The sequence below is a fragment of the Diadema antillarum genome, unplaced genomic scaffold, assembly GCF_040938485.1.
Source record: "Diadema antillarum isolate AM-2024a unplaced genomic scaffold, OU_Dant_1.0 seq00001774_RagTag, whole genome shotgun sequence".
NCBI lineage: Eukaryota > Metazoa > Echinodermata > Echinoidea > Diadematoida > Diadematidae > Diadema > Diadema antillarum.
Window position 1 is genome coordinate 14,760 of NW_027272455.1, and position 144,179 is coordinate 158,938.

Here is a 144,179-nt window from a genome sequence, read left to right on the forward strand (position 1 = left end):
AAAAAAAGGAAAGAAATGACTCATTTGGCTGTGACTACTGTGAGTAACTGACTTTGCAGAATCACAGTTCTTTGAGACACAGGCATAACAAGAGGCATACAGTTAAAAAGTTACTTGCAGACAAAATCAAATAAGGGTGTTTTTTTTTTTTTACAAAAATGCTGCTTGACCACAATATTTTTCTTACAACTGATCTATCAAGTTACTAGAATTCTGTGGCTGTCAAATTTGCATATGATTCAAATAACATATATTGTTAGAATTAAACTGCTATTTGTTCTATCATATTTTGGGGGAGGAAAAGGATATGTTCACCTGCAACATGACAAACATCAGAGATTTGATGTGTGACATTGGCATGAATATTTAATATTTCATGTTAACTGGTAAGAATGGTCCTCTGTTCTTAAGTATCTCAGCTATATGCTTGATTATGGCCTTTCATTACCATGATCTATGAAAACCTATCTTGAAATACACCTCTCCTCTTATCACTTTGTTTTAAATCAAAACAGAAAACATACTATTCTGTTGAATGCATTCTACCAAGCAACAAAAAATACATAATTCATGAACATGTCTAATTCCTAATCAATGGGCATAAGTCTAGTCTCAGGAAATGTAAGACCAAACAACACAACAGTATGAATTGCAGAGCTTTGAGAATATAGAATGCACAATCACAAAATACAAGAACAAGAAAAGAAAATTCAACTCATAAGAAAACAACATGATCCAATGACAAGTTTGAAAAAAGTGTGTGCTAAGTAGAGAATACACTGCATATGTTATGCCCTTATGGACAAAGGACAACTTACTCTCAACAGACAAGAAAAAAAACAACAACAGCAATGCTCATTCGAATTCATGTTACACTTTATACTGTATACAACAGGAAATCTTTTCTGTTATTCAAACATGATTTACAATGCCAGAATTCTTCCCTCTGGGATTGTTCTTTTCAAACGTACCTTGGCATGTCCCCTCAGAGTCAGTTCCACAGATTTCACTTTGGTTGGTTCCGACACTGCGATGAAGACCTCCCCTGTAACATGTTCTTTGGCCGTGTAAACATTCTTCCCGTTGGTAAAAAGGATGTGAAATCCCTGGATTACCCCCATCGTGGCAGAGAAATCTGTCCTCGTTTTAACACACTAATCACAAACCTGCAATTCAGGAAGACAAGTTCTCACAGGAAGTTTCTCTGTCTCTCCTCGGTGCTTGACGCGACTGTATTTCTGAAAGTTTTTGTCCACAGAACAGCAGGTGGCAGTATTCACATACAAAACAAAAGCAAACGGAAATCATTAAAAAATAGTCTCATGTACTCCCACAGTCTGCCTGAAGTAATGTTGTATAATGCTGTCCTTTGATGCAGAATGTGGCAGGCTAACATTCACCCTAGACTTTAATCTCAGTATCCCTCGTGACGTTCTGATCTTGAAAGAACCACAGAAACATCCCGTTCACACAATGACCATGATGTTTGTTGCTCTTATACTGCTGTCTGTAAACTGCAGAGCACACCAATTCACTTGGTTGATTTTTCCGCTCACTGATGCGACACTCCCGTCTGACAAAGGTGTCTTTGTGTTTTATCTCCCACGCCTGCCTTTCAGTGGCACCACCAGGCATTCACAGCACATCGCTTTGCTTGTAAGGGAACTCCCCGTCGCTGACGTTGGGCCAGACAACATAGTCCCTTGCGAGAAGAAAGATATACGAGAACTTCACTTTTTTAAGTGCAGAGCTCTCCCCAATGTCACAGATCTGAATCCTGATAAGCAAATCCTCTGCATTTCCACTAAAGTAACCAAGTCTGAGGTTCACATGACATCCCACATTCTTCTGTCTACAGAATAGTGATCACCACCAGTATCTCACTTGATAAAATCTCCAGATGCAAATCTCGCGAATGAATCTGTTGTAAGCAACACTCCGGGGTGGCGTGTGAATGGGTAAACTGATACAACCAAAAAATATCCCTCAAAAATAAAACTTTTGTCAGGATCCTAAAATTGATGTGGCGTAAATCCAGACGCACGGCCGCGAGAATACGTGGGCATTTCCTGCGTGATCTCACTGTGTCAACATTCCTCCGCACCAGCTCATCGTCTTACAGAGGGGAAGAGGAGGGGGCAGCATTCAAGCTTAGATCAGGGGCTAAGTAGGTCGGAAATCACAATAGGACACAGATCTGGAAGTGTTAATGCGAGTATGAGACGCAAATTAGCAGTCACCAGAAATCCTCTACCTTCCATGAGCTTTCCTACATGGGGGTTGCTATGACGTCTGCCCCATTTCAGTCCGTTGACGTCTGCCACCACATTTTCGTGATCCTCTGCAACACTCATCAAACAAACCCTAACCAACTGGTCGTCGCAGACTGTGGTCTCGAGGATTCTGCAAAATACAAAAATCACCAGCAACTTAGGACATGAGAGATTTCATTGACAAATCTACATAAAAAAAGCTTCTTTCAGCACAGATGCATTTCTGGGCAGAGATGAGTGGAGTTTGGAAGTACCAAAATTTGTGGCGAGGATTCCCTATGAATTTAAACTGATGATCATTCAATTCTTAACTTTTCTGTGAGAAAAAACAAGTAATTTGCAATGATCTCATTTCTTCTTTTAAGGGCAAGAAGTAGCAAAAAATAAATCCCAGTAGTTATGTGATTAATTCAATACATTTTGAATCCAAAAATTGGCATAGGTCCATAAACCTTTTTTTTTCTTACACTCCTGGATTGACTAGCTATGATGAATCAATCAGGAACTTCAGAGACGCATCTTACCGATAACAACTAATTAAGGTCTTACCACAGAGATGCATTCCTGTAGCATCTGTTACACCAATACTAGCCTACATACACATGTATGCTTGCTCCAACACCCTTCTTCATAGCGCAGAGGCATGAAAAATAGCTACTTTTGTAGTTATATACCTCCACATAAATGCACTTGATAGTGGCAAAACAATGTTTATCCCTTAAAATTTGTAGAGGAATTTGGAAAAATTTAAGTGTCCTTTCACTGGAACCACTGGAAGGTCCTTTCTCAAAGCAACACTAATGGTATGCAGTTCAGTTGGGACACAGAACACACAAACTCTGTTACTGTATAGCAAGATATTTCGGACTGCAAGAATGTTCTCATGATCAAATATTATACAAATGGTGCCTGTACATTCCTGCAATGTACATAAATACGTAAGACTATGAATTTTCTCACTATGGCAAAATCTTTCTTATAATGGATGCCCATATGGTCCTACATGAATACACACATGTAGGGCTATAGATGATCATGATGTTGGCAGGCAACAGCACTTAACAATACTGCAGTGTCAGAAGTACTCATAAAGCAGCTGATTAAAAACAGAGCCCTAAAGATAAGGACACAAGAGAGGAAGCACCAGTTCTGATAAAATTTGCAGTGCCAACAACGACTTTCTGGCAGTTCAGTCATTTTCATTCTTTCTGGAAAAGATATGTTTCCATCACAAACACAAACTACACATGTACATTGTACTACTATGTGTAGACAAAGCTAACTTTATAATAAACACAAGGTATAGAAATGATTGAACAGTTTCTCCTTGCACAAGCATGGATTATGCAGATAAGGGTATGGCAGTCACTTCCTTCAGATTGTGCAAAGAAAAAGATTCTGCATGATACACAAGTACAGCATAACATTTGGTACACTGTACATAATTCGGCAAACACCCAGTAGGTAAAAATCTACTTTTCAAGCACATTCTGTGTAAATACATTTATTCAAATTAATGATTCACTATTTAAGTCTGTGCAATCGCCATTGACTACAGGAGGAATGTCACAGTATGACTGTGAGGCAGATTCATAATACAGTAGAACAAAAGCCAGCATCCAGCAAGTTCTCTTTGGGAGTTAAATGCAATGTCATGTTCTCTAGGATGCAAGCCAGTTTTATATCGAGTTCATTGATGACTGATGATATACACCAACAGGTGAATGGTTTATGCCCCAATGTGATGACGAAACACCCATGAGGCATGTTGGTTATCAAAGATGTGGGATGTTTCAAAACCAAGTCTGCCATCTCTCTATCTCTCATTCCACTTCCCATGCCAATGTACTTTATTTCTCTCTCCGCTGTGTAGCTTCAATAAACTCACTCTTCGCTTGCTTCTACTGTCCTTTTATTTCAGCGCCGAGTAGGCCTTATACTGCAGGTCAATTTAACTCACTCTTTGCAGTAAACCTGTCGGCTTATTTGTTTCTTGAATCAGTTGAGATCAAATAGTTCATACTAGCATTAATTAGTGATTGACGTTTTTACCTCAGCCAAGGGAAGGGGTATTGTTTTCATCGGCGTTGATTTGTTTTTTGTTTCTCTGTGTGCAAAATAAGTCAAAAAGTTGAGAACGGATTTGGATGAAATTTGCACAAAACATTGATAATGGCACAAGGAACAGATCATGATTAAATTTGGGGAATTTTTATCAAATTTTGAAGGATTTTTTAATCTTTTCATAGATAGAGTCAAAGAACTTGGGAATTCAAGCTGAGCATATTTGAGGTTTGTACATGCACTATAAAGTATGTGCTCTGCTTGGGCGAGGTGCCGCACAGCTGGACGCTGATGACGTTAAAAAAGACGCTTGTTTATTCGTAACTATACACAGCCCAGTTGCTGTAAAAACAGTTTTTACAGCGACTGGGCTGTATATAGTTACTATATTGGGAAATTGGATGATTTTCAGCATGCATGTATGGGTAGAAACTACTGCTTGGTGGAGGTCTATGCTCTCAGAGTGCTTAAATTCCTACTTTGTTTGTTTGTTTTTTTATTCCATGTTCAGTCAATTTCAGAATGTAACGAGGCCAAATCCATAGTATCCTCCGAACTCTGTTCGGGGGATACAGTAATCATTGTTAGGCAATGAATAAATTCTTTGAACAGGGTCAACACATACAAATGATACATGGTATTTGACCCAATTAGGTTTACAACATTGACACAAAATCAACACATTCAAAATACATAGTCAATACTAAATGCTCTAGGATCTCGTCCATTTTTCACACACTTGAGTGTTATAGCCTGCATACAAAATAGTTTACCTAACAACTAGAGGCACTTAGAGTTACACATGTACATCTTGTAGGCCTAACCACCCCCAAGTCATTGGATCACTAGTGCCACAGAACCTACTTTCTTGTTTCTTTTACCACAACAGACCTATCCTGTCACTGAAAAATCCTGTCCATAAGTTTCTGAATAATAATGGTAACACACAAACTTGTAAAAAACAAAGTAAACAAACAAATGTCGGTAAAAAGCATTACCACCTTGTTTGAGGTAGATACAATAAAATGTACTGGACAATGTGCAAACATCTACCCTCCTGACACAAGGAAGGATATGATAATGCTGACTTCCTAAAGGCGCTCGTTAAAACTGCCACGTCACATGGTTTCTTGACAGTAAAGTGGTCAGAATTTAGTCATATTTTGCCCAAATTCTCATAAATCTTTCACCTTCATTACTCGACTGCATTCGTAGATCTGCATACGGTAGTTTTTCCCAGATGCATTCTCTTTTTCATTCTGTAACAACCAACGGTGATCTGTCTGTGCACATTTTCAGCTTCAGTGTGGGGCACTGTATATGCCAAATATTTTGTGAGGTTTTTATTTTCGCAAATTTCGTGCATCAGGTAATATTCGTGAATATAAAAAAACACAAATATATCAACTCTGATCCCAACATAAATGTGATGTGCATGCATACATTTTTCTTTTCAGTGTTGTGCTCCACAATCGCGAAGTTAAGCACTCGTGAAATTGTCAAGAAGTCCCAATTCGCAAAAAATTAGACTCGATAAATACATTTGTATATGGCATACAGTATGTACTGGACAATGCGAGTTCTTGTGTGTGTGTGTGTGTGTGTGTGTGTATGTACAAATGATGACATAAATGGTATCCCGGGGTACCAAATAAAAATCAACCATTTTGTTGAATTATTTATTTTTCTAAAAAGGTTGTACCCTGGGTTGCCAAAAAGTGGAAATTATTTTGGTGCCGAAGCTAGCGCATGCAAGCCACTGCACTGCACTGCACTAGCTGCACTGAAGCACACGCTATTGCTAGCACAGCGTGCCATGCATGCATAGTATAACGTGTAGTGGCATAGGAATGACTATGTACACGCACACACAGTGCATGCATTTTTCTGCGGCTGTCCATGAGTGGACATGAGGTGGCGCTACACAACGTGGTACCCTGGGGTAACGCGTGATGCATATGTCTCAATGTTCTTGATGTGCATGTCTATGTTTGTTGCCCCCTTTTAAAAAACTTATACTTTATGATTGCTGTTGGATCTTCAAGTTATAAGTTATTTCATTACTTTCTGGAGATCCATCCATTTGCCATTCATATTGTCATTTTTTTTTTGCAACCATTTCATAATATGTAATTTGTATTCTTACTTGTGTGTCAATGTTATATATCATGTCTTTTGTTCATGTCGTCATGGAAATGGAAAATAAATTCAATTCAATTCAATTCAATTCAATTCAAATGACAAGGATCTATAAAGGCGTTATATAAAAGCTGATGACGTAAACAAGAGGTTTCTATATTGGAAAAACGGACAATTTTCGACATGTGTGTATGGGTGGAAACTGAACTTGGCAGAGGTTTGCACTCTCAGAGTGGTTTTCTAGTTTGTTTGTTTTTTGATTCCATGTTCAGTCAATATCAAAATGTAATAACCATTGTTAGGCAATGAATAAATTCTTTGAACGGGTTAATATTCTGATCACATTATCACTACATAATCAAATACAAATACATGGAATTTGACCCAATTAGGTAAACAACACTGACACAAGATTAACAAATTCTAATTAGTCAATACCAGTAATGCTCTAGGATCTTGTCCATTTTTCACACACTTGAGTGCTATAGCCTGCATACAAAATAGTTAAAGGTCCTGTTTACCTTTGGGAAGAGTGATTCAAAAGATTTTCAAGATATGACATTCCATGTATATGTGTGGGTTTGTTGTACCACAAAACTATAGATAAAATTTTCGCAATAAAGCCGAAAATATAAGGAGATATCTGTATTTTTCTCAATAAAACCGTAACTGTAGACGGTTTAGTCAGGAAACATTTTAACTATTGTTCACATTTTGTACATTTAACAATACTTAACATCGATTTTTCCGATTCAAATTTTTACAGTGGTTATTTCTATCCCTAACTCACATTTTAGAACTATCTTAAAGCACTAATGCTGGGTTTTTGTTTCATCTGCAAATGGTAAATTATGCCTTTAACATAACAACTAGAGGCACTGAACACATGTAGGCCTAACCACCCCCAAGTCACTGGGTCACTCATGCCACAGAACTGTGTACACATCCTTTAAAAAATTCAGGATTCAAATCACAATTTGGATCACCATTAAAACCTACTTGCCTGTTTCTTTTACCACAACAGACCTATCCTGAAAATGTCACTGAAAAATCCTGTCCATTAGTTTCTGAATAATAATGGCAAAACACAAACTTCAAACAACAAATGTTGGTAAAAAACATTACCTCCTTGTTTGAGGTAGATACGATAAAATGTACTGGACAATGTGCAAACATCTACCCTCCTGACACAAGGAAGGATATCATAATGCTGACTTCCTAAAGGCGCTCGTTCAAACTGCCATGTCACATGGTTTCTTGACATTAAAGTGGTCAGAATATAGTCACATTTTGCCCAAATTCTCATAAATCTTTTATCCCCATTATTCTGCATTCACATATCTGCATACTAGTTTTCCCTAGATGCATTCTCTTTTTCATTCTGTAACAACCAATGGTGATCTGTCTGTGCACATACATTCAGCTTCAGTGTGGGGCACTGTATATGCCGAATATTTTGTGGGGTTTTTATTTTTGCGAATTTCGTGCGTCAGGTGCTATTTGCGAATATTTTTAAAAAAGCACAAAAATATTACCTCTGATCCCAACATAAATGTGATGTGCATGCATACATTTTTCTTTTCAGTGTTGTGCTTCACAATCGCAAATTCAAGCACTCGTGAAATTGTCGGGAAGTCCCAATTCACGAAAAATTAGACTCACTAAATATACGCCGTATACATCATGGAGGTTACTGGATAATGTGCCAACATGATGGTCCTAACACAAGGGAGGATATGATAATGCTGACTTCCTAAAGGCACTCGTTTAAAATGCCATGTCACATGCATGGTTTCTTGACATTACAGTGGTCAGAATTTAGTCATATTTTGCCCAAATTGTCATAAATCTGTCACCTACATCCCTGTGCATTCATGGATGTGCGAATCTAATTTTCCACAGGGCAATGCATTCTCTGTTCATTCTGTCACAACCACTGGTGATCTGTCTGGGCACATTTTTAGCTTCATTGTGGGGTACTGTACACATCAAATATCTTGTGAGGTTTTTATTTTCGCAAATTTCACAAGTTATTTATTTATTTCTGCAATTTCATGACAAACATAATATAGAAATACATTTTTCTTTTGTACAAATCATAGGATTTTTTAAGAAGAATTGATAAACTTGATGAATACAAAATACTGACAATTGTTTAATGCAAATTACATGGTACATTCATAATAAAGAAAAATAATCTAAAGGTTCAATCTAAGGGGAGCAATTGCAGAAAAAGGCTGTATTCTATAAGCTTACGCATGAGTTGGGTGTTATTGGCAAATTTAAAAACACAGGAAAATATTAACTCTGATTCCGACATGAACGTGATGTGAACACATACATGTGTACATGTCTCCATTCAATGTTGTGCTCCACAATCGCGAATTTGACCACTTGTGAAATTGTCGAGTCCCAATCCATTCACCCACACAAACATAGACTTGCTACAATGTAAGTATGGGGTATACAGTATTGAGGTCTTGAAAAGGGTTACCAGCTTCAAACCCTGTGGGGGGAAGACACGAGATGGGCAGGGTGAGATGTGATGACACACACCACACTGTGACATCTCCTGCTGAGTCAAGATACCACTAGAAAGGTCAAGGCATGTGACAGTTCTCTTCATCGCTCGATACCATCACAAGGTCTATGGGAGGTTTCACATCTACGGGAGAACTTGTTTGCAAACAAGCTTTAGTTAAGTTTCATGCCATTAAATCAAACCATTTGTGTGTGTGTGTGGAGGGGGAGGGGGTCATTCTGAAACCAAATTTAATTGGTGCTTCTTCCAAACATTTTTTTTTAAGATCATGTCTCGCTAATCAGAGTCACAAGGTATTTTGAAATCGGACCTTACTCCAATTCTGGATGTCCATTTGCAGTGTGAACAGTTTGATATTTCAAACACTGTCAATCAAAGAGGTACAGTTATTTGACCTTGTATTTACAGACATAAACTTTAAAAGCGGACATTTTCATGCAACTAATTTTTTGCACTCTGCCGGGTAAGAAGAGTTTCACATGTTTTTAATCTTAAGTTTTACCACTCTAGCTGTGCATCTCCTGCTTAAGACATGATATATAGACATATTTTTTCTCGTATTCAATTTCAAGGTGAAGATAGCACCAGGGAGCATGTGACCATGCATCACAAAACCAACAAAAAGTTGCATGAGGACTCAAAATAGGTGAAACGGGTCGACCTAGCCAATCTTGACTTTTTCATATCTTCTGAAAGAGCAATTCTTCTTCTACATTATTCAAAAGTTTGGATCATACAACAAATGGGAAATTGTGCTTATTTCACTTCAAAATGCATTATCTTGCATATTGAGACTTGACATGTCAAGATAAGTAAGGAACTGAGGTACAAATGTACAAGTACTTGTAAGGTAATGGATCACCCCCCCCCCCCCCCCCCCCCCCTCTCTGGTTTTGAAAAAAAATAGGACTGGAGTAATAATTGTAATAAGACAGCAAAGTTAATTCTATACTACTACAAATAACAGCAGTAGTAGTTAATAAGATGATGATGATGATGATGATGATGATGATGATGATGATGATAACAAATTGATGATTGAACAAAATAACAACAATAATAATGTTAATACCAGAAGAAAAATAACAATAACAAGACTATCAATGATGATAATGATAGAATGACAAACCTTTTAATAGGACAGCAGCAGTGACATTCACAGTTTGCGTGACTGCCCTTGACACTGTGCCTGGGTTGATGCACTCATCTCTGAATTCCTATACTCTCAAAATCATGCTGAGACAATGTGGGGCCAGTTGTGGTCTATGAGCTCTAGACTGTTCATTTTCATTTCAAGCTATTTCAGAGCAAGTCACACCAACCCTTTTTATTTTCACAATGCTATTGACAGGAAAATGCAAGGAACAATGTTGTATTCACATTGATAAAAATCAGCACTTGATCCAAGACTAATCTTTATCCAATTGTGTTGTTGTTGTTGTTGTCTTTTTATGATTTTTCAAGCTATGTGTCACTATGGCAAGGTTTTGTCTAGAGACCAATTTGACAGCCTTCTTCTGCTTCCTGTTTCAGGAAAGCAGACGGTCTCGTTCATTGGCCAGTCCTGCATTTGACGTAGTCTTGATCTTCCAGACTTCTGTTTGACATCCATTCACAGCACAGATGCAGACTGAACACTCTAAATTTAGAACAGGGGTGTGTTGTGTGTTCTCCACATCTCTAGAATAACATGTGCTGATAAAATGAAAATATATTTGGAACAGATGATGAAATTTCAATAAGCACAAGTTTTTAATGGTTTTCCATGTTTAAGAATGTTTATTTCTCCTGCTCAGCTTGGCATTCAAAACATTTCATCTTTATTCATTAAGGCTTCTAAATTCCTTTCAAACAAAAAAATAAAAGCAAATGAATAAAAAAAAAAATCAGTTAAACTTCATTCAGGGTGAAAAAATTATTAAGACTGCAGCCTGAAATGTACATGTACACTGTGAAACAGAGACTCTCTATGGTGTTGAAAAGAAGAGGGTTGTAACTGCAGTTTGGAGGAAGAGCACATGCTATCATCTTCAGGTCATAGTCACATTGGGAGAAGATGAGACAGGGGAAGGGGAGGTACAACAGGAGGGAAGTCTGTCCTAAATGTTTTAGGGCAGAATCATCAACTGACTTGCCAAGAAAACAGTGGCATGACTTGGAGGAGAAAAGCTAGGATATTAAAAAGCAAAATCTATATATATTCATAATGGTCTACAGAAAACAAACCATTGTACATTATTGTAACAGTATTGGCCTGATATATTGATATCATTATACACAATATGTTTAGTGTTTATTACAGCTCTGAGGAGGAATGCTGTCATGGCTTTCCTCCTAGAACTAGCCCTGGAAAACAGTACTTGATTACTGACGGGGCCACCCTGTATAAATAAAATGAAATAATAATAGTAATACAAAATTACCGTTTACGACATATATTTCGTGAGTCTAAATTTTCGCAAATCGGGAATTCCTGACGATTTCGCGAGAGGTTAAATTCGCGACCATGAAGTCTTGTACTGAACAGAGAAATGTACATGCGTACGTCACATCCACATTGGGATCAGAGTCAATGTTTTCGCGTGCCTTTAATTTAGCGAATAGCATCTGACTCGTGAAATTCGCGAAAATAAAAACCTTGCGAAATATTCTGCGTATACAGTATACTTCCCTTGATTGGAAAATGATATCATGAATTGTATAACAACAGACAATCAAGCAGACATTTCCCCCAGTAAAGTTACTCTAGGCAGGGCTCGACACTAACGGTGGCTCGGTGGCCCGGGGCCACCAAAAATGAAAGTCAGGCCACCAAATTTCAAAAAAGGGCAAATTTGGTGACCCGCCTCGGGCCACCAAAATTTTTTGAAAAGTATGTCAATAAATTCGTAACTTTTTGCGCCGGAAATTAGCAGTTAAATTTGTTTAAAGGATGGATGAAAAGGACTTAATGAGTGCCTGAGAGTGAGTGTTGCAAGTTTGTTGAAGTTTATTTATGAGTAGATATGTCAAACTTCTAATTCTTACTATCATAAAACTTAAATATTTGACTCATTTAAAAAAAAAAGGACTTTTAATGTTTTTTATTGTTTTTTCGGACCACAAAATTTTTCTCTCGGGCCACCAAAAATTTGAAATTTAGGATTTTGGTGGCCCCATCAGGCTACCAAACAAAAAAGTTAGTGTCGAGCCATGCTCTAGGGATGGTATAATTTTGGTTGAGATAAAAGACTCAGAATTAAACTGTTTGCAAGATAGTAAACCACTAATCAAATATGAAAGAGCATACAATTCTAAGAGGAATTTGAAGTTTATTTGAAGAAAATGGGTTTTGAAATGGATGAGAGATCCAACCAAAAACAAAGTAAAACAAAGTGGTCCCACCTTTCATTAGAGCCACTTTTTTTTTGGGGGGGGGGGGAGATACATGTATCTCAGCCATTTCAAAATCAATTTTCATCAAATAAACTAATAAAAATATATAGATAAAACGATCGCTTGAAGGTAAGAATTAACAACATTTCCAGTGTGTATTCTGGATCACCAGCCTGTACAAGGTTTTAAACCTGGAAATATGATGCAGAGAATTGACATTTCATGATATGCTCTTAGTTGTGTGAAGGAAAGGCCTGCAAACAGTGCGTCATTCTCAATGGCCTAGTTCTAAGGTGGGGAGTTCCATCATCTTTGATACCATGCTACACAAATTAGTCACTCTGTCAAAATCACTTCCATTCAGTGGGCTTTGGGGTCACTGACACCATTTCTTTTGCATGGAGAAGGATGGTAGAGACAGTTTTTTTTTATTTTTTTTTTAGAACAAACCACCCAAAATTCTGTGATTTTGATCAAGTACATGACTTTCAAACAAAATTCATACAATTTGTAGTTACATGTCTCTTGTGTGTGTGTATGTGTGTGTGCAAAGTATGACATCAATGCAATAGTAAGAGGAACTCTAGAAGTATGGTACTCAGAGAAATTGTATACCTCAAACTGATTGCCAGTACTCACATGACATCCCATAAGGAAATGGAACACTGACAGCTATATTGACGAACTCAACTGTCATGTTTCCTGCCGAAGACTACATTGTCTCTATCTCTAAAAAAATAGATAAAAAAGACCCATGAAGACATTTCCTTCAATTTGTGTTACAGAACTCAATTCTCTCATTTTTTTTCCTCTCTCTAAACACCCAGCATACACACACATACACACATATATGCATAAAGAGAGAAGACGCGTAACCACACGAACAAGATGTCATACCCGCAGTATTATGACCAGAATGTACCTTCCAAGAGAACAAGTGGAAGTGATGTTAGCACAAAATAAGCAAAGAGTTATTTTGCAGGCAGTGTGACATTTACCCGACTTAAGATTTTATAATCAACATACTTTTTTACAGTTTTCATAACACAGAGAGAGAAATCACTGTATGTAACTGAATTGGTCACAGTTGTCCATTTATTCTCATTTCATCACTAATTTGTTTTTGTTTCAAAACATAATTATGCAACCTAGCTTTGATTACAATACCTTCTGTTTTTTTAATATATGCTCGTCTGCAAGAAATATGTTTACTATCATCAATATGGATCCATTCACACTACAAAGTGAGTGAATGCTCACATCGTGGTGACAGTTGTAAAAGCAGAGTGCAGTTTTGTCAAACTTAAGTAAAGTTAGCTCTGACAATTTGCAATGAGAATACTTGCCCCAGAAAAATTGTGCTATTTTTTAAAAGACTGTGCCTCGATATTTTGACCTGTGCCCAACATACACAACAGCTTCAGCCATGCCATACATAAATTGTTATGCCATTAGATGCAGGCAGCAGACTACTAAACCAATGTGCAAGTACTGCACAGTAATCTCTAACTTTGCAATTTCTCATTGTGATGTACAGTAGATAGAAATCTAAAATTTCATGATTTTTATTGTCTCACATTTCCCAAAATAGGCACTGCTTTATCTTCCTGATTTTGATTAAATCATTGCTTTTGTCTAGCAAGCTTTCAGATATGACACCACTACCCTAATGTATACAAACAATGAACAATAGATGACTAAAGAGTCTTTATCAATTCAAGAATCCAATTGTGACTTTCAATTCAATTCAATAGTGGTCTTATTTCTGTCATATTGCAGTCAGTGACTGAATTGCATGATTTTTCATTAAAAGATGATACATGTACAATACTGATAAAAGGATTGTAAAATTGCAAAGAACATTTCAATAATAGACACATCATAAAATTGAGTGATTTGGGGAGACAAAGTTCCAAAGATGGCTGCTAAGCTTTGCGTAGACGGCTGCCTGTCAGGTGTGCATATGATTTGCCAAATCAAAAGTTTATAAACTTCAGGAGTTTCACAACAGTTTCACAACAGTTAAGCCAAGCCTCTCTATCAACCACATGACTAAACACTAATCACCCAAAAGGCAAAAATGGTGCATGTAGTGCACTTTTGACTGATGTGATTATCTTTACTCTTCTTACTCTCACAAAATACAGAAGCAATCCTCTTAATTGTATGATCGGGCACCAATCTTCCGTCTCTCATCAATCTAAACTTTCTATAACCCGGCCATGCCAATCGGAAATATCAGCCATTCGGCACTTCCCACAGGAAGCAAAACCAGCCCTTGAACTTTAGAGGGGCAACCTGTCAAAAAAAAAAAAAAAAAAAAAAAAAACTGGCACGAAGGGGGCTCATATCCATCTTTATTGATAATGCTGTCCACTTGTTAAGGGGAGCATGAAATATTCAATAGAACAGAAGAGAAGATAAATACACAGAATGATCTTTAAAAAGAAGACAGAAAAGAACAAGACAAGAGAATTACAATAAAGTTCTGGTGAGATGGTTTCATCAACTATCAACCTCATGTCCATTGAATGCTACATTCTGCTGTGGTGGTGCTTTATTTTCACTATTGTTATGTTGTGGTTGTTGTTCTTTTTCTCTACCTATGTTTACATGTTAATCCTTTTTTCACTTATAAATCACCATTTCAAATCAAGATCGAAAAAATATAATCCTACACTTCTCCTACAGGTACCTTTTCCACCTAAATGATTAAAAGTTCAAGATGATTGCCAGGATAAATATTTGTAAAGTTTTATTTTCATGAGAAAATTTGGACAGACTTCCTAATATAACCCCCCCCCCCATTTTTGCCATGACCACTCTATTGTACCCTACACTAGGTAGCTTACTCATGGATGAATGCATGCACACACATTTGGCGAGTGGGTGGGCATTAGTGGTGGTGGGGGGGGGGGGGACATGCAATTTTGTAAGGGAGTCTTGCCAAGAAATTTTGCTGTGGCAAGACAAAATAAATTGTGAAAGAAAAGCATCACTTTGAGCTTGTTACTGTTTTGATTAAAATATTACAAAGCCTCCAATAAACCTCAGCACTGTGTGTACACATATTTTTTTTTTTATTAATGAGGTATCACATGGAATGCTACAAAATAACAAATTTTGTTTTGTTTTGTTTTGTTTTTTAGTGCATTCAGCACAAATTACCAAAGAATGACACACATTACTTGGCATTAGTGCTGTCAGCTGCATTACACATGACTGGATCCTGTTAAAAGTAACTGCTGTAGTGTATGATGACAATCACCAGTTGGTAAACCCTACCTCATGAGATAGGACCTACTTACTATTGAGAGTATGGAGGAGTTATACCACTTTTGCTCCATTTACTGCATGTCCAAGTCTTCATCCAATCAAAACACGAAGGCCCGTAATCTTCTATAGACCAAGGTTTAACCCCATTTTAAACCCACTTTAGGCCAAACAGTGGTTTAAACAAAGTATAAGTTTTTAGCAGAATATGAAAGGGCCATAGGGCAAGAGTACAAACTAAAAGAGTAAGACTCACAGCAAACTAAATTAAATCTATTATAGTTGCATGAAAAAAAAAAAGTTTTATGTTTCGATACAACTTTCAGAAGTGACCCTCTATAAACAGCCTTTGTCACAAAAGTGATTGAACTTGATCATAACAGAAATTCCACTTGATTGCCAAGGAGAAAGAAAAAAAAAAGTAAAAACACAGCACCACACAACCTGTCGGGGAGCAGTGATATACGATCGTAACTTGAACTCCGCGCATGCCGCTCTCGGCTCGCTCTCTCTTTTCTCTGTTCTTCGCACACCAACTACAAAATTGCTACCGATATTCGGAGATGCGAGCTACCCGGCCCCAGGCAGCACTGTCGCCGCAGCCGCCCGTTCGTTCGGGTGCAGCAGGCATGATTTCAGGGTTCGTGACTGAGATAGATACACTTGCAAATGGCAGTGCGTCAAACCGACCAAACTTTTAATCAGACAAGTAAATTCATGAAGATCTAATCATACCTTATCCAACTACGTAACGTCCCACAGATAAGCCAAAGATGGACACGACAGACTATCACCTCGTAGTAGCTGTAACTCTGCTCTTACTGATGACTGTATGGAAGTGTGGCATGTGTTTTCTTGGTTTATGTCAACAACAGGTGAATCGCCGAGAGATGATGAGACGGCGTTGGCGCTGGTGATGGCCTTGCAGCGCTGCAGGCACAGAACTCAGTTCTGTGGCCGGCTGGCGTGTTTTTTTTAGACGGCACAGATTGGGGAAACTAAAAATCTGTCGGGGACCCTATCCCTAAACCTAACCCTAATCCTAATCCTAACCCTAACCATCAAACCCTAACCCTAACCCTAACCCTAACCCTAACCCCAACCCTAACCCTAACCCTAACCATAACCATAACCAAAAACCCTAACCCAACGTTTTTCCCATAGGTTTAACACGCGCCATGCCCCAATCTGTGCCGTCTTAAAAAAAACGCGCCCGGCTGCAGGCAGGAAAACGCTTGTACGTCGAAGTAGAACATAGATGGCGCCATTGAAAATACCATGTCAGTACCATGTCAGTGCCGTATGTCGACCACGTCGACCACTCGTGTTGCGCAATCAGCAACCGTCAACTGTGTTGAGAGTGAAAATGGTATCAAACAAGAAACAAATCAAAGCTTGGCCTTATGAGTTGGTTATCATAAATCTTCTGCCTACTCCACCTCGGAAATTTGTTTTGTGTTTTGTATTGTTTTCTACTCCAATTAGATTAAATGATGATGACAATAAAGACTTGCCGAAGAATGATTCTAAGCATAATTCACCATTTGCAGAGTAAACAAAACCCCTGCATTTGTGCTTCAAAATACATGGCCGGCAGAACCGGGGGGGTGGGGGTGGGGCTGTGGGGGCTTGGGGACTTTTTGTGCACCATACAAAGGAATACGTAAGGTGTCATCACTTTGGGACCCCCACTTTTTTTAACGACGGAAGTATGTAACATAAGTGGCACTAAAAAGGAATAGACAGAGATCTTGAAGTGTGATCACGGTAAGGTTATGTTTTTCCGCTGAAGACCCCCCCCCCCTTTTTTTTTTTTTTTTTTTTTGCTTGTCAGCTGAAGAAACCCGGAAGTGGGAGGGGAGAGATGAGCTGACGACCATTTTTTTCTTTTTTTTTTTTGCTTGTCAGCCGAAGAAACCCGGAAGTGAAGTGGAAACGGAGAGATGAGCTGAGGACCTCTTTTTTTCTTTTTTGCTTGTTAGCTCATCAAACCCGGAAGTGCCCCCCCTCCCCCCACTTTAAAATTGAAATAGTTCCAAAATATGAGTTAGGGATAGAAACAACCAATGTAGAATTTGAATCCAAAATGTGAACAATAGTTATAGTAAAACAAAATCCAGACTAAACCGTCTAGAAAAACAGACATATCTCCTTACAAGCGCGCCGGCACACTTCTGGTTTTTTTTTTTTTTTTTCGTTTTTTTTTTTCGTTTTTTTTTTTTTTTTTGGGGGGGGGGGGTGCAAAATCTCGACGGGGGCACATTATGTGACGGTGTGAGATCTTCGGTGAGGGAGCGAAGCGACCGAGCCGGGGGGGGGGTGGGGGGGGGGGGGGGAGGGTGTGGGAAGGGGGATTGTCCCCCCTCCCATGAGTGTTCTTGAAGACCACTCATACCTCATGATTTCTCATGTTTGTATTGTAATGATGCCTATATTCAATATTGTTTACTGTTTTTGTTTGACTGGGAGGGGGTAAATGGTGAGTCGACATATCATGGTGAATGTCTTTTACTATGATGGGTCAGGATACAAAGGAAAACTGAGAGTGGTTGTATGAATAAAAAGTGAATTAGCATGGTTGAATGAGACATTTCTATGTGGGTGTGACATTAAAAAACTCTTCTCAGTATTATATATTTATAGTTTATATTACCACGACCAATATCACTGTTCCATGAAAAATAAGTGATATTTCTTAACTTTCCTATTTCTTAGTTCCCAGTTCCAAAAAGCCTTATCCTCCTTTTTGTTTGAGTCAATTTGAACGTGGCAATTGACTTGCACTTTGAGTCATTCAGGAATTAATATAATATCCAGCAGCGATTTGCGTGATTTAATGCCAAACGTACAAATCATTGTCAAGTATAAGCACCCTGTAATGAAACAGCGGTTATTAATTTTGTGCGAAGTTTTCAGAATGCCTTTGTGGAGTTTGTGTGTAACATTTTAACTGTTTGTTTTGACATTGCGACACACCATTAGTATGCATGTGTTGATGTTGTTAATCGCATGCCACATAGGCAAACCTAAACAAAGCTCCTTTAGATTTTTTTTTTGTATTCAAGTGCATCATGTACCTATTTTTTTTTCTCCATGCAAAGTAGTCACACTTATTGTCCCACGCAAGATATCGATGTCTGGAGCCACTCTTTCAGAAATGATAAAATATGTTTTGATGACCCAACTGGGCCACCCAAAATTTCTTGTATAGTGCGTACATTGTTTTAATGTGTTTTTTTTTTTCTCTCATCCAGAAAAGGGGAGAATAACTCAATGCTTGATAATGCAGGATACACGAATTTCAGCTACATAACTACCGCGATCAGGGGTTCAATGCAATCTCAGATCGTCACTTATATTGTTTTCATGGCCAAACTCAGTCTTAATCTTACGACCAAACTATTTCTCAAGGCCAAATTTCACGGCGAAATCTTAGATATAAAAAAAGAGAGAATTATTTATACTCCTTATAGATATAAAATTATATGTGGTGTCATGGAATATATAGGATCGTACGTACCTCAACTCAATATTGAGCATATCATGTTTGACATAATAGTTAGTGGACTTAATCAGTCATGAAGCCTTTTATCACCGACCTGCCGATTTCACATAAATATCTAGTTTTTCAATCATTTCAATGTTACAATAACATATTTTATTTTCAACGTTTTTCTTTCTTACTTCTTGTCATTGAGCACTTGGTAGGCCTATATTATTTGAAGCACTTTAACCTGCCAATCTGCATGAATATCATGGTTTGGTTACTTCATGACTTAAATGTTTCAATGATTTGATTCCCTTTTTATGCTTTCTAACCATTAAAAAGCAGCATTTTTATGATTCTGATGGCCCGAGCGAGAGAGACAGACACAGACACACAGAGCCAAAAAGACAGACAGAAGCATCAGAGATAATGAGTATGAGAATGAAAAGCTTTTTGTGCAATTAGTTTAAACCTCTCTTGAAACAGTATTTTCTTAGTCACTTCAGAAAAAAATATATATCTCAATTTATCGCAAATCTTATGATTTCAGAATCGAGTGCTATGTAGGAATAATCAATAATCTTTGCGACACTAGTTCCTTTCCCCAGCAGTTATATATTTGCTTTTTCTGCTATCAGCAAAATCCGCTCCTATCATTGATTCGTCGCGAAACCAAAACGCGAGACACAACACACGGGTATATATCCTTACGTTGATGAATAGCTCATTTCCCTTACCACTTAGATGTGCGAAATTTAGTTTGTTGCTAGAAGCTTATCTCTGTTCCTGTCTAGTCTTTTGTTTAAAGGACAAGTTCACCTTCATAAACATAAGGATTGAGAGAATGTAGCAATATTAGTAGAACACATCATTGAAAGTTTGAGGGAAATCGGACAATCCGTTCAAAAGTTATGAATTTTTGAAGTTTTTGTGCAGTAACCGCTGGATGAGAAGACTACTGCAGTGTGTGAATAACTTAGATGTCACATGCGACAACAATATAAGGAAAATATAAAGAGAATTTCACAAAATTTCATCTTTTGAAAAAAGTACGCATTCCCCCTACTCGTTACCGACAAATGTTATGGGTAATATTATTCCCCCTGCCTTTAGAAAGAGGCAAGTCAAGTGCTCTTTTATTATGCGAAAAAAGTGAAAATATGTTGAATTTTCTTTACATTTTCTTTATACTGTTGTACGCATATGACTCACAAGCTGTAGTAGTCTCCTCATCCAGCAGTTCCAACACAAAAATTTTAAAAATTCATAACTTTTGCATCGATTGTCCAATTTTCCTCAAACTTTCACTGATGTGTTCTACTAATATTGTTGCATTCTCTCAATCCTTATGTTTATGAAGGTGAACTTGTCCTTTAAGTAATCGCAACATCTACTGCTTCGTGTTGACAAACGTCGCTCAACGCTTAAAAGCGCCGACGTAACAGAAAAAGTGACACCAAACTATAATATCATGATTTATAGGTTGGCCTACTATAGTGGACTATTGAAAGAAGAAATTAAAGTGGACAGGTTGCAGTTAGGCCTATATACGTGTATCATAATATTAAAAGGGAAACTCTACTGTCTTCGTGTTCAGTTATTTCACTGTTCGAGATTATATGGAAATATGAAGGGTTTTTTTTTTTCTCTGTCGTTTTCTTGTCAAAATGTGTTCTGTCGTGTAAATGGCGCCTCTAGTACTCAAACCAAAGAGTCATGACTTCCCAAAGATAAACCCATATAGATTTTATGGTACGAAATTCACGAGCGTTGGTGATAATTTCCTAATCTTAGCGGTAGACCTTAGTACAGGGGCGGATCCAGGAATCCCCTAAGGGGAGGGGGCGCAAACAATATTTCTGGTGCTACTTAGGGTTTCATCTAAGTTTTTCCCCTTTTATATCTTTTGTTTTAACACACACAAAAAAAGAGGAGCGCGCACCCAGTGCACCCTTTCTGGATCCGCCACTGTAAGGACATACCAAAGATGAAGTTTTCTAGCAATCATTTTCATGTGCTAATAACTAAGATTATTACGCAATTGACAGTTGCCCCCTCCCCCCCCCAAAAAAAAAGCAACAAAAACAAAAACAAAAACAAAACAACAAAACAACAACACTCGTGTGGCTAATTGCTTTTTGGGCAGGTGTATAAAGCGTCTTCCGAAAGTACCATGTGCAATGCTTAGTGTACATTACGTATAAGTTGTGTAGTGTGAGCGGTCGGTGTACTCATTCAAACGGAACGGTTTAGATTTGACGTACATGTACATAAGACGCACGTACCTACGGTGCATACACGAGTGGTGTAGTTAGGGTAGATTATTAAAACAGAATCCGCTGGATGGACAGTACGACACACATCACAACGTCAATCTCCATTCGACTCTGTTACTGGTCAACGTAGTAGTACTGATTGCTTTCCACCTTCCACACCCTGAACTATAGCAACTGATTGCAACCAAGGGACAGTCCCGTGAAAGATCATTTTCAGGTAAGCGTTTGATTGGAGTTGTGCTGATATTGCAGGTTCGGGGTAGCTGCATGGAGCCAGCCAGCCAGACTTGTACCGAGCCTCGCCGCCGCAGCAGCCGTCGAGCGAGACTGCTGTTTCGTGGTACAGCTGTGCGGACTGTCATCGCAACGCCCACGCTGAACTTGCTGAGCCAAAGGAAAGCGCCGTTGTGTTTCTGCCAGAATACAATGAAGTGGTCCTTCAATAGAGTACCGGTGATGCACTGCTACGTGGCTACTTTCCCCTTGCGTATCACAGGGTCGTTTGACAGAACGCGAGTAGGGAGTAGACTCTAACGATATAGGACCCTACCCTAGGGAGTTTTAACATTTTTATTTATAGAACATAGATGAGGTCTGTCTACCTCTTTGCTTAGAACTGCAACTTCGCTTTAATTTAATAGACTAGAGTCGAGAGACAGTTGTGTGTTCTATTAGTAATTAGCATTGTTAGATTTGTTGTTTAATTTACTAGAACTAGACTAGTAGAATCTAGATCTAACGTTAGGCTTACTGAAAAAATGTTCCTATTAGTAATTTGGCTACAAATATTATTGTAGTACAATAATGTATATTGCTCTTTCCATATTAAATCATTTCCCTGATGTTTCTTATATGTCATTAATTTTGTAATTGTAATCATTTGTGAAAATGAATAATTGAATATTTTCCATTTCTCTTGTAAGTTGTATCTCTTTCCTTGCACCCTTCCACACATTCCACTCTCAAGCACCAGCAATCAAACACCCATTCTCTGCCTGGCATAGTCTTGTTTGCTTCTTTGTCCTAGAGCCTATGACAATACATGATCTAAAAAATTGTCTGTGTTCATGTTCCTATCAAGCTCATTTCTTCTTCAACTTTGTCCAGCACAATTTTTCTCCTTGATTCCATCATCAGTCTGTTTCATTGATAGATCTTCGGAATCCATCATATTCCAGTAATAGCACCACATCTATTGATCTAAATGTAAATCCTTTGATTTTTTTCAATGTCCTGTCTGCTTAATTAGTTCATAAGCAATGATGTTCATACAAAATGCTCTTCAAAGCAAGGCATGCTAGCTTGCACATGTCACCATCATAAGCATTCTAAAACTCTGGTTGGGGGGGGGGGGGGGGGGGGGGGGGCATATTACCTAGATGATGATGCCTTGTGAGCCAAAGACTTGTAGAGGGCCATTCAATGGATCCAATCCTGAGCCTGAGGAGTTACATGTTTATGTATGCATGGGGTGGTCAATTTTTGCAATGTGGATCGAATTTGAAAAGTTATACAAATTTCTGTTTCCAGTTATCATTGAGCTTAAAGGTAGGGGATACCTTTTACAGATCTCCCAAAATGCAGCAAAACATTAAATATGAACCTCAGGGGACTTGTTTAGGCCACTGCTGAGAAATTTGGAAGTCAACAGTTATCTACAATTTGAATAATGCACAAAACTCAACTACTCAGTAGTTCTGTGTGTCAGCCACACTTAAGCCTTTTTGTTGCAGTCTTCTGTATTTTTTATCTATAAACACAAATCTAAAAGTATAAGAGCTGATGTAATAACATATAGAGTGTGTGGCAAGAATGTATATATAAATGTTTGTAAGTTTTGATGAACTTTCTTCACAAAATATATACATGATGGACACACATGCAGTGCATGGGTCTGCAAAGCTAGCCTAGTAATGTACTGGAATTTACGGTGAGCCCCGAAAAAAATTCAATTCAAAATCTAACGGTCAATAAAAATGTACTAAATGTTACCTTCCACTTTCAATACTTTATGGGAGTTTCTGAAATGATACTCTCTTCAACATACCACTGTATTTACACAACTCTTCATTTAAGGCATGCAAATGGGATTCCCTACCTTTAAAGGTAGGGAATCCCATTTGCATGCCTTAAATGAAGAATTGTATAAATACAGTGGTATGTTGAAGAGGGTTAAGTGTGGCTGACACACAGAACTACTGAGTAGTTGAGTTTTGTGCATTATTCAAATTGTAGATAACTGTTGACTTCCAAATTTCTAAGCAGTGGCCTAGGCAAGTCCCCTGAGGTTCATATTTAATGTTTTGCTGCATTTTGGGAGGTCTGTAAAAGGTATCCCCTACCTTTAAGACTTGAGAAGCCATTAACTGATGTTGCCTCGACAGCTTCCACACAAAGGCTATTCCAAGAATGTACTGTTCTCTGGCTGAAAGGGTTTAACCTTTTACTAGTTCAACACCTTCCACTATATAATTTATAACTTATGACCACGTGTAATATGATCAGTGATAACAACGAGAACAACTGGATCAAAGTCTTCCATATCATGCAAAATCTTGAACACTTGAATCATATCTGAATGTTCACATTGATACTCGACGGATGGAATCCCCAATCAGGCATGTTCAAATCCTTGTTTATACTCGTAGAAATGTTGCATTGCATGACAGTACAGGCTAGTATATTCAGGCCGTCATTCCAAAAGTAGGCATGTAATGTAGCATTCCAGCAAACCCTGTTGACTTACATCAAAAGTTGCTTCGAAAAATAGCTCGTTTGCGCATTTATCAGCACAGTCCATACATATGTAGCATTCATGCATACTGCAGCTCAAAATTGCACTATAGTTTGTTATGAGGGAAGGAAAATTAACAATTTTATTCGATTATTTATTCTTATCAGATCATTCAAAAATATGGGTTTACATTCATGTAAGTTGTAGATTTTTAAAATCTTTAGTATATATATTTGCATTTTTAATGCTTAATTAAAATGTATTATATAACGCCATAAAGAGATTCTTGTCATTTGATTGGTTGTTTGGCATTCATCATTTAGTCCCATTTCACTATGACATCATCATCCGTGCAAATGGGCTCCATTTACCGTGTAATTTTGTATCCATATGATTTGCTCCATTGCACGTATGCCGAGAGCCTGGCACACTACGCGTGTTAAAAACGCTTGCGTTTGCAGTGTGTGTATGCGACAGCGCATTAGCAAAAAGCACTCAGTGAGCACTCTCGGAATCTCAGATTTAACATCAAATGACAAGGATCTATTTTAGACGTTACATTAAACAAATAATAAATGTTTTTCATTCGTGCAATGGACAGAATATTTCATGTGGTGAAAGATGAAATCTTTGTTCCATTCAACTCGGCTGCGCCTCATTGAATGGATCATTTCATCTTTCACCTCATGAAATATTCTGTCCATTGCACTCATAAACATTCATTATTTGTATACTGTACCTTCTAGGCAAGTCAAGACGTACAGTGTATGTTTGCCTCAGAAGATCATACTGGCCCCACATGTTTGCTGTGATTTGAGTGTCAATTGCCACAGAAAACCCCTAGCCTTGTACACACTGTCCAAAGTACCTGGTACAGAAAGGGTTATAAAGAATCTCCATAGGTGTGCTTTCAAGTTGATTTTGATATGAAGTCAGTGCATTATGGCGATGAAATATTTAAAAAAAGGACAAAATCAAGAAAGCCGCTGGATTTTTCAACATATCTAAAGTTGTTAAACAGTAAAAAAGTGAACAGGAGAGTCTCAGTTTCATGAACAAACAATGTCGGAAATTGGGCAGGGCAATGCTCAGCACACAACCCATGTTATGTATCTAAGATGTACAACAAAGTCTTGAGTGTAGAATAGCTTTGTACTCTGGAGTAAGATACTGAAAAGGATACAAAGGACAGAAGAAAAGATTTGTGTAAATAATGGAAAACTTAAAAAAAAATACCATGACATCATTTGTTCATATGTAATCATGAACAATCACACTATCAGTAAAGACATGAAAATGTGAATCTTACTTTTTCTTTGTTTTTCTGAAACCCAGTTCATTTAATTTATTCAATTTCACTGGTAGGTGAAAGTCAACTCATTGTGGAGTTGCAACTGATCAACAAATTGCCGTGCATCAATGTAAATAAACACCAGTTATTCAGCAATTGAGTAGTGGCCATGATATGTACCGGTACATTTTATGCCCATTTTTTTTTTTTTCATCATGGCTACTACGCAAACACTGAATAATTGGTGTTTATTTACATTGCTGAAGGGTAAATTGACAATCAGTTGCAGTACAGACAACTCGATGGAAGAATTGTTGATTAGAGTAATTGTGGAGTGGTAATTCACTTTAACAAACATCCTCACTGTGGGGATGGAGCAGCTGTCACTAATGGCAGATACTTGAGCAACAGTTCTGTAGAAGGAGGAATGTTTGTTTGCATTTTGATTTCCTGAGAGCCAAGATTCGCGAAATTAGAATGCACATGGAAGTTCTTACCTACACTACACTTGTATATGCATTGAATGCCAGTGGCAATTCACAAAAATTTCATATTGTGTTTTACAGTACTTGCCATGTGTGTAGTGGCAATGTATCTGGTTAAGCCACGTTGAAGTTACAATTTGTGGAAGTGGAATGACTTCAATATTCCCAGGTCATTGAAGAAGGTCCTCCCACCCCATATTTCAGTCTTCCACATTGATGCACCTCAGGTGTTTCAACTGCCAAGCTTCAGTGTTAGCACTTCAAAGTGACAATGTGTCACCACAAACTTTATGCACTTAATTGTTACATCCTTTGGTATGTGTTGTTTAAAAACTGCATGTGTAACTCCTCTCAGGGAGGTTTCACATGAACATGCAACAGCTATGATCTAATCTATTTTCTGTCAACTGTTTGGCAACCCCCATAGTTGAACAGGAAACTCTGCAGTAAGCGATGCATTTCTATTTATTTTGTTCTCCTTTACCAGTAATCCATTTCCTAGCACTGATAATTACACAATTTCAGTTTTGAGAACATTGTCACGCTTTAAGGGAACATAACGGATGAAAAGTAAATACAGACCATGTCTTTATTGGTCATGCAGAGGTCACAATTTTTAAGCAAATTTGTTGATAGTAATGGGCAAAATGTCTGCTAGTTATCTTGATATTATAGCTTGTATGAAAACTTCAGGGTTGTTGTTTTTTCCACAATATGATATGAAATTTGATTTCTTTTTGTTGTATCTATTTGACATCAAGATATCACCAGCCTGCAACCAAGATGCCCATCAAAAAGATATGCTGTATAGGGGCAGGGTACGTCGGAGGCCCGACCTGCTCCGTCATCGCCCTCAAGTGCCCCGAGGTTGTGGTCACGGTCGTCGATCTCAGCCAACATCGAATCGATGCTTGGAACTCTCCAGACTTCAAGTTGCCTATATATGAGGTGAGTGGAACAGTTCAATGGAGTAAAAAAAAATTTGGTTTTGTTTTGTTGCTAGAAGTCTACTAGTTATTGTCTTTCCTTCTCTTAAGCTACAATGCTCGTTTTACAATAGTGTATACATCCCTAGGAATACAGTCATTGACGCTTTCTTAGACAATTTCTGATGAACTAAATATAAGACATCAAAAACTGTAGAATATTACATTCAAAGTGAGCTCAGTTGCACAAAAATCTCAAAATACATCATTGGTATTGTGAAACTATTCATAGAATGACTGGTTATCAAAGGTAGCATAATAAATTCTGTAAGACTTTGATTATTTGGTCAAGTATAAATTTACATCACAAATGCATAAAGGAAACTTGAAAGGTTATGCAATATATGCAATATTCATTACACTGTCTAGCTTAGGAAATACTTGCATTTCTGCACAGTGCACACAATAATTAGAAGTGTACTGACCTACATACAAACAGATATCTCCTACATCCCATCTGATCATCTCTACATACATGTGTATTTCCCAAAATCAACAGAATTATGTTTGTTTACCCCCTAATTATTTTGAATTTGACTTTTTTACAGCCCAGTCTTGAGGAGGTGGTGAGGGAATGCAGGGGTAGAAACCTGTTTTTCTCGACAGACATTAACCAAGCGATCCAAGAGGCTGACCTGATTTTCATCTCTGTGAATACACCGACAAAGACTTTTGGTCTCGGAAAGGTAAGACCAGCAGCATTCTTTTGTAACTCATCAAGCCCTTGGGAAAATTGCAGTGCAGAAATTATCCACTTGTCAGCATTTAACTGTTGCCACTGCACATCTCATAATTGAAGGGATTGTAGAAATGATGGAATTCTAGTGAGCATTAAGTCCCGAAAGATCAATGCTTCACAGATATTTGCCAATTTGAGTCAGAAACAGGAATCTTAACTTTCTGAGACGTGTTCCCAATTTATGACTCAGCTTTGAATTCAGAAGTTATGTTGCATTTAAAATTTCCTGTAATCGAAATAAGCAATTATACATGATGTATTATCATCTATATGGGACTTTTTAGCGGCGCATTAAAAACGCGTATTGCAGTCCGCTCAATTTTTACCGTTCAATATCAGAGCATATTGAACGAAACGCATAGGCCAACGTATTAATTCTCCATAGGCTACCGTTGATACTTGCCGTTCAAGATCACACCGTATTCAATTCTGTCTCATCTATTGCGCGAGCGCTTGCTGAATGCGCAAACGCTTGCTACAATGTACTAGTGCGCGTCATTTTGTTACAATTCACAAGCGCGCAGACATCTTGCTAGTTGTTTGTTTCATACGCAGTTTTAGGGGCTTCCCCTTTTCCGCGCTGGGATGTGACTGCCGAGTCAACTTCCAAGACGAGTAGAAGCCGGATAATTTTGTGCAGTTTATGCTTGCTCTGCTTGATTGTATAGATGATAATAATTATATTGGATGGTCTTGATTCATGGATTACCAGGGAATATTGCACTCGTTAGGGTCAATATCGCACTCATCTTCGATTCGTGCAATATTGGCCTTAACTCGTGCAATATTCCCTGGTATCCCATTCATAGCCATCCAATATAATATAATTATCAAACACTAATAGAGAATTGTTAAATCATGATAAAAATAAACGGTGCTCACCAAACCACTGACTGGTACGTGTATGTGGTTTCTGATAAAATAGCCGTAGATTTTAGACCATGTGGAATTATGAACTAATAGCAGGATCTTTTATCATGCTTGTAATAGATAAGTTTCCATGTTTTGTATATTGCACTAATCAAGTGCTATACGTGGTACAGCATTTTCATTTCTTCAGTTAGTTTGAGTGTGCACATGGAGTTTAAAAAGTGAATATTTTCTCTTAACCTCTTATCTTGCTAGAGATAAAAGCTAAAGGTTCATTGAGTAATATCACTTTGTTGGAGTGTCCTTTCTTTTTTTAGAATTTAATTAAACATCTGAATATTATGTAAAGATATACCATACTCTTTGTATGAAGATATTTAGATAATACAGGCACAGAGTATGTTTTGAGTGCATCACACATCATTTTTTCCCCCCTGGTATGGAGATAAACAAGCTGTTTATTGTATATTTAAAGATTGAGTGATCAGTTGAGGTGAGGGAGGGAAATGAGGGAGAGGAAAAGGGGAAAAAAGTGAGGCGATAGCAGCTATATGATATTTTCTTGTTACATTTTACTCATTTTAACACCATAATTGTGATCTTGAAAACAGATTGATATGTTATACAGACAAATATAATCTCTCAAGTACATTTCCAATACATACAGATGTATATTTCATGTAGAGATTCAGAAATGTAATGCCCCAACCCCCATTCCCCACATGCATTTCGGTCAACATCTCTGTTGATATTTACTAGATGAGAGAGCTCAATAAACACTTGACTCAGTTCAGTTTGCAAAGTTCGAGAGACCTCTTTTATATACCATTGAAACATACTCTTCAACTGGTAAACAGATACTGTACATGTATGTCCAAGAGCCAGTGTAAGAGTACCACCATTTCTCACAAAAAGTTGTCTTGGACCAAAAATACAATACAAAACAAAACAAAACAAATTATCATATGTTTTGGGGATGCTGCTCAGTTAAATGATTTTTGTACCAGCTCACGTCTAAAACAAATGACTTATACCAGCACAGTTTGAGTGAAGAAATATGATAAACGTCTGCTTTTTTGCTGAAAGTCATGCTATGTTTATTCTTGCTACTTCTTTGTATTTGATTGAAAAGTGCAGTGGGCATTATAAAATGTCAGTTCCATACACCTGGTGTAAACTTATACTTTTTGCCAATACTGATAATGCTTTGCCTCATGCATGTGTCTTATAGAAGAATCAAGTGTAGTTACATTTGTATGAGAGGAAAATGATCCAGAAGCAGTATGACATTGTTTTATATTCCAGTGTCCGTAGAGAGCAAAAAACAAGCAAATAAACAAACAAACAACAAGCAAACAACCCCCCCAAAAACAAACATTACAAACAAACAAACAAACAAAAACCAGATCTTAATAACAACTTCTCTAATGTGTGGTCAATGCAGGATGTGGTAATCATGCAGTATTTGCTGAATTACTGCGCAGATGTTAGAAGTGTGTATTCCTGCACACACACAAAAAAAATCAAGCACCACCATGAAGAAAGAAAAACAAAAGTGTGGACACATCATTGCAGTCAGATGAATGAGAATATGAATTGGAAGTTAAATGTGAAGATTGACAAAATAATGATGCATTCCTTCATGATCATTTCCTGGAAACAAACTTTCAAGTACCATTTCATACTAAGACATTTGTACACAAATTTATTTTGTTAATGATGTTGATAGTAGTCCTCTCTGATTTCTTCTTTAATCTGTTGGCTGCATTTTCAACTTGCAAGTGGCATTTTGTGGCCTGTCCGTTTGTTCATTGGAAATGAAACCTCCAAATTTGTAGTTCAGAGGGTCCAGTTACAGCTTGCAGTCATACCCCTTTCAGGAAATGTTTGCTCAGACACAGAAAATCTTATCTAAACTGCAAATAACTTCCTTTGACATGCATACCAAGACAAGTCAATATTGTGTGAAGGCCGTGATAAAATTATTTGCTCAGGAACTGCCATGGTAGGGGGATATCTGAAGTGTTGATGGCAAATAGCCTCATGTGACGTCATAAAGAAGAAAGCAAGAAGAAGATCAGTGGCAGGGAGTGAGGGTTGGGGGCGAGATCGTCAAGTTAGTACACGAAGTGCCCTGTATTGAAAGGTCAAGTTTCATTCGTGAAACTGATGTTTGTAGCTCTGTCTTCCTATCTTTTGTGTGTATGATGCCTCCCTGCACATGTCGATATTAGACTAGCTGACAAACATCTTTATATTTTTAACAGGTTTTCACACCATAATGTGAGGAACCTCCTATATTTCCTTCATATCCTTGTAGGCATTGGATTCTTTCATTGTATGAAAATTGAAGTAGGTTTGTGAAATAATGTCAATTTTGAGGTGAGTGCCAGATCTGTTGAAAAAAGCCAGAAGAGCTTTTTCAGTCACACGGGAATCAATGCTTGATTAACGAAGGAATGGCAAATAACAAACACTTCGGTGATTCTGCACCCCCAATCAATATCGAATGGCTGTAAATGCTGTTTGTTGCAGACAAATAAATCAGCTGGTCATTGTTTACTTATAGGACATTTCCAGGCAGTATTTACACACTGCATCAAATGGCAAGTGGAAAAAGGAGGCGGTATGTTTGTGAGTTGCTTGTATGAAGAATAATTGGACTTACAGAATTCACAATTTAACAAATGAAAATGTCAGCAAAATATATTGCATTGGCACTAGTGTGTGATGCACACACCTGTATACTGTAGAAAGTGAAATAATTGTATGCAAAATCTATGAGAAGAACAAATTACAGTTTCTGAGTAAGGAAGTTTTACTTGAAGTAGCATCATATTTGTCAATTTGTTCTGTATGTACAGACTGAAAGAACAACTTAAAAGTACCTTTGACAAGACTGCCTTTCCATTCCACTGCAGTCATTTATTTGACTGAATGTGATGAGGTCCAACCAAATATCAACTACAATGTAAGCATGATTTAAAATACTTGCAATACTGCAATTTTTGTGTTCATGGAGTAATCTTGTTTATTGATTTTCTTTTTAAATGAATAGAACTGCTCATGTCAGTTGCATTGCTTCCCACAAACTCAGTTAACACTGAACAGCTGCTGCTGAGTTTTCGTTTGCTACTTTATTTCCTACTGATATCTGCCAATCTCTGATTATGAATCAACGTGACCTGCAAAATGTGTCACTTTGTTCGAGTGCAGTGCTTTTGGCATTGTCTTTGGCCAGCTGTAGTGGGTTTTGTATACTAATACAATAAAACAGTTGGTTACCATCACCAACCTTTTCCCACTGACTCATGCATTGTATGTCTGTCTTCTCTTGGTATAATATGTATCATCAGTTGCAATTTATGCTGAAGAGAAGGTGTGAGGGTTTCTACTGAGCAGACAGCTGATGATTTATTCGTAGGAATGGAGGAACCATGGGTATTATTTCAGGAGGAATTTGACTATTCGCTTCAGAGAGTGTCATAGTCCTGATGTTATGAGAACATGAATTGAAAAAGGAAAGATGCTATTGTTTCCTGCTGTTCAATCAGATCAGTGTACAGTACTGTAAAAGTGGATATTTTCGCGCGACTAATTTTTCGCGCTTGGCCGGGCAAGAAGAGATTCGCGTGTTTTTAATTCTGCGGAATCAAGCCACCATGCACAGGAACATACGGCAAGCAAAATTTATACTCGCGTGCTCTTATTTTCGCGCTAGTTTCTGGTTGCGCGAAATGCGCGAAAATTTCAACACCGCGAAAATTTCCACTTTTACAGTATTACCCACATTCTGCTTGTTTAGGAATTCGGCAATTAAAATTTTTCTTTCTTTTTTCTCACAGGGTAGGGCGGCCGATCTCAAGTACATTGAGGCTGCAGCGAGACACATCGCGGATGTGGCCTCCTCTGATAAGATTGTTGTTGAGAAGAGTACAGTGCCGGTCAAAGCCGCGCAGAGTATACAGCGAATACTCACAGCAAACACCAGACCAGGATGCAGATTTGAGGTATCCCCATCACATATTGCATCTTTTATTTGTTTTAATTTGAACTGTGTGTAGATGTCTGTTTATGCTTGGTACGTTATGAACATACCCATACCTCTTGCTCATTCCATTTATGTGCTAAATCATACCAATTTAATCCAAGAAAATGAGTGCCCAGTTTTGTTTCTTTTTATTTTTCTTTTTGAAGTTTCACCATGTTTTGTGATTTTTCGTCTTTGTTACTAGTGTTGCTTTCATTTAAGAGGGTACTTTAACCTAATTTATCACTATCAAGTACACACAGCTGCCTGCACTGATGCTGTGATCTGTGACTTTCCTATAAACCACATTTCCTCTTTCTATCAATTGGTGATTAAGTTTGTGAACATTCCTGTCAGAGTAAACAGATTGTTTACATTGTGAGAGATGTGTCAATGTGGAAGCCATTAACAAGATGCCGTAAGCGTCACTGTAGCAGCTTTATTTTGTAGTGTCTCATTTGGAAACACATAAGCATAAAGTCAACAAAGGTAGCTGAAATGATATCCATGGTTTCAATTTAGTTTGGACGAAGAATTAGAATGACTGCAAAATAAGTGTACCTTGCATGCTTCAGTTCGCTTTCCTTTGTGTAACATTCATGTCTTACTTGTATGAACACTGGCAAGATTCTCATAATCTATGAATTAAATTCAACTAACTCTGTGAAAAAAAGATAATAAATTTCCTTGTTTGCTAAACATTAACGAGATTACTAACTACAGTATGTATTGACAGTTAATTTATGAATACTGATAATATAATGTCCTTTCTTTCTGTGGTTACAACAAGTTTCGGTGCTATTTGTATATTTGTTTTATAGTTAACTATACTGGATTGATTTTGTTTTTGCATTTCTTTTTCATACATAAATGTGTTGGTTGAACAAAGTTATAAAGTATTGTTTAAATCTAATTGTGGAAACAGGCAATGTGTATTTAAATATATGACATTATTCCATGATAATACAAAAAGAAAATGAGCAGGTTTATTTTTTGCATATTTATGCAAATGTGAGAATTACATGTACCTGCCATTCAAAAGACAAATTAAGCTATTCTAGATATAACAGAATCATTTATAAGCAAATGCTTGACAAATATAATGGTTTCAGCATTAGTTGCCATACAACATGACAAATTAAAGGGATAGTCAAGTTGCTTTGATAGACAACTGAGTCAATCCTTTGTTTGTGTGTGTAGACCTCCATTCAAGTCTACTGCCTAAAGCTGTGTACTGTATTTAATCTATTTAAAAGCCACTCTGTAAGGTTGATGTCGCCGCAAAATTTCAGTGAAACTGCCTTTAAACCATCAGTTGCCAAGTTATGATATGTTTTATACTGAATGGACAGAGAAAGAAAATGTAAATGGAGTGTAATCTTCAAAACAAAATTCACAGGACTTCATTTAGATACATTAGTATGTACCAACGAGATAAGGCACACAGATATCACATCAGATAATGATAATGATAATGATAATGATAATGATAATGATAATGATAATGATAATGATAATGATAATGATAATGATAATGATAATGATAATAATGATAATAATGATAAACCATATTGGTGTATCACATACTGCAAAATACAGATAAAGATAAATAACAAATATATCATTAATGTTTATATGCACATTGAAGAAGGAGTGAGGAATGTCATCTATGAAGGTGTTGTCAATACACAAAGACAGAAAAAGTGTTCAATACCTGCACACACGATATTTGATATTTAAAAGTTCATGTGATAGTGGCCAGAATATGAAGTATTATCATCTTGTTTCTTGTGATCTTAAACTGCTCAGAGTACATGTATTATACAGTACTTCTAAGCCCTTATGATGCTTGTTTGACAATATGAAACTTTTATGATGTGACTGTCGTGTCACAAAGTCGACAAGTAGAGTAACTCGGCGCCAAGAAATTAGTCATCACTGGCCTAGTAGTTGATATTCAGATGGGTGTATGCACAACCAGGCACAGGAAATGGGGGGGGGGGGGGGGGCAGTTTCTACAGGGGGAACAGGGCTAACCATTGTAAGTCTGTGTCAATGGTATGCTTAGGTGCTTGTACACGTAGGTGTAAAATAGGTCATAGCATAGTGTACAACTAGGTTTCTGGAACACATCATCACTTTAATACTACACAGCTCCCGTATGTGCAAAATGGCCATGTGTTTATTATTGGTTTAAGAACAGTAATTCAGCCAATGTGTCATGGCAGCAAGACAGCTGAAGCTATGATTGGCTTTTTTTGTTGGTGGTCGTGTGGTTCTTTTTATTTTAATCCTGCAAGTTGCCTTTGAGGCTATATTTAGTTGTTAGTGAGAATAGTGAAAATCAGACAGTTGACACTAGATTAAACTTTGTTACAGGGGTGGGGAGAGGAGGGTGGAAGAACCATCAGGCAAATCTTAATGTGGCTCTGTTTTGAGGGCAATGTGAAAGCTTATAAAAGGTTACAATTTGTTATACATGTAGTTTAAATGCTACAGAACTTTTGCATGTAAAAACATTTTTACATCAAAATGTTTAAAATGCAGAAATATAGTTAGTGTTCGATTTCATCCCGGGGGAACTTTGACACACAAAAATTAGATGAACAGATAGAAAGATAGACAGACAAACAGATGGATAGATAGATAGATAAATAAATAAATAAGTATATATGAATTTATAAATGAATAAATATATATATAGATAATTAGATAAATGTATAAATAAATAAATGAATAAATGAATAAATAAATAAATAAATAAATAAATAAATCTTAGTAGGGTGAAAGAATGAGTGAAGATCAGCACACATTTATTTCTTGCAGATCAAGTGTCATACAGACTTTGAGCACAGAGTGGCATCTGACATCTTCCTATTTGAATCCCAGGTATTATCCAACCCAGAGTTCCTGGCAGAGGGCTCAGCCATCAAGGACCTGCTGAATCCAGACCGAGTGCTGATCGGCGGAGAGACCACACACAGTGGGGGAAAAGCCATCGAAGAGCTGGCCTGGATTTACCAGCACTGGGTGGCCGAGGATCATATCATCAAGACAAACACATGGTCATCAGAACTGTCGAAGCTAGTGAGCATACACTATGATATACACTGTATTATTCATGAGAATAATACTGTAAAAACCAAATATTTTTGTACACACGGAACCTTCACAAATTTCTTGAGGAGCCAAGCAAATGTGTTTTTGAAATTACAGTGTTCAATTTTCTCTTTTTTTCCAAAATTAGATTCAGCATGCTTGCTATGTGCAGTTCTTCAGTTTATTGAAAATATGTATTTTACTATGCATCATTTTGGGGTTTTTTTTTTCTGATTTGTAGATTATGATAGTCCAGTGTCTGTTTATTTTCCACCAAACTTTCAGATATCTTGTGCTTGTGATAGCCTTATTTAAAGACAAGTCATTTTCTTATGAAAATTGTGCTGTGCTTTGTGTCCACACACCACTTCCAATTTTGATGACAATTCTTGCGATGGAAACCTGCAGCGTGTAGTGAAAGCAACAACATTATCATCACACTTCGAACCTGATACTACATGTATAGGCCTAAATGAGGATAAATGTTTCAATGCTTATTATCCTGCTTGACAACAGCTTCTGTCTGAAATAATGTGTATATTAATGTTTGCAGTGTCTAGATTTTATATATATAATCAGAGATGCCAACTGTTTCTTGTTGGCAGTGAACCTATGTACTTTTTTTCCAAAAAGGCTGCAGGTTTCATGACAAATATTGTTTTCTTCCAAATTGCATTACTATGTATGTCAGTTGTAAAGTAAAGTAAAGAAAGGTAAAAACACTGTACTTCCACCCCCCCCCCCAAAAAAAAGAAAGAAAGAAGAAGCAGAGATGCCTTTTCAGCCTTCAGAGAACTTCAATATTGTACAATCTGGTTAGCATCCTTGTATGATGTATCACAAAGGAGCTTCTTGTAATGAACCCTTTCAAATTGTATTCAACTTCCCCAGGCTGCCAACGCCTTCCTCGCACAGAGGATATCCAGTATTAACTCCATCAGTGCCGTGTGTGAAGCGACGGGGGCCGATGTCAGTGAGGTGGCCCACGCCATCGGAACGGACTCCCGGATCGGACCCAAGTTTCTCCAAGCCAGTTTAGGTATATTCAATCTCTACTTCACGAAGTATGCTATTAAAGCAAAAAAACATTTTGAATATTACGCATACCACATTTCAATGTGTAGCAGTGCTAGGCATCATTTGAAGAGTTTCATTATGAAACAAGCTATCTCCCATTCTTTGAGATATTTGCTATTAAAAAACAAACAAATAAAGAAAATTATAAGAAAATATGGAATATTTTTATTCATAACTTCAAGAATATTCTTTGTTTAGATATATAACAAGTGAAATATCATTGGAGAGATTATATTTTTCTCTGTGTGATGGTGGAGATAAGCTCATTTGCAATCAAAGTCTTCATTTGATACCCTTTTTTTTAGTGTCTGTGTATAGCAGGTAGCCACTATAGACAGGTGGTTGCTAAGGCAGGTTTGACTGTACTTCAGTGAATTGAAAGTCTGTTAGTAACCAAGCTTACTGCCCTAGATTTCACCCCATTGACAGTAGATTTTAGAATTAACCATTTAGTAGATATGTATGCTCATAGATATTTCTCTATTGACAGGCCTGAGTACAATTTGCAGAACTGTTCTATGCTTTGGTGTGTCTTCAATCACTTGAACACCATTATACAAGCTGTACAGCTCAGTCGAGCAAAGTTTGACCTGTTTTCAGATTATTTTGCCATCACAATGTTAAACAGTGTACTTTAATGTCTCTTCTTCTATTTGTGTATAATATGAAAATAGGTTTTGGCGGGAGCTGCTTTCAGAAGGATGTACTTAATCTTGTGTACCTCTGTGAAGCATGCAATCTTCCAGAAGTGGCCCAGTACTGGCAACAGGTGCGATCAACTGGCACTTTTCTTTTTGTTTTGTTAAAAAAAAAAAAATAATAATAATAAAATGAGATTTTTAATCTGTGAAGTGTCATAAATCACACAGTAATCAGCCCCACACTCCATAGCACTTTTTCACCACATACATACGCTCTGTTTCAGCATTCTGGATATTCTGCTTGTATTGTCAGACATAATTTCTTTCACTGTTTGCTAATGATGATTAATTGTTGTGCAATTTACTCGTAGTTCGCTCATGGATATTCTAGATGCAAATGTCCAGCATGATCTTTCACTCTGTTGTCTCAACTGAAGTGAGAGGTAGCTTTTGCACATAACAAATTATATTTTGCCATGTGTACTTCATTTTATTGTATCAACTTGACAGGACATTTGTTAGACATTGAGAAGAACAAGTACAGGTATAAGTGTGCATTTCACTTAAATCTTTCTTGATTTTGAATTAAGAGAGAAATGTAATTCACAGGGTTTCTTATAATTGTTCTTTACCCCCCCCAAAAAAAAAAACAACAACAACAACAACAACAACAACAACAACAATAAATTCACATCTGTAACAATATAGTAGCTGCATGTAAACATGTTCACAAAAGCTTTGATGACTATGTATTATTATATGTGTCATACTAACAAGTTTTTATGACAGTCAGTACAAACAAAATATCACAGTGCTTATTGAATGAAAACAACAGTAACTGCCACCATAGTGTGGCTACATGAAGGACTCTTGAAAGGCATTGCAATTAACTCTTCGATCCGCAACTTCTGATCTCATACATATTCCACTTTCTAAAGAAACCTTAGGGGAAACAAATGCGCACCCTAGGCTGGACCAACACTGGAATTTACTTCCATGTGACCTGAAAGACTAAAACTCCATAATGTCTTTTCAGAGCAACCTACAATCCTACTTGTTTAACTATGCATTTGTTGTTATTGTTGTTGTTGTTGTTGTTGTTGTTGTTGTTGTTGTTGTTGTTGTTGTTGTTGTTGTTGTTGTTGTTGTTGTTGTTGTTGTTGTTGTTGTTGTTGTTGTTGTTGTTGTTACCTCCTAATTTAGGTTTTGAAATGCTCAGGAATTTGTCCTTTTCTGTTTAAGGGGGGAAAATGTCATTTCATGTAGCTCACCTTGATAAGATATATATCAATAATTTTGTGCATTCTTTATTGTGGATTACTGACATTTCACCTAATTTTGCTGTATTTTACACCAATCCAGGTAATCATCATGAATGATTATCAAAGGAGAAGATTTGCCAACAAGATGATTGCATGTCTGTTCAACACTGTCACAGACAAGAAGATTGCCGTTCTAGGCTTTGCATTCAAGAAGGACACAGGAGACACAAGGTAAGTTTTATGTGTTAGTGTGGGTGTAAGTGCAAGTGTTAGTGTAAGTGTTCATGCAAGTGTGATTACTGATGCAGAATCTAAGTTTCTGGTATTCATTGTCTATTACACATGATATCAACTTTAGATATTGCAGTATCCTACAACTATGTGCATTTCTGTGATTAGCAAACTCTATTGAACAGGGATGTGCCACGTTAGTTTCTGTTTTGTTCACTAGAATATGATGTACATTGCATTTGTGTGATGTCTTGTGTTTAGTGTGTAGCGTTTGAAAAAAGGAATTGCTTTCACAGATGCTTGTGTGCACTATTTGGTCTAAATAACATAGCGTATTTCATAGGTAGCCAAAAATGTAAGTTTTCCTTGTAAGATTTATCGGTACTTTTGTTATATAAATGCTCATAATGCACATATCAAGTGATATTAGCTTGAGTTCCATGCATTTGTGTCTCCCCCAGTGGCAGACATCCTGCAGTTGCATAATTTTGCTCACATTTTGTATTTCTGTATGCACCAGGATCTTGCTTTATTCATTTGACCCAGAAATTCATGACCCTTTGTCATTAAGTAAGTGGATGATGTCATAGGGGATATTTTGTTTTTAATGAATTATGGTTCCGTACAGTAATGAAATCATACCTAACTGCTGTCTTTTGTGGAATTATTCTGAAAACAGGGAATCTTCCAGTATCTACCTGTGTAAATTCCTGATGGATGAGGGCGCCAGACTAAATATCTATGACCCTCAGGTGGAGCGAGAGCAGATCCTGTTGGAGCTCAACAATTCCAGCATATCGACTGACCCAGAGAGAGGTGATAATATCTAACTTAGCTGATGAAAAAGGAAAACAAAAGCATATTTCACACTTTCAGCCAGCAGAAGTAGTTATCAGTTCATCAGCTCAGTTCAGTATTCTAGATTCTAGTCTTCAAGAATGTCATTGCTCGCACACTAGACAGGCCCACATTCCTGAGCTACATTGTATTTTTCACCACAAACACATACTCTGTTTCCAACCTTCAAAGAAATGGCCTTGATTTTACCCGTATTGTAAAATATGTCACTGGTTTCATTGTTTGCTTTATGATGACTAATTGTTGATAATATAATGAGGTGAAAATAATCTAACATTACAGATGAAAAGGGGAAACAAAAGCATATTTCACACAGAGAAAATTGATAGTTTATCAGTTAAGTACACAAAAAAATTTAAAGGACAAGTTCACCTTCATAAACATAAGGATTGAGAGAATGCAACAATATTAGTAGAACACATCAGTGAAAGTTTGAGGAAAATTGGACAATCGAAGCAAAAGTTATGAATTTTTAAAATTTTTGTGTTGGAACCGCTGGATGAGGAGACTACTACAGCTTGTGAGTCATATGCGTACAACAGTTTAAAGAAAATGTAAAGAAAATTCAACATATTTTCACTTTTTTCGCATAATAAAAGAGCACTTGACTTGCCTCTTTCTAAAGGCAGGGGGAATAATATTACCCATAACATTTGTCGGTAACGAGTCGGGGGAATGTGTACTTTTTTCAAAAGATGAAATTTTGTGAAATTCTCTTTATATTTTCTTTATATTGTTGTACGCATGTGACATCTAAGTTATTCACACACTGCAGTAGTCTTCTCATCCAGCGGTTACTGCACAAAAACTTCAAAAATTCATAACTTTTGAACGGATTGTCCGATTTTCCTCTTTCAATGATGTGTTCTACTAATATTGCTACATTCTCTCAATCCTTATGTTTATGAAGGTGAACTTGTCCTTTAAAATGTGGGAATGATACATACTCCTTTGTACTGATGAAGTGTTTGGCACTAGTTAGAATGCCTGAATCAATTTTCATCTACTAAAGGAAAGTGAAGGATAAGGCTCATGAAGTGATGTTATATACATTTGAACTGACTTTTCAAACTTTCACTTGATAAAAGTTCATGAAGTGACATAAAACCTCAAAAGTTGTTGTGCTTCCATATCGTGAAATCTGATTCTTGCACTTCAAGTATGTACCATGCATATTGTTATATTCTCTTTCATGTTTTTGTGCAGTTGAGAAACTGGTCACCATTTACAGTAATCCGTACGAGGCCCTGAAAGGAACCCATGCCTTTGTGGTTTGCACCGAGTGGGATGAATTCAAGGCAAGTACCTCTGGATCAAAACCTTAAATTTTACCCGTAAAATTTTACCCTGTTTCTGTAGATTTGATCATTCAAGCACATTCACCCAAGCCTCCTGTATTCACAAGTCTTTTGAAGCTTCTGATAATTGAGTCATCATCACTGACTGATGATGACTGTGGTGATGGTCCAGGGGTGCACTTAGAGTAAACTTTTCTGACTATTTACATAGTTTTGATCATGAAAACCATGTTTTGTGGTTTACATTTTACTATAAGCATAACTGTGATTACAAACATGGTTTTGAAACATGGTTTTAAAATGCACTGAGGAGGTGTGATTAAAAACCATGTTTCACTAGCAACAGGGTTTTGAAAGTTTTATAAAGGCAACCATGATCTCAAAGACGATTTTAGACGATGTCATAGTTGTGTGCACTCTTTTTGACCCAATTACTAAGGCTTTGTATAATGAGATCGGCAATGACACAGTCCCGGACTCACTCAGGAGAAACTCTTATACACGCCCCTCTGTCATACCAAGTTTCAAAGAGTGTTCCACAGCTATGTTTCAAAGCTGTGTTTTAAAACCTTGTTTCTCTGTTAGCAGAATCTAATAACACAGCCCAGGATTCCTGTATGCATGATTTCTGTTGGGAAACCGTGAAATAGCGAACAACATACTTCCACTGAGATTGCAACTAAGATCCTGAATTCTTACGCATAGCATGCTCTCTTTTATACTTACAATAGAACTATGACTACTTGCAAATATACAATGACATGCTGAAGCCCGCCTTCGCATTTGATGGTCGCCGCATCCTGGATTCATCCCGCCTGGAGAACATTGGATTCCATGTGGAGGTTGTCGGCCAAAAGAGCTGGAGGAACGGCATTCTTCCCGTAACACCATAAGCGTCGGGTTCTTGCACTGCTTCAAAAATATTTCCCCCCTTTCCATCATTACAGCATCAAACACATCTGGTCATTGTAAACCTGTACATGTCAGTTGGTCAATCATGACTTACACTGATGGTGTGGCATATTGATAGTGCAGCTTTTATTGTATACCATGAAAGGAAATGTACACATGTGTCATGTTTGGACATTTTTAACCCTGGTATCATAGATTGCTATGAATAATGTGCATTACAGGTTTTAATAACAAAATACTATCACTTACCTGTGCTTGCTATTTCCAATGTCACTACATGTCAAACCCTAAAAAGGTTATTTATTTTCATATCACTATGTTGGGTAGGAAAACTCTAAGAGAACTGATTGTCAATCATGATACCAACTAGTTCACTTCTATTTTTTTCCCTGTGTATTCACAAAGAGTAGGTACCATGTGGGCATGTAGTTTGTGCCGTTGCTTTTAATCAAACAAAGCTTTTGAAATACAATGTGACCATGTGTCAATACAGCTAATATGTATGTGTATACATACACCCAAAAACAAAAATAGAACAAGAACAATCATGAGTAGAATTAAGATTTATTTTTGTACAATTCCAAGTCAAATGTTTTGAGATTACTTTATATTACATGATAATGAATGAAAATGAATGTATTTGGTATCCCCTTGTAAAGACCATTGTTTGATTTTACCAAATGGCTGTTTTTAGTTACAAGCTATAAATGTGTCCCTGATGTGACATACAGTGTATTATGCTTTTTAGAACTTTGTTATTGTTCCTGAAACTGTATCACATCAGAAAAAAGAAAATAGTCCAAAGAATTATTAAATTTCTCAAAAATTCTATGGTTTAGTGATATATTGTAAAGCAGATTCCCAATGCATGTGTTTTAATGATAGCCTTTATGAAAAGGAAAACTATATCTTTCATATTCCTATTGGTAAGGAACACTGGAGTAACATAGATTAACCAAAATATCTAATCAACATATGGTACAATGCACATGAAAATATAACAAATCAATGTAATGTTTTTAATTACCGGTACATTAGACAGAGATGTACTGTACGACCTCAGTCTATCTGACCATCACTTTTGCGGAGTTCTCTGTTATCTGGACATAGGTTAGTACGCGATTGTATTTGCATTTTCATGCATTCGCAGCGATAGATCTTAGCTATTCATGAATTCCAAGCACAAAACGACAATTGAGTGCAGATACTAGGCAATATAAAGTCTGGACACAAATGGCAATCATTGGGATATGTACAGATATGCCAGCCATAGTGCTGTGATAGAAGTTAAAAGTATGCTACTCGTCTGATGGTCTGATCAGGGAGATGAGAGATTGAGGGAGAATTCATGGGTTTGATCTTTGCTTGTCAGTAAACTCAAAGAATCAAAGACATACAAGGAAGGGTATCATTACTCATATTTGATTTCATTTCCAAATCATGTGAATTATGAAACATGCAGACATCATATAAACAATCATGGTGATAGTAAATTGGCAATGGCTTGTGCATCCATGGAACTTCTGACACAGTGGTGCACATGAGAATATCTTTCTCATAGAACCTTTCTCCCTCAATATCTTGCTTTTTATAGCCGACTGTGTCACTTATCCAAATGATCCTGACATGCCGACATGATTTTAATTGGACTCTACATACAAAACCTACTTTAACCCTGTTATGATGATGTCGGCGGTACCGCCAATTTTACCTGGCTGTAAGGCAGTATCTCGTAAACATACGTATGTACTTAAGAGACCAGTGATAATACAGTAATGGGAAATTTGGGACTGCTGAATTCACCTCGTTAAAACTAGTACCTCCTTTTTAAGCATGCTTGTTATGACAGGGTTTCCCAGTAATGAGCTGATTTCACTAGTCAGTATTCATATATGATGAAAATTTTAAATGTTTCTTTGTGATATTCTGTCCTGAAGTTGTCAAGAATGCATACCTCTGTCTCTATTATGTTTCTTCTGCCATCACCTGTTACTGGTGTTTTCATGAATTCGAACATGTGTGTATTACGCCTTGTCTTTTCTGCTGCTCATGCTGCTGTATATGGTATATGTGATGAAGAGGTCATTATGAGAAGTGCATTATTCCTATTTACAGATGTTTTCATAAACATAGCAAAGGTTTTTGTCCCTCTACCTCAAAGGGTGTTGGAGACATTTATGTTTGGGGTTGTCTGTCCATCAGTCCGTCCATCCTTCCGTCCATCCTGCCCAGATCTTGTGATCCCATTTTAACCCGTTGAGGACGAGTCCCGAGTACACTCGGGCAGGTGTCTGTGGGAAATGCGTGTTGTAGCAATATCAGCCTGAACTCCATGGGTTAAGAAGAAATTTAAATCTGTTTTCATAGTTCCTGGTCCAGGGATGCTACATCAGGTGTAGATGCATTGAGTAGACTTTTTAACCATCCCTGAAGGTCAAAGGTCACAGGACTTTGTCCCGAAATGATATTGCTTTCTAGTCATTACTTCAGCTAGGAATGTCGAATGGTGATGTGGGCTGGTTGATGGGGTCAAAGTAAACTGACAGTCATTTGCAAAACCATGATTGGGGTGAAAGGTTAAAGGTTAAGGTTTGTGGTCACAACTTTTTGCATACACACACAGAAATACATGTATAAAATATCATTTCCAGCCGTTGATTCAGCTAGGAAAGTCTAGTGATGGTTTACTACGTGTTAGATTACGTAAAAAGGGTTGGAATAAATGGACAAATTATTGCATGAACTTGATGGTGGTAGTAGGTTCAAAGGTCATCAAAATTTAGTCAAAGTTAGCCCTTAATTCTACCAGGTTTGTCCATTCATGATGTTATCAGTGTGATGGATAGAAACACATTTGAAAATATTTTCCTTTGTATGGAGAGAGTCAAAGGTCGATCACTGATCATTGATAAAACATTAAGAAATGGCTGTAGACTGGAACGTATTGAACAAAGTGATTGCGTAAAGGACAAGTTCACCTTCATGTACATGTGGATTGAGTGAATGCAACAATATTAGTAGAACACATCAGTGAAAGTTTGAGGAAAATCCGACAATCCGTTCAAAAGTTATGAATTTTTCAAGTATCTGCGCAATTACTGCTGGATGAGAAGACTACTATAGTGTGTGATGTCACATGCGTACAACGATATAATGAAAATAAAAAGAGAATTTCACAAAATTGTACTTTTTAGATAAAGTGCACATTTCTTGGACTTGTTACTGATGTATGTTAAGGATAATATTATTCCCCTTGCCTTCTGAAAGAGAGAAGTCGAGTGTTCTTTTGTTATGCGAGAAAAGTGAAAATAAGGTAAATTTTCTTTATACTTTCTTTATACCGTTGTACTCATGTGACATCACAAGCTATAGTAGTCTTCTCATACAGCCATGACTGAGCAGAAACTTTAAAAATTCATAACTTTTGAACGGATTGTCGGATTTTCCTCAAACTCTCACTGATGTGTTCTACTAATATTGCTGCATTTACTCAACCAACATGTCTATGAAGGTGAACTTGTCCTTTAAGGAGTTGAGGCATCCCAGTCAACTGCACACAACACTCAAATTGCTCCAGTTTGTGGTGGTTTCATTTTGTTTTGGTTTTTTTACTCGACACATGGATGTACATTAGTCACCCTCACATGATTGTAAATATCTGGGTTTCGTTTTGTTTTTTTGTTTTTTTCACCTCTTAATGATAGTACTGTGTGCCTTGATATGAGCAGTGCCATAAAATCCCCTGCCCTCTTCACTGGCCACAAGGTAAATTATATGTATGATATTGGACAGTATGAATCTAGAAAGAATTTACAGCATGATCAAACATCCGTTGGTATGAAGGATAAATGAGTCATTCTTTCACAGGTATGACTTAATTATAGTAATGTGTAATCATGCATTAAAATGTGTTTCTTGAATCACACCAGGATAGCACATGATGATGTGCATAGGTGCCAGTGCCAGGAATGCTTAATTAGTCAAAATCTGCATACACTTCACAAAACCTCATTTCCTTAGTTAAGGCAGGGCTCGACACTAACGGTGTCCCGGTGTCCCGGGGCCACCAAAAACGCAAGTCGGGCCACCAAAATTTCAGAAATGAAGAATTTGGTGGCCTGATCGGGCCACCAAAAAAGGTCGGATGTTTGTCTTTGGGCCAGCAAAAATAAAAGTTAGTGTGGAGCCCTGGTTAAGGGATGGTTCCCTGTCAAGATAACCAGTGCCATGCATTATTAGTAACAGGTACAGTGTATGTGCAGTCCAAAAACAAAACATAAAAAAACAAAACCTGGCAAGAGAATTAATTGGATAAGACATAAAATGGTCAAGTAATGTCTTACCAAGTTTTCTTGTCATTATTTCAATAGTTTCTGTTTCCACAAAATAACTTGAATTCTCTCTCTCTCTTTCTGTCTCTGAATCTAGATGTTAGATGCAACTCTTTTGATGTTGATTGTTTTATAAATTCTGCCTATTGTGAGCATGTGTGTTCCAACTCTTGGTTGTGATCAGTGCATCAGGTCACAACCCAACATGTGCACTCTTTGAATGGAAGTTGTACTAGTATTCTTGTGCATACTATTTGGGGCATTATTAAGCTTCTATATCCTTGTGTATCCCTATCTACGGAGTAAGGGAAATGAAGTACGGTACATCGAAATTAAGTACATCGTATGCACGTCTATTTCACACTCATACAAACTGTATTTCCTTTTTTCAGTCTTCCAGCCGATTTTATTTAGCGTTCATGTTTGTAGCTGTATGGCTCTCGATAGCATGAAGTACAAGTCAATAGTACAGCTGTATGTCAATTTCACGTTTGTCCAGTATGTCAATTTCACGTATGTCCAGTCTTTTGTATGCATCACAAATGGTAGTGTTTTTGTAAGGAATTACTTATTATTTGTCTTCCGGTTGTAACAATAATATTTTGCAAAATTTTGCATAGTGTTGTACAGAAAAAGAAAGTATGTAGCTGATAATTGCTGTAACGTGTGCTAGACTGTGTTTGTGGTAGTATAGAATAACTGCAATAGGGGATCCCTGTGAAATATTTGTGTAAACCATAAGGTTATCCTCAAGACAATTTTGTGATATTTTTGCTACAGCAACACAGTTTGAGAATCATATCAGGTATTCAGTATTCTGGGTTATGCAAAGATGTAAGCCTTCTTTGCAGCTTGTAAGTTGGATGCCTCCGATGAAATCACCACAGAGCTTGCTGAATTTTTATTCACACATGGCCGACAGCATACCTCTTGCATTTTATCCTTCGCTTTTGTATGTGTGTGTTAATGTGTATGGGTGCTTTTATAAGTATACATGCTTGCATGCAGCAAAGACAACACATTTGTTACCTGTGTCAAATCTTTGTGAGGCAACTGTGGCAAATCATGCAAACACTTTTAAGATACATATGCAATCTTTGTTTGCTGTTTGTTAGTCAGTATGGACATACCTACTGACACAAGGGCATTCCCTGTTTTTTGTAAGGTTGTAAGTCCACAGGAGAGAGAGGTGTTTTTCAAACAAACCCTAAAATGCTGTGCAACACTGAGTTATTGTGGAGTGTGTCATTTGCATCAGTAGCACATTCACAAATGAAAGCACATGGATTGAGATGCATTGTCAAATCTCAGCTGGTCAAATTAAAGGGATGGTATAGTTTTGGATGAGATGGGGGATTCAGATTTTAACTTTCTGCGAGATAATGAGAAACCACTTATGAAATATGAAAGAGCATACAATTCTGAGAAGAATTCAAAGTTTATTTGATGAAAATCAGTGTTTAAATGGCTGAGATATCAAAAGCAAGGTAAAACAAAGTGGTCTTAATAAAAGGTGAGTCCCAACTTTTATTAGGACCTCTTTGTTTTTGGATATCTCAGCCATTTCATAAACTTTGGATTCCTCTTAGAATTGTGTGTTCTTTCTTATTTCCAGAGGTTTCTCTTTATATCGCAAAAAAAGTTGGAAACCTGAAGCCCCATCTCAACCAAAGCTGTACCATCCCTTTAAGGTAACCCATGGTTTCACAAGTTCAGAAAATATTCAATATTTAAACATGTATTGGCATATATACAAAATTTAAGAAGATGTAGCATAGTTTTAACAGTATTTTGTCAGAATTGTGATGTGGACAGACATTTTGTGTAACGAGCTGTAAGTCGCTTCAAGTTCACAAACGAACATTTAAAGTAAGTTTGTAATGTACTGAAACTTTTTTTTAAAATCAATCTGGGCTTTCATAGTTTGTGTATTTATTGTACAATGAATACAGGTACCATGAGCTTGTGCACAAATAGATCATGTTTTTGTAGTCAAGAATTGTGGAACATTTTGTATATTGATAAAGCCTATGAAAATCACTATGTAAATACATGTAGATGTGTCAATTTTTATTTGCCTTTTAATAAGTGTAAAAATCCTCTACCATCTTCGTGGCAGTTGTAGAACAAGAAATTATAGAATTTATTGTTTTATCAACATCTTGTGAACTGCTCACACAAAGTTGTTGATGTGCATTATCTAGGCTGAAGGGTAGTTCTACACCCAACATTTGTATTCTGTACAGTGCACTCCCGTTACAACGAACACGGTTATAACGAAATTTCGTTATAAGGAAGTAAATCTTCTGGTCCCAAAATTATCACCATTAAACTCTATGGCACAAAATTTGTTTATAACGAACACGGTTATAGCGAAATTTCTGTAATAACGGAGTCTTTTCCGAGCACCACAGACAAAGAAAATCAAAAGAAATGTGCTCCGTTATAACGAAATGCGAATTGCTTTCGAAAATACGTAGCGGAACAAGCATTATAGCATCTCTGCATGGGTGAACGCTTCACACCACTGTGTGTTCACTCCTTGTGTCACGCACAGTTTCTGAGGGGAACTTGCGTTTATTATTGTAATACAGTTATCCCATCACATTTCACATAGCTTTCCAGTGTATGATGAGTATTCAGCAAACATAATATGATATATATACATGGTTCCTTGTTTTCATTATATATTGTATTTGTTCGGTTATAACGAAAGAAAACTGCCGGTCCCGAGCATTTCGTTATAACGGGAGTGCACTGTAGTTATGTAAGATGTAAACTGTGCTGCCAAATAAACTCCCTCTTTTTCCAAAGCAGAATAGAATTACATGAATGAAACATTTATTATGCTGAATCTAATCCGATGCACAGATGATCCGGAAGAGTGACATACCTCAAGTGTAATATGCATAAGATGAGGTTGAAATTTGAAACACGGGGCTGAACTGTTTTTGTTTTTGTTTTAAGGCAGATTTTGTTTTCTCTTTTAATTTATGAACTCCCTGGCTGTGAAAATTGGAGAAGTTCATAGAAAATGGAATCGCATTTCAATGCCTCAGGATTTGAAAAGAGTCATAAACTTGCATAACTTGGTTATGTTTTGTTCGTTGCTCGTGCCCCAAGGAATTTCAGCTGTACTCATTTATTTCTGAACAAGTTTTATTTTGAAGCAAACTATTCACCAACATTAACCAAAAAGTTCACTGCCAATATCAATGACCAAAAACGAGCATTTCCTTGAGTGGTGCAGGAATAATTAATATGCTTTATTTGGGAATATCCCTTCAATAATTAGTCTGAGTGCATCGAACAAGTCACCATGCTTTAAGAAGAGCACACTCCCAACACAGCAAATCTTTGTGGCATTGTGAAGGTACAAGAGAGGTTAACTCACTGTAAGTTTTGAAACTAGCAATGTCAGAGTGGTTGTATTTTTTTTTTTTTTTTTTTTATTAGGCATATTATATTGACATAAAGATGATTGATGTCATTGCTGGAAATTGGTCAACATTCCACTTTGTTCCAAATCACTCTCAGTGGAATTAAGAGGTTATAGACTTCTTAAAGCTTTATTATCCATGAAATTTTCATGAATATTTGTTTATATAGTGTCTCCTGTAATGTTTGAAATGTAATTAAACTCCAAAATCGTTGTGCAGCTTCACGATTTTATGAGAGCTAGCAGATTTTATAATGTTTTACAAGGTAATTCAATGCACAATCAGTAATGAGAGGTATTTAAGAAGTAATTGTACTTTAATCTGTTTTATTTGTTGGTGAAATGTGCCTTAAACTTAATTAGATCATGAGAAAATAAAATTGGAAGTTAATAAGAAAAAAAAAATGAGCATGTTGGCAGTCATTGTACAGTGTGACTTTTTGTTTCACTTTATTTGTATGTACCAGTAGTGTTTACATTTGTATAACTGTCATTATGACTGTTCTGTTAAGTATGTATTCCATTTTTTAAAGTATTATTCAATAAAACTTTCTTAGAGATACTGATGGATCTAAATATTTTATACCTTTATTATGTGTAACATGAGGACTGAAAAGTTTTACATTTATCAATCATGGAGGTAACCAGGTTCATCGACGCTGTTGGAATGATGTTTCGAATCATGTGCCCTCATACAGGGTAGCAGCAAAAACAAAGATAAAAACAAATGTTCAAATGCAGGTGGTTCTGCAACCTCTTTAGATCTTTAATACACATACACATGTATACATACACTTGTATCCTTCACTGGAATACTCTTTAAAGGAGGATTACTGATACATTAGGAAGGGCATGCAGTTGGACTCGGCTTCCATTACAGTATGACTCAGTCTGCCTCACTCTAACAAGAACTGGAGGAAATACTCCTTCAGGTATTAAGACAGCAAACCCTTCATGGATATGGACACCCAAGCTCAAATGCTTTTTGCAATCCATTACATCCCGAATCACTGATGTCGCCTGACTGATCGCCTCTCATAAAAATGCACCTGTTTCATGACTTGTGCAAATTCATGGGTTCATGGGTGTCATAAGTGTACTATAGCAAACAGATCCATCATCTCTTCTTACAAGTGGTGAGGTTTTCATAAGTAGAATGCAGTTTAACACATATAATATAGGCTGCCCTGTCAATCCAGCCTCAGTTAAAACCTCGGACAAGCCTTGGGGTGCAAATGAACTACCTATGTGATTGCAGTCTGTATGGAAATTAAATGCATCATGCAAACAATCCCAATAGCTGGTGTTACTCTTTATGGGTTAACGGTGCAGGGTCATTCACATGAGGGTAAATTTTCGTGAGATAATTGCCAAGGTGGAATTTATTTAGAGGATATTCGTCAAGGGATAACTGTCCTACTACAGCTCCTCCTTACCCCTTTTCACTCACTAGTTAAAATTTGGCACCAGTCTTTGTCTATGCCTAAAATAACGGTAAGTATTACAGTTACCAGTATTAAGTTTCTTCTCAACCAAGTGCCTATCAAGCCAATTGCTATCTAAACTCTGAGTGTACACTTCCATGTAAAGGAGGCCAAATTCTTATCCCTTTTGTCTGATAATTAAGTACTTGTACGTGGTGTAGGAATGCAAAAATTCAACTGGAGTAATGCACCATGTTCAATGATCTTAACTGTGCTGCTGGATTTTCAGTACAGTCAACCTCGCCTAAGTTGACCTCGCACAAGTTGGAGAAAAATTCTACCCCAGAAATTCACAGAAGTCGAAAGGTTTTCTTCCATCCCTCAGGATTTGACTTGGGCGAGGTTGACTGTATCGAGGAATAGTGGATGGACAGAACTTGTTTACTGTATAAGCTGTTATTTTTGTGAGGATTTAATTTTTCGTGAATTTTACGAATCATCGTTGGACTGCAAATTTTACAAGAAGCAAAAATGTCACCATGTGCTAGGGTTATAGTGCACTTACGAGAGCCTCGCTGTCAATTTGTGAAAACAACATCTCACAAAAATGTCTGTGATCCCCTCATTCACGAAAATATCTGTATGCGAAAATAAGAGCTTATACAGTATCCCAATATGCGTATTAGATAGCACCAGCTTAATCATATTCTTGTAACATTTAAAAAAAATTTATTTCCTCCAAGAGAAAGCCTGCACTAAGAAAGGACAAAGAAGACTAAACCATTGGACTTCTACACTGACAATGTGTGAAATAAATGATTCAAGAACAAGCAAATCAATGTGTTCGGATTATAGCTTGTGTATCTAATGCCCACCTATTGCATGAATAAGAATCTTCCCCCGACAGATCAGCCTTCATCAAATGATTCCATTTCAAGCACTATTTTGCTGAAAGTTTACATTTTGTGGCACCTCCTGCAATACCATAGAGTGTTTGTGCACTTGTATGACCAAATACCACAGCCCTTTTCAATCTGAATGCAAGCGAAGTACATGGATGTTTCATTTTCTCATTATAACTTTTATATTTCCATTCTGTCTTACACCAGCCAAACAATCTGGCTATAGGCCTACGTAACACAGGCCTGTTTTATTAAGAGATTTCTGATTACTGTAAGTTGCAATGATTGCAGTTACTGTGGCAACAACTAAACAATACTCACAACTGATTAGTTCTTCCCTACCTCCAGCGACAGTAAATTCAAATACTGCGGCTTTCAATGTCTGCAAACCTCTCCATGAAACAGGCCCCTTGGTCATTTAAAGGGATCGTACAGTTTTGGTTGAGACCTAATTTCAGGTTTCTAACATTTTTTGGTGAGATATTGAGAAAACTCTTATGAAATATGAAAGAGCATGTAATTCTATGAGGAATTCATTGTTTATTTGATGAAAATTGGTTTTGAAATGGCTGAGATATCCAAAAAAGAGCAATTCTAATAAAGTGTGGGACCCACACTTTATTACGATCGCTTTGTTTTACTTTGTTTTTGGATGTTTCAGTCATTCCAAACCCGATTTTCATCAAATAAACTTTGAATTCCTCTGAAAATGGTATGCTCTGTACCATATCATAAGTGTTTTCTTGGTATCTCACAAAAAGTTAAAAGCCCAATTCTCATCTCCACCAATACTGTACCATCCCTTTAAGATATTTGGGTGATATTTTTTTGCTCCAAATAAGGTACCTTACCCGCAGGCCTACATCAAATATGAGGAAAGCTGTCAGACTGAGATGCTGCAGAGCTCTTCTTGTACCTTGTACACGGGCAGGACAGACTTACAGGTGCTGTGACAGGCATACAACTTAACAATGTCCATTAACACACAGCAAGGGAGACTCGTTCAGTGAACATTATAGCACGATGCTTTATGAGACATTCACAGGAAAAACGGTGCTCCTTCCATTTCCGGTGACTGAATTGTGGCTCCAACACAGGGAATGAGATTTGGGGGAAGAGCTGTGTCGAAGGACACTATATGTTTTCTGTTAATCAGTTTTTGCAGCCAAGCCAAGGAACGGTCTGGTCTACAGACAGGCATTGGCAATGCTGTGACCAACACCAATAGCCTTCCTCAGACAAGATTATGCTATGGTTGGTAGGTCTCATCATACACAGGGCTGATGCCTTCAAAGTGTTGCCAAGTATTAATTAAACACGTGTCCGAGTCTTTCTTCTCACCCCTGTCATGCCTGTGTGCCCATTTTCAACCTGATTTTGATTACATAACACAAGTGTATGATCAGCCGATGAAAATTCTACTTTTTGGTCACTCTTCATCACTTTCACTTTCTTCCTCTGCCTCCTCTAGCCAAGTGATGAATGGAGCCACCTGAAAAAAAAAAAAAAAAGTATTCAAAGGACCATTATTAATTACATCCCTATTGGTCATCTCGTTCTTGGTCATTTCATTCTTTTTTAATCCACATTTGTCACTTTCGCATTGTAGTGAATCTTACAAGGAATAAGAGTCTCAACAAGTACACATGTTCCTTAACTTATGAACCATCACATGCACTTACAATAACTCATGCATCATGTTAAAGGACAAGTTCACCTTCATAAACATAAGGATTGAGAAAATGCAACAATATTAGTAGAACACATCAGTGAAAGTTTGAGGAAAATTGGACAATCGATGCAAAAGTTATGAATCTTTTAAATTTTTGTGTTGGAACCGCTGGATGAGGAGACTACTACAGCTTGTGAGTCATATGCGTACAACAGTATAAAGAAAATATAAAAGAAAATTCAACATATTTTCATTTTTTTCGCATAATAAAAGAGCAATTGACTTGCCTCTTTCTAAAGGCAGGGGGAATAATATTACCCATAACATTTATCGGTAACGAGTCAGGGGAATGTGTACTTTTTTCAAAAGATGTAATTTTGTGAAATTCTCTTTATATTTTCCTTATATTGTTGTACGCATGTGACATCTAAGTTATTCATACACTGCAGTAGTCTTCTCATCCAGCGGGTACTGCAAAAAAACTTCAAAAATTCATAACTTTTGAACGGATTGTCTGATTTTCCTCAAACTTTCAATGATGTGTTCTACTAATATTGCTACATTCTCCCAATACTTATGTTTATAAAGGTGAACTTGTCCTTTAAATCATACAAAGAAAAATCATTCACACAGAGGAGATACATCAATGCATTCCCGCTCTCACCTTTGACCTCACTTCCTGTCTCTGCCTCCCCCTGTCGTCGTCCACCTCACCATGGTACCACTTCAGGATCACATCTTCTGATAGGACATCGGCATCATAGAGATGGTGGATTAGCTTAACTAGGATGGTTGCCATGGAGTCACACGACAGACTGTAATCCTGCATTCAACATGGAGAAAGACAATCATTGTGAGCTGAGAACCAGAAGGGATTTACAAGTCGGTAGACAGTACACCCAAGTTAACCCTATTTTAACGGGAGGGTCAAATTGACCCCCCCCCCCCCCCCTCGACATTTCGTGCCACGATTCCGCAACGCGCAAAGATTTTCGTGACTTTTTTCATTGAAGTCTCCCGCGTATTTTGAGACCAAATTTGCAACGTCCGGGTACACCGTTCTGAAGTTATGCAATGTTTTGCATATGTATGTCAACCCGAAAACAGCTCAAATTCATGATTTCGAGTGCAAATCCAATGCAAATTGTTTTTGTTTAATTGATAAGAATCAGATTATTTCAACTTTTGAACATTGAAATTAATCAATTCTAATGTAGATAAGTTTGAAAAAGTGCCTGCAACAAATTTTGGCAAAAAAATAATAGAAAACAAAAGGTCGAAAAAAACGATAAAATACATAAGAAATAAACAAAACAATAAAAAACAAAAGAAACTGATTTTGATTGCGCTATTTTTTTACAAGAAAATTGTTTGATGTGTCTTGAGGAACTCTGACACAAAAATTTAGCAATCCTTCACTCCTTTTGAAGGACTTATAGGTTAAAATATGATTTCATGCGTAAATTTGCATAATTAATTTATTAAAAAATATAAAATCAACATTTTTCTATTGTATGACCATGTAATCTTGTAGTTGACATCCGGCTCTATGTTCAGGCAAAGTTTTGCTGCGATCGCGCTATCGGCGGCCGAGATCTGAAACTTGGTCTCAAATAGCCCAAAATAGGGTTAAAGGGGAACTTACCCAAAATATACATGTAGATTTTACGATGAATGCATAAATGTTAGTAGTACAAATCAGTGAAACTTGGCTTATTCTGAAGGAAAAAAAAAATCGGAGTATATTTATTTTTCTAGCTTAACAAAAGAGCAACTGACTTGCCTCTCTCAGAAGGCAGGGAAATTAACACTATTCTTAACATTATGTTGGTAAAAAGTCACAGGAATATCTACTTTTCAAATTAAAAAGGAACATGTTTTAATTCTCTGCATATTTTCTTTAAATTGTTGCCAAATTGTGATATCATAAACTGTTGCAGTCTTCTTATCCGGCACTGATGGAACATGAATTTATCCAAAAGTTTTGAGCAGACTGTCCAATTTTCCTCAAGTTCATAATGTGTCGATATTTCTGAATTTATTGAATTTACAAGTAAATTTTAGATGAATTCCCCTTTAAAGTTTTCTAGTCCTCACGAAATGACATGGAAAACTATAGAGCCTGAAAACCACTCCTGAAAACCCCATTAGTTCACTCATTATTTTGTAGTGTCAATCCCATGAACATCATCAAGTCATCACCCTGACAAGTTTGGCCTCGAGAATGTGGCTAGATCATGTGGTACGATTTTACTGTGATACAGGTTTGTAGGTACATGCAAAACATTCACGTGAAGAGTACACAGCTGTGCACTGTTTATATATCTTTCATGAAAGACTAACACCATCTTGTATTGCTCCCTTTCTAATCTACATGGACCCAGTGCTTTTGATGCTAGTATTATAGGACAGATGTACCAATTCATCATGTTTGTCACATTATTGGCCAATGGGGGAAAATATTCAAAGTGAATTTTAAAAAATTACGAAACGTTCAATACAGGGACATGCAACATACTATACAGAGTATGTTCTACTTTCTGCTCAATAGAAATGTTCATATATAAAAATTCACAGACAAAAAGTCATATAAATAATCCTACAGGAAACTCCTAGTGAAAATTGGCATCATAAGTTTACATTTGATGCCGTGAATATCTGACTGAAATTGGAAACCATAATCACCATTTAATTTAAAAAAAAATACAAATAGAAGACAGGTAGTCTGACTTCCCTGGGCCCTCCACGATGGCTCTACATTACCAATTACCACTAAAAACTTCCCTGGAGACCACAAAAAGACATAAATCTGACACTGAATCTTACCTCCAGAGCATTCAGACAATCTCTCTGCGAGTCAGTCCCCTTGATGTAGTTGCTGAAGAGCGGTTTTAACCTCACGAACAACTGCAACATGGAGAAAATTCATTGAGCAAAATCAGGCTCACTGACTGACCCTAAAGAGCAATCGGTGAATAATTTTACAGTAATGCTGCACAAATTAAAAATACATAAGAGAAAATGACCCAAGTTTCCACAAGGTACCTACAGAATGATATGATATGGAATAGCAAGTAATTACCCATTTAGTTTAGTTACAAGACACAAGGCAATCAATATGCAAAGCTAGAAGAAATAGAAGGAAGATGACAGAAAGAGAGAGGAAAGGCAGAATATAAAAGAAAGAAACTCACCAAAAAAGAAGAATGAACAGAAAGAAAATGAACAGAATAAGGGAAAAAAAAGAAAAAGAAGGAAAATGGATGGAAGGAGGCAGAAAAACAACAAGCAAACAAACAACATACCTAATGGTGGAGTGGGACAGAAAATGAGCCTTAATTATCCCATTACAGGCTTTCCCACATTTACAGTACACATCAAAATCAGAACAATGGTGCACTTGAGACTATGGATCAGGTGAGCTAAAAGTTCCAAAGAGCAAGCAGGGAGATACTTGTATGGTACAAATGTATGTAATGCCCCTCTGTAGGCAAAAATGATTTTCGAAATCAGGGAGGCTTTTACGTTGTCCTTTCAGGGCAAGAAGAGAGCTATATATGAAGAGTTTGTTTGCAAAAACCGATAAGTCCATTTTTGAAGATTTTCAAGTACGATATCTGTCATAAAGTACAAAATAATACCTTTTAAATGATATATTGGTCACTACATACAGTATAAAGGTACATTTTTGAAGTTATGGTCAAAAGAAGCAAAATTTTTCTTATTATTCTCTTTATTTTTCTTGACCTTTTGTCGCAAATATCTCCATTTGGCAAATATGGACTTATCGGTTTTTGCGAACAAACTCTTCATATGTTTTAAGGGAGCCTAATGCAGAATTAGGGAGATTTGGTAGGACTGCCATAAAAAAGTTGACTTGATTTGATTTGATTTGATTTGATTTGATTTGATTTGATTTATTGGTTTGTGCATTATCATTGTACAGCACACACATTGTTAATAGCATATACATACACACTGCTTACGGAGTAATTTTATCTCTATTGGTTTTACAATGCGTAACAAAAGTGCATAAAGCAATACAACACAGAACTCTGAGGGAGAAGTCATTGCACCAATCAATACCTTCTTGACAGCAAGGAGGAGCTGTGGAGGAGCGAGGGGCTCGGATGCCTTGTGGTGGGGCAGGTCCAGCACCGCCTTGGTGACCAGCGAGACGAGCTCGTGCATGGAGATGTTGTAGGCATACTTGGAGGAGTTCACCTCCAGGATCAGGTTGTCCACCTTAATGTTCTCCTCCACCGTCCTCTGAAGACTGTCAAAGACCTCCTGGTAGAACACTACAGCAGGGAGACGCGACCAAATCACAGCAATGCTGAATCCACAAAAAGCATGTTTCAGGATCAGAATGAGCCAATATATGGGACCAAGGGAACATGAGCCCATTTTGATTTTGTGTGGAGGGGGGATTGTTTGAGAAAACAATTACATACAAGAAAAAAATACACCCCCAAAATACATATATATGTATGCTTGCACTCTACTAGGATTTCATTTTGAAGTTATCATAATCTTCTACACTACAATTAATTACACAGGTATGTGCAGGGTAACCACCACAATTGTCACGAGAGATGTTAATATCTGTGTATCTACTTCTACATCTGAACTCTATTACAAGTAGTCATTTCAGGGTTTAAATTTGTGGTGCAAGCATGCATTGACAACACATTTATCTATGTGTTACAATTGCACTAATTCTTGGGGTTCGTTCTATTAATCTTTCATAGCTGATGTTTAAAAAAAATAAAAAATGTCTGGGTCGTTGTGTTCGATATCTTCAATACTGGCATTGGTCTGTTTCACAGGATTCTACCCTCTATACATGTAGGTTAATATTTTTTGTATGTGGTATTTTTTTAATCTTTATTTAGTAATCATTTACAGACCACTCTTTTTGTGAATGTGCCTGCTTTCATACAGTCTACAAAACAAATGAATGACTGAATAAGTGAAATGAAAGAATATTGATATCCCCCTCGTAATCATGAAATCACTTAAAGGAGCAGAAGACTTACATTTGGTGTCATCAGGAGGAGGTGATGCTGGCGGAGACAGTCCCTCATCATCAAAGTCATCCTCAGAATCTTCCCCTTCTTCTTCCTCATCTTCCTCTGCCTCATCCAGGACATTGAGACCTTTTCCAGAAGCAAAAGTATCAAACCTTTAACACTTTGCTATATACCTCAATCACAGGCTGAACTCCAGCTTCTTGGAAAATGATCATGAAGTACATATGTGTATGCATTGATGATTATCTTTGGAATGAAAATGACTATTGAAAATGAAACAAAGTGAATAAATATCTCTAACATACCCAGCAACTGTTGAATCAGCTCATCATCATCTTCATCTTCTTCTGCGCCGCCAACTCCAAGTTTCCATAGAAACCCTTCCCCTTCCTCCCCGACAAGCCCAGCATCCACCTCAGCCTTGTCCACCTCCCCAGATCCCGGCGTGACCCCCGACCTCGGCGAATCGTCCTGGAAACCGTCTCCCTCCTGTCCAGCAATGGAGGGCTGGATTCGGGTGAGCAGGGTGCCCGGAGGTAGGGTGATGTTTGGACCAACTTTGACCTACACAAAAAAAATGACAAGGTCAACAGTGCCTCTGACATTTTCAGTGAAATGTGTTCGTTATCGCACATGTGCTTTTAACTACTAAAACAAGAGCATTAGGCATCTAAAATATGTGTGTGAAATCAATACAAACTTGCAGTCATGTCAGAAAGATGGACTCTTTTTGTAAGACCCACAATGTCAATCTGATCTTTTCACATCGCTTCAAAGTATTTCCTTTATGCTTATTCCTTGATGAAAAGCCCCAAAGGAAAAATACTCCGATATATTCTCCATACAAAGTTCACCAAACATGCACATAAAAAGAACATACGCACATACAGATGCACAAATGAAAAACAAACAAACAAACAAACAACAAAAAAACTCACACCAAATGAAAGGACACAGCCCGGCGTAACATGAACTCCTTCCTTAACACTGACATCGTTGCACAGGAGAGCCATGTGAACCTGACTGTTGGATTCAATAGTCACACCATTCCAGACATAGGCATTCTCCAGTATAACACCATCACCTGTTGTACATAGGAGAGAGGTCAACACAAAACAGTGTGCTAGATGGGATTATGCTCTTTGTATGTTGAACTTTCCCTGAAGTTCATGGACAACTGCGAAAGTCATGTGTTTGTTTTTTTGTGTTTTTTTTTTCTGAAAAGAATATCTTGTAGATGATGTGTCAGTATTCTCATAAGCGTTACATTTTTAGGCAGCTACTTTCTTCTTGTCACTCAACGATTCTAACAATTCTACTTCAGACATGAGCCCTTTTCTTTTATCAAAAAAAAAACAACAATAAGAAATAAGAAACACAACCACTACTACAAATACTACTATTATAATCATGGCAATGATGACAAAGATGAGTACAAACACGTATCAACAGTGAGGATAATAATTTCATTATTGTAGTCATTACTATAAGTTTCATTCTTATTATCCTTATCATTATGAATGTCATCATTATTATCCTCATTATCATTATCAATACTTTATAGTATAACCGTTATTATTGTCATTTCACAGAAAAGTTGGACAATTTCCTCACCAATTCTGCAGTTCTTCCCAATGACGGAATGATTGACCTTGGTGTTAGCTCCTATGTGAGTGCCAGACCCAATGACCACATCCTCCTCCAGCACACAGTCCCTGTGATGTAGGCAAAACATACCTTCCCTCCAGTAAGTCAGTCATAGCATGTTGCCAGATACAGGTACAGACACCGATAGCATCCAAGCTGCCCTTATAACATCCAAGTGGCCTTTATAATATGCAAACTGCCCTCTATCATAAAGTATCTGGATGTACGCGGATGTGTGCATGTGCCAGTGACGTGTACTGTTTGAAAACATGCTGTGCTTGGCCTTGACAGCACCCAAGCAGTGTGTAAAAGGTGCACAACCCTTGTCTGTGTGATATCATGTAATTGCAATTCAATAGTGCCACTTCGATTAAAAGCATGAAATGGCGCAATCGGTATTATACAATGCAGTTTGAAACATGCTCATGAAACATGCAACAACACTAAATGGATGACAGTAATTATGGTTGAGGGTGGATCAAATGTCCTGCAGTTGTGCTCAGTGGCCTACTATGCACTAAATGGGGTCATGAATTTAACATTTGTATTAAATGGCACTGCCTATCAATATTTTCTCTATATTCATATATTTTATATATTAGCATCAATAAAGAATTCACCTCACTGAGAAATTTGTTGTGAACGGCACCACTGATATCCAGCAAACAGACTACCACGAACAATGAACATAAACATGGATACAGCAGATATCTTGAGCCACTATGCCCTGCACGAGTCATCAGGCTGTTTGTGTAGACATCTGTCTTACCTTTCCAATGTCACATCATTAGCTACGTAGATATTGTGTCTGCGAAAGGAGTACTGACAGCCGCACACTGATAGATGGTCAGGAACCAAGGGGAAAGACCACCTATGGATTATGTCTTTACTGCAAGATACAATATGAGACAAAACAAAACAAAACAAAACAAAATCAATCAGAGGAGTAAAATTCAGCTTTCAAAAATATGATGACAAAAGCAAGAAAAAAGAAATATTAGCGTTTTCTTTTTAAATCATATTTCCAAACTTTGAAGACTAAGTAGTGCTATCATACCAGCACACATATGTATTAATCTATTGTCATGGTAAAAATATGGAAGTGTTATTCCACTCTGTGATACAGACAGAGTTGCACATCATTCACATACACACTCACAGATCAGAGAAGTCATAAATGATGAAAAAATATAATCAATTTAGCACTATAAATCTGGTGTGTATGGTATGTGTTCAACAAATCTGACTTCATGTATGCAGATATTATGTTTCTTCACTGCTAGGATATCTATTTATCTGAGGTTGGTAGAATCAAGATAGCAAGTGAAGTGAATGTGTGTGTGTGTGTGTGTGTGGGGTGGGGGTGGGGGGCACAGAATGGGGGATGAGGAGAGATTGATAACAAAGTGGGGTACCTCTACCCTTTTTTCCAACTTCTCACCTGATGGAATCATAGAGAGGAAGGTTAGAGATTGTGCCTGCATAGTCTTCCCGGATGGTTTCCATGAAAAGCTTGTTTCCCTCAATCTGCAAACGAACATGAATGCCAAAGGCAGCAGATGAATAAGTTTACAAGTTGAACAAATTATCTAGGAATATTACACACATGTACTAGTTAAAAGATTATTCACATATACTTTTCATCCACAAGAGTGCACAAAAAGGGCAATAAACATAGGAGAGAGGGCTACCTTTTGGATAATGTCCAAAAGCTCTTTAACAGTTATTAGCAAATGTGATGGTGCACATTATTTAGTTGACTGAAAAAAAAAAAAACCCACACACACATAAATTTCATGACATAGTTCAAACACTTCTTGTTACTTTAAAGAATATATAATATTTCACCTTACTTCACAAGATATGTAAGTCTAGATGGTGAGTAATCAGTGAAAGTTAACTTTCTGTACACATCTAAATACTAGGCAAAATACATAGTAATTTCACTATGTTATTTTATCCCTCACAGAAAACTATTCATTTGATGAGCGTGTACAACAGTGTTGCAAAGAGGTGATTGGTATAGGACTGAAGTAGAATTTTACTATCATTATCGTTAGAATAAACAGCACCACACTTGGTACATAACAAGGCAAGTGCCATAATGTGTCTCGCCCATTCGCGTATAAGAAATTGTACGCGAATGGGATAGAACAGATTTTTAAAAAGAGATATAACAGACAAAAAGAGATATATAAAAGAGTAAAAATTTATGGCAAAAAAGAAACATGCCATAAAAATTTAACATTGAGCCCTTAAAGTTTGTTGACCCCTGCCTGTAACCTTTGACCTTGTGATGACCATCCACTCCCCAAGGGACATCTACCATCCAAGTTTGGTAACAAACGGACCTATGGATCAAAAGTTATGGCCCATAATAGAAACGTGCCATAAAAACTTAACATTGGGCTCTAAAAGATCATTGACCAATGCTTGTGACCAATGACCTTGTGGTGACCATCCACTCCCCAAGGGACATCTACCATCCAAGTTTAGTCACAAATGGAGGTATGGATTAAAAGTTATGACCCATAATAGAAACGCACCATAGAAACTTAACATAGGGCTCTAAAAGTTCGTTGACCCCTGTTTGTGACCTTTGACCTTGTAATGATCATCCACTCCCCAAGGGACATCTACCATCCAAGTTTGGTAACAAACGGACCTATGGATCAAAAGTTATGACCCATAATAGAAACGCGCCATAAAAACTTAACATTGGGCTCTAAAAGTTCATTGACCCCTGCCTGTGACCTTTGACCTTGTGGTGACCATCCACTCCCCAAGGGACATCTACCATCCAAGTTTGGTCACAAATGGAGTTATGGATCAAAAGTTATGACCCATAATAGAAATGCGCCATAAAAACTTAACATTGGGCCCTAAAGTTCATTGACCCCTGCCTGTGAGCTTTGACCTTGAGGTGACCTTCATGTATGGTAAAATGTGAAACTTTGTATGACCCCTCTTCCCTTGAAGTTTGATTGCAATTGAAGCCCAGAGTAAAGAGTTATTGAAGTTTTTGTAGCGTTACGGACAGACGACGGACAGACGGACGGACGACGGACGGACAGACGCCGCAGGCGATCCCTTAGTCTCCCCTCACCTCCGGTGGGCTCGACAAAAAAGGGAACCCAAACGCTGAATACATCCATCACCAACTTAAAGGAAACCCAAACCCAAAGAGAAATGTGAAAGCAGCAACATTATTAGAACACATCAGTGAAAGTTTGAGGAAAATCCAATCGATGCAAAAGTTATACATTTTTAAAGTTTTGGTGTTAGAACCGCTGGATGAGGAGACTACTAGAGGTTATGATGTCATGTGTGGACAACAATATAAACAAAATATAAAGGGAATTCCACAAAAATTCACTTTTCTAGCATAATGAAAGAGCACTTGACTAACCGCTTTCAGAAAGCAGGGAGAATAATTACTACCCTTAACATATGTCAGTAGCAAGTTGATGGAATGTGTAATTTTCATGAAAAATGAATTTTTGTGGAATTCCATTTATATTTTCTTTATATTGCTGTCAACACAAGACATCATAACGTTTAGTTGTCTCCTCATCCAACAGTTCCAACAATAAAACTTTAAAAATTCATAACTTTTGCATCCATTGTCCGATTTTCCTCAAACTTTCACTGATGTGTTCTACTAATGTTGCTGCTTTCCCTCAATCCACATTTCTCTTTGGGTTTTGGTTTCCTTTAAATACCAATTCACTGCAACTGGTTTTTAACTTAAAAAAAAAAAAAAAAATCAGACTTTTATGGTCTATTCTCTTCTACAGGTGGGTCTACACAATGCACACCTCTTCTGACACCAGCACTCCCCGAATAAAATCCTCCATGGTCTGGTAGTCAAAGTTGTCTACAAACAGCTCCGAGACCCTTGGAGAACAGATGCAGATGTGAGTGTCGAGGAGATTATACCTCACACTCAGGTGGTTGTTCTCCTTGAATAATCTCTGCCATGATTAAATAAAACAAGGAGAACAAGGGAAAACAATACAATGAATTTCAGACTCAAATGCTGTGTATAAATTACATACACTGTAGAATTTTGAGTTTGTGCAACAACAACAAAATTAAACAAGAAAAAAAGATATGAAGTAAAATGTTACCTCTTAACAAAATGTCAGACCTACCTCATGAATTCATGCTGAATCTTCAACTAATCTTCATATTTTGGATAAAATTTGAGAAGTCTTTTACGTAACACACAAATGGTGAGGTAATCATTTCAATTTGTCATGAAGTACTAAATGCAAGGTAACTCTTCATACTGACCTTTAACCTTGAATTCATGGTCCATTATAATGGAAACAATCAGTCTTCTACATTTCCAAACGACATTGATGTACTCAGTATGATAAAAACTTTGTTAGTTATGGCGCTATAGCCAAAAAGGCAATATCAGTGATATAATGAACATCTGAACTATGTCAGGTTTGGCCCTTAATCTGGAAGGTGAATTACATACAAGTCATTCTGAGTGAATTGCCCTGTCACATTTCATCCTTGTAACCAGTTAGAAGGAAGTTATTGGTAGCTTTTGAGTTACCCCTGGTATCACTTCAACATATCTTCAAATAGATGGAGAGAATGAAACATCAGAAAACAGAAGAGATTACATTCAATACCCTTGGTGAAAATGCACTAGACAGGACATTACCACACTGAATAAAAACAAACAAACAAACAAACAAACAAACAAACAAACAAATAAACAAAAGTGGTAATAAAACTTGAGAGTCCGTTATATCAATTCGCCAATGGTTTGAATTAATACTCCTCTCTTGATCAATTCAAGCCTCATCTTAAATCTTACCTGTTGGAATCTATGTGAATTTTGGATCTTTTCCTGTTGTTTTGTGTTTATATTCGCCATCTTTTCATGTTCTCCAACTGTGTACTTTTTGTACTTCTCAGCTTTAATCTCTTTAAATCCATGAATTCCTACTCAAAGCAGACAGAAGTTTTGTAATTTGCACTTTACAGAATAGAGCATAATTAATATTTCTTATTACCATGATGGATGAAAGTAGCTGCAAATGAACAATAATGCACAAAATCAGGCATTTAGATCACCCCTACAAGGCGATTTCACTTTGACAAATTACAAAGGTCCATAGAGGATTTTGGCACTGAAATGAGTTTGTAATCACAGCAACAGGTCCTCACAGAAATGATCTCTTGACATTTAGATAAAGCTTTGAAGCTTTTACTCACAGCAGGAAGCCGAATGTCCTTCTTCTTCTGCACTTTCTGGTAGTGATTTATCTGCTGATTGGCATCCACAGTGATGACAAACTCCTCCTCCTGGGAACGTGACCTATGACCTGGGTATGCCTCCTTGAACACCAGTGTGATGGCTGCAAGCTTATCTTTTTGAAATCGTGTCCTTTGGAAGCAAGAGGTCGGGAATAATTATTGCCTTAATGGCCAGTGACACAGTGGCTGCAAAATATCCAAGTTTATTGTTACTAAAATTCTTCAAAGCAGGTGCAAATAGTCATTAAATTCATCCTGCAAGCCTGTGAACATGATACTGGAAATTACCTAGTACTATAGATGCACATCATAGCATTATCCCATTACATCACAGAACCCCTCATTCAAATCACTGCATCGCACATGCATTCAGCATCTGGAGGGTCAAAAATTGAGACCACTTCAATCTAAATCCTTGGACAGCATGTTTCCTGACATTGCAAACACACAACTGTAAATCTGGCTGCATCCAGGCACCATAAATCCATCATTCATGAACCAAACACACCGAGAGAAAAACACACAGCAAAAGATTACTTGACTAGATATCTAAACACTAAACTAAAGCTTGAGAAAGAAAATTGTTAAAGCATTATTAAAAGGAAACCATCTGATAGTTTAAGATTAAGATTTTGTGATTTTTTTCTTGTAAAAATAAAAGGTTCATGCCATATCCATTTGTATAAGCAAAAAGTATATTACTGATTTCCCCTACACATACTTGTGGGTTTCTAGGACTCCCTTCAGCTTCATGTTCGAGACGAGATCAGAAGTGACGAGGACAAAGTGAGACCGGATGAGGGACTTCCTCTCCATCTCCCTCAAGGCATCACCAAGGGAGTGGCAGCCCTCAGACAGGATGGGGATCACCTTGCATGGTGAGGTCTTCTGGTTCCACTTGCACTGTCTGTTATTAGAAAATTAAATTGGGTTAATAGGACCAATAAAGTTTGAAGTAGTGCTCTACAAAAAAAAAAAAAAATTACAGCATTAGACAGGAATTAAAAAGGGAAAACATTGTTTGACTCATCTTTGAATTATATAATATACACTATCATGGCTAAAATCAAACCTTGCATGTTTTTGCATGCAGTTCTGAAAGCTTCATTTTATAGTTCCCTTTGATAATGATCTACTTGGAGATTAAAATCATACCATTGACACACATTCTTGCTCTAAATACAGACAAGTAAACAAAAACAATTGAGCAGGAGAGTAAAAACCTTTATATCACTATGAATGTAAAGAATAGCCAGTAAAATGATAAAGACATAAGCTATGCATTACAATGATGATACTTTGCTGCTAGAATATTGATTATTAAAACAGAAATATACAACCATAATAACAATATTTCTCAAACTTACTCTATATGATGCTTGACTTGATCAGCATGGGCACTGCAAAAGACAAATATTTCTTGGACACCATTGGTTGCCAGAAACTCAAGGGTGTAATCTATAACTGGGCAGTTTACTACAGGAAGCAAAGCCTGGGAATGAAAGAGAAAAACAAAGCATTATCTTTATATCATAATATCATACTTGTAAATGATTGCATCATGCATGCATCAACTAAACATAATGTCAGCACGATAATGATTTTTGATATTAAGTTTCACCTCAAGCCTTTGATTAGAATTGAGAAATATTAGTCCAGTTGGAATAGAATAATTCTTCTTCTTCTTTTTTTAAATATCTGAATTACCTATGATGATGCCCAGTAAGTTACAGACTTGTAGAGGGCCATTCCACAGATCCAATCCTGAGCCTGGGAAGTTCAATATGATGTATCCACAGGGTGGTCACAGATATTATGATTAACACTGTTATACAGACTTTGTGAGAAAATAATGATAGCTAGAATGATGGGAATAAGTCAATGAACCCAGTTCAGTTTTGTGGTTGTTGTTGTTTTATAATCAAGGAGGGAGTTCCCGAAATTCCAATGAAAAGTGCATAACCATGATCCATATTTGTCCACACCTTTGGTTCTTATCTATGTTATGAACCTAAACACATACATTATTACACTGATATTGACTTGTTGGATGTGTTGTAAATAGACCAGATTCTAGTTGACAAACATAAAGAACATCTATGCATACATTAGTGAGCAGATACAGCTTGACAAACAGGTACACACACAGCCTTTAATGACGTTTGTTGTGCTACATGTAGTTTGAAGCAGTATAAAGCTCATTTAGACACAGTTTTTAGTTACCATCCAGTTTAAAAACGCATCCTCTTAATTCTTTTGCATCGCAGCTAGAAGCGGGCAATCATGCACTTCAGGATGCTATATTACATCATATCACATCATTTCACATACTGGCACTGTCGGTCACAACAAGAAAGTCCCTTAGTCAACTCCAAAAATCCATCAAAAATCCTAAATTTTGCCATCAGATATGCAGAATTGCTGAAACTTTTTCAAAGCCCTCACAAATTAAGTCCAGTGTTTAATAAGAATCAGGGTCGTCGAGGAAATGCTAAAAATCAAGAAATACCCCATTCTGATTTTTCGCTTATCACGAGCTCAGTCCAGAGTGTGACAGCATAAGTCTATCCGCAAAAAAAACAAACAAAAGAAAAACAAAATCTCCAGACGTGTTGATGCAGTCACTAAACATAATGGGGTTGAATGTATGTCAAATGTGCCGACTCGCCAGACTTCAATCACCAACGGGTGCCGCAACATCTCGCATATGCATTCAACCTTGCAACTAACCGCATCAGCGACTGGTTACAGCGCATTGATATCGAACGCGCTACATGGTTTAGCACACGTCTAAATTCTGGAGGGGCCGGATGGATTCTGGTGGATTATCATATCAAGGTGATATATTTTGGGATTTTGTGAAATTATATAATGTAGTCTATCTATTCAACAAAATCAAAATTGAGATAAATAGAAGTTTAATAATAGTGATATAAAATGCACATTGTTGTCAGTTGAACAAATATTCAGATGTTGTCATGATTGATTTGTAGATTCTAGTCTAGATATCGGCACCTACACTCTTCATAGAACCCTAAATGATGTAACCATTCTTACTATTGCTGATTCAGAAACGGTTTAACTTTGAAATAGCTTTAATTGTAATCAGTTCGGGAAACCCACTCACAAGGGGGGCCCCTCCTTATAAGTAACCCGTCCCCCTTATAAGTAACCCCGTCCCCCTTATAAGTAACCCCCGGGGCACCCCTTATAAGGAGTCTCCACGCTTTTTTGCAATGCAACGCGAAAATGAAAGGACTGCGGCAATTCGCTTGATTATGTCCACAAAGCTTCACAAGTTTCCTAGTTACTCACGAAATTTGAGCAAAATCGGTTTGAGGCATCATATCTAAAATCATGGATTTAAATGCGATGTCAAACGACCCATGCGAATGCTGAAATGCGAGCGATTACTGGCGTGAGTGTCGCCAGGCGCGGCGGCGCGGCAATGCTTTAGTGCAGACGTGGCGACTGAGGCGGCGCGGCAATGCTTTAGTGCAGACGTGGCGACTGAGTACAGTACTCGGTCGCCACGTCTGCACTCAAGCATTGCCGCGCCGCCGCGCCTGGCGACACTCACGCCAGTAATCGCTCGCATTTCAGCATTCGCATGGGTCGTTTGACATCGCATTTAAATCCATGATTTTAGATATGATGCCTCAAACCGATTTTGCTCAAATTTCGTGAGTAACTAGGAAACTTGTGAAGCTTTATGGACATAATCAAGCGAATTGCCGCAGTCCTTTCATTTTCGCGTTGCATTGCAAAAAAGCGTGGAGACTCCTTATAAGGGGTGCCCCGGGGGTTACTTATAAGGGGGACGGGGTTACTTATAAGGGGGACGGGTTACTTATAAGGAGGGGCCCCCCTTGTGAGTGGGTTTCCCGAACTGTAATAGCGTTAGTAGCTTATTGAAAACCTTCGTTAAATATCGATGAATGAACCAGATAATAATCAAGTTTATTTGAAGACAAAACAAGCATTTAGACTCAGCTGAATACTGACAATGCACTGAAAATATCAATATGTTAAAAGCATTCATAAATCATATCGCGAAGCAAAGCAGACGAAGAAGCATTGAAACAAGTGAAGACCCGACAAGCATGCAGCATGCAGCAGCATGACCATAACCATATCGACCAATAACATGACCTCGCATCACCACCATCCTTATCAGTAGGTGGGACTGTTAATAGCAGGACCATATGCGATTGCAACATACACTTGGTGTGAAGCATGGCATAGCTGGATATCAACACTTACACGTGGTTTTTCAAGAGTCACTGGTGCAAACCTAGTATTAAAGCTATCTGCAACTACCACTGCTTGTAAAACATCCTCCTGCTCCAGAGAATTATCTCCTTTTCCCTTCGCCTTCTTCGACATGATCTTGTGTTATTTTTGCGAACAGGATGATGAAATATTACAATCGATTCATGACTCAATATAAATCGATTTAAGGCTGAGCGATCGGGCGGGGACCGTTTTTTTTAAAGACGGCACAGATTGGGGCATGGCGCGTGTTAAACCTATGGGAAAAACGTTGGGTTAGGGTTTTTGGTTATGGTTAGGGTTATGGTTAGGGTTGGGGGGGGGGGGGGACGGGGGCTAATGGCCATGGGGGGGGGGGGTCGGGGGAGCGTTTTTTTTTTTTTTAAACGGCACAGATTGGGGCATGGTGCGTGTTAAACCTATGGGAAAAACGTTGGGTTAGGGTTTTTGGTGAGGGTTAGGGTTAGGGTTAGGGTTAGGGTTGGGGTTAGGGTTAGGGTTAGGGTTAGGGTTTGATGGTTAGGATTAGGATTAGGGTTAGGTTTAGGGATAGAATCCCCAATAGATTTTTAGGGTCCCCAATCTGCGCCGTCTAAAAAAAACACGCGGCCGGGGGGGTTCACGAACGACGAACATCATCAACAGCAACACAGCAAAAATGGCAGCCCTTGCGGAAATGGTTCATTTTTGTGTTATGCTGGTGCTAATATTACCACTTTGTACATATTGCCAAGGTAATCAGAACTGTTTTTCCAGTTTGATAATATATTCTGTTTCTTGATTTCTACACAGTCAGACTTGCTGCTATTTTAACTTAGTGTTAGCGAGCGAGTCACGGCCTCCTGCCCTGTCGCGTAGTCCCATACATGCAATTGTACGTATGATATGACGAAGAGTGATTGAAGCAGCTCGCAGCACAGCGCGCGCGCAGTTTGATTGAACTTAAATTTACTATAACCAAGGAGGTATACCTCCTTGCTATAACCTTAGACCGATGGTTTCTGTCTCTTCACGGTGGGCTTCGCTTCTTATCTGACGTTGGGACATGTATGGTCAGTCACAGAAATTCAGTGGACCTTGTGTATCAAATTCTTGGTGGCTCTCATCTCGAGACAATACTCCCCCACTGCACATGCACCGCCACTTTTGTCATTGTTTGTACACAGCAAGATATTTAAATTTAAATTTATTCAAAATCTATTCTAAATAGGTTGGTCTACACTGAGGCGCAATGAATTATCACACACACACACACACACACAAAGAAAAAATAGGTAGAATAGCAATGTGTATGCCAATGGGGATCCTTGGGGAAGTATTCCATGTACTATAAACGTGTCGTTAGTATTATAATAGGTACTAGTCCCATTATAATATGTAAATTTATAATCTGCCTCCACTAGATTTGACCTAAAATTCGTAGATTTCTATATACAGCAGATAACAGCACCAATTCTGACATTCTGTCTGATTCACAAAGGGATGATATTGATGGGGTATCACAAAATTTGAATTTTTTTTTCGGTAGACTGTTGTCTAAATCAATATAAATTTACAAATATGATCTAGGTTACCTAGTTAGAACTAGAACTTCAGTCTCAGAGTAAAAGTGGAACGAGGTTCTAGATCTAGACTAGTAGAACTGAACTGTATTTATAGACAAAATTTTAGTGTTCGTGAATGTTGTTGTTATATCAGGTAAAACTAATGTTACATAATGACGACATATATTTTCTCACAGCATGTAAAACTACATTAGTTGCACAATGACAAAATTTATTTTCTAATTGTGATTTTTTTTTGTGTGTGTGTAAATCTTTTCTTGATCCTCCAGTTGGAACTACAAATGCAAAGACAGGAGCAACAACACCACAGCATCCTCCCACCACACCCATGCAAGCAACAACAAGAACAGCCTCACAGAATGGAGCAAATAACAACAGGACTGAGGGAGCCAATGTCACAGCATCTCCGACCACACCAACTGAAGACAGCTTGACCTCGGGCACATCAAGTGCAACAAATTCAACGAATACAACAATGTCAGCAGATTCAAATTCAACAATTTCTACAACACAGGTTTGTGTCACTTGTTTGTTGTCTGAAAGGTAGAATCTAAGCAGAGATTATTAATGCTATGGACATTATACATTGTTTGCTTTGATGATTCAATCTAATATCTTGTTATTATGATGTTTTGCTACTGTGTACTTTGTTCATCTCACAATATATCTTGTACATCATTCTTTAAAAAAAATGAAGAGTTATTATGTTCTGTCAAAAAAAAATGGAATTAACTTTGAAATGAATTGATTATTGTATACATTACATGTACACGCACACACACACACATGCTTATTTAACCTTCATCAGGAGATGACTGTGTACTGCCCATTTTCAGTTGTCTCTTAGTTTAGATTATGTCACATCACACATGTTTCATTTCATACAAGAGTAATCTAAATTCTATCCGCAGACCACAAGTTCAGCAACTGGTACAGCATACGAGCCACAAACAGATGAGTCTGCATCAACATCCACACCACCAAGTGAGGGGACTCAGGCCACCACCATGTCAGATGAAGAGACAGAACCTGGATACTTTGAGCTGTGCCCATCAGGACTAGGCTGTGATAAACTGGCTGCTGAATGCCTGAACTGCAGTTTTGATGAGTCATGTGTCTATGGCAGAGTGTACAACACCACATGCATGCCAAAGCAAGGACTTGACTGCATAGTGAGATTTCTTTTGGTTTGATCTTTTTTCCCTTTTGCAGGGCTGCACACTAACCCATTTTTTTTTTCTACTGGTCCGACCTGCCTGTTGGACCAACAGGCATCCAGTTTTTCCATTTTTAACTGGTCCTTTCCTGAAAAAGTTACTGGTCCGACAGTGATTTTTAGTGGTCCCGGACCATCGGACCGGTGCCAGTGTGCAGCTTTGTCTATAGGTTGGCTAATGATTATATGAGTTTGATTTTTATTATTTATTTTGATGTCATTATTAAACAATTACAGGGAAAATTGATTGATGGAAGTCTTGTCATTTTTGGAGGGGAGAAACATACCTAGCACAACTCTTACCACAAGTGACAAGTGAGGTAAGAGTTTGAGCTATGATATGAGATGTGAATGACATGTTGTTGTTCTAGTTTTAATGCAAGGTGATGTTCCGAGGTGAGGACATTTGCTGACTTCAAGGGGTATATAAAAATATATCAGCTCGGTAAAAAAACTTCGAGCAATCAAAAAAAAATGACAAAAGTCTCTGCAATTGCATTGTATTCATGCTATGAAAATACTGAAAACATACTGGTAGGTGCCATATTGTCATATACTGTATTGTTCAATGTAAAAAAGAGGAATATAAGATTTGCAATCTGAACAAGATAATAATATATGAAATGCAAAATACAAAACAAAAGTCAGTGCTCTCCCTTCTACAGCAAGGTTGAATGCCTGTCATAATAGAACTTTGAGCAATGCTGTGTCACATCCAATTTTCAGGGTTCCTTGCCCATAGAGAAGTCATATCAGTGCAGATATTGCTATCAGACTGAGACGTGGCAGCAGTCATGTACACCAGCCAACAACTGCCAAGTCTATGCCTGCCCAAAGCAATTCATTAGGGTCAACTGCACTGTAGATGACGATGTTCTGTGTTTAGGTAAGTAGTGTTTGTATTTAATACCCCCAGGTACACCATGACCATCTTTCATGCATGATAAGTTCCAGAGGAGAGTTTGTTAAGAACAGGCTGGGGGCAACATAGATAGAAGTGATTGAATTGGATAGATTTATTTTTGCATGACCACTGAGGAAGCATTAAATGTTTACAAGCAAGCAGCCACAAGACTTATGGCCTTGAGTCCACTCTGAAAGCTAGGCAATCTTAGAGTAAAGTGCCCTGCCAAGGGGCGCAACCACTGTAGCCAAGGAGGTTGAACCAGGAACACAGCGATTGACAATCCATAGTATAATCCATTGAGCCACAATAGGTCAACAGCTGTCATATTCAATCATAAGTTTTCATTGCCTTTTTTTTTAATAACAAATAGTTTGGGCATCATGATGACTCAGAGTCAGTTCACATCTTCTTGTCACAGCCATGCATACACCTTTGCAAAGCATAAGAGATAAAGAATTTCATCTTGCTTTGGTAAAAATGACCATTTACTGCATGTAGTGCTATGTAGGTTATTTGGCTTTCCACTTTGACTTCTGGTAATTTCTGTTTTGCAGGTTCTAGAAATTTCTACAGACGGAAACCTTGCAATTGGACATCTGGCTACAAATGGAGTACTGCATTAATATTAAGGTAGGTTACAATCTGAATATGTCAAATTTCTTTTCAAGTTATCATGGAGGGAGCAGACGCTTTAGATCTAAGGAAAACTGTTTATGCCGTTTTAGAGGCAGTTGAATCAATCTTTTTCAGACTATCCTTTATAAAGGATGCAGCTTCATTGTAGCCAAAGCTTCCTATATTTTCCATAACATGTGACTATTTTCTTTTTTTTTTTTTAAAGGAGATATTCCGCAGGGAGCCAATAATGGATAGCTTGCATGAATCAACAATGCAGAATTTTCTAGTGGTTAACAGTAGAGAAAGCACCAACAGTTGAACTTGTTTGGTATCATGAAATAGTGATTTCAGAAGAAGTTAGGCTCTTGATAATCGTTGAAGAGATGATTGGTGGAGTGATCAAATAACATGTATTTGATTTGTGGTTATGATGTGTCATCAAAATTCAAAGTTTTACCTCTTTTCGTCATAGCCAGAGATATGTGACCCGCTACAACAAAAAGGTCCTAAAGTCGCGCACGGTCGAAGCCGTGAAAATCGAGTTTGAAGTCAGAGCATTAAAATTGGTCAAAACTTACGATTTTCTGATTTTGACATATTATTGGAGTCTGACATGTCTTCTATCATCTGTCGAAATTTTGAAGCAAAATGATGAAAGGAAAGACCAAAAAATATCGTTTTATTGAGCCATGTTTTTTGGCGTTTCAACGAAGCAGAAACTTGTTTGAAAATTTGGATTGAGCGCCAAAGATAGGCTCCGCCCCTAAAAACGACCAGAGTGATCTCATTGGTCAGTTTGCTGCTTGCTGCTAACCGAAGCGTGAAGCTCGCACACTGCCCAGTCGACTGGTGCGTGCAGGCGGGGTGCTCTATGCTTAGCCGTTTCTCACATCCTGGTCACTGATTGGTCGGTGAGGAGACCGCCAACGCTGTGCTTGAATGAACTTTTCGGGGGTTGCTCGGGCTTACCTTCTATTGTCCGGAGCGGAAAACTGACTTGCATGTCCCTTGATCGCGATTGCGTCAAAAGGAAAACTTCTAGGGCGCTTTTCTCTCGAAACAGTGATTTCCCAGACGTCTCGACATGCTCTCTTTTAAACATCGATATCTCCACAGCCGATTATTTTTATAAGATGTGTTATATATCAATTTAAAGCAGAAAGATTAGGGAATTATGTCATGCAATTTTCAAATAATGGACCGCGCCCGACTTTAGGATCATTTTGTTGTAGCGGGTCACATATGTTTTCACTGGTGAGTCAACCAGAGTAAATTGAAAGACCATCTTTTTTAATCCCCATTGCCCAAATATGCAAAAATGTAGTCAGCACTTTCTGGATGCTGAATGCAAGCAGAGCACATTAAAAATGTCAAAGGTCAAGGGCACTCCACCAATGAGGTTTACTGCTTCTGCAGGCTTAGCAGTGTTGGCAGGACCATCGATCATGATTACTGGTTTAATGTATACATCACAAAGATTGTCATTATGGTGTCTGTGAATATCTTTTTATTTCCATTATTCCCATTGATGCAAGTTTTGTTTTCACTTGAAATCAGTTAATGGTCATCAATGCGGTCAAACTTTGTCCTCTGTAGCATCACACTTGGGGGATTTGGTGCCGATAGATTCTACCTGGGCTACTGGCAATCCGGCCTGGGCAAACTCTTCAGCTTCGGCGGAGCTGGCGTGTGGACTCTTATAGACGTGTTGCTCATAGCGGTTGGTTACATCACGCCATCGGACGGATCACTTTACATTTATTGACACCGCTGGAGCGACCAGAGACATTTTGTAGCAGCTGAAGTGCAATAGAAGATGATTTGAGACTCACCACAGTGAGGGAGACTTTGATGTAAAGTTAGCTGTCAACATGACATTTGGGGCAGTGACAGCAAAGTATAGAGAGCCAGTGTGTTATACACTGTTACATTACATGGTCTACGTAAATACTGGTCTGTGATTGGTCATAATGCAGTCCTGTGACTAACGCAGAAAGGAACAAGGAATTGTTATATTGTGAACAGTGACATTTTATCATATTATGATATAAGAATTTAACTGGCTGCCATCAGGGTTAGACTGAAAAGATGTGTATTTAAGTAGACCATGAATAGTATAACGTAATTTGCCTTGTCTATCATTGTAATGTAACACTTGAAAGTTCCTTGGGAGTTATGTTCCTTCTCGAAACAGTAATTTCTTGAAAATGTAACTCCCATGGGGATGTCAAGTATAATATTACACCCCTAAAGAGGCAATATTTGTGTGATGGTCTATATTATAAGTCAGAAGATGTGATTTTTGAAGTCGCAGACTTTTGTTAAAATTACACATATTTTTGTATGGACAGTGTGGCGCTGCATGTTTTGAAGTTATAGATGACATCAGTGGTACACTAAGAATGCAGGGCTCAACCTATGACACACTGTACATGCCATATATATTTTGTATCGTTTCAATTTGCACAAGTTGACTGATATTGGCAAAATAAACAACTTGCCCCCCCCCAAAAAAAAAAAAAGTCTCCCACGATAGGAATGCAATATATACCCACCCAAGGGGGAAATGTCCTCGCCTTTCTCTTTAAATGGATGATACTTTTTGGGTATTTCTCATTTCCGTACTATGGTTCTCAATCTCAGATGTAATCACTGGCAAATATTGGCTAACAAGTCCCAATTCGCAATATATTGTGCTCATGAAATGTAGTATGGTTTATGCAGTAAGCTCTTTGACTGCCCATTGATCCCCTGCATAATGCCAGGGTGGAGGTGGGGACTAGGCTGGGTGTACTTACACATGTAGGTCTAAATCACCCCCAAAAATATATAGAGACACTCCATTAAGTTTTCAGCTGTGTGTGTAACAATTGTCTACATGTAGAGCCAAACACATTGCTCAATTATCCATAGGTTTCATACATGTGCTATTCTCTGAAACATTGTAGGTAGACATGAGGAGGCAATGCACGCTTAATTCTTCTGGAATGTAATATATCTCCTCTGTGAGAGTCAAAGTACTCTTTAACCATTTTTCATACTGAAGGGTATGTGTAGATTTCATTCAAAAATACTACTTTACTCACTTTTATAAAGGCGAGTCTGATTGCATGAAATTAGTTAAACCCTTGAGAATGCTTTGAAACCCATTCTGAAGCCAATGAACTTCGAATTGAATAGGAAAAATGTTATTCTTTCCTTATCTCAGAATGGTGAAGTTTTATTTCACATATTACAATAATGTTATCTGTGTTTTTGGACAATCAACATGTAACTTTTTAAAGGAAGAGTATAGTATTGGTGGAGATGAGGACTGGGCTTTTAACTTTTTGCCAGATACCAAGAAACCTCATAGTACAGAGCATACCATTCTACGAGGAATTCAAAGTTTATTTGATGAAAATCGTTTGTGGAATAGCTGAGACATCCGAAACAGAGTAAAACAAAGCGATGGGAATAAAAGGTGGGTCCCACCTTTTATTAGGATGGCTCTGTTTGAATATCTCAGCCATTTCATAACCAGTTTTTACCAAATAAACATTGAATTCCTCTTTGAATTACAAGCTCTTTCACATTTCATAAGAGGTTTCTCTTTATCTCACCATAAATGTCTCAACCAAAACTATATGATCCTTTTAATTCCGGGGGTGGGAGGGGGGGTTCATACATTCAACTTTGCAATTCCTGTGCTGAATGGTGGGTACCTCAGAACATTCAGCTTTTACCATTTTTGTATCGATACTTTTTAGAGGACACCCTCTGTTATAAAAGGAAGCAGTGCATTTACATTTTTGATGACATGCTTGTCTAGATTTTCCCAACATTTTGTCAGGTGTCACGGCAGTGTCAGGAGAAATATTTGGTTATTGGTGTCACATCATCATGTGCATCTTTCTTCAGTGTTTCTACTGGTAAGATCTATATTTTCCTCACTATGAAAATAATTGTGCACTGTGAAATGATACATGCTCCCTCATTCAGTGTGGACTAATCAGAACTAATGTCATCTGTTACATGCCTTGTAAATCTACACAAGCATTAATGCTGTCACTGAAAATGTAGTGACACCCAAAAGTGACATTTTTGTGGTGTGGATGGGAATTGGGACATATCCTACATGTTGATGAACTGTGTGTAAGAGACACTACTAAACTTTGTTTTGACGTGTTTTTTTTTTTGAAATTTAATATACAGTATAGGATGAAGAGTTGTATGTTTGACAGTGCATTACAGAGATAGAGAAATTGTAATGCTTTATCATTGATATAGTAATATAGACTTGACCACGACTTTTTCTTGGGATATGTTCTAAAACTGCTCCTGAACAGTTTTCTGAACAGGCATACCTCAAAAGAAGTGAAATCTGTTACTGACCTTGAAAACAGACCACGTTAATTGCCAAGAGACAGATCACAAAACAAAAAAGATGCAATTTTTTATCACAGGCACGAGGGATAAGTTAGCAGTTTGGAGCTTAATACCACCCAAATTTACACTAAAGTTTTCTTTCACAAGGAGTAGTACAGACGACACTGTAGGCATGTTTAACACCTTGACCCCAGGGGTGTCTTTTCATGGATCTTTTGCACTCAAAAATGTACAGTTCAATAGCAAGTACACTGCTGGTTAGTCTGCACATCAAATTTGCCAATATTCTACAACGTTGACAGTAATACAGACAGTGTGTTTAGAGTAGAATGTACTTTTAAATCATTGTTAATGTTAAGTCTGTCTAGCAATTTTATCAATAATGAATTGCAAACTGTTTTCATTTGTTTCTTTTTTCACTCCATTTCTGTCAGAAAAAAATGTTTTGTCAAAGCAGTTTGACAAAATCCAGTCTTATGTAATTCCGTGATAATCTGTGGCCTTCACAAGTGACATGTCTGATTGAGAAAGCTATTTCCTGCTTTGATGGTAAGAATAGATTGTAGAAGTGTACAATGTGTGTGAGCACATAGACAAACATACATACACAACATGGTCTATTGGTATTACGCAGACATATGTTACGCACACACACACGCACACACACACACACACACATACACAAATATGCACAAACACTTCTTCAATAAAATATACCAAATATCAAGTTACAAATAACTTGATCATGAAGCTAATCAAGCTCCAATTCATGTTATGGTTTAATACAAGATACATGTACTTACATTTTCTTATCAAATTGAAGAATAGACACAGTGTGTACCTTGTGGTATTCTATGTGTAAATAACCACAGATCCCTTTTAAGGGTAAGTCGTATTGTGGTCCATTTTGATTTAAACTGATTTTGAAATTCTTGTTTGTGGTAGATATCTACTATGACACCAGTACTTGAGCAAAATGCTCTTTGTCTGTTGCTCTTAAAAGCTGAACAATTATGTAATCCATCTGGCACTCAGATGGTAAATTGTATTGTACATACATGTATGTATTTGTATATTACCAAAGGTGAACTCATTTTCATAGCTGGAATAAATGATACGAAAACAGCAAGTTGATTGTTGAAATTTCTTTCAATATTTTTTTTGGGATAGATTCTGGTGCCACAAAGTCATTATCTCTTATCTCTAACAGAGAAAGAACACACCCATACAAAACTGTGCCTATGGAGGGGAGTAACATCAATTTTGTGGCTTGCAATGCTGTCTATGCATGTACATTAAAAGGTAAAACTGAAGACGTTAACCACAGTGTGAGTTAACCTGAGGTTGGCAAAATTTAAATGGCCTAAACATTAACCACTGAATTTTGTGTGCATGCCCCATGTAGAGCAGACACAAGAAATGTGACTCGGCAACCTGTTAATGTCGGAACATGGAGGGCAGCGAAACAAAGAAAGATGAATCTTTGAAGACCAACTATACACATCTGTGCCAAGTATAAAAGAAATCCATCAAGTAACGACCAGAATATTGCTTTTATTTACTCTAAGCATTTTTGCAAATATTCACATGGCAATGATTACCTTGGAGCCTGTAAGAGAGGGAGCAATGAGGGCAGCACCACTAAAACCTCTAGGGCCCGAATTCACGAAGGTGGTACAAACGAAACCATGGTTTAAACCATGGACAAAAACCATGGAGCGCCAAGTGTCGAACGGAATATTTCGTTACGAAATTGGTCATTTCGTCGACAATATGACCATTTCGTGGACGAAATGTTCATTTAGTTACAAAATGTTGTCATTTCGTTACAAAATAATCATTTCATCGACGAAATGACTGATTTCGTAACGAAATATTCCATGCGACACTTGGCGCTCCATGGTTTTTGTCCATGGTTTAAACCATGGTTTCATTTGTACCACCTTCGTGAATTCGGGCCTAGGTGTCTTCTCCAATTCATCTTAATCTCTACACAAATTCAAAGAAAATTGATTTTAGATACAACTTAAAATGTGTACACAAGTGTGCCTTGCAAAATTCCCCCTTTTGCAGAGACTCCAACTCTCCCACTTTCGATGGGAGATCTTCCGCCAAAAGCCTATATTTTCACAAGATCTCCTGTTCTCCAGCTTGAAATGATCTTTCTCCCACCCAACATCTTTTTAAGACCTGGAATTAAATGTTCATATATCCAAGAGGATCCAAGGTCGAGCGTCAATGCTGCAGTGCATATGATATATGAAATAAAATTGTATTAAGCCAAAATATACAATTTGAATCATTGAATTATTACGTATTTAATAGTGCCATCATATACTGAAAAATAAGCCTGAGATAGCACAAGAGAGCATCTAGAACCCTGGAGTTCCCAGTGCCCGCTTAAGGGCCCTGGACCCTGGCCGCAAGGGACTTTGCACTTGGAGTCTCCAATTTGCTAGGGGTTTCTGGTGGGAGAATCTTTTGATAAAAGGTGCTTTCGGCTGGAGTCTCTGCTTTTGCCTTTGATGGTCCTTAACCAAGTGTATGGATTTTCCCATGATACTTCATACTAAATCTGAAAAAAAAATCCATCACATAATGTGGCCAGCAGAGAACACACAACTCCCCCTAAAATAAGGTAGTTCTGCTTAATATTTGGCTGGGCTCATTGACCACAGAAAAGATCCATACACTCACAATATCACAAGCCAAACATCAGCCACTGCATCTTTGAAGGTTTTTCTCTATGTGCCCATTATCACACGTGTATGTGAAGCTAGTTTGTGCAATGACGCATCCACTGGCACAGGGAAAATGGCATCAATTCTGTTCTTGCCACCTGTTGGTTAAATAGCATTGCTGCCAAGGTAAACATCCACGATCTCACTAAGATAAGTATTAATGCTGCAATTTAGCACTGTAAGTGTTGGAAAACAACCCTGACCATGTGCACAGTGAAAGCAGAATTCTTGCATTTGGTTCCAATCATGGTTCTCGTGTAACACAAGCGTGTGCCTTCCTGAACTAAACAGACGATTTTCAGCAATCTCTTGATGTTGTTTCAAAGTTCATGTTCCATTCCCTTTGGAACAAGAGTACATCCTAGATCAGTGACACTCCACAGCTAGTCTTTCACAGATACTGTTCATCCCTGATGCATACTATCATTGCCTTCCTCACTTTAGCTCCTGCTATCTTGTTTTCACTTTCTTCATCTTCTTCTTGCCCTTCTGTCTGTGCTCCATCATGCTCTGTTTTCCACTGGGCCTCTGCTTCTTTCTCCTGGACTCCACAAGGGTCTCCTCTTCATCTGGGTCCTTCATTTGGTAGAGAAATAAACATGGACATATCACATAATGATTCATTTGATGCAGATATGAAGATTGAAACTGTTTCTCCCATACACAGACTGCTTTAGCCGCATATCCGTACTTCACACACAACTGTATTAAAAAAAAAAAAAAAAAGTTGTCCCTGATAACCAGAAAGCTTGCTTGAGAGTTGCCCACTCTCCACTTAGACTAATGCAAAAGTTTTAGGCAGGCATTACAGTACAAATGAAAGTACATCATTTTTATCATTTTTTTTTTGTTCTTATTTTTTTCCTTTTTTGTAAGTTGACAGAGATGCTCAACACTTGAATGAGTTACAATGTACAGTGACATTGGAAAGAGATACAATCAAACTGCATGGTATGTTCATGAGTATACAAACTGATTACTGACCATATAAAGTGAATTATGAGCAAACAAACACTGTTGCCTGGGCAAATATTTGTTCATCAATTACAATATCATGTTGTTACAAATATCACTATTTTAGTTACTTATTACATAATATTCTACTAAACAATCTAATACACAGCTCCCAATGTTAATCAACGTTTTTTAAAAATTTTTCTTTCAACATGCTTTTTTCCAGCACTCTTCTCTTACATCATACCTTTCCTTCAAGAATGAGTTGTTTTCTCTTGTGGATCGCTTTTCTCTCACCAAAATCTAGCTCTTCCAATTTCTGCAAGGATAAAAGACATGAACACATACATTGTGGCAAACAAATGCTGTACATTGAAGTGTGTTGTGTGAATACAAACCAGGTAAAAATTTTAGCACATGCTGCCACTCAAATACTAAATTTTTGCAACTGGAAAGAAAAAAAAAATCTACACTACCTATATGTTTGATTCTATGTTAATGGATTCTCCTATACAGTTTAAACAGTTTCAATTATGAATCACTTGGCACCACAAATATTCATGCTGAGCAATGGGACGCGCATATCCAGAAAAAGTTTGAAAATTGTACCTGTAAGAGTCCTCAGACTACTTCCGGAATTCAGTCAATATTTCAATGCCAAAAATTCGTCAGAATCATCATAAATTTGTCAGTGACACAGAAATACATACATTGTTTCCAGTAACACTTGTCCCACTGTATTTCACTTTATCCATCATGAACTATACTGATACAAAATTTCACTCTCTATGTTACATTATCATTGAAAGGCATATTCCTCAAAGAAAGACTTGTATTCCTCCATCAAACATACCAGACATGTGAATTATATTCTTTGGCTGAGACTAACTTCATGCCTAATTCCATTTCAATCCTCAACAAAATTGGTGCACTAGTCTACATGTGCAAAGGGTGACCATTGTCAACCTCACATTCTCACACTCAATTGCACTAAATCACAGAGAAACAATTAACTTAATTGAAACAACTGAAATTCAAATTCAGTTCAGATGGCAAAGTGAGCCTCAATGGTGTGCAAAGGGTGGCTATTGTATTTGCACCAAACCACAGAGAAGCAATTGCTTTCATCGAATCCAGTGAAATTTAAATGCAATCCAGGTCGCTAGGTGAACCTCACTGAATGTCCACTTAATCATTGAAGCCAATATGTCATACATGTAATTGACATTTGATATTCCTCAAATGTATGCAGGGCTGCCAACACTCACTACAAAAAGTCAGGGAGATTCATAAAGCAATAGGAGACATACATGTGTCATATATGCATCTCAATGGGAAAATAATTCCCGTGTCAGGGCAAAGATGTTTATACTTTCTTTAAAATCTAGACATGAACAGAAATTGTTTTCAGGAAGCTTCCTACAGAATCATGAAGATTTGGCAGCTCTGTTTGAGTCTTGTAGTCTCTGCCAACCCTAATGCTCATAAGAAAAAGGGTAATTATGTATAGAGTTACACTAGAGGACACCTATACAGTGGAATCTCAGTTTCATATAAGGATGTCAGGTATAGCAGGATACCTAATACAAAACAAGGCAGTTTTGTAGGTTCCCTTTCTTTACTATTCTTTTTTTTCCCTTGATATAATGAGGTATCCAATATAACAAGGATATTACAGTGGTCCTACACAGCACATTTTAATGTGGTTCACCTGTACTAAGTACCAAGGAAGAATGGAACAAGCAAGCGAGGGCTACAGCCTCCCAAAACTTACCATCTCTGCTTGACTCTTGGCCAGCGCTACTTCATTCAGGATGGGCAAGACATGCTTCTCCTCCACCTTGTACTCAGTAAGCTTCGTGTCTGTATGTGGGAGGCAAATTTACACGAAGAGCCACTTTATGCATACTGAAGCTTGAGCATCAACAAAGCAGAAATAAATCATATGATCATAATCCTAAACATAAAATATGATTTGAAAATGCACAGTAATGAAATAGTTCACCATATTCTACAAATAACATATTTTCAGCATTGTAATTCATGTGTGATGTTAAAAAATAAATGTATGCGATTTAAAGCATCTGCATAGCCCACTTTGAACATGTAATATTTTAAGAAATTGGCAAAATGTTTTTCAACTGTGTAAATGCAAACATATTCTGGATCATGTGGACTAGCAAGGTTCACTAAAAGTATTTATATTTTTTGTGCAAAAATGTAATTGATCACAAAACAAACCACAGCACCAACATGAACAGATGTATTCAGCACTTGAAACCTGTTTCTTTTCATTTTTTTTCTTTTAAAGTTAGTAATATGATTGTCACAAAATTTCAACACAACTTTCATAACTTAATTTTCATGAAGATTATCAAAATACATTTCTTTTCAAGAGCAGGAGTTTACAGTGAACTTACTTATCGTCTTCTCTATGGCCTGCACCAATTTGACATCAAACTGAGTTACCATGGTGACAGACATGCCTCCACGACCTAGGTAAAGGAATCACATAAAATCAAGTCATCAACCTAACACATATTTGAATGAAAGACGAGCAGCATGAACATTGTTCTAGAATAAATCTTGCTGCAGACATTTTGCAGGAAGCTCTACAAAATGTGTGGTAAGAATGTCACAATCGAATCTTGCAATGAGTCCAAATATTCTACTTGATATAAAAACAGTCATATATCAAACTGATGTATCAATATACAGAGAGAACAAATCAGAAGAGACCATTTGCTAGGAAAACAACTGCAATGACACAACTACTACCTCAAAACATTCTTTCTTTCTTTTTTTTACATCTGAGTGACAGCCATTGGACTGTTTGAGTTTAAAGTGAAAAATAAGCCAATCTTTCACAAAGACAGCTGGCTACAATGTGTTTGAAAAACTACAGAGGCAAAGTGAAGATATATGAAAGTTAGACATGAAGTAGAAAAATAATTTTACGAAAGGAGTGGATTTGATAATTACATCAAAGACTGAATATAAGATCATGAAGGGAAAAATTTAACAATAAAAATCCTACAAAAGAAAACTATTGATAAACAGACAAAATCAACAGCTTTAACAGTGAACGGTACCATGACATCATCATTGAAAGTGATGAAAGCACAGGATGTAAAGAAAAAAAAGAAATGTGATTCAAAAAGGTGAAAAGCAAGAACATGAATGATGAAGCTAATCAGGATGGAAACTAAATGCAAGGACAGAAGAGAACTATAAATGGCAACCAAACCAACTAGAAGAAAGTGACTAAGATAAAAGTAACATACACCCAAGAGCTTGATAGATACCAAACTCAGTATCAGGAATCAAAGCACAAATAAAGAAGCATATAACATCTAAAAAGGAAGCTTTAAATAGGAAGGATGTGCTAAATGTAAGAATGCAGAGAACAGGAAAGGGATAGGGAAGGTTAGAACATGTGTAGAGATACTATGAAATGCAAAACAAATGGAACCGTTTGAAGGAGCCATTTAAAGGAACCAAACGAAGACAGTCAAAAATAAAGAGAGGGTTCTGACCTGCTCTGGCTGTACGGCCAACCCTGTGGATGTAGTCCTTTGGGGAGGTGGGGACATTGTGGTTGACCACCATCTGCACCATGGGGATGTCCAGGCCCCTGCTGGCCAGGTCAGTGGCCACCAAGATTCGCACGTGGTTGGATTTGAACTGAGCCAGTGATGCTATTCTTGTCCTCTGTAGCACAGATTTATACAAACACAAGAACAGAGATCATACAGTATGTCCCAAAAAAATTACAATCGGATTTTTGCATTGATAACTTCCAATATGATTAAACTGTCTGAATGCTATTTCAGGGTCTAAAAATATAACATCTTACCTATATTTTGCAGAAAAAACCATTCAATTTGGATAAGTGGTCACAGAGAAATGTGAATCGTTGTGAAGCATGTCATGGATGTGATTCTTCCAAGTTGTAATAGCACTTGGATGCTCTTGGAACTGCATATTAATGTGTGAACACAATGGACAGAACTTGGAGGGAAGGGATTCCTGACATGCTCTACAAATATCCTCATTTCTCTTTGACCACTGAAGCAAATCAGATGGGGTTTTCTGCAAGACATGGGTAATAAGTTATAGTTTCATACCCTGAAATTGTATTTGGATTGATTCACTATTTTTAAAGTTATCACTGCGGAGGGTTCCTTTGTAAATTTTTTTGGGGGACATATGGTATATTCTGATATCTGACTACATGTACAACATGAATGAAACTGAACTGGTTCATTCCACCCTCACAGGTCAGAAATTGGCAGCAGCGTGAATTATATTGTTCAGTGATGCATCTCAACCTCTCCATGCCTGCACCACATTGTGGTATTCCATTCTGTTTGATGACTCATACCAACACTGACAATAATTTCAGTGAGGTGATAAAATCAACAGACAGACCTTTAAAACAAAGAAATAAATAAATTTAAATAAATATAAAAATTAATATAAATGAATAAATAAAAATAAAAATGTAACTAAATAAATAAATACATAAAAGTTTAAATAAATTAATAATAACAAAAAATTAAATAAATAAATAAATAAAAATCTAAATAAATAAATAGATATTTATAAATAATAAAGTAATTGTCTTAACAGGAAATTCAGTCACCACACACATTCAAGAAGTCTGAACTTCTTAAATTGCTTGATCAAGATTTAAAAATTCATTTGGACAAGTTTCTATATAAAAACTATGATACAATGAATCTGTTGCATCATATAAGGATATGTAACTTCTTATCTACAGCAAATCATCTCTGTAAGCCCACATACAGGCAACTGGCCACTAATCAATAGCTCAGGTCATTAAACATACATGTATACATCACATTTTAAGGCAATAAGTAAACAGTATTCTTACCTGTTTGACAAGTGAATGGAGTGTGACACATGGCATACCTAGATTCCTCAGCATGATGGAGAGTACATGGCAGTACCTGGAAAGCAATGAAAACGATATTACATGAATGAACATGAATAATTAATAAACAATCTATAGATAATCAACAAATAAACATGCAAACATATGCATAGACATATACATTATTATATATGTACAGCTATGTACTTAAACATGCACAAAACTGTCAGAAAAATTCAAAAGGGACAAATAAAACTCAAATATCCAATGAAAACATCTACACTTGATTCAGCGTGTCTGTACCATGAATCATGATCCTGAAAACTTCCCTCGATGCTCATTTTGCTTCATGATCACTCAACCCTATGGATGTATGAAGGCATTTTAGCTCAGTTTGGCATTACAGCCTCACAGCAGTGATAAACTTATCAGAGTCTTACACCACTTTAAAAAGCTTTTAGGAAGTACTGAATTGAATAGACTTTATGTCCACATATGGCATTAAATCAATCATTCAGACAGATAACAGGAATACAAATTTCAATGGGGGAATCACAACAACAACAACAAAAGACACACACACACACACACACACATAATAGAGGCTTATTAATAATGATCTGTTGGATAGGTGATATCATCAATACAGAGACAAATAGCTGACACTTCTAATTGGGACCATTAGGCACTTAAAATAGAGCAATTGGACATACTTTCACAACAAATGTGTAGGTCCATCTCTGTGCAACACAAACAAGATACAGCATGTATATAAAAAACGAATGTGTAGGTCCATCTTTGTGCAACACAACCAAGATAAATATATATAGAAGGGATATATTCTCATTTTCTGATATTACTGCAATCATTCGCTAGGACTACAGAGCTCATGACTTGCTGGTGAGAGGATAGGCTATGGAAGAACTCACTTGCATGTGCTGGTGAATATGATGACGGAATGGTCCTTGTGCTTCTCCGTGAACTCGTTGACTACGTACATCAGATACGCATCTTTCACTTGTGCTGGCATCAGGACATACCTCTGATCCAGCTGCTCTACAGTAGCTTGTCTGCAAAGGGGGGAGGGGGAAGAGGTCCAAAGTGAATTCTACATGAATCATCCTCACACAAGATTACACATATTATCTTAAAAAATACATACATAAATACATAAATAGATACATACATAGATAAATAAATAAATGAATAACCGACAAAACCTTGCTACAGAGAAAAGGCTGTGTTTTGGTTTTGTAGTAATGGCAAGAGATCAGTAAAAATCTGAGAAATTTACACAAACAGCATACAGTTTTAGGTCATTTGTATTCTAACAAAATATCTATAATGATGCCTTCTAGGCGAAGCATTCCAAAATCATTCCAATTATATACAGAAGCAAATCTAACCACAAGTTTGAAGGTTTTTGACCGACTCAAAACATATCTTGCCATCCATTACTATTGACATACAAGACAAGTATGGAAACCATGCATCAATGTCTTTGCCAAGATCAATCCCATCAAAATGACCCCAATGCGATACTGTATACACTGAACATCATTTTCGCGTACAGATATTTTCGCGAATGAGGAGGTCATGGACATTTTCGCGAGATGTTGTTTTTGCGAATTGACACAGAGACCTTAATAAGCGCATTATTATCTATCTTAGCATATGGTGAAATTTTTGCATGTCGTTAAATTTGCGGTCCAAATGTGACTCACGAAATTCGCGAAAATTAAACCCTCGCGAAAATAACGGTTTATACAGTATACTCACGGTGCCTTGGAGTGCCAGAAGAAAGGTTTGTTCATGGACATCTTCTGCAGCTCCTTCATAGTGTCTGTGATGGTGGCACTGAAAAGCAGCGTCTGCCTCTTGGCCGGGAGAAAGTCAAAGATGACCTCAAGGTCGGGGCCAAAGTTTCCCTCCAGTAACCTATCGGCCTCATCCAGGACCTGTGTTGCACACATTTTTGATAAGACATATTACATCACCAAATTGTCTCACATATACCTTGTGACACACTATGAATTGGATGTTTGTATTCTTATTGGTTGCAGAACTGAGTACTGTTTACACATGGTAAACCTTGCATATATGTGTGCATAAGCGGTATATAAGAATTGCATAAATATATCAATATATCAAAACCTGTTCACAGACAGTTTGGATATTGGGAAAATAATTGAAATAAAAATTGGTCTTTATCTTCAATTTGCACAGCATATTTTGATGCTTTCTACCAGAAAATTCAATATCATAAAAGAGATTATACAAGACTGCCAACAATGAACATAAAAAACTCAACAATATGAAAGAGACCTATAATTTTAAAATAACAGCAGTAGCATATGAAATACTTTCAGGGTACTGAGAAAGGAGTAATGTTTATAAGACCCTGGATGCTCTTGGTTGATTACAACTAAAAAATACAAACTGTAACTAAAAAGCATCAATTCAACATTCTAAATTCATGTAAGGAAGTGATAAATGCATGAAAATGTAAGAACTCACTGATGATAAATGCTTCTAAGTATTTTTTTTTTCAAGTTTATCCAGATTGCTATAGGCTTTTTAAGACTGAAAATCAATGTTGGTCTTGATTCAATCTCACCAGAAATGTGATTGCTTGAAAGTCAAATGTGTCCGAGCTCTTGATGTGGTCAGCCAGACGCCCTGGTGTTGCTATGACGACATGAGGCTTCTTTGACAGCTCAAGACCCTGCTGCACCATGTCTAAAACCACACACACAAACACACAAGGAAAAGAATCACAATTGTATATGAGGTAGCAAGGCATGTCCTTTAAATGCTAGTTGCTCTAAATCTGCAAATAAATACAAAATTTTATAAGAAATCCTACATCCAATATGAGTAATAGACACAGCATAAAGTAAGTAGACAAACAGCGCATGATCAATTAGAACTTGTAATCAGTTTGTCTACATCCAAGTCTATTTATCATTCACTCAATCTGACTAGCCCAGTACAGGAAAATTATTAAATGACTAGGCTTCTGATTTAATGATCTGAATGATAATCTATTAAAAGCAACACAAAAGAGGAAATTGCCCATCTGGTCTCTTCTCCCTCGTGTTCTGTTTGATTCCAAGGCATCAACTTACCTAGGCCACCAATTATGACGCTCACTCGGAGTCCAATGGGCTTTCCCAGTACCCGAAATTGCTCAGCTATCTGGATGGCAAGTTCCCTTGGGAATATTAACACAACACAACTTCGAATTACAAGGAAATCATAACTTAACAAGGAAGTTGCAATATCTGGACTGACATTCAACTATGATTCACTAACACATTGATATGCAACACTCTAGTGAAGGATAAACAATTTTGGTATTGTGAAAGTGTGCAACTGTCCTTCAAAATCCTGTGTTATTTTCTTTACTTTCACTTTGTTTATTTACCAATGCCAGTTATTGTTCCACCACAACAAGGATCTGTCATTTATAATTTCTTGAGAAAGGTACATTGAATGCAATAAATACAGGTTTAAAACTTTTTGGGTTAGAATATGGCAAAGTCTTTTTTTTAATGAAATCTTCATAAGTCTTGATTTATGACTCATGATATGAATATCTGCCACTGGCATGCTTGCATGGGGAATGTTACTAAGTACTGTCTCACCTTGTCGGGGTTATGATTAGGGCAAACACACTGTAGGGATCCTCACTCAGTTTCTGAAGAATGGGGAGGGCAAACGCTGCTGTCTTTCCACTTCCTGTCTTGGCGCACCCAATGCAGTCACTACCTGTTGTATACATGGAGGGAGTATGAACAAAGTGATTCATAACTACTCCTGGGCTGAGGCCTGGGACATAAATGTGTCAATGGTTTTGGCCTCATTTGCTCCTGGGGTAGTCTATAAACATTGAGACACAAGCATACAAAATCAACACCAAAACACAGACAAGTATCAGTCACTGACTTGTTGTTTACAGAAGACTATCGGTAGAAGAAAGTTGATTGCCTTACAAAAGGTGATGGATCTCATTTTGACTTTGTGCATACATTCTGCTGATTACCCAATAGGCCTACCATTGCCATTACTGGTATTTATAGAGGTATTTTTGGACTATGACAAGCGGGAGTACATTCCCTGTCCATGTCTAGAAGGAGTTAATACACAGGCAGATAGCAAATGAATAACAAATGCAAATATTCTCTGAAAGTTTATATAGTTGGGTTCTTACTTGGATGGGCAAGATCCTGAAGGGGACCTAGAAGGCCTACTCATTTTCATACCCTGAATTACCATAAATTAATTCATGATAGATAAAAATGAACCAATGGAACTCAAGGACTCGGAGTGGCAGCATGAATCACACTTACAGTCACAGTCTCTGACTCTGCGCTCATCAGACAACAGTTTGTTGGACTTTGGTTCAATTGCAAGGCCAAGCAAGGACAATTAGGAGCTAATGTACTTTTGTATCCATGTAGATATTTCAAATTCTACTGAACCAAAGTGCATCAAAATGAAATCTCAGGATATACTTTTTAGCTTATTTCCCATCACTCATATAAATTTGAACCAAATCGAATCGCTCACCAGGAAGCATTTATATGGACGTTGACTTTCACATCGTCACTCAAAACAACTGAACAAACGAACTTCAATGTAAAGAAATGCGGTGTTCTGTCGATCACCCGCAAACGCTCCCCAAGCATCTTCAATTACAGACTACACAACGATGTAATACCAAGGCCCACTGAGTACAAATACTTAGGAGTTGCGGTGACACCAGATCTGAGATGGAATACGCACCGTCTGATTATCAGACACAAAGCAAGTCATACTCTGGGTCTCATCCGACGAACACTGTCACCATGCTCTATCTATGGAGGTCAAGACCAGAGCTTATGCTGCATTAGTGTACCCACAAGTGGAATACGCAGCCGAAGCATGGAACCCACACACTGTTACAGCCATAAATTCACTTGAACTAGTCCAGAAAGCAGCGGCCCAGTTCGTGCATGGGGACTATAGTAAAACAACATCTTCCTCGGCCCTAGTTTCTGCCCTAGAATGGCACAACCTTCACAACCATCGACTTCTCGCGCAGTGTGTCTTATTCCATAAAATTCATCATCAACTGGTTTGCATCCCATACCCACAAATCATCACACCTGCAACTTATATTGGAAGACATGACCACCAACTCAAGTACACAGTACCCAAAGCAACCATTGATTCCTACAAGTTTTCACTATTCCCAAGAGCAACAAGACTGTGGAACAGCCAGCCAGCCCAGGCGCAGCTGTTCAACTCACCAACCCAACAGAATTCAGAGAGGCTGCAATCCGACATATCAACACAATGCAGCCTTCTTCTGGTTCCAATGTTCTGTAAGGAGCCAACCTTATTTTTACTTGCACAGGTTCAACCACTATTATTGTAAATATGTGGATTACGATTATATGGCACCGTTCTGCACCCTTGTTGACACACAGCAGGGATTGTTCATCCCGGTATAGCTTCAACAGAGCTGCAGTTTGGGATTATTTCAACAAGTAACTCACTCTTTGCGAGTAATTGCGGCCTACGATGCCTGCACAATCTGAAACTGAAGTTAGCAGTCTAATATTATGTGACAACTCTTTGACTTTGAAGTAAATTTAACCGGAGGGGAAAAAAAAAAAATTTACAAAATGACTAGAGTAACTGCGGCAGTATGCGGCCGTGCAGCTGTTCGCGGCAGGTACAACATACACGGTAATATACCGCTAAACACAGCACTGCACTGTTACATGCACACTACACATATACTAACACACTAGCAATCAACAAAAACCAACCGATAAAATGGGCACCATCTCTGACGAAAGTGAAATTTTCTCACCTAAATGACAACATATCGCATCCAAAATGAAATTTTCGGTACTTCTTAACATAACAGTTAAGAAACAATGGTCCAAGAAACTGGGTTTTTTGTCGTTTTCTCGATGTTCATGGATTTTGAAAACATATCCTCACGTAAAATAGAACTTTCGCGAGCCGATGTGGGCCGCCATTTTTTTCGGAAAGTGGATGTTACCATCGAAAAAAAATGAGAAAAACACGAGAAAGACATCAACAACACCGCCAGAATTGCGATCTTGTTTGCGGCCAATGCATGTGCGCCCGCTATTTTCACGTGCTTTCGCAATGGGAATTGGCGCTTACGCAATGTTCGCGAGACATGTGAAGGCGTTCAGCTAAAGATCGCGGAGCACGCGCGTGTTGCATAGGGATTGCACATCGTGCCGCAAGCAGAAATACGACGTCGCATATCGCCCTTATCGGCGAAAATTGTGCCGGGTTTTGCCCTGGTAAATCATGAAAACTGCGTTGGTCAATGGTAAATTTCTTTTATGAAAACAATTGCGTTAATGAATTATCTTATCTATGATATATGAAATGGTTGAAAATAATTTGCCTGATTTGTTTACAAGTTGGAAAACCCTTAGCAATGCTTAAACTGCTGCAAACGGGATATTTTACTCTAGTGGCACCGCGCCGTGCATGTGCGGCAAGTTGAATTGAAGTTGGATAAGAAATGCAATTCCTAGATCGCACAAGACCACACAAATACAGACAGAAAACAAACGACAGGTACTGTACACGCAGCATAGACACAAATGTAAATTTATTTCTCAATACTATAGGCATCCGTGACTTCTTCAACTTACCAGAATCACAAGCACTGCACATTCATCATACTCATAAGGTCAATAACGGCTTCCAATAATTTAAGTATCATGCTACGGATTATAATGTGCTCCTAGTCCTAGCACATGCCTTACACTTATAACTTTTACACAAACAAATCATGTAGGCCTAACAAACGTACTGGAACAAACGTACTTGAACAAACGTACTTGAACAAACGTAGATCTCGATCTTAGGGCATTATAATTAGGCGTCTATATATAAAATGTAATACTGCGCTGTCGTCTCACAACCCCGAGAACAATCGTGTGGGACTACACAAATAGCACATGTCCCCATTTAATACCACTCTAGAAACTACCTTTTAATATTGGAGGGATGCAGTTATGCTGAATAGGAGTAGGTCGCTTTATTCCCACAGCCTGACATTGCTTTGAAAGCCATTCATGCAGACCCAGCTTGGAAAACGACGAAACTTTCCCGGTTTCTAACTCGAAATCAGCCATCTTCACGTCCAAGCCCGTCGCCGTGTTACATCTTCATGCGTACCGGTATTGCGCAACCAATGGAAGTAGACAACATACAATCCATTCATCGAATCACGCAAACTCCGACAAATATCAGCTGCGCATAGGAAAGTGAGACCATACAAAATAATATAGAGATATACTAGTAGACTGAAATACTTCAGTGTATCTCTACGGGTGAGATGCACCTTCCTTTACATACTAATTATGTACTGAGGAAATATCATATTGAAATAGTAAATCATTTCCTTAAATCAATTTTATTTGGTGCTGCTAGGGCCAGTTAATTGAAGAATTTGTGTTTTGTGTTTCTTCCTCTTCTTTGCCCTTTCAAATTTTTTTTTAAAAAGTGTTAAATGTGCGGCTTGTAACACATATTCTTTTATCTTTTCTACTCCACGACATTCAAAATTTTGTCATGCCTTGTTATTACATTCGTTATGTTCAGTTCCGATAGTCTTTTTGTCTCCTTTCTCCCTTCTTGTTTTACTATAAATTGTGCATTTTCGTAAACAGTGTATTTGCAAATATTGTAAATATATTAAACTATGTTTTTCATAAAAAGGTAAAAATTACCGTGTTGTCATGTTTCCAATGTCCGTGCGGGGGATGCCATTGAAATAGTTGAAACAAAAAAGAAAAAGAAAAAAAGACTAAAAGGTTGTTGGGACGGAAGGCAACGTCAACGGAAATATTTTTAAAAATAAGCAAGCATACGTATACTGTGTGTCAGTGTTTGTAATGTTGTTTTACATTGTATGTTTTACAATGTAGTGTTACTACAAGAACTATGTAGATCCCTAATACATATATATATATATATATTTATATATATATATATATGTATATATATATATGTATATATATATATATATATATATATATATATATATATATACATGTATACATGTATATATATATATATATATATATATATATATATATATATATATATATATAATTACATAAAAACAAACTGGTAATGTATTTTGGCCAATAAAGAATAAGTTTATTTGATTCAATTTTGCGGCATCCCGCACCTTCTTCAGGAGTCTTGACATCGAGTCTTATAATAAACATACTTTATTGACCAAAATGCATTACCAGTTGATTTTTTTTTTAATTTCTTTGTGGAGCCAATACGCGAAATCTCATCATGTTTATATATGATATATACATGTATCTCACAAATGATAGTTTAGATGAATAAATAAAGATATAAATAATAAAACAAACTAACAAATGAATAAATAAATGAATAAATATTGATCATCTCGTTTTTGTGTGAAAGGGCACCTTCATGGTTCATAAAAGACTCTGTTCTGCCACAAAGTGAGCCATGCTATATATAGCCTTCATTTGCCTGGTTTTTTTTTTTCTCTCTCTCTCTCTGTCTTTTCCTCCTCCATCTTCTTCTTCTCCTTCTCTTTCTTGTCCTCTTTCTCTTTCTCCTTTTGGGAAGAAATTTTTCCTTCTCTTTCTCATTCTTGTCATGTTTTTTCTTGTTATCTCATTTCTGCATCTTCCCCTGTGATTTTCCCTGCCTTTCCTGCTTCTCCAATAAATCTTGCCTATAATTTCCCTCTACAAGACTTCTTCTACTTTTTTTTTTTTGCCAATACTTTCATCCATGTCTACACTCCTTCTTCTTATCATTATTATTACTACATATTTCATTCATTCAAAATAAATTTCATTCTTTGCATCCTGAGGCTGCATTGCACATGATTTCACAAAGTATGATGCACATAGATATTGTAACATTGGTAAAACACATTTTAACATAATACATATCTTATAGTGATGCAAAAAAAAAAGAATCGATATTGCCCATTCAACTTTCCAGTGTAGACGGGAAAAGAAATTTAAAATGATAACTCCATGGCATCGTTTCATGAAAATTGTCGGTCCTGACAAGTTGTCAGTCTCTGACAATTACCATAGTATACACTGTAAGAGTTAGTGACCAGAGCTTCTCAGCCAATCAAAACCAAGGATTTCACTGAAATTGTAGAGACTGACAACTTGTCAGGGCTGACAACTTCCATGAAACGGTGCCAATATTACTGATTTGATAAATATAAAAACCGCAAAATGTAAGGAACACTATATAATTTCCATGAAAACCAATAATATGGTTGTCATTCGATGAATTATAGCGCTTCAGATAAGGGAAAAATTTACTGTGCATTCCCTCCTTTCTTTTCTTACACCATTACGATGAGTATAAGGTATTCATTATGTTGCCTAGTATTTGATCTGAATAAAGTAGACAGTCGCAATATGATTATTACCCGAAAGGCTGACAACGTGTTCCCACAGCTCAGACATGCGGACCCTCCTTTTATGATGATAGGACATTGAGTACCTCACAAGCTGAATTCTGTAGAGTTTTAACGTCGGCCATTTAAGTATAGAAAAATAAGCATGGTACACAAAGAAAATAATTATTTTTGGACAAGTCACAAAAAAGAGCCAACAACAAACTGTTGCGATTTGAATGACTTTAATGTACTATACCCTCTGAATATAAAAAATTAGTCAACATGTCAATGACTGATCAAATCAATCATATTGAATTATTTTCAAATATGTTATAGGTTTTAGTTAAAAGAAGTGTGCAAGTTTGTATAAAGGAAAAAGCAAGGATGCGTGTAATCATGAAACGAGATGCTATGTTGTCCCGGTTAGATTATTGCAATTGTCTTCTAACCGAAATTCCTCGGGCATGCACAATATTATAAAGGAGGTTGCAAAGGTTATAGAATTTGGCTGCTACATGGCATTATCTTCGAGGTGGAACGTCATCACAATCCCTCACAAGGAGAGGGTTAAAAAAATTGTATTATTTACGATACTGATGGCTAAAACCTTTCACAACCTACAGCAAGATGACTCAACAATATTGATTGACCCTAGTTGTATGGAGTATATATAAATCAAATAGGTCTATACCGAAGTGGTGATGTCTTGGTCTTTTGCCCTGTACCTTGCAGGTTGGAACTGGTCCCCATGCAGGTGCGCGCGCGTATCTAGTAAACACCCAGGCCAGATGAGGTTGTTTGGAACCATGCAGTTTCCATGACGATGACTGGCGATGACATCACGCTTTGGTACTCAAGGAAAAGTAAGGAATCGACACTGTACGTTCTAATCTACGTTCAGGTCCAGGTTCAGGTATATACCAACTCCTTTCGTCTTTCCTGTCTCCGAACTCATTAAAGCTGGGGATCGTCAGGTCCCTACTTTCCTGTATAACAGCAACTTAACAAACTCTCCACTTTCATCAAATCGACAAGCTCCGTATAGGCTACACACACCTTTAAGGAAATTGTATGTTGAAAACTTATCTTTTTCCTCAATTGTAACGACTCGGTATATTCTATTTGTCTTTGAACATGTGTTTTTGATGAGCACTGTGATACACTTTATAGCTATTATGTATAGGCCTACGCGTACATATAATAATAATGATGATCATAATGATAAGTGTTTCTGTCACTTTTTTTCTGTCATATGAATTCGAAAAGTATAAGAAGACAAAGAAGAAAAGAAGAAGTAAAAGGACTCAAGAAACAAGAAAGGGTACAAAAGACGTGTCCTTACTCCTTATACAAACTGATGTTTACGTCAATGAGATATGCTTTGTAAGAACTTCCCTATATACACTAGAATGTGGTTCGCTCTATTGTTTGATTTGCCGTTGCTTCTTTTAACCATTTTATAATTTTCTTTACCTTCTATTTCTAAGGTATATCAGCACAATATCTTATCATTTTCACCATCTATATTACAATGTATGCCGCAAACGAATCACCAAGTCCCATTTAAAGTCCACTTGTAATGAAAAAAAAAATAGAAATTTGATTTTTTTTTTAAATTGAAAGAACGTGAGCCGACATATTATTTTGCATAACGTCAATTGGCTATATAATGAATATAAATTATGTCTATGTCTAATCTTGATTCACGGAAATGTGTTTTTTTTTTCAGCAATCGAGTGGTGTCCGATTGGAACAGCCTTTCTCAAAGAGTAATCGATTCTACCTCCATTGATAATTATGTTTAAAGTATAAGGCTGGATGATCACTGGTGAACCGACCGCTTTATAGTCTTCCTTGATCAAAACGTCCTAAACGTCCTACCCCCCCCCCCCACTCCTCGCATGCATGTCATGCAGTATTGAGAGTGATAACTCATAATCCTGAAGAAATGACCGATGATTACAATGAGGTTCTACCTCTCCTCCTATATACCCAGATGATGATGATGATGATGATGATGACGACGACGATGATAATGATAATGATGATATATGATGATGATAATGATGTGCAATTTTTAGAGGTGAGAAAATAATTGATGGCTGACTTAATTCACGTTGCTGTCATTTTGCTACCTGCATGCAGGCACTTCTTAAAATCTTGTCAATCACTGTAGTACCTTCGTATTTTTGATCACATACACCATAATTCTTCACTTTCTTATATAGGTTAACTATCTTGTGTATGACTTACTGGGGTGAGGGTGTGTGCTCGTGTGTGTGTGTGGGGGGGGGGGGGAGGGAAAGCTGTTGGTTGCTAAATTCTTAACCCAAATCGTTTTGTTTTGTTATTGTTTTGTGCCCAACAAGAGAGTGATAAGTTTCACTTCGACACATGCTCAGCTAAAAGTTGCAGTAGTGAGGCCGCGACCAACATCGCCGTTTCCGTGAAAATATGTGAAATTTGTAAATTTCATGACTTTCTTATTATTTCTGTCTCATTTTGATGATTTAACTTCTTTTATTCGGACCAACACATGCAACACGGAAAATTACAAAATGGTATTTACAATATTTTGGCACTTTTACCTTATGCTCCTTAGAGTTCGTTCGGTGTTTGATTCGAAATAGGGTCACCCGACTCAACAATGCAATAAACTTTTACCCCAAGCATTTCTTGAACCCTCGGTAGGCGTGGAAGTACAGCAACTGCAGTTTGACAGTATTTTGATTATTTATCATTTTGATAAAGACTTAATGGCTGGTGATTGGTTGTTTATGATTTAATTTATTAGCGACGGAGTCGAACTTTCACTTGATAAGATGGTTGATGGTGCAACTTTACACCTGTACAGTGTTTCCTTTTAGGAAAAAAAGAAAGAAAGAAAAAGAATAGCGCCAGCTTTACAAACGGTCATTATTTTTTCCGATACCAAAATGCCTGGCATGCATGCATTCATAATGATCACGAGCTGAGATCACTGGCTGCATTGAAGTGTACGTACAATACTGTGTACTGCAAAGCACCTGCTACTTACAAGCCTTGCAGATGAGCGCGCTTCTCATCGCATCGCATCTAGCTCTATTCAAGCTCGCCGATCCCAGGTACGGGTGCGCGTTCCGTACGTACGTGCATGTTGATCTATTGCTCCTTCTACAGGGTAATTCAGCGCCCCGAACAAAACCAAGCCTGTACCTGACGCAGTTAATCTACTCTAAACTCTACTTGAATTATGACTTCAGAATCTGCAAAACAAAAGATGGAGAACTGGAGAGAAAAGATCGAAAAGGCTCTGTACGAGAAAAATGCCGTCACGGATGTGTTAGCCATGCTCGAGGAAAAGACAGGGGTGAAGAGGACGTACTATGTCGCAGGTATACTACTCAATACTGTATTGAAGGCCTAGCTAGATAACATAATAACGTGTGTACATGGATATAAACGGCCGCGGCTGGCGCTGGCGTGTGTGGGTTCAATGGATGAAAGAAGTACAAATGGGCGTGGGATGAATGGCGCAGAAGGCCTGTTTAATTGATGGACAAGCGCTAATATTTCACCCGAAATACGGTTTTGTGAAATATTTTTGACGTAATATTTATGACTTATAAGCTTATGCAGTGCCAGTCAGTGCATGGTGCAATAGCTAGAGACCTTACAACACAATTATATAAAATAGCCATATGATTTTGATTTCATGCCAGGCATGGTTATTGGTCAAGACACATCATGTGGCATTCAACTTTTTTCGCGCACTGCACGGAAGTGCGGCACTAGTGTAATTTTGCACCAGTTTATCAAATGATCTCCAAACATGCACAAACTCATTCTTTTATTTAACATCCAACAGCCTCAAATATTTGCATCTGAGCTGAGTGAGAATAAAGTCCAGTAGAAAGGAATTTGCACCGTTTTGACTTTTTTACACCTGTCAGAATATGTCGATCGCCGCTAGTTTGCTATGCGATAACTGCGTTGCGCAGGAGCAGACAGCGCAGCATGGTGTACAAAACATGCTCACGGCAGCGAGCGCAGTGATCGATCTGAATGTAGCTATCTCGTACAAGTAGCAATCAGAGCAAGTTCTGTGGTATCTTTAGAACGATAATACTTTTCTGCCTTTCTCTCAGCTTGTACTGAGTCGTGGTTGTGATTGATTGAGGATTGGGGTTGTTTGTGTTGTGTGTGTGTGTGTGTGTGTGAATGAATGAAAGAAGATTGTGAAAAATGTGGTTATAAGACAAGGGTGGAAGAAAAAAGCCTTAGGCTAGGAAAAGATAGAAAAGAAAATGAAAGAAAAGTTATTTAAAAAAAAAACCTGGAAGAAAATGAAACAAGATGTACAAAAAAAAAGATTTACACTAAAAGATAATGGAAGGAAAGAAAGAAGAGAAACTCGCATTATAAAGGAAAGCAAGGGAGAAATTGATATGTTTGAAAAGAAAAGAGAAAAGCAAAGAGAAAAATGTAGATTGAAAACAGAAAAGCACTAGGTAGAATAATAGAGTAAAAGATGAATCAAAACTGGATGAAAGCAAAGATGAATAGGAAGGAAAGAAAGAATTATACAAGTTGAAAAGGAAATAATGAAAAGGATTCATTTGATAGAACGACACATAAGAAAAAGATATTGGAGAGGATAGAAAGGAAAGACCTTCGTAGTTGGAGGGAAAAACAACCCATGAAGGAAACATTGGACAATTAGGCAGAAAGTATTTAAATACAAAATTTAGAAAGTTTGACAAGAGGAAAACCACAAGAAATGATTGATAGGAAGGAAAGGGAAATTTAGGTGTAGATTCTACCTGAAAATAAAAGAAGAAAAAATAGAAGAGAGAGATATAAGTGGCAACACACATTCGCGCATGCACTACAACCGCTTTGAAGCTATACAACCGCTAACGCAAGACTTGGCCAAGGAAAAGAGAAAAGCAAATTTTAGCTTTTCAATGACACCATAGGAAAAGCCGCTCTGTTGCTACATTCAGACCAAATGATCGACCCTTGGTGCATAAAATGCGCTGAACGTATTCGTACTGTGCTTGTGTACAAAGCAGCATTTCAAGCGATTGTGATTTTCCAACGATTTTCCGACACTTGTATTAAGTGTTAAAGCTTAACTTTTATTCGACCTTGGAGACTCAGATGCAAGTATTTTAGTAGGTTACTGAATAACAAGGGTGAGTTTGTGAATGTTTGGAGTGATATACCACTCTCGTGATATCGCGTTGTAAGTTTGTCTATCATCAATCATTCATCGTGTGTGAATATCCCAAGAAATCGCACAGTGTGAGGTGGCCGTTAGACTGCCGTTATCGCGTTGAAATTTAATTGTCTATCATTCATCATGTATTCGATCTAACATTGAACTGCCGTTTCTATTATTTTGTTATTCATTAAAACTCACTATTTTATAAAAGAAATAGAGTCTAGTGCACTTGTATCATTGTACATGTAAGTGCTGTGGACCTAACCTAGAACCTTTACCCCTAGGCCAGGGCCCAGGGGCACTGCCAGTAATATATGTTCGCATCAGTGTAGGTGTCGTGATTTCCGTAACACCTAATTGCACCAAAATCCCCCCAAAATTCTTCATAGCATTTCCAATCACTCCCATAGACACTGAATTTGAACCAAATCGACTGTCAGAAAGTACTGTATACGCCATATATTTCGCGAGTCCACATTTTCGCGACTTGAGACTTCCCGACGATTTCGCGATCGTGGAGTCCTGTTCTGAACGGAGAAATGTGTACGCGTACGTCACATTCATATGAGGATCAGAGTTAATATTTTCGCATGTTTTAAATTTCGCGAATAGCAGCTGACTCGCGAAATTCGCGAAAATAAAAACCTCGCGAAATATTCGGCGTATACAGTATTGATGTTGACGTCATCTGGCACTAATGTAAAAAGGACCCACATAAAGGTTTGACCTCCTGTGCAAAAATTTGACGGCATGCAAAAGCATCCACATGTAGCTGGTAGTTGAATCTGGGACGGCATTATGGTCGAATTATGGCAGCTTGCTTGACTTAAGCCTTTTGAGGAGGAAGGCTTTTTCGCTGTATGGTGTTGAGTGATTTGGGGCAAACGAAGCGAGCTCAGCTGAGTTGGACAGTGCGAGGGCTTTTTATGCCTCCGCCACGAAGTGGTGCCGGAGGCATTATGTTTTCGGGTTGTCCGTCCGTCCGTCTGTCCGTCCTTCCGTCCGTCCGTCCGTCCGTCCGTCCTTCCGTCCGTCCGTAATGAATTTTGTGGACAGGGTAACTATCAAAACCTTTTGAGGTATCCTAATGAAACTTGGCATGTATGTGTATTAGGGGGTGAAGTTGTGCCTATCAACTTTTGGGTGCACATGCTCAAGGTCAAAGGTCAAAAGGTCAAGGTCAAATGCTTAAAATTGCACTATTTCCCCCATATCTATGCATTGCCTGAAGATATTTTTTTGAAACTTAGTGTATACATGTATTACCCAATTAAGATTCTTTGGTGAAAGTTTGGGGTCATGAGGTCAAAAGGTCAAAGGTCAAAAGGTCAAGTAAAATGTTAAAATTTCACTTTTTTCTCTGTATCTTGGAAATTGTTCAAAGTATCTTTATGGAACAAAGTATACATGCATGTACTGACTGGCAGTAGTTAGCTAGGGAATTGGGGGTTCATGGGGTCAAAGGTCAGGGGTCAAAGGTCAAGGGCAATACTTCGAAATTTTACTATTTCCCTTATGTTTATGCAATGCCAGCAGGATTATTTTTTTTTTAACTTAATGTATGCATGTATATTACCCACTAGAGATTCTCTGGGATTTTTTTTTTGCCAAGAAGGTCAAAGGTCAAAACGTCAAAGATCAAGTGAAAGTGCTGAACTTACTACTTTCTCCATATCTCGGAAGCGGCTCAAGTAATCTCTAAACTTAGTACATATTTATGTATGTTCTGCCTGACAGTGATTCTCTTATGAATCAAAGACCAGATGAAAATGATAACAATTTACTGTTCAATACAGAAATTGCACTTTTTCTCCATACCTTGAAAATTACTCAAGTGCGTAAACTTATGAAAGGGTCAAAGTCGAAGTTAAAGTACATGCTCTCCTATTCATCCAATTAAACATAGGTCAAGGAAGGTAAACATTCGTATTTGTGACAAACATGTAATTTTAATATTTTGCCAATTTTGTGAAAATGTAATCACACATTGTCCACATGTACTATAGACCTATTAGGAGAATCATGCATTATGGCGGAGGCATACCAGTCGCCATAGCGACATTTCTAGTTGAGATCTGATTCGCATCCTTACAGTGTATGTTAGCCCTTTGAATGACTGATTCTTTTCCCCCCTGAATTGGAGGGCAAAAATTGACCAATTTGCGTGTCTGTCTGCCTTTTAGCGCTGCCGTGGCTATGACTATTACTTAGTAGCTTATTTCTAATCACTCGCCTAAATTGGTCATCGTGAAGCATCATGATGCTCAAAACAACTTGCTTTTCGAAAGCAATCACAGCGGATGCTGCTTACACAATCTGAAACCGAAATCTGATACAGAATTCAGCTGTCTGATATTATACGACAAATCTTTCAAGCTGAATAAAGTTTGTTGAGAAGTGCATTTCCTGGAGTGCACATGACCACAGACAGACACACAGTCACACACAAACACACAACCAACTTCTTTCAACTTGCCACAATTGTTGTACATATTGATTTTGGTTATAGCTTGTTATTCCGAAGGTTCGTTATTCCGAAGGCTCTTTATTCCTAAGATTCATTTTTCCGAAGGTTCATTGTTCCGAATTTCATTTTCGGATTAACCAATCTTCGGAGTAATGAACCTTCGGAATAACACTACAAATTTTCGGATTAACGAACTCTTTTTCATTTTCAGATTAACGAACCTCTAGGTATAGGGAATTTGCATGTTTCGGATTAACGGACCTTCGGAATAGCGAACCTTCGGAATAACAAACAGCACTCTTGATTTTCACCTTCAGCGTCTCGTCCCGATTATTACAGTTACCTGAAAGATACGTCACCTACTATTAGATGGCTAACTTCAGTTTCAGATTGGGCAGCATTGAATGTTGAATTAGCAGCTTGTGAAGAGCGAGTTGTTTTGAGCGTCAGCATGAAAGTTGACGTTGGTATTGACGCTTTCTGACAACCAATTTGGCTCAAATTCAGGTGATTGATTAGAAATAAGCTATTAAAGGCATACTGTATAGCCTGTGAATCTGGTGCACTTGGTGCAGGGGATTTTGAGATTTAATCTACATCGATATGAAAGTACATTTGAGCCCATTGACTTTCATGTTGCTCAAAACAACTTGTACTGTATGTCCCCCCAAAAAAAATTACAACGAGACCCTCCGCAATGATATCTTTAAAAATAGTGAATCAATCTAAATACAAATTCAGGGTATGAAACTATAAAACTCATTGCCCACATCTTACAGAAAACCCCATTCGATTTGCTTCAGTGGTCAAAGAGAAATGAGTAATTTTGTAGAGGATGTCAGGAATCTCTTCCCTCCAAGTTTTGTCTATTGTATACACACACAAGAGCATCGAAGTGCTAAACTTGGAAGAATCAGACTCATGACATGCTTTACAACAATCCACATTTCTCTGTGACCGCTTAACCAAGTTGAATGGGGTTTTCTGCAAAATAGAACTAAGATGTTAAATTTTAAGACCTTGAAGTAGCATTTAGACAGTTTTATCATATTGGGTGTTATCAATGTGAAAATCTGTAATTTTGGGGGGGACATACTGTACTTCGTGAACCATCACGGTGTATGCTGCTTGCACAATCTTGCGACTGAAGTTAGCAAATATTATGTGACCTATCTATCAATGGGTGTCTGGAATGTTCTTGTAATTTATAAAATTCCATGAACAGTGGAATATGAGCTATTTTATGTGAAAAGAGAATTAGTTTTAAATTTCATGGTGAAATGAAGTTTCTATCTTGAGATAATTACCTTTCAAATCACAGCAATATTACAACTTCTTTTTTTTTTTTTTTTTGCCGAGTGTGATTGAAACAGTGTCAAAATCATGTTTGCAAATAGCGCTGTGAAGAGCTGCATGAGCACGTGGATCCTCAGCGAGTGGTTAATGAGCATACAGTCATTAGAAAATATTATGCGTAACACAAGTACCTTTACCAGCACAGAAGCCCCTCCCCATACTGTGTGTGCTGTGTGTGTGCATATGTTTGTGTGCTTGCTCTAAAACTTACTTACCGGTAAACCTTCCATTTTTTTTTTTAACACTTGCAGTGAGTGCCATGCCGATGCCTTGTTCACACACACGCACAACTAGCTGCATGCAGCCACATTTTCAGCTTTGTGCCAAGAATGCCACGTGATGGCAATGTGTGTCAAATTTTACACATATGCATTAACCCCTATGTGTAGATGTGACCATGGATTCTTATATGCAAAGCCATGCCCAAAACATTCACTGTTGAAAAAAAAGTGATTGTTAGGGGTATTTTCAAGATATTATCCCCATCCGAATACATGGGGTTCATGAGAAACTAGCCATACCATCGCATTCAGCATATCCGAAACTACATGTACAATTGTACTTGCATGCCACAGGCTGGTTCATCTACTGAAGCAGACACTGAGATGTAATGAGGATAAGTGTGATCCATCAACATTTATACCAGTTTATTGTCAATACACCAACTCTCTAAAAGAATATGAAGACAAACTACTTCTTCATATGATACCAAATTTGTTAGCATTCGTTGTTGGCGTGCTATGGGGAAAATGCGATCAATGCAAAATACTTATACAGCTCTGTAAACAATTAAGAATTTCCTATGACTTTGATAGAGTTTGGGTTTGCGGAATTTGAGATTTCGATATGGGTGCAAAAGTACATTAGAGCCCACCTGCTAGTAGGCCGAGATTGCTAGATAAAACTAGATTCTACATCTGTATTACAAATTACAGTAGACTCTACATGATAAGGTCTCTACTCTAGGTAAAGATCTAGAGTAAATGACTGGGTACTAGTACAAAGTGTATGTGTATACACGGCCTAGTTATATTTCCACATGAAGTTGTTGAGATTTGCTTTACTTTGATTAGACCTAGATCTAGACACAAATTTATAGTTCACTTAGCCTAGTTAAATATTGAGGGTGGAGTTCTTCATTTACCCCCCATTGATTTTCCAATACCATTTCCAGTCTACACTACCCTACCCTTGTAAGCTTATGCACGGATGCAAGCAGACATGAATGCACATATTTGGCAAGTGGTGGGGATATGTCCATTAGTTTTAGCAGGGGTACATTGAACTCTTGCCAATACTGGTTTTAGGCCATAAAATTTTATATTACCATGATGCACGTTTCCATGTGATTCCAGAATTGTGTAAACAGGTTTTATTGGCTTTTTTTTTTTGGGGGGGGGGAGGGGGAGATGCTCTCAAGCTTAGACAAATGTACCCTACAGATTGTGTCAAGGTCAATACCCATTTTGTGTTTCAGTGTGTAAACTAAAAAGTTACCTGTACGGGATAAAGTTGGCAATATGCTGGTACGCTGTACCCTCTGAAACAGCTTATACACCTGTACAGAATACAAGTAGAGAGTATACATGTAAATACAGTAAAGTTTCAATAAGTGTGTCCCCCTGAAGAATTCTGACTAATATCAGGTATTGCCTGCATTTGAGATGATGGGTCACTAGTGTCTTTCTATCAAGGACTTGAATGGGTTACAAGGGGCTTTAGATATCTGACAAACAGTTTCAGTTTCTCTTACTGTGAGTCAACAACATAGTTTACTCTAAAAAAGAAGAAGAAGAAAAAAAAACAAAAAACAAACCATGATGTTCGATGTGAATGCTAGTGGAAATGATAGTAACTTCTTTAAGCTGTTGAGGACGAGTCCAAGTATACTCGGGCAAGTGTCTGTGGGAAATGCGTGTTATAGCAAAATCAGCCCATCCTCAGTGGGTTAATCAGTATTATGTACTGAGTATACCATCACACAGACCTCAGCCTGGAGTCTGTGGCTGCTATACTTTCTAGATTATGATGAATTGCTCATGGGAGCCAAAATTAGATGGCTGCTGGCTGCTGTGTAGAGGTGACTTTGAAGATAGTTTTGACAATATGAACATGTGGGACTTAGTATGCTGCAGTGACAGAAACTTACAATACATTACATAGAGCAACTAATTTCATAACCTCAAATATCACAGTACTGTAAAACTGGAGTGTACACTTGTATCAAAATTTTAATTTCCCAACCCCCTTTTTTGGTGTCATTTTATTCTGTTGATTGATAAATATTGAGTGGAATTCTCCACAAAAAAGACTGATTTGGGGAATGTTGAATGTTTTTCAGAAGAAGAACGCTTAACATTGGTATGCAGTGTATCAGTTACAATATACTTACGTACATTCAGAAATTTGCTACTGTAGATAATCTTGATGACTGTGTGTTATGCTGAAGAGTTTATTGTTACTGGTGAAACATTTTGAAAGTAATGAATGAAGCATGGAGTGAAATCTTTCCCTTTTTCCCCCTTGTGCCTTTTTTTGTCACTGAGTGCATTTATTCTGCCTCCATTTTCTGCAAAGTGGAGCTCGCATGCATGCCTTTGGAAGCATGCATGTGCACAAAGGCTGCCATACTAGCGAGCATGCACACCCTCCTACACACTGAAGGATGACTTTGAGGTAAGGACATTGCACTGGGCTCAACAACATGTATAGTTTATGAATTGCAGACTCTTATACCAAATAATTCCATTCATCTTGTGCTGTCATGCCCTGCACAAATCTCTTGAAGGGTACCATGTTATTGTACCAACAACTTTTAACTTAGTCTAATTACACTCTATTTTGTTTCAGTGGCTTTTTGTGAGAGTAATTTGAACTTTTGTAGAAACTTTACAGAATTGTAGACATCTGAATCATAGAAGAGTCTGAAAGTAGCAGACTAAGCCAATGCCGAAAAGTGAGACTCGTCCTTATGTATTTCTGCATTCCGGATAATCCAGTGATTCACTGAAGAGATAATTTACTTTTGTGGTTAGTACTGCCTACTAACTCTAGGCCCTGATTGTTCTTCCACCCCATGCCTCCAGTAGAGGGCAGATTGACTCAGGGCATGCAAAAATCTCATGCAGTATGAGAGAAATGGGAGAAAGAGAGAAGAAACTGCCATGTCATTGGCAGATGCAGTTACATCTAGTGCACATGCTGATGTGTAGTCCCATTGCACATTTATTGTGAAATGTAGGATAGAAGTTGGTCATCGTGGTTTTCACACCCTTACATCCTCTCTGCCTGATCTAATGCACTTCTAGTTCTGGTAATAACAGCAAAGTATGTGCACATTATATCAATGCTTTATCGAGCTCTGAGATATGTCTATAATCTATATTCCCCCCCCCCCCCCCCAAAAAAAAGGGAGCATTGCATACTACTGGGCAGGTCTGCTGTGTTACACAGACCTACCAAGTCTCACCCCTCTGGCGTGAGACTCACGCCTCAGCACCTCATCTCACGCTCACATGCCCAGCATCCATTTTGTCACGCATCCAGGCGGCAAGAAAATAGAAGACCACAAAATAGGTAAAATGCATCAATCACATACAGGTGTAAGAGCCGGGGAATTCGCTGATGTCCAGCCAGTATCGCGAGTCGGGGAAATTCCACGCACACACAAATGACCGTAATTCATTCATGATCCGCGCGCGCCGTAACAGAATAGCACAGCTCACGGCCAACTGCGCCAGAGTGATCTCTGATATATCTCAGTACTGTAAAAGTGGAAATTCGCGCAATTCGCGCAACCAGAAACTAGCGCAAAAATAAAAGCCTGTGAATATTTTTGCTTGCCATATGTTCCTGTGTGTGACGTCTTGATTCCGCGGAATTAAAAACACGCGAAACTCTTCTGACCTGGCCAAGCGCGAAAAATTAGTCGCGCAAAAATATTCACTTTCACAGTATATAAATTATAAAATGTCCTGTTCGCATTTTATTCTCAGGCAACCAGTTTATTAATCAAATCATGAGCTTTGGTGCATATCTGTATTAAATGCAATTCATTAACAAAACCTCACAGGTATGCACCAAATCTTATAATTTCATATTCCGAATTTAAAAAAAAAAAAAAATCCCTACCGTGGGAGGCTGAAGGACAAAATTTACTGATTTTTATTAGGCTGAAATGGCATTGTCAGCCATAACTTTGTGAAGGAATGTTCAGTGGTAATTAATACACTTTATGTATTAAGAAAAGAAGGTATGATGACTATTTTCATAGTAATGATAATGCCGGTACGTAGGTCAAAAGTCACTCTTGCTCCCACCCCTCCCCCCCCCCCCCCAAAAAAAAAAAAAAAATTAAAAAAAAAATAGCCATTTCTGTAGCTTAGGTATCCATTAGTGATGAAAAGTCAGAAGGCCAGGTAGGCCTACTAATGATTATTTTTATGAACATGGTAGCGATGATAACTAGTTCAAAGGTCATTATACTTTGTTAAAAAAAATGTCATTTTCCAGCCTTTAATCAGCTTTGAATGTTTAGTGATTATCTGATGATAAGAATAGAAATCAATGAAAAATCAGTTTTCTGAAACAGCAGAATTAAATTAAATCGGAAGGTCAAGGTGAAAGGTCTGTGAGATTTATTTGCATTTCTTTTTTTTTCTTTTTTCAGCCATTATACTTCCATTTCAGAATAGTGGATAGAAATGAAATTGGGAAATACTTTCTTTGTACAAATAGGATTAGGCCTAAAGGTCAACCCCAGTGGACAAGATCAGTGAATGCTATCAAAATGTAAATGAAGGACCATGTACAGCACATCTGTTACATACACCTAATTGAAGAAATAGTGATAATAAATTCAAGAAAGAGGTATCCCATTTGCCTGTGCTGTCTTGACATACTCCAGTTTTTACATGGACAATGACAGTGTGAAACTCTGCATGTACACATGTTTTACAGTTACAATATGTACACAATTGGTAGTTTACTTGACACTTTATAATGTGCATCCCTGTGTAGGATTGACTCATGATAACTCAACATGCCTCCCTTTCCATCCAATATTAAAGTGGAAACAGTTTTGCTATGGCCAATTTGAGAACAATGTCCTGAGATGTACTAGGATCATTTGCAGAGTTAATGAGTAACCATGTTAAATCTTCTTTTTTCAGTGTGTGTGCTATACAAAGCCTGTGTATGTTTGCAGTTTGTAATACGGGGATAGGATTTGAATACAGTGTACCATGGGTATCTGAAACTATCAGTCACACAGTAGTCTTTATTACAGACCCATCTTTAGTTGAATTTTCTGTTGAATATTTAAGCAAGAAAGACACACTAATATGCGAATGTTGTAATGTGTGCTGAATTGCTGAGCTCAGTTAATGGAAGCCTACTGTGTGTATAAATGTTTAAAGGACAAGTCCACCTTCATATACATAAGGATTGAGAGAATGCAGCAATATTAATTAGTAGAACATATCAGTGAAAGTTTGAGGAAAATTGGATAATCTGTTCAAAAGTTAAGAATATTTTAAGTATCTGCGCAGTCACTGCTGGAAGAGAAGACTACTACAGTGTATGATGTCACATGCGTACAACTATATAAGGAAAATAAAAAGAGAATTTCACAAAACTTTACTTATTGAATAAAGTGCATATTTCTTCGACTTGCTACTGACGTATGTAAAGGGTAATATTATTCCCCCTGCCTTCTGAAAGAGAGAAGTCGAGTGTTCTTTTGTTATGCAAGAAAAATGGAAATATGTTGAATTTTCTTTATTCTTTCTTTATATCGTTGTACTCATGTGACATCACAAGCTATAGTAGTCTTTTCATCCAGCCGTGACTGAGCAGAAACTTCAAAAATTCATAACTTTTTAACGGATTGTCCGATTTTGCTCAAACTCTCACTGATGTGTTCTACTAATATTGCTGCATTCACACAACTCACATGTTTATGAAGGTGAACTTGTCCTTTAATGAAGAGTATTCACAGGAATATCTGATGGACCTGAAATATCACATACAATACTTCACCTGTCACAGCAAAGGGAAAGAAGAATGAACAGTTTGAATGCCGGGATGCATTTTCTTCTGTGTTTTTTTAAAATTTTTTATATGTATTTCTTGTTAGATCAAATGTTGATCCACCATCCATACCTTTTTGCATTATACAGTACAGGAAAGGAGCTCTGAGTCTCATTTGTGATAGAGGAAGTTGCACTGTGATATTCAATACTTAAATCAAGTTTCAAAATAAATGGTGGATTTATAGCATGTGTTTCGTGCCTGTCAGGGAATTCATAATTGATTTTCCAAGGTGCTGCTTTCAATAACAAGGGAATGCTGAAGCCTAAAATCTATTTCAATTGAAAATGTTCGCTTAGCATGAAATGAGGCGATACAAATACTACTCGTATTCCGTTACTTTATGATGATGGCATCTGCAGGATCACTGAATGAACAGGTCATGCCTGGAACTGTCAATATGCGGGAAGGCATCAGGGTCTGTGGCGAGAAATCGATCAACATTGCACTTGCAACAGATGGTTACTGTAAAACAAGCATTGGTGTCGCACATTTGATGATAACAGCTGACGCTAGAGGCTAGAGTGTCACACCTCCATGTATGTAATCAGTGTTGCATTCAGACAGCTTGTCATCTAGACGAACGTGTAGATTAGGGAATCTCATTTACATACTGTGCATTGTGTCAGGAGTTATTGACTGTTCAGCTCTGTTGAAAAGCATGTTCCAGTCTTGCACACCTGTAGTACACCTGTAGGTTGAATCTAAGGCAGCGAAGGTTACCAGGCCAGGGGGTCCACTTTGTGTCATTGCAGGAACAAGATTTGTATCATACCTTCGTGTTGTGACGTGGGTTGAGTGTGCTACCTACCTGTGTCATGCTCATGAAAGGCTAGCTGTAAGTAAATGAACAGCGAGTTGTTGTTGTTGTTGTTGTTGTCATTTCCTGGATTGATGAGGACCAGGGGGAAGCCATTGTGGCAATGAGCTCACTCTCATATCCTGCAGTCTCTGACACGTAGACGACAGGACTACTGGTTTGCCCAAGTTTTGGCCCGATGACAGTCTAAAGTGACGTAGTGTACCTATTGTACCTACAATTGTACGTGTACACTCCTCTTCAGTTTCATGTCTCCATGGTTAACCAACCACAAGGGATCAGCTTTCCGGGCTTATGAATTTCTGACCTGACTTATAAAAGCTGACAGCTCTGGTAGAGGGAAGGACCGAGTCGATTTGACGTGCTGCAGTGCAGGAGTGCCGCTTTTGCTCTAAAAGTAGTGGAGAATATTTGTATAAAGTACTGTAAAGCAACGCAAGTGAATTATGGAGTTTGTGCAGAAAGCCAAGGAGGAACTTGCAAAGCAGCCAGCCAAGGTTCGGATAGCAATTCAAGGTATAGAATTAGAGTTGGTGCATTGCTGGATGAGTTTAAATTCATTTTTCTTGATTTCATGCACTTCATTGGTACACTGTGTATTAATTACATTGCATTACCTAGTGATATTTCACAACCTGTGATTAATACCAGGTGGGCTGTACACTTTCAGGTACAGAGTATGTCAAAGTTTCATAAATTGGTTGAGATGATCTTGATTTTATGTTTTAAATAAAAACACTTTGTTAGAGGGTACATATATTAACCCATCAAGGACAAGTCCCAAGTACAGAACATACTCAGGCAGGTGTCTATGGGAAATGTGTGTTGTAGCAAAATCAGTCTGTCCTCAACAGGTTAACTTTTTATACCCCTATAGGACATTCAAACATTACAAGGTAGGTATACACTGTACAATATCTAGCATGCAGGAAAATCCTTTTTCTGCTTTCATCATGCAAATGTGCAACTAGGATTTGTGTAGAGGGTATGATACACATTATGTACACTAGTACATTGTACACTGTACGTGTAGCCTATCTGAAGCGGTGTATGTTTTGTGTAATTATATACCCTGTCATGTACTGCCCGTATGTGTATGATATGCAGGAACCCAGTAGGATGTAGTGCAAAGTACACTGTACTAGTTAGTATACATGGCTACAGGGGTGTGCTGATGTAGTGTTGGTACCATGGTTTGAGAAACAAATCTTAATCTTGAATCTGAGGTGAATGCTTCTCTCTCCTCTTGTCATTGATCTGATATTGAACATTTAGAAGATAGTCATTTTCATAGTAAATACAGGTTGTGGTAGCAGCTGGAGTAAAAGTAACAATAATAATGATATTTTGGAGATTGTAATCTTATCAGTAATAGAAGTACTGTAAAACGAGGAATGTTCGCGTGCATTTTGATTTCGCAAATTTCGCGAGCGCCAAGATTCATAAAATTAAAATGCATGTGAAATTCCTTGTCTACACTATATGCATTAAATGCCAGTGGTAATTCGCGAAAAAAAATTTCATGCCACGAAAAAGATCGTCGGCTCCAGTTCGTGAAAATTTAGTGCCGCAAATATATTATGTTTTACAGTTCTTAGTAGAATTATCTAGTATGCTGATGATGATCATTATCATTATTCATTTCTTTAATGTTAATAATAATCATCATTATTATAAGTTGTAGTAGTAGCAGTAGATCATTGTTTAGTTATTTTTGATACTGCCTGTGCACTACTGTACATGATGCACAAAGCAGTTTGTAGCATTGTATGTATTTTGAAAAGCAGAATGTACATGTACGAATATATGTATACTACAATGTACATGGTATACTACATGTACATGGTATGCTTTTTAGCAGCACACAGGTTGACCCCAACTTTTGCCTGAAATCAGCTACTTCCTGACTGAAAATTTTATCATTCGTAGCTGAAGGTAACCATGTCATGTGACCCTCGAGTGTGTCCGCGGCACCAGAGTCCTCAAGAAGGCTCTAACATATACTGTGTGTACCAAAGGGCACCATGATAAAAAGTTCCATGGTACAGTTGCCACCATCTAATTGAGACATAGACCGACAGTAATACTTAGTAATACAACTTCGACAGGAATAGAATAACGGAGTAGCAATTTTAGATACACTTTAAATGGTAAATGTATTTGGTTTGATATTCACACAAAATGAAGACCTCGTAAAAATTGATTCTTACACAAGGATGAAAATTCAATGAACTTGTTAGCCCATTCGTCAAACTTTGTTGTTCTTGTTTGGCTGACTCCATTGTTGATCTTTCAATAATTGGGGACAGTTGTCTTATTGGGACAAATGTCTTGTGAGTTGTCCCTATGGAGTGGTGGTGACAACACTTTGTATGAACTGAAGAAGGCAGTAGTATCTGTGATTAGTAACCCCCCCCCCCCCCCACACACACACACACCATGTTAAAAAAAATCCATGTTTCTTTGTTTGTTTTTTAAGGCATCCATGGTTACAGCAGTCCATGCAAGTTTCTTCGTGTACTATTGTATTTATTGTCATGTAAAACACTGCAGATAAATTTTGTATGCTTTGTTTTGCAGTTACCGGTAATCCTCCTGAGTACATACACATAAATGAGTGTCAGTACAAATTGTTATGCAATTAGGTGTTTTAAGTATGTTTATAATCCTATACTTTGTCAAAATATGAGTGCAGTGATGGCCAAAGCTTATAAATGACTAGTCATGTGCATTAACCTTTGTTTTGTTTTTTGTTTTTTTTTCTATTTGTCCAGGTCTTGTGGCCCTTGTTGGTATCTGGCTGGTAGTCGGCTACGCAGCATCATTTCTGACAAGTTTCCTTGGCTTTATGTATCCGGCATATTGCAGGTATGCTTAGACCTTGAAATAGCCACGTGCATTATTACGACGGACTTGTAGAAAACGGTACATTTTAACTAAGCATTTCAAATATACACACAAAACATCAACAATACCATACAGCTGATATTTCTAGTTCCATTAGATTGCATGTGCACAAAAAAGAAAGAAAGAAAGAAAGAAAAAAGAAGCTGTTTCTAGTCCATGTGTCCAACTCTCCAGGATGAGAATGTCTTGCTTTGATTTCATATTTTGCAGTCATCATAATCTATAGACTCTCTAATTCCATTATTCCTTTCCATGCCATGGACATTTGACAAAGTGTACAGTGTACCATACTAATATTACTATGAGGTGTTCTGTACCAACCAGCGCTGAGGAATCGGCATTTAGGAAAATTTTGAGTATATAAAACAGACAAATAAAAGGAAAGAAAATGGTAACTGTCCCTCCCCCATACTACACTGTAAATACTGAACCAAAACATGGTCAGAATGTATTGTCTGTAGCCATCTGTCATGTACAGAGCTTGTCTGGTCATAAGTCATTTCATGGATGTGAGTAGGAATGATTGATGTGATTATTGTCACAGTCTGTGTCATCTGTACTAGAAATTATACGCATCACGGAGGAAGTCAAAGAGTGTGTGTGTGTGTGTGTGTGTGTGTGTCTGTCTGTTGTGTACAACAGTGTATATCATGGACACAGGGAGGATTTGATAAATGGAAGTAGGAGAGGATTTGGCCAACAGAGCTGGGAGAAATGAACTCTAGTGCCTAATAATGTCACGTTCCAAGTGCCTGCCCCCGTCCCCCCCCCCCCCCCCCATAATAGAGTATAAAGAAAAAGGAAAAATCTATAAAAGATTGGCTGGCTAGCTGTCAACAAAGGCGTGTGATGTCTGCATTGTATGATTTCAAGGATGCTGTAAACTTCTCAGGCCCTCCATGTATAGCTGTAGAAATGTGCCCATCAACTGACAGTAATTTTTGGGGTTGAGTTTTCCAAGACTGCTATGCAGAGTTCATAATTGATCACAAACATTTCAACCCCACAGCAGATTTACACAGAACTTAAGCAAGTAGCATCCCTAGGGCGATATGATCTCAGTTTGTTCAAGTGGGCACCATGCACCATGCCCCCCTCCCCAGAGGGCCTCCAGGGGTCCACCCCCTCCAAAGTAAGGAATCTTTTAAAATCTTCTTCTCTAGAACCAGAAGTGATAGAGCCACAGTAAGTTGATACTATGAGTTTGATAATACATTGATGGCTGTAGTTTCAAGTTTGTTTATGGCGAACCATGGGTGCCCCCCCCTTTTTTTTTTCGATTGGGCGGGGGGGGGGGGGGTGTCCAAATTGGGGTCTAAATTGTACACTTACATCTTCTTGAAAACCCCATGATGAATTTTCATCAAACAAGGTAGGTGTCATTCCTAGGGGGATAGGATCTCAATTTGTTCAAATGGGAAGCATGCTTTCCCTGGGGGGCCCCTAGGGGAGTCCCACCCCCCCCCCCCCCAAAAAAAAAAAAAAAAAAAGTTAAAGGGAACGCAAACCCAAAGAGCAATGTGGATTGAGTGAAAGCAGCAACATTACTAGAACATATCAGTGAAAGTTTGAGGAAAATCGGACAATCGATGCAAAAGTTCTGAATTTTTAAAGTGTTGGTGTTGGAACCGCTGGATGAGGAGACTACTAGAGGTTATGATGTATGAGTGGACAACAATACAAAAGAAATTATAAAGAAAATTCAACAAAAATTCACTTTTCTAGCATTATGAAAGATCACTTGACTAACTGCTTTCAGAAAGCAGGGGGAATTATTGCTACCCTTAACATATGTCAGTATCAAGTTGATGGAATGTGTACTTTTCATGAAAAATGAATCTTTGTAGAATTTTCTTTATATTTTCTTTACATTGTTGTCCACTCATACGTCATAACCTCTAGTAGTCTCCTCATCCAGCGGTTCCAACATCAAAACTTTAAAAATTCATAACTTTTGCATCGATTGTCCGATTTTCTTCAAACTTTCACTGATATGTTCTACTAATGTTGCTGCTTTCACTCAATCCACATTGCTCTCTGGGTTTGCGTTCCCTTTAAGGAATCTTTAAAAAATATTATCTGGAACCAGACGTGATACATGTAGAGCTAAGTTATTTCCTTTTTCCTGTAGTTTATTAGAGTCTGCAAGAATACCTAGAAGGTGAACTTGCATTACTCAGGTGAGTGCAAGACCCCCAGGTCTCTTGATATTGTATCCCCCAAACAAAATTTGCAGTATAAAACTATGTGATGTACATGTATGTATCTACCATATCTACAACATGTATCTACTTCTAGTAGATAGAGATAAAGAGAAATCTTATATCAACCCAATGTTGTTTAATAATGCAGGTACATATACAATGTACAGTATACAGTATCGTGTCTACTGATATGCTCACACGCTGTGTGTATGTGAGAACTGAGACCATGATATAATACTGGTACTATATAAACCCAAGAACAGCTCCATTTTGTGTGCCTTGTATATGAGTGAATAGTTGAAATGTATTCAATTGTCTACAGCCATATAAAGTATTATCACATATGTGAGAGAAATGCATGTCTCTTTATATTTAACATGTGTGTGTTTGATACCATCATGATCCTGTCAGTACAGGGGCAATATGCACAAATATCTCACTGTTGCAATAGTACATGTGAAAGACGAAAATGCCCACACCTTTCCATACAGAACTCTTGAACGATATTGTAATGCATGTGCATCTGACTGTCGAGAAGACATGTGACATGTGGCATCATGTTCTGTAAATGAAGAGTTATGTTTCATGTCGTTATATTTATTCTTCCATAGCAGCTGCTCAGTCCGTTAAAAGTGATTACCCCCCCCCCCCTTCATTCGATCCCAACATCCATCGATATGTCACAGAAGAACAGCTGTCCAAAGACAAAGCATTTGTACTCATAGTTCCTGAACATATCATTTTCGTTCTGATCTGCATGGGGCAATGACTAGTTTGTAGATGTAATCAAGTCTCTGACTTATTCCTCCTTTCAAAAACCTAATGAGCTCTTCAGCTTTTCTGTTCTTGTTTTATAAAATTAAATGCAATGCAATACACAGTTCATGTGCATATAACTTCCATGTCTAGTTGTTGCTACTGTATAGGGCTTTTTACACTTGTGTTTCTCAACCCCGAACTTTCTCTGACCCAGGACTATCGTTAGTCCCGTACCAATTTTTTCAGCTATTTACACTCGCCAATTAGTCCCGTACTATCTCTTGTCCGGGGCTAAGGAGAAAACTGACCTTTTTACACTCGTATTTCTTAGCCCCGGACTTTCCAAACCACATGAATATTCATAATTACGCTGTGTACTGTACACGTACACGCACGCACCGGCAGCACTTGATTACCTCGTTTCTGATTGGTCAGTGAGGGTCGGACTTCGTCTCCGTCGCTTAGCCTAGGATTATTTTTTCGTTCTGTTTACACTCACTTGCTTGGCACCGCAATTGCGGTGCTAACCCCTGCTATTTTGCAGGGCCAGATAGTACCGTACTATCGGTGGGGCTAGCCCACTTTGGCAAAAACGAGTGTAAACAGAAAGTGGGCTAAGGATAGTCCCGTACCAACGGTGGGGCTAAGGCCCCCCCCCTTAGACCCGCCGTTGGTCCGGGGCTAAGCAAAAATTTACAAGTGTAAAAAGCCCTTATGTCAGGCAAGTCTCAGTCAAACCTTGTGAGTGTAAGGAACAATTTTTTTTTAATGATATGCCTGATTTAGATTATATTAGATTTTAAATTAGGGTATGACAATAGATCTATGGAAGTAGGGCATATAGAATATTTCAGGTGAAACAACACTGTTACTTTTACATGCTATGAAAATTACATCAATTCTTTGCAATTTATGCATACCTCCATTTCAAAACTTTGAGTTACACAGCCAAGTTGACAGTTTATGGATTTCAATAATAAACAGGGAAAGAAAAGATAATTTCATGATTGTAATTCAGGAGTAGACGGTGCTTACATCCTGTATATGCTGTGTAAAATACATAAAATCCCACTGTGTTTGTGGGATGCATGCGCTGAAATTGCTTGCCTGGGCAGGGTTTCTTTGTTGGTTGTTTGTCAAGCATGAAAACGCATGTGCTATGGGTATTACAAGAAAATGAGAGAAAAAATAGTCGTTTCAAGGTTCGTTTGTGGAAAGTACGGTAATCTCAGGTTCTGAGTCATGACACTTGGAGGATTCTAGCATGATAATGCAGGTTTTACTGCAATGCTGTAGGTGCTTCAGCACAAATAAACTCATTATGACACACACCCTCACACACATGCACACATGTAACTTTGTAAGCACACATACTTGAACACACACATTTGTACACACATGCATGCAGGTGCTCAGTCACAAACAGTACACTAACACATACAATGTACTTTGTTGTACATAAAGACATGTTTCTGTAATGTACAACATTTATTTATTTATTTATTTATTTATCTATCTTTATTTTTTTACATTTATTATGATTCATGGATGTTTATTTTCCTACAGCCTTTAACCAAGCATTTCATTCATATGTTCCCTCCCATGTACATTGTACTAAGGTCCTTCAGCAGGAATTCACTTAACAGTTTTTGCTACGTTGGGCAAGCATTCTGCAAGCTCTGTGGGATGCATGCGCTAAAATTGCTTGCCTGGGCAGGGTTTCTTAGTTGGTTGTTTGTCAAGCATGAAAACACATGCTATTGGTATTACAAGAAAATGGGGGAAAATATATATATTAGTGATGTCAAGGTTCGTCATGTCATGAGGACAACTTTTGTGAACAAAACTTGCATAGACTTTGAATGCTAAGCGGTCTATTGGCGATCACTTAGGTTTATTACCCATGCAAAAAAAAAAAATATTGTGTGAACTAGTTAGGGCCAGTAGTGCCATGCTTTTGACAGGGTGGTATCTATTGTACAGAGAGAATGATGGTTGAGTGGACATGCATGTATTATTAACATCGTGTTCATGGTACACGTACCAATACTACCACGTATTGTGTGTGCGCATGTGTATGATAGCACTAGCAGTATTTTCAGATCAGGTATGCATGGCAGTGTTCTACACCTACTCCAACCAGTGCAGTCAGCTGTACATTTTATCATAGGGGCATATGTATTTGTTCTGCGGTCAAATCTATCAAATATAAAGGGGGGGGGGGATGAGAGGAAGGGAATTCATTTTTTGTGAGTCTTCATTTGAAGGTGACCTTGTTATTGTGTATCAAGCGGGTACAAAGTATTTCAGGATGTGACGTCGGCTACGTGTCCTGCATGTGGTTACCAGTGTTGGACTTTTTGTTCCTGTACATTTTAACCTCTGTGAATACAATTCAAAGCCATTCGGTTCCACCTTGTTTCAATTACCGGTACTTAAACATTCATGGTTCAGTCTTGCCTTATAGCAAAAACTGTGCTTGAATTTACCATTAAACAGGGCTGTACACTAACCCATTTTTTTTTCCTACTGGTCTGACCTTTCAGACCAGTTGGTATACAGTTTTTCCATTTTTTACTGGTCCATTCCTGAAAAAGTTACTGGTCCAACTGTGATTTGTACTGGTCCTGGACCATCAGACCAGTGGTAGTAATGCAGCATTGCATAAAACATAATGCACATGTGTACAGTATTTTGGCACCTATGGTATTATTTGGTGATGATGCATTATATGGGCTAGACTGTTTACATGCAGATGGAAAATTATAATCTTTTATCGGCCAAAGACCACAGAGTTGATATTGGCTCTTTATACCACAGTTTGGTATTAAAGATGCAGCCTTGCTGGTAGTACATGCGATGTAAAGTAATTATTCATTTTGGGGTCATTTTACTGGGTATAGGGTATAAAGAAATACAGTAAACCTCATATAAGTTGACATACACAGGACTAGAAAAATCTATTGACTTGCGTAAATGACATTAAATTATGTAGTCATCAACTTCCCTTTTATTCCACTCTACTTTGGTAGAAAAAAAAGTACGAAAATCAAAATGATGTGATTTATTCTCATACAGATGACAGGATGAAATCCATTGGAAGTCTGAAGACTAAAACACTGGAAGCTTGTTGCACTCGAGTGTGCTTGGATGTGTCCAAAGTACTGAATTTCTTGATAATGTACAGATTAGCTGAGAGTCATTATGAGTCCTGACTGATGTGTTTTATTGCAAGGGAGACACATCCCTGATATGATGCTTAATCTGTGGACAGTCTTATTCAAGATAAGAGGTTACCATCTACTAGTATGCAGAAGTCGCATCTACACCGACCTAGGATAAACAGTTTCTGAAAAACCTTTTTTTTTTAAAACACGATGCAAAAAATTATTATTCCTGTGTGTGGACACCCCAAAATATTTGAGCTCTCGCAATATCAATCCTGATGCGAAAAATCAATCCAGCTTGGTGTTTTGAACTCTCTTGATAATTTGCCCTACGGAGCATTTGTGAACTGCATGCAAAGTGAAAAATGATTATGTGTAAACCCACACTGCAGCTCGCCACACTACTGAGCTGAAGTTCACACATCGGGATGCCTTGGGTCACTTTCTGGTCATTTGTTTAGGCATGTGCAGTCTGGAGATTCAAGCATTTCATTTGAATCCAAGTGAATTTTTTGCTTGTGTGAATGGTGCCAAATGAAATTGATTTCTGCATCATGATGCAGAAACCAATAACTCCTTTGTTTAAATTCTACTAGTGTTATCTGAGATGTGCGTTCTTGGGTATTTGTGAATTTTATCCACAGGTATGATTAATCCTTCCCTGTATGGCGACACAGTTAAGTTCCTTGGCCTTTCATGTGGTTCGGTACATGTACAATGTACTTCTCTATTAAAAGAGAAGGAGTTTGCAAAGAGCTACAAGTATGAGATTGTATGAAGCATGATGGAAAGAATTTACTGTTCAAATATGTGTGGGTGTGATTGAGTACAGAAGGGAAAAAAAGTCTAAATGCAGTTCAAGTTTAAAGGGATCGTACAGTTTTGGTTGAGACCTAATTTCAGGTTTGTAACATTTTTTGGTGAAATAATGAGAAACCTCTTATGAAATATGAAAGAGCATGTAATTCTATGAGGAATTCAACTTTCATTTGATGAAAATTGGTTTTGAAATGGCTGAGATATCCGAAAAAGAGCAATTCTAATGAAGTGTGGGACTCACACTTTATTACGATCGCTTTGTTTTTCTTTGTTTTTGGATGTTTCAGTCATTCCAAACCCGATTTTCATCAAATAAACTTTGAATTCCTCTTAAAATGGTATGCTCTGTACTATATCATAAGTGTTTTCTTGGTATCTCGCAAAAAGTTAAAAGCCCAATTCTCATCTCCACTAATACTGTACCATCCCTTTAAAAGGAAAACAAACAGGAAAGATGGTTAAGTGCATATGGCCCAATTCACATCTCGTGAGTTCTTTTAAATATAAAGTTCAAGTTTAGCGCATGTGAGAATGGTAGGAATTGATAGCGATACCAAAGCAATCATGAGTGCATCAGTGTGTGCATTGCTAATTGTCCAAGCCAGTGGACTATTCACAACTGAAATGAGCTCAGCAGAAATGGCAGGCAGACAGGAAAATGCAATGCACTATGCTTCCTCCCCTCCCCCTTGTGTCTTTCTGGAATTACTGTAGGTGTACTTGTGTACATTATATGCGTTCGGTGCAAATAGCTAGGGTTACTGGAGTGACAGGGGTCCCATAGCACCCCATTATTATAGTTAGTGCATGTGATAAACTTTTTTTGTGTGTGTGCAAAGGGATGTTGCATATATTGCAAAATATTGGTTGGTATACATGTGGGCTATAAACCGAAGAAATACGATCACATGATTATATGTAAAGGTCAATAAAAAACTGTGTCAGAGCAATTCACCGCTTAGATCCTAGGAAAGATGTGGCTGAGGTCAAAGGTCAAGATCATAGTCTGGAAGTTTTCAATTTCAGAGACAAATTAGAGAAGTGGTGGAATGTACATGTATTCAAACTCTATCATTGGGCATTGACCATAAAGCAGTTTATGGGTGTGATTTAGAGAGCTATTTATTTTTTGGAAAGAAAATCAGCTTGCAATGTTGCAATGTACCTTACTAATTTGATGATTCCATGAGCATACAGTATGTGACTGTGCATCACAAAAGCAACAAATAGTGGCGCATCCTGATTTTGCGTGAGGACTCAAAATAGGTGAAATGGGTAAACCTGGTCAATCTTCAGTTTTTCATATTTTCTGGAAGAGCACTTCTATGTAGTTCTAAAGTTCGAGTTTATAAACTGAATGGGAAGTTGTGTTTTTAGCAGTTTTTACAAGAGATGCTATTTGTAGAATGGTGTGATTAGGTATGTCTTAGAGACCCATTTTCACTTCATAAAAACCCTTTACACACTGTTCACTTTTAAATCCAAAAACTTTTGAAAGGATGGTGCTACTGTATTGAAAGTTACTATCAGTCTGTCATGAATTGAATCTTCTTTATAAGTATGGAAGATTTAAGCTTAATCTGATGATCCTTTCATTGTGGCTATTACAGAGTTTTACATCCTATTTTTTGTCCCATTCATTGCACAGTGTGCAACTTGGTAAGATGACTATTCATAAAAGCACTTGAATAGACCCTAAACTTGAAAGCCTCTTTTCTCAGTAAAGTTTTTTTTCAAGTCTGTGTACAACATTATTAACTGCATTATCTAGTCAGGTTAGAAAGGTGCAGTTGTATTGAGTTATACATCATTTCAAAGCTTGAAGTCTACTCTTTCAAAACCTGTCCGTAACTAAAAATCCATGCCTGGCACTTTTTGTTGGTTTTGTGATGCAGTCACATAGAGAAAATGTCAATGAAAATTGATGCAAATATGAATAATTGATAAGAAAATAGGATTTTTATAAAGAGCATTGGTTGTCACGAGAACAAAAAAAAAAAAAAAAATCATGTTATAATTTTGTGCATTATGAATATTAAAACTGTGCTGCTGAAAAAGCTCCTGTATCAGTCAATTCAAGTGTTGATGTCTAACTGTTTTACTGTTGGTAGTGACTTATGGAGAAAGTACTGCAGATAGGGTGATAGTAAACTGGAAAAAACAACAACAAACAAACAAACCTTCATGTGCAGCAGAAATGTCCTATAATTAGAGGATATTTTATTGTGGGCTAAAGCATTAAATTACAAACTTACAGATGTCTCAAGGTAGATCAAGTTCTGTATCCAACCTGTATTTAAAGTTGCGTAGCCCATAAATCAGTCAGTAACACTAACCTTCCTTCATGTGTGATTGTACGGTAGATAAAGGTAGATACAGTATATGCTGGACATGTTCTGACATGTTTTTCTTTTCTCGCTGTTGAAGTCATCCCCTTGAAGTGTATTCTCTGTTCTTGCAAACTTTCATTGATGCTCCACAGATATGTGCTCATTTAAAATGTATTTGTTGTCATACTGGTCTGTACCAACATTGTGCTCAAAACTTAGTATTGAAAAACAATTTAGAACATGTCATACCTTTCCTTGTCCCGTAGTTCCTTCTTGTGGAAGTGCTTCTGGAGTCTTTGTGTCACTGTGTCAAAAAGCAATGACATAGATAAATGCAAACCAAAAGAAAAAAAAAAACACTTTTCATTTTCAAACTGCACTGTGGATATAGCCATAATCTGTTGTTCAAGTACAGAACATGCACACACTATGCTGATTTTATCATATTTGAGACCCCATGCTGCTTTGCAAAACAGTGCCACTGCCATAGATGCCTACCTGTTCAGTGGTACTATAGAATGGTGATTCTTCTTGGATCTTTCATAATATGTCCATGCCTGTGCAAGTATCTTGGGTCTAGTTCACCCGCAAGGATGCCAGAATACTGTGATTTCTTGTTGTCATGGTTACCAGAAGTGCTTCAGTTCATCCACATCCACTTCAGAATCCTCTCATTTGTTGTGCTAATGTAATTCCCAATGTAACTTCCCAAGCAGTTGGATGGTGTGGCCCATTCTTCACACACTCACTTGATTATATGTACATCAAGAAATGCATCGGAGTAGGAATATGTATACACACAACCCAATCTAGTGTAATTTTTCGAAATGATATCTCGCACTCAGATTGCCATCTTACAACAGGTTGATGCACTGAGAATTATGCTTTAAATATAATAAAGACTTATTTATTAACTTCATTTGGTGAGAGTCGATATCCCCTCTTTCCTTGCTTGGCAGTGTTGTATATTTTTAAAGCAGCACATTTGTGGAATGAATATGATCATGACGCCTGTCAATTTGCCATCGGAAATATCCAAATCAAGTGGTTGCTGACAACAGCACTTTCACTTCTAAGGTTTTATGCTGAGCATTTATTGATTTATCAATCAAAAGTTGAATATTATATTTCTCATGAACAGAAATGTTCAAGAATGATATAGAATTGTTCTGAAAATTCAGGAATGCTATTAAACAATAACATTCTCTCTCTTTCTCTCTCTCCCCCGTCTATATTCTGTTTCTGTTTGTCTGCCTCTGTGTCCTTCTATTTCTTCCTTCTCCCCATCATCTTTATCTGTCTGTGTGTGTGTGTGTGTTTGTGTGTATGTGTGTTTGCTTACAGTGTGAAGGCAATTGAGAGCACCCAGAAGGACGATGACACCCAATGGCTGACGTACTGGGTGGTGTACAGCGCCTTCAGCCTGGTTGAGTTCTTCTCCGACATCTTCCTCTCCTGGTTCCCCTTCTACTACTTGGCCAAGGTACGGGGCGTAGCCTGTCTTCCAGTCTGTTGGCTGTTTTTTTTTTTGTTTTTTTTTAATTGCCCAACAAGTTGCACACTGAAATTGCAGAGAAATGCAGGAGTGGGCATGTGGTGTCACTTTAAATTTAGTAGCAAAATGTAACAAAACAGCATGATAAAAGAGACTAGTCTGCTCAATTCCATCAAGTGGGATCAGGCCATTAGATTTTGTCAAGGTGTTTTCTGGTATCCTTTGTGTAAAGACGACAGGGAACATGGGTTTTAAATTTTATGGTTGAGATGTATTTGGAATGAACATGTCTGATATTGGTAAAACGACAACAAAAATCATTAAATGTAGTTCATTTCACATGTGATATATCAGTTACAAGAGAGAGTTAGCTTAATTGAATTTGTTTTCAGGCTGGGCACACATTCAGGTTTTAGATTTCATATTTCTGAATGCCATGTCTAAGACAAATTGTATAAGGTTGTCCATTCCATAATGAGATATTTGGACTTTAGATTTTTCAAGTTATGTTAAATGCTTCCTAGTTCCATATGGATTCATTATTACAGACCTTTCAAAATCTCTATCCTTTGTCAAACATAACATGCAAAATATAGAATGTCATTAGTGGAAAGTTATTTGATACCCATAAATGATTCTTTGAAAGAGAGACAGTTTGTGAAATGTACCTCTTACTGTGTACCAACCCAAGATATCAGATTTCCCAATGTGTGAATAGTGCATGTATACTAAAAAATTCAAATTTGTGCCATGTTGACTTGACATTATTTCCTCATATGATTGAAGGGCCTGCCCCTCTTACTCCCTCTGCTGCATTCAAACAGTTATAATCATAACTTCAATTTTAGATAAATTATTTCATTAATAACTAGTGTCTAAGATAAATAAACATTTTTAACATTTTATCTTAGATAAATAAACATTTCTAACATTTTATTTGTGGTTTTCTCCTTCTCCATCCAAGATGGCTTTCCTGGGTTGGTGCATGGCCCCCATCCAGTCCAATGGCTCACAGTTCCTGTACCACCGCTTCATCAAGCCCTTCATCCTCAAGCACCAGGCCGAGATTGAGGACTCTTTGGACAAGGTGACAGACCTGGCTAGCTCCACGCTCAGTGAAGGTGAGTTGATTTAACACGCTGCCCCCGTTAGTGTGTGCAGAGCCAATGGTTCACCCAGTTTTACAGAGATTTCCTTTTTAGGGGAACATAAATTTTTGTCATACTTCAATTTGCTCTTTATCTTTTTCTCTCCTGAATATATCTATATATGGATATATTTGTACGGTATATCATTTGCTAATGTTTCATCATTGTCAGCTATTTTTCCATAACACTTTTGCATACAGGTATCTATTCAAGATTTTGTACAGTCATGAATTTTTCTTTTGTTTTACCGCTTAAGCACATGCAGGTGTCTGACTAATTTGAGAGCCTTTTTAACATTTTATTAGAAATAAGAATCTAATTCTTGGAGACTGTAGTGTGTATCACTTCTTCAAAAAGTCATTCAGTCTAGATCTATTTCTCGAAAGCCACTTTAAGGATAGACTTAGCTAGAAATGATTGGTGTTGTTCTCATTTGTGACAGGTGCAGATAAAAAGCACCAAGAAAGCAGCCACAATTGAACAAGGCTGTGCTTTTTATCCAAAATGCATAATGTTTCCTTTTCCTGAGTAGTTTTCCCATAGTTAACTCTACGATTTCAGCAGCACACCCTGTGCATAATAATCATGGTTTCTGTCATTGCCATTTAGCATCTGAACATTCACAATGAAATTGTGCCAATTTATTCTTTATTGTAAAGCCTGTGGTGTAAGGAGTACACTAGAGTTATTGTCTCTTTACAGATAGTATTGTAGCTCTCATTCGGTTATGTTTTCGTGAAATTTCATCCATGTTCATCTTACATTCTACGTAGTTCCTTAGAAAACTGAATGAATGACAAGTACATGTAACTATTCATGTTAAACATTTCTCATGTACAACAAATACATCTATGCATTTATATGCATTATGTATGATAGATATGCATTGTGTTTATATGTGTTTGTGTTTGTGAGTGTGTGTGTGCACGTGTTTGTTCTTTGTGTTCAGAAATCCAAAGGTCATTTTGGGGCAAACGTAGCATGAAACAGAAAGTGAAACTCTGGAAAACCTTTGGAGATGAGAGAAAGAATATGTAAATAAAGAACAGCATGTGACTTGATTCCATTATCAGAAAAGTATAATTGAAGTGATGTATGTAAACCTTTTTGTCTCTTTGTCTTACCCTGATGAAAGAATAATTCTAAAGGAAAGGATTGGAACTATATTTTTTATTTTCTGATCATTCACATGCAGAACATGATATCATAGTCATATCGTGCTTTGATGAAATAGGAATTTTCATTAGTGCAGATAGAGTACATTGGACAAATTTCAGTAACTTCCATCACACAGCATATAGCTATCCTGCTTCAGGATTTCATGTTGATATTCTCCTGCCCTCTAGATCAGATTAAATTTACAAAGAAGAAATCCCTAAATTTGCAACTCTGCTTTGAATTAACAATATTTTCTTTTCATGGATATTTATTTTTAATGGTAAAAAGAAGTTGAGTACTTTTCAAAACTTTCTGGCTGTAATGATTATTTGACTTCATGGGATCTTCTTTGATAAGCAGTATGATAGGAATGAAAGTAATTAAAAAATCCTGTAGATGGCTTAGTCACGAGAGACGGAACTGCATGCGGTATTTGAGGAACCATACATCGGTATCATGTGGATTACAACATGACTGCTGTGCTGCTGTTGTTGGTTTTTTCTTGCAGGAAGTGATAAAGCATAATAGCGCTGTATGCGGCGGCAAAATATACTTACAGCAAATTCCTGTTATGAGCAAACAGTTTCTGAGTGATATATCATCAATTCCATACCACCATTGAAAAGGTCGTATGAAAGATGTTGCACTCATAGTCTTTATTTTTGCTATTTTGTAATTATTTGAGTACCATTTGGATGGTACTTACATGTAGAACCTGTCCAGGATCAATCCAGAATATTATACCCTTGTTTGTACTGTGACAGGTGCATGGATTAGCTATCAATCCCTTTAATTATAGCCAAACATCACTTATCCTTGTTGCAGTGATTACCATAATATCCTCATCTTGGTTAGAGAAATAAGATGATGTCGATTAACATCACATAGTTTTATGTTATTATCCAGATACATGCACGTGTACAATTGTATATATAAGCCGCAATATCATTTATAACTACATTTTGTATGTATTAACAGTACAATTGATATTATAAAGACTTATCCGAAACTTAAATAGATCATCACATATTTCAGGTTACCAGGTACCTTGTTAGCGTCACCAGTCCTGCTATTTCTGTCATATTATGTTCCACGCTCAAGATCAGCATTCATCTGTACATGCAATGATGCTAGCCAAGTCGTATGTAATGTTGATTTCGTGATATTATTGTGTTCTTTGTATGCAAACCATTAGTATTCAAGGGTGTGAATCAAGGTAGGATTGAAAAGCATGGAATGGCTGACATGGGAGGATGAAATGGGCAGAAAGCTATTAACCATTTGACATTTTTTCACCCTCCCCTTCATTCCATGGTATCTTATTGTACCCATTTTCCTTGTGCTGCAAATTTTACCATAATAGAAAGATATATCTTTTTATTGTCAACCATTCCATTAGAAATCATATTCGTTGTTATCATTTGGGCCCAATGAATTATCCCTCCAGCAGTGTATTTGTTACTTTTTATATCACTACATTTTATTATACATTGTCCATGGTAGACATGGAATACAAACCATGTGTTTCACATTGACTTCGAGATTAATTTTCTGGGACTCAGAGCACAGCATATTTACAGTTACAAACACTGGGTTTAGGGTATGGAAAAAAAAAATAAAAGTGAAAGAAAAAACGGACAAGGTGGATAGATGGGTTTATGCTGCCCCCCCCCCCCCCCCCCCTCAATCCATGTGCATGATCATCCATGATGTAAAGAAACACCTCTCAGCTGTGCAAAGTGATCCAAATGAGAGCTACAGTGTATACCGAGGTCTGGCACATTTCCCCCTCTTCATTATTAAAATCTAATGCCATAAGTCCAGCGAAACTAAACAGAGTTATCCATATTTTACAGTGTCTTGTATGAAAGATTGAAAAAAGTGAGGAATGTGCACAATAAAGGCCTGGCACTTTATAGCTTGTGGGCAAGATATAATAACACAGACACCCTGTCTATAAAGGTTGTACTATAAATATATCATATTTGTGGAAAAAAGACCAACAAGACATAGTATCAAGTATTTGAATATTCAAAGACTACCACATTTCATACAAGCTCAGATGAAATCCACAATGTTAACTCCCCGTGTACATAAATGGTGTCTATATTTTATAGTGTGTGATTTGTAAAGGTAAAGGAGACTTGGGTCAAAGTCCAGTAGGTGCTATAAGGCTTGCACTATTCAGTCTGTGTACTGTATAAATGGGTGTGTGGAATGTTTGCTCCACTGATCTCTTTCAGATAGGCAGACAGCAAATAATGGGATCTTACTTTAAATACCTACACTCCACTAGAAACATGCAGCTCACGCTTTGCTTTTTATTCCATATTCTGAATGTAGATTTACAAAGAAAATTGGCAATCTTTCACATTTATTTTTTTGAATAAATAGTGAATGTATGTGTTTAAAAGGCAATTTATTGATCTGAGAGTGGGTTGATCTACGTCATTCCTACAATTGACTTGTGTGTTCTTTGAGATATGGGGTAATGTGTTAAAGACAACTATGAATGAACATGACTATTTGCAGTATCACAAATTATTTTGTTACTCTTTAATTTCACTTTATTTCATTTCATTTAGTCAGTTTTTGTGGTGGTTTACCCCAAACTGTCCTTTGGTTTTATATTTGTGTAAAGACACTGGGTTGGATCTCTTCATTTGTGTACTACATGTAGGTCTGTAATCAGTCCCAGTCTTAATTACATGGGTGCAGACAGTGGTATGTTAAGGCAGGACATCCTGGGTAAATGATTAATCTTGAAACTCATGTAGGAGAAGATGGAAGAAGAACCTTGACTAGTCCACGATAGGATGATAAGAAGTTGTATTTACAATGACATGCTTTAGAGTAATTTGCATTTGTGTTTTTTTTTAGAATGCAGTTGGCAGTACAGGTAGAACACGTAGGTATGCATTTTATGATTGGCCCATGTTCAGAAGTTATACATGGAGACTGCATAGCAAATGAGTGTTTGCTGGGCTATCATGGAAATAAAAATACTGAAGGCAGTCTGTACCTTTGTCAATGGGCTGTGAAAAAGATGTGTATAGCAGTTTTACTTCCTAGGATTGTACAAAGTACATGTATGCATGTTTATGAATACACTGACATTTTAATGTCATATACATTGTCATAAGTAATTTTTGTAGTAAAATGAGTGCATAATGGTCTGAGCTGTGGTGCCACATAAGATTTTTGGGAGGAATCAGGAGTCTTGCTCTAATCGCAACATGGGGGGGGGGGGGAACAACACTTCAGATATCCATGTACATTTTGTTTAAACATGTCTACCTATTCCTTTCCCTTTGTCAGTGGCTTTGGTGTGAGGAATATTTTATTGTCATTTGGTTTGCGTAATATGAAATACACTAGTATTTCATTCAACCACTACCCCCTCCACCACCACCACACACACACTTCCCACCAAAGAAGAATCAAATATGTATGATTGACTTAGAATATGGCATGGAACTTGAAAAGGCTCAGTCCTGAAGAAATTCAGTGAATTATCAATGGCAGTTCTATTTCAATGAAGTTGAATAATGAAATATGAATGTGACTGAAAATCTCTTCAAGAGAGATGAATTTGAAAGTTGTGATGAAATTACCAGGTACATTATGCTGGAGACATACAGTTGTATTATGTGGAGTACAGTAGCCTGCCATTTTCTTAATTGGGGAACTTATGCTGTATTCTTGTTCTCTGCCTGCATAAGAGAGAGTAACCAATGGAGATACAGGCAGACTTACAAAGGCTCTTTAACCACAGTGAGAGTAATAAATAAAGACTAGCCTCATTTTTCCAAATAGGGTGAAAGTGAGTGGTTCAACAAATATCAATTCATGTCAGGATTGACATCATCATACTCAGAAAGGGAACGTGAACCATCATAGTTGGCAAATGTAGTACATATCAAAGATACGAGTGTGTGTTTTTTGAAAGGCATCTGGATCAGTGGTAGTGAGACTTATTCATTATGTCAAGCTTTTTTTTTTTTTTTTAATGTACATGCAGCTTTAAAAGCTCAGGTTTATGAACAGCAGACAGCTAATCAATGGCTAATGAGGATCAATATTATTGCAGTATTTAGTTCAATATGTGGATGACATGGGTTATGCAATAAATCTGTTATGTAACTAAGTGCATCAATTACTCTGCCTTTAACATACAGTTAACGAGCGGTGAGTTACCTTCATTAAGAGCTGTGTAGAGACAAGATGATGCAGTGTTGTAAACTGCAGAATGTTCCAATCTGTAAATGAGTTCATTGATGAAAATCATCTTGAATTTATAGTTGCGTTTTAATTTGAAGTTACGAATTGGACAAAAAAAGTATTTGCTTTCAAGTCAGTGGCTGGCCTCTATGTCTAGTCTGATGACAGTGCACTGTGTGTTGTGTTAATCAGTGGTGTGTAATACTGATTCCATTTCATTCTCTCTTTCTGTCTATATGCTTGCAGCCCAGAAGATGGCCCAGGATGCTGCAGCTGATGCCGCTGCCGAGCAGATCAAGAAGTCCATGGCACAACAGAATGCCGACAAGACGGACTAAACTGTGCCCCCATCCCCACAACCCACCCTCAGTGCTTCTTGGCAACACCGAGACCTGGGCTACAAGCTTCTCCAGCTCCGAAAGCTTTATATATCCCCATTTCCTGTCATCCACTTCATGAGAAAAGAAACTAACAAACTTTCTCAACTTTGTGAAACTTTTTTTTTTTTTTTTTGCAGCAGACTGCCTAAAAGCCACAACGCCGTGTGAATCAAGCAACAGCTTGCTAGCTTTCAACGAAACATTGTTACAACCTGTAGATGTACATCTCATTACAGTATAAGCTTGTTTAAGTAAGGTGATAAAGGTGAATGCTTGATCACCCAGTCTTAACTGAAGACTATAAAGTTAGGCATAAGTTGGACTAAAAATTAAATCAAACAAAACGAAGAAAAGAACTGGAAGAACATGACAAATTGATTTTACCACAATTTAAAGTTGCCTTAGTGAACTTTTTCCTTTTTTTTTTCGGTGTAGTTTTTTACATGATCAGACATGCCATAAAGGATGAAAGTGGTCATCTGACAGGCACACATTCAGTGACAAATGTATCAAAATATCAATATTAGCCAGGGCATTCAGCATTAATGTGCAAAGTGACATTTGTAGAGGAGAGTTTGTTCAGTAAGCTGTCATCAGCGTAGTGCTATCTGCACAGTACAGTGCAATGCTAGGAGATAAAGACTGTAAACAAGACTAGGCATGCTCCATGCGAGAAATATGCGTTTTTTGTGCCTGTGATGTCCAGAATGGTGTAATCCAGTTGCCCAAAGTGGATCATGTATTCATTATATGCAGTGAAATAGCTTTCCCTAAGATTAATTGCTGTGAAACGAGCATTACATAACATGTGTGATTGCTAATCGTGTTTTTTTTTTTCAGAGTGTGTAAAATTCTTTTGATAATAGTGTGTGCTACTGGGTCACATCTTGAAAGACATTAAAATTTTCAGGGATATTCAAATCTTTGATTCCGAATCTTAGACTTACATGTAGGCACACTAAAAAAGAATAACGCCGAGGAACTATTAAACACAGACTTCGATTCTTCCCCCGAGAATCGCTTCTACAGCAGTGTTGTGTACAATTCTTAAAATTTTGATGATTGAATTGATGAGTCTTGTATTAACAGTGAGCTAAATCAGGCAAGTTTTCCCTTGCACCATCATTACAGTGTATATGTCTCTGCAGTGGTAACTTGTACAAAGCAGTTTGGTTTTATACATTACTTGCACATCTTTTACATATTTTTTTTTCTCTCTGCCTTTCTGATACTTTATTTCTGTATGAAAGAATCAATTTGGTCATTGAAGTAACCAATTAATGTTGTATTGTGAATGTTGTAAGAAATACGTAAAGCAGTGAGAAGCATGTTCTAAACTTGTAGTGAAGAATTCTGATGAATAGGACTTGCTGGCACATTGTACATTGTGATTACCGTAGCCATGGTAGCACACCAACTCTTATCATTAGATTTGACTTTTAGCTTAATACCTAGGTGTATGTGATGTACACTTTTTTCTTCATATCGCCATAGTGTGGTCTACGTCATGTTGTAGGTGGTTTTATGTTTGGTATGAATGATGTACAAATTATGTAAACTTAAAACCTTCTTGCGGGTTGCTGTTTTTCTTGTTTTTTAGTTGTTTTTGTTCAATTTGAAAGTATATAACATGTGTATATTATGCTGTTGTAATGTCAATGCAACAAAAAACAACAAACAAACAAAAAACCAAGAAAACAGAGGTAGTAGCTATCAAATTACAAACCATCATTGTAGAGAGCCCTAGTATAGGGAATGTTGAGGTGATTAACTTAACTAAGTTGTAGACATTCCAGTATTCTGTAGTAAATAGGAAAAGATACAGAAAATGAGTTAAAAGGGGGAAATATATTGATAGAACTGTTCATTTTGAGTGTCTCCAACTGGTTGGATTCCCAAATTGTATAACAACACACCAGTCATTCTCTTTGTACAGGTTTGTAGATAACACCTGTAATCTCAGAGAAATAATGAAAGACATTGATTTATGTGGTAAAATAGTGTTTAATGAACATATTTCAAAAAAGATAAAATATGATGGCATTCGAGAGAAAGAAAAAACAAACAAACAAACAAAAAGACTGATATGAGGAAATATTCCTTAACTTTGCATGGCCCAAATTTGTTCATGGCAAATATTAGTGTGACAGAGACATAACAAAACAAGTGGATGCAATCATGTCTCAGTGGAATTCAGTAACGTTGAAGTTGAATTCATGTAGAAAATCAATTATGGAATGTTAAGACGCTAACATAGGGTATGCTAACTAATACCATACTCAATCTTACATTTGAGAAAAGTTTGTGTTTACTGTAGGGCTCTATAACTTCTTGCGTCTTTTCTCCCAGGTCTCTGATTGTTACTTGATGAAATTATTTGACAAATATGTTGTAGCCTGGTAAAACGGTGTAACGGGAGGGGACTTATGTGTGTCTCTCTTTTCAGCTTCATTTCTTATCGTTCAGGAGATTATTCACATGGGGAGAATTATTTGAAGAAGTGAGTGCTTTGTATGAAGTAATTAAACTATTTGTGGGAAACCAAAAAAAAATGTTGCTGTCTGTGAAATTAAGTGTTTCGAGTACCGTATCTTTCTCCTGACCAGTGTGTGCATTTGTTTTTGTGTGTGGTTATGTATGAAGCGATTGCATCTTATTTTTCCCTTTTTATCATGACTAAATATTGTCACCTCACAATAGTAATACATTTTCAGAACTTATTTCCAATTACAAAGCACTTGCTAAGAAAATCTACAAAACTATGGTAGATCGGAGGTCAAATATAGTGCTCCATATTTTTGCCAATACAGCTCTTGCTGTACACCAGCACAGCATTGTCGACACACTGTTATAGAATTCAAATAGCACCACTGCTGTTTGAGTTTGTACAGTTACATGTATATATGGGATAGGGAGATTCACTGCAGCTTTATTACAAGCACAGACCCATTTATGTATTTGTTTTTCTTTTATTTAATTCCCTATAAAAAATGATTTCAATATTGGTAAATGCAATTCCTATAAAGACTATGAAGAAAGTCTATGAGTGCACTTGTGTATGTATGTGTGTATGTGTGCTTGACTGAGGAATGTGAGTGAGCAATGGTTTAATAGTAATATGACTGTATATGCCTATGTACTTGTAATTCCTACAAATCATGACAATATATTCACATCAACCTGTCTAAGATTTTTGATTTTTTTTTTTTCAGGTCCAGCGTCTAAAAGCAATAAAGTGTATTTTTCTAGTTCCAGTCCAAATGAGTGGAATATAAATAGTTCCAAACATGTATGTAAAAGTCACAAGTTTTTTTTTTTTGAATTTCACATCGAATGAAGAAATAGGAAGATTTATGTGTAGGTCATCCAAGATTCGCAAAGCCATGTCATGTTATAGAAGTTAATTTGTGGTTGATAGTAATAGCACAGATTTGTGGAAACATGAAACTTGAAAATTCCATAACTTTCCTGTTGTTGGTGCGGGAAAGAGGGGGATGCTATTAGAACAAGCTGTTTGGGACAACTTAAATTTCCTCATTACATTGGGTATGTCATATCAGGGATAAAAACAAAGAATAAATGTATGAATGAATGGGACCTCAAAAAAGAAAAGTACCTCATTTTTACAGGTATTTCATTATGTCCAACCTTGTTGCAATGAGGTTCCACTGTACAAAGTCAAATAAACCTTGACTATACATTGTAATCGTATTTCTGGAGTTCACTAAATTCATTAGGGTCCATTTGAATGTTTGATGGAATTGCATGCGTTTTTTGTTTTTGTTTCGTTTGGTGTTCTTTTTTTCTTGATACCCTGGGATATCATCATCTACAGTATCCACTGGACTGGTTGTAAAAGGGTGAAGCAGTGAAAATCGATAAGAATAAAACCTGTAGGACTACCCACACAGCTTGGCAAATTATTTGGTCCACCTGCATTAGTGGGTGCCTGGGTGGCCATCAATGACATCCTTGTGAATGATGTGAAAACCATGCAGTCCAGGAAAGAGCAGGGGAAATGACCAGCAGAGACCAACTAATTTTCTGACCACATTTTAGGATGGCAGTGGACGTGGGGCGAGAGACAGACAGATATTAAGGTCTTCTTTCATAAATTGAGACCCTTCCAGCCCCCTTAAAGACAATATTGTCAATGTTGAAGAATTGGAATTAAAATCTATTATTGATTTTAATGAATTCACGATAATAATGTTCTCACATGACCAACTAAAACCTTTCCCGCATTGCCCACTCAAAGTCAAAGAAGTCAAGTATACAGTAGTACATCATGTGTGTACTTGGAAATGCTTCAGGAAAGTTGCTTGAATTTAAATGATACATTTACTTTAGACTTACAATTTATGATAAGAGTTTTGATATAAATCTCTGCAATGAATCTTTGAATATTAGGTTGGGTAGCTCAACTTAATACTAGGCCCTATATACCATTATTCTGACTCAACCCCCCGGAAGCAGACAAACCATGATGTAAAAAATATGTGCCAATGACATGTATTCAAATTTATGCATGTTTCTCATTGATTCAATAATTGAGGAAGAACGTGACACTTTTTCTGAAGGATTCTGATCAAAATAACGTGGAGGTCTTCAGAATGAAAAAGTCATGGTGAAATTTAAAATGTACAATGTTAATACTGATGAATATTAACAGAGAGAGTGACCTTGCCTGAATTGTGAATATTTTAGGACAGCATCTCTTTACGGACATGTATATCAAGGCAAAGATTGATAGTTTTTACACGCCAAGTGTATTTTCTTTTCTACATCTTGTACATGTATATGTGTGTGTGTGTGTGTGTGTGTGCATGTTTTGATATCTTAATTCACCTTGGGACAAAAGTTGCTCATTCACGTATGTCTTCCCACTGGGAAAGTAAACATTATATGACCTACATATGAACTTCCAGACTACTATTTGAACATGTACAAATTGTGCATACAAGTGTTTCTTTCCATTAAGTCATATAATAATATAGTTGATGTGGTACACACATGGATGAACATGTAGAAAAAAAAAAAGCTTCTTATCTTCAGCTATTGAAGGTTGATTCTTTGATCTTTGATCCTACCCATTTCCACGAACTCTTTCTGTGCCACGTTAGCACGCCCTACTCAGTCAATGGCGTGCCAAGTTCACATATTCTGCTCAAATGCACAAACCTGCCCAAACCAATCAATTAATTGCCAAATGTCACCTTACAATGAAAGCGTCTCTTGCAATTCCCTTCCTGCCATATGTAGCTTGCATTATATGTGGCGAATGACTATCACTCGGTGCTCCCTACTGGATTTGCGAGTAAATTTTCAGTTTCTGTGACTGTTTTGTGTGCAAAAGTCATGGCTCTGCAATAATGTAGCTATACTGCTCATCTGAAAGAAAGAAAAAAACAATCATAGATTTGTCATAAAATTTACACCAAAGCAAAGCTTTGCATTATCTTTATAACTTTGCTCATTACATGTCAGGGGTAACAAAAATATATAAAAGCTATTCAGATTTGAAAAACACAGCATTTTCCCAAAGCATGATAACATTGCTGTCGCAGAATAATGAGGCACACAGGGGCTCTGCACCATGGCACATACAGAGTTAATATGGCTTTTTGCGTCGATCAAGACACAATCTTACTTAAAAGCCCAGACACACCCACACAAACATGTGATTAATGCTTCTGAATGGAGCACTTACAATGAGGGTATTTATTTTTGAACTGGCAATATTCAATTGATAAATTAACTGAAATGAATGCAATAAGCACTCATTGATGAAAATGGCTGGAATGGGGCAACTCAGTTGGCATCAATTTTTGGGTTGGGCATATCATGCATGGCTGGTGTAGGAAACTTGTAAATATAAAATGGGCTAATGTCCTTGTGTGCTTCACAGTTAAAAACTTGGGGTTATTTATCTTCTGGTTGTATGATCCAACAAATCTTTCATAACTGTTTGTATTTCCTTGATGTTTGAATGCACATTATTGAATGTGGGCCAAAGTTGCACAGACACTTATGTAATTTGGACTCATGTTTCATGTTTGTATATGAAGAGTTTGATCGCAAAACAGGGTAAGCGCCATTTTTAAACATCTCAAAGTGCGTCCATCATCAGATAGAGCAAAATAAAACCTATCCAGTGATATCTCACCTGTTACATAACACGAAATATTCTTGAAGTTATGACAAAAAATATACCATATTTTCTTATCATTTTCTTTTTTTAGTAGGTTTAATCGCAATCATCTAAAACTGACAAGAATGGAGTTAACTCGTTTCGTGATCACACTCTTCATATGAAGAAAGACAGAGAGACAAACAGACAGACAGAAATATTTTTTCTGTCCTTCTCTGTGATGGAAGTATGTCTCTAGTACGACATGAATACATGGCCATCACAACCAGCTCTGGAAAAGACACTTGTTACCTCGGGTTAAATATTACACAAAACGGGAAACATTACACAAGAAATGCGGAGGATCTGAACCTTTGTAACTCTTAATAGGTATGTCCCTTTGGATCTGACTCATTGTACTTTTTTCTCTATATTGAACTATAAAAGGCTGCGTGGGTGGGGACAATGGGGGCGGGGTGGGTGTAAAGATCACATGGAATTTTGCAGGTACACAAAGATAGACATATATTGCACACTACCTGGTGTATTAACATTCTTGCACTCTTTATTGTTTCCTGATAGGGATGAATGCATTTTGCAATATATAATGCAGGAACTCGAGTTCAGCATGGTGGACTGTCTGACACTGGCTATAGAGAATAAGAGACTCTCCTTCAAAAAATATTGCTACTGATATGCTGGTAGGGTATTCCTCTGCACAGTCTACCAGTCTAGTTTGGGAAACGATGGTAGCAATAAAGAAGCATATTACCACTCTACTGCTGGTGATAGGAAACAGACTGCCACGTTAACACTGTGGGATGCAGACAATAAAAGACTAGAAGACGGACAATATATTGTAGGCATCACTGAATTATTTCAACACATCTGCCAATATTTTCTCTTTTTTTATTTCTCACAATAAATGTATTTTGTGTCATTTTGTGAAATGCCACGTAAAAATGTTGACAGTCAAAACTTAACAACTTTTGGACAAGCCATATAATTTTCAACTGTGTGTAACATTACACATCATTTGTACAAATTTCATCAAAGAAAAAAACAAACATCATATAATTTGATCAACTAATATGCTGTGCTATATTGCAACTTCAAGCGATTAATTTTCAGGTCACAAAGTGATTAGTATTAAGTTGTTGATGTATGTACAATGTACATCACAGACATACATGTATTGGCAGCAGAAAACTTATTGTACGCAGAAAGACAGAAGAAAAGGCATGTGGTTAAAATGATTGAGCAATTACGGACGGATTTCCACTCAAGAACATGCTTTTAGATCTTGAAATATTGCAAAACATTGGCACTACAACTCCTTTCAAAACAAATGAAGGAGATGTTAAAAGTTAGATTCAGAAAATTGCAAAGGATGCAAAAATGCTTGAGAGTAATCGCATATTTGCTGCATACGATTAGAAAATTGGGTGATAATCCGCTCTTCTGCAAACCCCTTTCCCAACCAAGTTGAAATAAAAGAGAAGACATTAATTGCACATGTAGCATTTGATGCGTTTGGAAAATTTTCTATTGGCATGCAAAAAGCTGCAATCATACATTCATTTACTTGTATCAACTCAGCGATTGTTGCTCTGTGCTTTGGTACACAGCACCTTTCCAGGAAATCTGAAATGGCTGTCTAGATGGTATCATCAAAGACAACTGGCGCATGTCATTTCCATCAGATGCAGCCATTTTAGTGACTTGATAGCTTGGCACACAGATGTGTCACATTTCATGACTTCATGTAAATTAGCTAAATCATATCTTACAGTAGCCTGGTACAAACATGTCTAGTTACAATCTGTATACTGTAAAAGTGGTTGTTTTCGTGTGTGTAATTTTTCACGCCCGGCTGCCGCTGGGTAAGATGAGTTTCACTTGTTTTCAATTCCGCGGAATCAAGACATCGACCACAGAAACATATGGCATGCAAAAATATTTGTGTGCTTTTATTTTCGCTCTAGCTTCTGGTTGCACAAAATGCGCAAAATGTGCAAAATGCGCAAAATGCGCAAAAATTTCAACACCCTGAAATTTTCCACTATTACAGTACCAGTTTATACTTTCCTTTACATGTTCTATATAATTTCATTTTTCCACTTTTTTTTTTCAAACAAGAATTGGACAGTAAAGGTAAATTTGTGCTTTCATATAATACGTGCTAAATCAATTCAACATGAAAATAATTTGGGATGATTTGTTTAAAAAAACCCAATAATTTCTGTTTTTCTTATTCCTTGCCCAGAAAGCACATACCAACAAACGAATACCACAGAATTTCCTCTGATACATTACATGATGTAATCTTCCAAGGCCACAAGCAGTATCTGTTTGCTTTTAACAGTGGAACCAAAATAGCTGCTTCTTCCTAAAAGACAGACTAAGCCTAAAAGCATCCTCAGACTATTCCTCTATCTCAAGCTTGCAGCATGAATTCACATCAATAGTCTGCTGAAACTTAATGACTGGCTATTGGTCATTGCAATACATTGCTGTACCTTGACCTACAATTTGCATAGTTTACACGTCAAATGACCAATTGAAATATTAAATAAAAGAACTCGGGATACAAACAAATCTGAATTCATAATTCCCAAACTTATGCATCAGTGGCATTACATAGTTCAAGGAATGGACATTTTACTTCCTTGGATTACATTGCATCAAAACTGAGATCACTTGATGCGTAGTCAAATGAGCTACAAGCAGAGTATCATTCACTTCAATGGTGAGTTACGCCTAAGGTGCTACTTAAAACATAGTCTTCAAATGGAGCGCTCTTTAGTGTCAAAATTGTAATCAAGGGAGCAATCACTAAACAACCTGTTATCTTATTATGCTATCATAGCACAGAATTACTAAAATCAGCTGAAACAGGCATTAACACCAACTGTGGACTTTGATTTGCTGCCTAGTGCTCTGTCACTCGCATTGCACTCCCCACACATTGGAGAAAGTGTTCCTTTTGTGCAGACTGCTTTATATTTCCACTGCAGCGCAAAATCCATTCTGGCACACGGACAGCAAACTGCAAATCCAGACACAGCAGATGAAACACGCCCTGTAAGTGTCTTGGAAGGCATATCCTAAGGCAGCTCGTATTAGGGCGCCTCCAACCATGGAATGAATAATGGTGCAAGCAATACCACTCTGCTCACATTGCTACTACATATTTCAGGATGAGCGGGGCGTATCCGTCAGTGAAAAATGGGCCCTGCCCGGGCAGTTGCTAAGTTTTCGCAAGACAGAAACGTGGTGGGGGGAAAAGATGGATGGGCGTGGCAGCATCAACTGTTCTTGAAGGCCTTCAGAGCCCTCTGCTGGTAGCTCTCCAGGTCTGACATCTCCAGCAGGGCCTTGTGGACCATGGTGATGAAGATCCTGGACCAGACCTGGGCCAGCCGCACCATCTTCCTGTCCGCCTCGATGGCGTCCGTGGTCAGCTGCTGAACGTAGCTGCTGACCATGTCTGTCTTGGACAATCTCTCCTGTCATATCAAGCAAAAATATCACTAGAATGACACCTCAATGTAATTTTTGCCACTGACCCTGTTTTGTTAAATTGGTTTGATTGTGCTGTCATTAAGCCAAAACACAATTCATGTATGCCTGCAGAACTGCCTATTACTCCACACTTTTGATCTAAAAATACTCCAAAGCAACTCATCATGGCATCAGTCAGGAATTGTCTCTTAGTAAACCCTTTAGAGGTATTGCAAGCAAGATCCAAATGGAGGAAATCTTGAGCCCTTCTGAGAACTATGTTTTGGCTTTAAAAGTAAGTTTTCTGTTTATAGCACATTTAGAGCATATCTCCATTGAAAATTAAACATGCAATGGTATTTTGCAGAAACAGCAACAATAATAACCCCCAAAATGCATCATCTGTTCTCTGCTTTTGCTCATTATCCCCTCATTGTCCAGCTGTGATCCTTCATCTAGACATCTTTCTCTAATACAATGTAGGTGCAGTGCACCCAGTCTTGTTCTGAAGCTTGCAAAATGGCAGCCAGCAAGGCGTGGAGCTGGAGCACAGCGGGCATGCAAACAAAATGTGCAATCACTGACCTGAAACAACAACTTCAAAGCATTTTCAGTTCAACCTACTAAACTGAAATCAATTCTAGTGCTGCTTTTGTATGACAACGATGTGTTTGCGTGTCACATCTTTCTTTGTTGATTTTTTTTCCCAATATCACAATGGAGCATGCTCTCCTGACTCTGTGCATTCTATCTGCGCTACTCAAAACTTACAGTCAGTGATCATGGTTTACAGGCAATTTCACGACTGCTATCTGCTAAAGGGCACCAGCAGCAAGGAATACTGCCATTAAATGCAAAGAGCGAAACACAATAATGAAATGATGCAGATACACAAAGTGCCTGATATTAGCACGTCTATGGACAGCAATGTTGCAGTTACTCAATGCAAGAAATTGAAAAAAAAGAAAGAAAAAAAAAACACGAAGCAAAAGTTCTTTACCTATTTTGTTACATTTTAGTTGTTCTTCTCAGTTCCCTATGGTTTCACAGGTTTTTTTTGTTAATGTCGGACACTGAACTTTTATGACAGGTTTTTATGGCTTCAAGACTCTAATTCCCTTCCATAATGATCACATGATATTATAAAAGTAACCTATTAGTGTAATGGTAGGAACCTTTGTACATACAAAAAAAAAAGTTGTTGTTACAATGGAACTCATTTCCCACTTTTGACCTCACCCAATTATCGACAGACTTGATTCATAATCTTCCAGATGGGACATATCAAATGTAGAGAATGACTGAAGAAATACATGAATGGTTGAATGAGAAGATACATCAATAACA

The 144,179-nt window shown here is 37.5% G+C and overlaps 6 protein-coding genes across 6 annotated transcripts in view; 3 read left to right on the forward strand and 3 right to left on the reverse strand.

The window, feature by feature from the left end:
* Nucleotides 1–21,509: 21,509 nt before the first annotated feature.
* Nucleotides 21,510–41,972, forward strand: LOC139712232 (UDP-glucose 6-dehydrogenase-like). The gene is made up of 11 exons (XM_071624070.1): nucleotides 21,510–21,646; nucleotides 26,701–26,887; nucleotides 27,474–27,611; nucleotides 32,380–32,544; nucleotides 35,454–35,651; nucleotides 36,555–36,702; nucleotides 37,415–37,509; nucleotides 38,744–38,874; nucleotides 39,554–39,690; nucleotides 40,939–41,030; nucleotides 41,762–41,972. Exons 2-11 carry the CDS (start codon nucleotides 26,723–26,725, stop codon nucleotides 41,921–41,923), a joined length of 1,431 nt encoding a protein of 476 aa, XP_071480171.1. The 5' UTR covers nucleotides 21,510–21,646; nucleotides 26,701–26,722; the 3' UTR covers nucleotides 41,924–41,972.
* An 11,495-nt stretch (nucleotides 41,973–53,467) lies between these two features.
* Nucleotides 53,468–70,057, reverse strand: LOC139712218 (translation initiation factor eIF2B subunit epsilon-like). Its single transcript, XM_071624056.1, has 15 exons — nucleotides 69,934–70,057; nucleotides 67,038–67,162; nucleotides 66,392–66,577; nucleotides 65,629–65,800; nucleotides 64,209–64,364; nucleotides 61,832–61,917; nucleotides 61,160–61,279; nucleotides 60,358–60,458; nucleotides 59,682–59,827; nucleotides 59,049–59,307; nucleotides 58,750–58,869; nucleotides 57,797–58,011; nucleotides 56,537–56,617; nucleotides 54,375–54,533; nucleotides 53,468–53,530 (listed from the first exon to the last, which is right to left on the reverse strand). The coding sequence occupies exons 1-15, from the start codon at nucleotides 70,054–70,056 to the stop codon at nucleotides 53,468–53,470; spliced, it is 2,112 nt and encodes a 703-aa protein (XP_071480157.1). The 5' UTR covers nucleotide 70,057.
* A 930-nt stretch (nucleotides 70,058–70,987) lies between these two features.
* LOC139712217 (TM2 domain-containing protein 3-like) lies at nucleotides 70,988–76,013 on the forward strand. Its single transcript, XM_071624055.1, has 6 exons — nucleotides 70,988–70,994; nucleotides 71,777–72,021; nucleotides 72,419–72,679; nucleotides 73,450–73,609; nucleotides 74,185–74,260; nucleotides 75,845–76,013. The coding sequence occupies exons 1-6, from the start codon at nucleotides 70,988–70,990 to the stop codon at nucleotides 76,011–76,013; spliced, it is 918 nt and encodes a 305-aa protein (XP_071480156.1).
* A 5,794-nt stretch (nucleotides 76,014–81,807) lies between these two features.
* LOC139712219 (probable ATP-dependent RNA helicase DDX49) lies at nucleotides 81,808–94,386 on the reverse strand. The gene is made up of 12 exons (XM_071624057.1): nucleotides 94,242–94,386; nucleotides 90,856–90,979; nucleotides 90,337–90,422; nucleotides 89,826–89,947; nucleotides 88,988–89,166; nucleotides 88,138–88,278; nucleotides 87,209–87,284; nucleotides 85,848–86,022; nucleotides 84,732–84,806; nucleotides 84,086–84,174; nucleotides 82,559–82,630; nucleotides 81,808–81,933 (listed from the first exon to the last, which is right to left on the reverse strand). Exons 1-12 carry the CDS (start codon nucleotides 94,384–94,386, stop codon nucleotides 81,808–81,810), a joined length of 1,410 nt encoding a protein of 469 aa, XP_071480158.1.
* A 5,376-nt stretch (nucleotides 94,387–99,762) lies between these two features.
* Nucleotides 99,763–135,860, forward strand: LOC139712230 (receptor expression-enhancing protein 5-like). The gene is made up of 5 exons (XM_071624068.1): nucleotides 99,763–100,045; nucleotides 115,385–115,478; nucleotides 126,141–126,279; nucleotides 127,256–127,412; nucleotides 133,065–135,860. Exons 1-5 carry the CDS (start codon nucleotides 99,904–99,906, stop codon nucleotides 133,154–133,156), a joined length of 624 nt encoding a protein of 207 aa, XP_071480169.1. The 5' UTR covers nucleotides 99,763–99,903; the 3' UTR covers nucleotides 133,157–135,860.
* Nucleotides 135,861–142,636: 6,776 nt separating this feature from the next.
* The window catches only part of LOC139712231 (leucine-rich repeat-containing protein 49-like), a 51,641-nt gene continuing 50,098 nt past the window's right edge, over nucleotides 142,637–144,179 (reverse strand). The window contains exon 18 of the mRNA XM_071624069.1: nucleotides 142,637–142,837. Within this exon, the coding sequence (XP_071480170.1) occupies nucleotides 142,637–142,837 (201 nt within the window). The remainder of the gene's footprint in view (nucleotides 142,838–144,179) is intronic.

What these genes read in the sequence shown, in the direction of transcription:
- LOC139712232 (XM_071624070.1), top strand. Translation starts at nt 26,723, where the DNA reads ATGCCCATCAAAAAGATATGCTGTATAGGGGCAGGGTACGTCGGAGGC. An exon ending in GTTTCTCCAAGCCAGTTTAG is followed by an intron (nt 36,703 to 37,414) that starts GTATATTCAATC and finishes ATATGAAAATAG; the next exon opens with GTTTTGGCGGGAGCTGCTTT. An exon ending in ATCGACTGACCCAGAGAGAG is followed by an intron (nt 39,691 to 40,938) that starts GTGATAATATCT and finishes GTTTTTGTGCAG; the next exon opens with TTGAGAAACTGGTCACCATT.
- LOC139712218 (XM_071624056.1), bottom strand. Translation starts at nt 70,056, where the DNA reads ATGTCGAAGAAGGCGAAGGGAAAAGGAGATAATTCTCTGGAGCAGGAG. An exon ending in CAAGTCAAGCATCATATAGA is followed by an intron (nt 66,578 to 67,037) that starts GTAAGTTTGAGA and finishes TTCTAATAACAG; the next exon opens with ACAGTGCAAGTGGAACCAGA. An exon ending in TGGGAAGAACTGCAGAATTG is followed by an intron (nt 59,828 to 60,357) that starts GTGAGGAAATTG and finishes TATGTACAACAG; the next exon opens with GTGATGGTGTTATACTGGAG.
- LOC139712217 (XM_071624055.1), top strand. An exon ending in AGCAAGGACTTGACTGCATA is followed by an intron (nt 72,680 to 73,449) that starts GTGAGATTTCTT and finishes TCCAATTTTCAG; the next exon opens with GGTTCCTTGCCCATAGAGAA. An exon ending in AGTACTGCATTAATATTAAG is followed by an intron (nt 74,261 to 75,844) that starts GTAGGTTACAAT and finishes TGTCCTCTGTAG; the next exon opens with CATCACACTTGGGGGATTTG.
- LOC139712219 (XM_071624057.1), bottom strand. Translation starts at nt 94,386, where the DNA reads ATGGCTGATTTCGAGTTAGAAACCGGGAAAGTTTCGTCGTTTTCCAAG. An exon ending in TGGCCGTACAGCCAGAGCAG is followed by an intron (nt 84,807 to 85,847) that starts GTCAGAACCCTC and finishes TCCTTTACCTAG; the next exon opens with GTCGTGGAGGCATGTCTGTC. An exon ending in GGCCATAGAGAAGACGATAA is followed by an intron (nt 84,175 to 84,731) that starts GTAAGTTCACTG and finishes TCCCACATACAG; the next exon opens with ACACGAAGCTTACTGAGTAC.
- LOC139712230 (XM_071624068.1), top strand. Translation starts at nt 99,904, where the DNA reads ATGACTTCAGAATCTGCAAAACAAAAGATGGAGAACTGGAGAGAAAAG. An exon ending in GAGGACGTACTATGTCGCAG is followed by an intron (nt 100,046 to 115,384) that starts GTATACTACTCA and finishes CTATTTGTCCAG; the next exon opens with GTCTTGTGGCCCTTGTTGGT. An exon ending in TAGCTCCACGCTCAGTGAAG is followed by an intron (nt 127,413 to 133,064) that starts GTGAGTTGATTT and finishes ATATGCTTGCAG; the next exon opens with CCCAGAAGATGGCCCAGGAT.